This window comes from Phyllostomus hastatus, unplaced genomic scaffold, assembly GCF_019186645.2.
Source record: "Phyllostomus hastatus isolate PE091 unplaced genomic scaffold, TTU_PhHast_1.1 phas_scaffold_216, whole genome shotgun sequence".
NCBI lineage: Eukaryota > Metazoa > Chordata > Mammalia > Chiroptera > Phyllostomidae > Phyllostomus > Phyllostomus hastatus.
In genome coordinates, this window is record NW_025334018.1 from 13,141,661 (window position 1) to 13,264,058 (window position 122,398).

General features: G+C 50.1%; 2 protein-coding genes across 5 annotated transcripts; both read right to left on the reverse strand.

Annotated features, from left to right (window-relative positions):
* Positions 1 to 64,025: 64,025 nt before the first annotated feature.
* On the reverse strand, positions 64,026 to 66,775 carry OLFML3 (olfactomedin like 3). Its single transcript, XM_045816749.1, has 3 exons — positions 66,588 to 66,775; positions 65,691 to 65,976; positions 64,026 to 65,301 (listed from the first exon to the last, which is right to left on the reverse strand). The coding sequence occupies exons 1-3, from the start codon at positions 66,699 to 66,701 to the stop codon at positions 64,481 to 64,483; spliced, it is 1,221 nt and encodes a 406-aa protein (XP_045672705.1). The 5' UTR covers positions 66,702 to 66,775; the 3' UTR covers positions 64,026 to 64,480.
* A 2,197-nt stretch (positions 66,776 to 68,972) lies between these two features.
* HIPK1 (homeodomain interacting protein kinase 1) lies at positions 68,973 to 121,562 on the reverse strand. 4 transcript variants are annotated; one of them, XM_045861708.1, is made up of 17 exons: positions 121,271 to 121,562; positions 109,532 to 110,609; positions 99,919 to 100,042; positions 92,109 to 92,228; positions 90,957 to 91,043; positions 90,107 to 90,291; positions 89,619 to 89,781; positions 88,264 to 88,489; positions 83,287 to 83,408; positions 82,234 to 82,368; positions 79,526 to 79,668; positions 78,955 to 79,137; positions 78,261 to 78,467; positions 76,450 to 76,697; positions 74,724 to 74,854; positions 73,965 to 74,033; positions 68,973 to 73,698 (listed from the first exon to the last, which is right to left on the reverse strand). In XM_045861708.1, exons 2-17 carry the CDS (start codon positions 110,605 to 110,607, stop codon positions 73,210 to 73,212), a joined length of 3,708 nt encoding a protein of 1,235 aa, XP_045717664.1. In that variant the 5' UTR covers positions 110,608 to 110,609; positions 121,271 to 121,562; the 3' UTR covers positions 68,973 to 73,209. The 4 variants fall into 4 exon arrangements, with proteins under 4 accessions (XP_045717664.1, XP_045717662.1, XP_045717661.1 ...); XM_045861707.1 differs by having other exon boundaries at positions 73,560 to 73,698; positions 73,928 to 74,033; XM_045861706.1 differs by lacking the exon at positions 73,965 to 74,033 and having other exon boundaries at positions 79,526 to 79,665.
* Between the last annotated feature and the right edge of the window lie 836 nt (positions 121,563 to 122,398).

Sequence of the window (122,398 nt, forward strand, 5' to 3'; positions counted from 1 at the left end):
AGGATCACAATACCTGACACTAAACTCTACTACAAGGCCACTGTAATCGAAACAGCCTGATACTGGCATAAAAACAGGCACATGGACCAATGGAACAGAACAGAGAGCCCAGAAATAAACCCAAGGCCTTTTGGTCAACTAATATTTGACAAAGTGGGCAGCAATATAAAATGGAGTAAAAATAGCCTCTTCAACAAATGGTGTTGGGAGAACTGGACAGCTTCGTGCAAAAAAAATGAAACTCGAGCACCAACTTACACCTTATACAAAAATAAATTCAAGGTGGATAAAAGACTTAAATATAAACCATGACACCATTAAAATCCTAGAAGAGAACATAGGTAGGAAAATCTCAGATATTTCATGCAGAAACTTTCTTACTGACATATCCCCTAGAGCAAGGGACATAAAGGAAAGAATAAACAAATGGGACCTCATCAAAATAAAAAGCTTCTGCACAGCTAAAGAAAACTATCAAAATAAAAAGAACCAACTGTATGGAAAACATATTTGCCAATGATACCTCAGACAAGGGTTTAACCTGCAAAATATATAAAGAACTTACACGACTCCACTCTAAGAAGACAAGCAACCCAATTAAAAAATGGGCAAAGGACTTGAACAGATGCATCTCCAGGGAGGACATACAGAGGATTCAAAGACACATGAAACGATGTTCAATATCGCTAGCTATCAGAGAGATGCAAATTGAAACCACAATGAGATACCACTTCACACCAGTCAGAATGGCCATCATAAACAAAGCAACAAACAACAAGTGTTGGAGAGGTTGTGGAGAAAAGGGGACCCTAGTGCACTGTTGGTGGGACTGCAGCCTGGTACAACCACTATGGAAAGCAGTATGGAACTTCCTCAGAAAACTAAAAATGGATCTGCCTTTTGACCCAGCAATTCTACTGCTGGGACTCTATCCTAATAATACTAAAACACCAATCCAAAAGAACCTATGTATCCATCCCAATGTTCATAGCAGCACAATTTACAATAGCTAGGTGCTGGAAGCAACCTAGATGCCCATCAGTAAATGAATGGATCAAAAAACTGTGGTACATTTACACAATGGAATTCTATGCAGCAGAAAGAAAGAAGGAGCTCCTACCCTTTGCAACAGCTTGGATGGAGCTGGAAAGCATTATGCTAAGCAAAATAAGCCAGGCAGTGAAAGACAAATACCATATGATCTCACCTTTAACAGGAACCTAAACAACAAAACAAAGAAACAAGTAAAATATAACCAAAGACACTGAAATAGAGGACAGGCTGACAGTGACCAGAGGGGAGAGAAGAGGGAATTTCAGGGGAGAATGGGAAGGGGTTTACAGGAACAAATTTAAAGGACCCATGGACAAAAACTAGGGGGGAGGGTGGTAATGGGAGGGAAGTGGGGAGGGTTGGGTGGGTGGGCTGGACTGGGAGTAAAAGGGAGAAAACTGTACTTGAACAATGATTAAAATGAAAAGTTATATTTAAAAAAAGGACAAAGAAAGCGATGTGAACAATGAGGAAGGCATGCCCGAGCAAAGCTGCTCGATGGACATGCTGACGGACCACGACAGATGAACGACCGAGGGCTTCGTAAGATGATTCTTCATAACAAGCGAATCCAAAGCGCTCAAATGGAACTGTTTCCAAGTGTATTTTCACCAGTATTTGCAAGAGCCATCTCTTTTTTTTTCTCCTTGCCTATGTGCCAGCCTTTTAAAACAATGTGGTAAGCCCTGGCCAGCGTGGCTCTGTTGGTTGGAGCATCATCCCACAAACCGAAAGGTCTCAGGTTCAATTCCCAGGCAGGGCACACGCCTAGGCAGCGGGTTTTGTCCGCTGTCAGGGTGTGGACAGCAGGCCACCGATCAATGTTTCTCTCTCTCGTTCTCCCTCCCTTCCCTTCTCTCTAAAATCAATAAGCATGTCCTTGGGTGCGGATTTTTAAAAAGTGTGGTAAAATATACATATCATAACATTTACCATTTTAATCATTTTTGAGTGTACAGTTCAGTGGCTTTAAACACATTCACACTGTTGTGCCGCCAGCACCACCGTCCACCCGCAGGCCTTTCCCTCTTGTAAAGCTGACGCTCTGTCCACACTGAACAGCTGCTCCCCACTCCCTCCTCCCTCCAGCCTCTGTGTCTGTGGTGATGACACAGACGAGTCTCTGGGAATTTGCCTGTTCCCCGCACCACCTGTGAGTGGAATCATAGGCAGTTTGTCCCTTTGTGCCTGGAGTATTTCACTTCGCATGATGTCCTCAAGGTCTGTGCCCACTATAATATGTGTCAGAATGTCCTTCCTTTTCAAGGCTTAGTAACATTCCATTGTATGTGTATACTACTTTTGTTTTTCATTCATTCATCAGTGGACGTTTGAGTTGGACAGTTAGCTAGAGTGAATGATGCTACTATGAACAGGGATATACAAATACCTCTTCAAGTCCCTGCTTTCAATTCTGGCTGTATAACCAGGAGTCAGATTGCGGATCACATAGTAATTCTATTTTTAATATTTTGAGGAACTACCATACTGTTTACCACAGTGGCTGCAACATTTTACATTCCCACCAGCAGTGCACACAGGTTCCAGTGTTTCCACATCCTCACCAGTCCTTGCCCTTTTCTGTTTGTTGGTATTGTTTTGTTTTTGATGGAAAGCATCCTAACTGGTATGAAGTACTGTCTCATTGTGGGTTTGATTTGTATTGTCCTGACGATGAGCGACGTTGAGCATCTTTTCGTGTGTTTATTGGCCATTTGCACATCTTCTCTGGAAAATGTCTATACCAGCCCTTCGCCCATTTTTGATCTGGGTATTTTTTTTTGTTGTTGATGTCAAGTTTTAGGAGTTCTCTATATGTTCTGGATATGAATCCCTTATCAGAATTGTGTTTTGCAAATATTGTCTCCCCTCCTGTGGGCTGCCTTTTTACTTTGTTGATCATGTCCTTTAACGCACAAAAGTTTTTAATTTTGATGAAGTTCAATTTGTCTATTTTTTCTTTACTTATGCTTTTGGTACCACATCCAAGAAATTATTGCCGAATCCAATGCCACGATGCTTTCCCCTGTGTTTCATTCAAAGAGTGTTATAGTTCTAGCTCTTATAATGAGAACTGTGATCCACTGTGAGTCAGTTTTTGTACATGGTGCAAGGTAAGATCCAACTTCATCCTTCTGCATGTAGATATTCAGTTTTTCCTACATAACTTGTTGCAAAGACTGTCTTTTCCCCATTGAATGATCTTGGCACCCTGTTGAAAGAAGTTTGGCCAGGAATGTGAAGGTTTGCTTCTGGGCTCCCTGTTCTCTTCCACTGGCCTATAAGCCTGTCTTTATGTGAGTACCGCACTGTTTTGATTACTATAGCTTTGTAGTAAGTTTTGAAAGAAGGAAGTATGAATACTTCAACTTTGTTCTTTTCCCAAATTGTTTTGGCTATTCGGGGTCCCTTGAGATTCTCTACAGATTTTAGGATGCATCTATTTCTGCCAAAAAAAATCATTGGGATTTTGATAGGGATTGCATTGAATCTGTAGATTACTTTGATTAGTATCCTAGGGCCCAACTCTTGAGTACCCACAGGGTGCCATTTGCTGCCATTCTGACCACAAACCCATCCTCACCTCCAGGGTTCTTACTGATAAACTTGAGTTTTGGTCCTTGGTGCAGCAGCAAGCAAGTCATGGAAGCCACACCAGTTACCCAGACGTTGTACATTAAAGTCAGCTCCTGTCGATTTCCTATGGAAGTCATTGCTCACACCTGCAAATGCCCTGGCCCAGCTCCCAACCTAGTGGCCCAACTCAACCCTACAGCCCAACTTCTCTCTCCTGCCCTACTCAGTCCCAGAACATGAAACAACTTCAACTGGACTCACTCCCATGAGGCAGGCTTGTCTCTTTTTCTGCATGCACATGGATATTCCCTCAATAAACATGTGCTGAGCACCTAATGTACATCAGGTAACGTGCTGGGGCTGAGGGTACACAACTTCATAATCATAACGTATGTTAAGCACTTCCTACATGCCAGACACTGTTCTAAGTGCTTTACATGCATGATCTCATTTTATTCTCTAACCCTAAGAAGTTATGAAACTTGCCCAACGTCACACATCTATGCCCAGATAATTAAATCCCAGAGCTCACATGCTTAAGGATGATGCTAAGCTGCCTTCTCAACACACAGCTCTTCAAGGAGCTCAGAATTCAGAGGAGGCAGACACATACATTTAAAATTACTCTATGCCGGGGTAAGAGCAGCGCCAGAGATATACCAGACATTTGAGACATCCTGGAGAAGAATCGTCTAACCCAGCCATGCGTGCATATGCCCCTAAATGTTTGCATCCCTGACCTGTGCCCTTTGAGACCTTGGCCTCGTCCCAGCCTCCTTCCTTCCTGGCGAGTGACTGCCCTGCAGTGACCTCTTTGCCACCTGTCATGCATACTAATTTGATCCCCTACACCAGTTACTCCTCCAGGAACAGCTAACGTGCTGTGGGGTCTGCCCCTGACACCTACCCTTGCCAGTCACCCCGTAAACATGCTGTATGCGGGAACACTCTCCCTCGGGAGAGTGAAGTCTGGGTGGAGCAGGAAAGCGGTGTTGGGCTCGGTCAACGCTCATCACTCTGCAGTATCCAGCCCCGAACAAAGCCGGTGCCATTAGACTCGGTGAAAAGAGAGATCCGATGATGAGCTGCCACAGGAGAGGGCAGACAGAAGACTTCCGAGCGTCTGCAAACTCAGACACTCAGCCCGGCTGGCTCAGCCCTCCCGCCTCCTCGCGCCGCTCCTCTTGCAGAGGTCTGGGCTGAGGATGACTAACTCGCAGTAAATTAGTACTGGGCGTTGGAGTGGGCACATATGTGACTCTTTCCCCCGAGGTGATTCTTTTTCCCACACAGACCAGGGAAGTTTGATGAGACAGCCGGGGTTATCCAGAGAGACACAGAGCACCGAGTGGGCAGGTGCCTCGGGCAGCCCGAGACGTGTAGCGTTCCTTCTCTTCTCGGCAGCATCACCTGTGGTCTGCGCCTGAGCCGGGTTTGCAGGGACCCTCCGGGCAGGGGAATCAGGAATGAACACCCGTGGCTGGAGCCCCTGAGTGCTTCAGAGACCAGGAGCCCCGAGATGGCAGACGAGCGGCTAATCGCAGTTGAAAGGGCCGTGGCCCTTTGTACCATGGTCTTTCATCTCCCGGGAGAAATTACTGGCAGTGACACACCGGACTTAAAACGGCTTGTGAAATCAAAGAACCAGACACGCTCCAGACTCTGTCTTCCCTGAATGACCAGCAACTTTCTCTCCCCAACGGCTCAAACACGCGTGATATGACTGAGTATATGGGTTCTTCTCTGCCTCCTGGTTTCGAACCTATAGCTGCCCAGATGCCCCCCGCTCACTCTCTCCCTGGCAGGGCAGCTGGGGGTTGAACCGCATTCTCCAGTCTTTGAATCTCAGGGGCCACCTGACGTGACATGCTGTCTCCTGCCAGCTCTGCCACGCGAGGATGGAGTCATCTCTTCCATGTCGATACATCTGGAAAACTCAAGAGCCGAGAGCCACAAGGCCTGGGTTCAGTCCTGTCCCCCGAGCTTCCCCAGTCTGCCCCGGGCAGATCAAATGACCTCTCGGACCTCGCTGGTCTCATCTGTAAAACGGGTGCAGTCGCTCTGAGGGCAGGGGTCAGGCTCGGTCTGACCTGCGCCCTGGGAGCAGGTGACGGCACACCTGCCTGGACAACGCCCTCTGTCCTCGGAGGCCCGTTCGCCTTCCACACCAGGTAACCTGGGAACAAATGGGAGAAGGCGCCCTGCTGCTCTCGGACCCGGAGAGGGTGGCGAGGAGCAGGCAGGGGGAGGGAAGGAATAAATCAAGGGGCTGTGTAATTAATTAAGAATAACATAAGCACTGGGCGTTGAAGAGAAACAAAAGTGGTGACATTTAGTGAACGTGTCAGCCTCTATCTCGCTCATTCCAGCCGTCTTCTTAAATGTCAAGTACCTCCCCGTTCCTTTTCCTTGCAGCTCGGTCTGTGCGAGTGACAAGCCCCGGCTCTGGCCTCTGCCCAGTGGGTTGCCACCGGCGCACTTTTCAGGGGCGGGGAGTCCTAGAGGCTGCAGGAGCAGGAGACAATGACCATCACCCCAGAGAGCTGGGTGCGACAGCTGCTCCTCGGGCCCCCCACTCAGACCCATTCTCCTTGCCCTTCACTCCCCTTCTCGCCATCGACCATAAAAAAACACCAGGTGTCCATGCCGAGAGAAAGACAGTCAGTGTGGGTTGTCATGTGTCCCAACTGTTTCTCTTCAAACTTCTCAGCACTTAAAAGTTTTCAGGGGAAAACCTCAGCTGAACTCCAGGGGCAGAGAAAGCCAAGAGCCAGTTGCTCCAGACTCAGGAATTTCCATTCTGAGCGACTGGCCCTTCGTTCCACCCTCTGCAAATGCCAGGTAACGCTTCCGAGACGAACCAGCGGGGTGACCGGCTGGGTTTCCACTCTGGAGAAAAATCTGCAGCCCAGCGACACCGCACAGTTTTCATCCCAAACTGGATCCCCACCCCCAAAGTGAGCGCCCCCCCCCCCAGCCACAGTGGAGTGGCCAGTCCTCAGCATCACCGGGCACTGGGGGGTGAGGAGGAGGAACGAAAAACCCACATAGAAACCTGGCTGGGGTTCCAACAACCTGGAAGCTGAAGTGGCAGAGGCTGCTTCAGAGCTCCAGCCAGTCCAGCTCGTTGGCAGAGAGAGGGCAGCTCAGCAGCTTCGGGCTGGAGGCGTGGGGAAGGGCCCTGGTGCTCGATGACGCCTGGGGAGCAAGACAGGGCGAGCCGGTTCAGGACAAACGGCAACAGCTCAGCCTTGGCCGAGCCCAGAGGCACAGGGAGCACAGGGCGACATGTCAGAGGACAGGCCACCCTTCCACTGTTCAGTTCACAGCCAGGCAATGCACGCCAGCCCCTCAGGCAAAGGCAAATACGCAGGAGCTCCACCACCCAAGTGCATCGCCATTTAGAGGAGAGCCAGCCACAGGCGCACTCGCCCCCACTGCCTCCTCACCCGCACACAATGCCAGTGGCTTGTTACAGCGTCCCCAGTACATCTCCCCGAGGCTCCCACAGTGCTCCTGGCACGGTCAGCTGTCCTTCTCCGAGGGTCTCTCCTCTGTGGGATCCAGTTTTACAGCCACCCCAACCCTTACACACGCACCCGTAGAAATGAGAAGGCCTTTGGGCCCAGTCCCTGGCCTCCCCCCAGCTCTCCACCCTCTTCCTGGACAATGGTACCCACCACTGTCTCCGCGCCACCTGCTGCCCCTGTCCTGAGGCTGATCCATGTCCCAGCAGCTGCCACTCTCCCAAGCACCAGGCCCAGACTGCCACCTGCCACACACAAGACCCTCGACGTCCTGATGCAGCCTGACGCCAGCACTTCCAGAACGAGTGGCCCTGGAGCTGCTCCCTGGGCCGCCTGTGAACTTCAGGCGCTCTGTCTCTGTCTCGCTGGGTTAGTCCCTGACTCCCTTCTCTCCCTCCGTCAGCCTTCGGTCGTACTGATTTCTTCTTCTTCTGTGTCGTCTCCCTGCCCCACCCTTCCTCTAGACCCTTACCTTTCCCTCCTGGAGTACCCTCCAGGGACCAAAAACTCTTGAGACCGGAGGGGCTCAACAGGCGCCATAACTGTGTGAGGCTCTAAGAGAAAGGTTGAGTGGCAGGCTGTGGGAACCGGATGGTACAGGTCTAAAGACACTCACATTTTTTTTAATTTTAAACCCTCTAGGCAAACTAATCAGAGTTGTTTCCCTGGACAGCGAGTTCTCTGCCTCTGAAAATCTGGCCTCCGCTCCCCTGGTGGTCTTACCACTCTGATACGTTTGCTGTGCCTTCACATTACTGTACTCAAACACCTGTCTGGCTCCCCTTTCGCCCACAGGGGGGATAGGAATGATGAACGTCTGCGTCAAGTTTTAAAAATCACCAAGGATTTTGCCTTACATGAAGCAGCCACGGGTTAAATGGCATTCGAAACCCTTCGTGGGTCTCCACCACCCTTTCCACAGACCGACTCAATCCATCTTCCCATCACGCTGCGCTTATGCCCTCCCCTCCCCGAGAAGCCTACACCCACCTGTCCGTTAAGGCCTGACTCCAGCCTCTCCCGGGAAAGCCCTCCCACTTCCCTGCAGGGAGAGTGAGCCCCGCCCCTTGCTCCCAGAGCAGTGCCTGGCCCACATCCCCTGAACAGATGTCAGGGTGCGTTGCCTCGTCTCGTTCTTCCTTTCCACGCACATACTCCTGCCCCCCACGAGTGACCAGGAGCGAAGCCTTTCCCTCGTCTGGCTCCCTCCCGCTGCCCTGCGTACCCTGGTGCCCGTCCACCGCAGCGAGCCTGCCAGAGAGAAGCACCGACTGCCAGGATGGGGAGGCTCCTCGAGCCGAGACCGGAGTCAAGCGCCCAGAGGCAGCGTACCAAGTGTGGGGTCAGAAAACGGCGTCTGGAAAACCACACGGAGGGGGAACTGAGGACGGTCTCCGGCAGTGGCTCCCGCACGCTCCTGGGCGCTTGAACGACCTGGAAGCTTGTTGAAAACGTCTGCCGCTACCACGGAGACTCGGATGCGCCAGAGCTGGGCTGGAGCCTGGGCAGCTGCGCTTCACCCAGCTGGCAGGCGGTTGCGGTGCCAGTCAGGTTCAGGCCCACGCACCGAGGAACATCTGGTCTCTGAATTAGAAGAGGTCTGGCTTCACCTGCAGTGGGACAGTGGCTTCTCATCAAGAAGAGCCAGACCCAGGGCCAGCTCCCAGGGTGGCTGTGTTCCGAATCCCACCGGCAGGCGGTCCCTGAGGGCTGTGCCCAGGGACAGCCTTGGGTGGGATTACTCCCCCCAGGCACCGGTCTGGCAGCCCCATGGGCAGCACGCAGTTGACCTGAACGGGAAGGGGGTGTAGGCAGCTCTGCCCGCTGCCCGCTGGAAGGTCACCCAACCGATGACATTGTCCTTCAGTCTCTTCTACAGCAGGATGAGCCATCTGCTCCGCGTTCCCACACCCCTGCTCCTGTCACCACGGAGCCAAAGCAGAGGCAGGAGGCTGGTCATGACCGCGAAGGGGTTCAGAACAGGCCTCCCCGAGACACGCCCCTGTGGCATGTGGATTATTCGGAGCTGACGGCCACCGAGACCCTGCAGGCCCCCGAGAAATGCTTCCTCTCCCTGGAGGAGTCTGAATGGGGGGCCTTGCCCCTAATAAGAGTTATTACCAGAGATAACCTTTTGTGGCCTATCTATAGGGCAGGGCAAACATCTAATTACCAAACATCTGCTTTTTTATCTCCCTGTGACTTGCCCTCCTCGCCCACGAAGGCCCAGGGTGCACGGGCTCCCTCCTCAGCTCAGGAGGCCATGCACCCTTCACTTCCCCTTTCTGTTGCAGAACTTCTTGTATACATGGGGCCTCTGGCTCGCTCACGTATGCGGGCTTCCCATGCGTATGTACGTAATTAAATCTGCCCATTTGCCATTAACCCGTCTCCTGTCAGTCTGGCTATTAGACCAGCTGGGAGAACCCAGAAGCTAGAGGAAAATCCCTTTCTCCCCCACAACCGAGAGCGTCTGCTCTGGCCAGGCTGACCACGGCCGGGGCTCCCGCAGGGGCAGAGGCGGCAGCAAAGTGCTGCTCTGGCCTGGCCGCCCTTCCGGAGCCCCCCACCGACCCCCCTCCACCCCGGTGTTTGAACCTCCCTTCTGCAGCACATTTCACTCTAACAGATGTCAGTCAGGGCCTTCCTCTTCGGGACAGAGGGTGCTTGGGAGGTGATGTTTCTACCGTACTTTACACAGCACCCGGCACACGGTAGGGCTTAATAAATGTCTGTGGACACATTGGGATGTGAATGAATGAGTCCAGGCCTTCTCCTTCAGGCCACAGTCAACATCGTCGCAACGACCCAGTTACCCTCCACCGTCCGCAGACCACAGCGCCGTTTCTGGGCGGCCAGAAACGAAGGGAACACTTTGGGAAGGTTTGTCACGGGCCCTCCCCCCCGCCCCCCGAGGCTGTGGTCTAGAGCAGCCACACAGAACCACGACGGCCACTGTCTTCCCATCACACCAATGTTAGCCGTGGCAGCTCCCATCTGTTACACGGTTGTGATGTGCCGTCACCATGCCGGCTTCCTCACGCGTGGTGCCCGATTTGTTCTGACAGCACCCCTCCGAGGCCGGTCCCATGAGTGCCGTCTCCTTGTGGGGATGAGGAAACAGGTGAGAGAAGTAAAGTGACTTGCCCAAGGCCAAGGAGACGACCCGGGATTCCGACCCAGTGAGTCAGACCCTAACTGCTCTGTCCTGCCTCTGGAGGGCAGGGGTGCCACCTCCGCCTGCACCCCACTGGCCCTTCCCCAGCCATCAGACGACAGGTGTCTCTCTCGCCAGGGAGACCATGAGGTCCACGCAGCAGACTGGACCCAGGCCACGGAGGACAACCATTGTGCTCTCCTGCCCTTCCTCCCCAGGCCCCAAACACCGCCCAGGAAGCATCTTCCCTTCGGCCCTAGGACCCTGGGCCCGTGCCTCGCGGGCCAGACTGGAAGCGCTGCTCCTGACCCCTGCCAGCTTCCCTCCCTCTGCAAGGTGGGACCTGGGAGCGGTGCCTGCCTGTGATGACGGATGCTTGCAATATTTTGGCCAGTCCCACCAAGAAGGTCTGAAAATAAACCGAACCAGCAGGACAAGGTAATTAGGCTGAGCTCTCCTGACGAGGTGGGCGGATCGGCGGGGGTGGGATCAGGGACCTGAGTCCTGGCGTGCACTTAATTAAGTGTGGCTCTTCTGTTCACACATCGGATGGCTTGACACGATCCCAAACAACCTCTCCCCTGGTGACTCCAGGTGGGGGCAGAGGAAGGAGTCCAAGGGTGCTGAGGAAAAACGGTCAACACAACAGCCACCGGCATCGCAAGACTTCCACACGCTCAGCCCTTGACTCTGGGAAGAAGAACCAAAAGGGAACAGAGTCCTGGGGAGACAGGGCTCGAGGCAACCCCCCCACGATCCCCCCCAACCCCCTTCCCCCCCCACCCCTCACCCCCGCCCAGCCCGCGCCCGCACAAGAGGGCAGGAGGAAGGGGAAGGGGAAAGAATCCTGAAAATATCCGTGAGGCAGTCTCTGTGCTGTCACCCCATTTAAATTCTAACAAGGCCCGGTATTTGGAGATAACAAAGGCCACCGTGTTTAATTAAGGGTATAAATGGTAAAAATATGAGACAGAAGCTTTTACGAGATGTTAATGAGGTGGATGGGGAAACTCTAAAAATAAACCAGGCAGTTGAAAGGGAAATTAGGGGTGCGAGAATAAACAGAGGGTGTCAATTTGAGAGAAATGTGCTGGGAAGGCTCCTCTGACTCCCCTCCCCGGAGGTGGGGCAGGCCAAAGGGGGAGTGCCCCCACCCCCGTCGCCCCCACTTAGGGCCTGGAGGAGGGGCACGCTGTGCTCCTAACTGGCCTTTTCTCCTTCCTAGACTTTTCAGAATGATGAGGAGCTCCCCCACCCTGCCCCAGGCCACCCCCACCCTCACCCACCAGAGCCCGAGGGAGGCCAGCTATGCCTTATTTAACAGGGAGTCCCCAAAGAGACCTCAGCAAACATCAGGAGATGAGAAGCCTCAAGGGCTAAGCGATAGAAATCCATCTTGTTCCTGCCTTTGAGCTGATAGCCAGGAATTGTGCCTACGTGCGTGAGTGCACGGACACTTGCACACATACTCGCACACACTCACACACCAGTAAGACTTCCAGGCAAGGCCAGTGCTCTGGGGCGGGCTGCCCTGGGCGAGGTGGCCATCACGGGCCCGAGAGCTGTGGCTCCACGGAGAGAAGGCACCGTGTGGTGCGCAGAGCTGTCCCTTCCAGCATCCCTGGGCAGGACACACAGCGAGAGCCTGCCGATTCCATCCTGCCGCGGGGCTGCCTGGCACACGGAACCTTTTCCCTGCTCAGACATCTCCAGAGATGCTCTATCTGACCGGACCCCCCGTTCACAGCCAGGAGTTGAACATGGTCCTTCCAGAAACAACAAGAAGGCGCATTCTGTCCTCGCTCCGAGTCGGTGAGTGTCAGGTGGCCGTCTCGGAGTTTCTTGCTGGCCTCCCAACAGTCAAGTTCTGTCCATTCCTCTCCCGTCTGGCTCTGTGAGACCCTTACAACCTATGGACTAAATGAATGATAAGCGTCCCCTCTGCCGTTCTGCCTGTATTGGGCCACAGAGCAAAACCAGGATGACAGCAGCAGGCGGGAGCCACTTACTTAGAAAAACAGTGGAAGGAAAGAGAAAACAAGAGGAAAGAAGGTGATCTCCAGGACCAGAGCCGTGGTGACTCGTAGTCCAAGCACATCCCGAGCCCTGGAGCAGCGGGCGGCCCCTGGCTGGCACAGACAGCCGAGGTCCTTGGAGGCTGCCCTTCCTGCCAGCCCAGACGAACCCTAGCGGCCAGGCCCACAGATCTTCTGTTGGTTGGGGCCCGGGAGGAGCCTCTTCAGCCTGACCGTCCCCTCGATGACTGACCCGTGGCTCAGGAGAGATGGGACTGAAAAGCCCTGAGGGTGTCTCTCCTGAGGGTGTCTCTCCTGACCCACGCTCCCACCCCAGCTGTGGGACGTGCCACTCCCACGGGCGGCCCTCCTTCTCCTGGGGGGAGGGCAGTGTGAGAAACGCCTGGGAGGACCCGTGGGCCCGTCGGGATCTCCCGCAGCTCCTTCTCCTCCCAAGTAATTCCTTCCCAACGGCCTGGACATCTGTCTTTGTCAATCAGAGCTTTCACTCCGTCACTAGACACTTAATGAGACAGAAAATTAGCACCAGACCCACGTTTGGCAAAGCCCATTGAGTTCTGGACTCGGCTCGAAGTCCTCAGAGAGCCCCAGCTCCAGGCAAAATCGGCGTCCTGCACCCGAGTCACACAGCCTCCGGCTTTGCTCACTTCCGCACAGACAGGCGTCCTTGCATCCTGGCTGCTGGCCTTCGCCAAGGTCATGGGCAGTAAGTAACCCGCCTCATCATCCACTCAGGCATCGGGCCCCCAAAGCCTCACCTGCCACGCGGGTCTATGGTCGGAGTCTCAGGGGATAGCAGGCTGACCACTCGGTCACCTGTGTTTGCAGCCCAAATCTCAGACTGCGAACCTCCTGCCCTGTAACGAAATTTCCCAGTTCTGTCTCATCCCAGCGACGCCGCAGCGAGTCTCACGTTCGAAGGCTCCGTCGCTCGAGACTCCGTGCCTGGCACCAACCCTACTCTAATTACCACTTTCCTGTTTACACACTCAAAAGAACTAAAGCAAAAATAATTAACTGCAAGTTCATTTGGCATTTAAATATCTATCTATCTACCTGTCTCTCTCTGTGGAGAGAGAAGGAACCAGGGCGGCCAGGCTCGGGGAACCTGGGGCTGAAAATTAGAAAGTCATCCAGGCACCTTCCCCATCTCTGTCCCTGCCCCTGCCCCTGTCCCCCTCTCGGGGTGGTGATGTGGTCACCCCGCTCACCATCCCCCTCACTTCTCAGGCCTTTCAGGGAGACGACGCGGGGGGACCAATTCACTACACTCTCAGCAACTCACACATGGCCCAGACCTTTAACCCCGCTGTCTGTGAATGGCTGGCAGGTCCCAGTGGCGAGGCTGAAACTCTCCCAGCACAAAATCTGATCGGTGTCACTCAATGGTGTGAGCCGGACCACACATGAAAAGTTACTGGTCAGCCAGTGTGTGCGCCGCCTTTGTGCTGACATCGAGTCCACATTCAGCCAGCACTGGCAGGCACGCGAGAACCAGGTGGTCTGCAGTTCTGTCCCTTCCTGGAGTTACAAGCAGCTGAGCACCAAGAAACAAACAGCAGAGTATCTAAATGCTCTGTCTGTCTCTCAGTGGAATCCATCAGCCCTGAGTAGGAGTCACAGTCCAAACTGCAGTTATCATTTTCATATATATCAAAAATGTATATGAAAAATAGACATTTCACCTGGCTGGCGTAGCTGAGCGGATTGAGCTTGAGCTGAGAACGAAAGTATCACAGGTTCGATTCCCAGTCAGGGCACATGCCTGGGTTGCAGGCCACGGTCCCCAGCAACCACACATTGATGTTTCTCTCTTTCTCTCTCTCAGTCTCTCTCTCTCTCTCTCTCTCTCTCTCTCTCTCTCATTCTCTCTCCCTTCCCTCTCTAAAAATAAATAAATAAAATCTTTAAAAAAATAGACATTTCTCCTCCTTCCACTACTGTGATCGGAAGGCTTGGCACCCCCATCCATCCAGTTCTCTGAGCTGGAAACGAGGGTGTTGCCCGTCCCTGTCCCTTCCACCCCAACCCCCACATCTAATCAAACGTCACACTTGCTGACTTCACCTCCCAAGCACCTCTCGAATCCAGCCACTTCCCTCCAACCCTCCAGCGTTACCTTGGACCACACTCCTCACATCTCTGAACTCAGTAGCCTTCTCACCAGGCTTCCTCCTGCGGCCCCTCCCCTTCCAGCACAGTCCCCACTGTCTCGCAGACAAACCTGACGAGTCACTCTTAAAGCCCTTCCACGGTGCCCCAGGGTGGCAGACCCTCCACAACCAGCTTCTGCCTACTTCTCCAGTCTTACCTTCTCCAGTCTTGGCTTCACTCTGAGAGCTGCACTGAACAATGTACAATTCCCCGAGGCCACGCTCTCCTTGGGCTCAGCTTTGAACATTCCCCCCCTTCCAGGATGTCTTTTCTGACCTCGCTTAGTCTACACGAGCTGTGTGTCCTGCGCACTCTCACAGGGGACTCAGCATTACCATAGTTCTTACAACTCTCTATTGTAAGCACATGTTTTGTTTTGTTTTAATCTGTATGCACCACAAGACTTTCAGTTCCTTAAAGGCAGGGACTGTGTCTTATTGATCATTTTGCTGGGCATGTACTCGGTGAGGTTTGTTAAATAACACAGGCATGCTTACCTATTGCTGGACGTATACCTCCCACCCCCTATAGACAGTTCTTTGTTACTACAGTGATCGCTAGCTTTTGTGCAGAATCTTATGTTTTGTGAAGGATATTTACAAGTCGAGTCTCATTGGATCATCCCAACAACCCCCCCAACCCCGGCACAAGGACAAGGAAGAAGGAAGAGCGGATCATTATTTACCTAAGAAGGAAACATGGTTCAAATACATTGAGTGGCTTGCCTGATGGCAAGTGGTTGGGGCTGCTTCCTGCTGGAGAAATCTGTAAACACCTGAGAAGCTGGTACCAACCTCTGGTAGCGGAGAAAGCACATGAATGAACATAGTCTAAAAAAAAGAAATATGAGTTGTGTGATTGGAGACCCTGACTTAGGAGACACTGAGTTTTTAAGGAGCAACAGGGGGTCTATTGCAGGAGCTTGCAACCACCACTTGGACACAAAGGAGAGGGTGACTTTGTGTTCTAACCATTAGAGTTCAACATTATGGCCCGTAAATGATGATTTATTGGGTTCTCTCATGTCAGCATGCATGGCCGAACTGAGCAAGGATTAGCTACAACACCACCGGCTTGATAAGCGGCCAAAGATCATTGGCCAGGGAAAACCTAGCAAACAGTGCAGGGCGATCTGATTTTCTAGGGAGCAGCGTGACGAGGTGGGCCAAGCAGAGGGAGGACATCAGAGACCGAGGGGAGGGTGGTGGAACACGGAACAGCCGAGCAGCTGCTGCCCACGAGGGATGAGGTCAGCCCGTCTCCAGAGCTCTGTCCTCATTGTATTTCAGGCACCACACAGAGCCTCAGAGCTCTCAGTAAGAGCACTTTTTTTCCTGTATTTTAGTGACAAGACATCGGAGCATTTCAGCAACAACAACAGCAGAAGAAAGGCTTCATGCACAGGGAAACACTCAGGCAGGGGGAAAAAAAAACACACCCGACTCCATTAAACAAGGTTATACCCGGACAACTGAGCCCTGGGAAGATCTGCAATGACGGATGCACGTCTCCATTTGTCTAACCAGTTGCACAGGAGGGAAAAGAAAGCACTGGCACCAAAAACAAATAGCTGCCAGCGAACAGCTTGGCCTCGGGGCAGCCAGGCGCTCCTCTGCTGGGATGGGCCCCTGCGGCTGAACTGAGGCTCCCTGAGTGCTGAGTGCTGAGTGCTGAGTGCTGAGTGAAGGTTCCAACAGCTAACCGGGTATTGGCGTAATGGAGTGAGCCGAGAGCAAACCTGCATGCTGTCTTCCCAGGTGCCGCTGCTGGAATGCACCATAGCATGGCCTCATCTGCGTGAAAAAGGCAATTTATTCCACGAATGCATGAACCAAGGGTTCAACCTAAAGGTTGAGAACGACAGCTCTCAACGGGAAGAAAGTTTTCCAGTTGTCCACCCTGTAGAACTGCAGGATTTCTGGCTACTCCAAACTTTCTCCCCCGTCCCCGGGTCCTCCTGACGGTTTGCTAGCTCGCCACAGTCGCGTTGCTCACTTGGACTCGGCCCCGAATCCAGCAACCTAATTGGACCTAAACAATCTGAAGAGCCTTGGGTTCCCACTTCCCCGTTCCCAACCTAGCGGAGATTCATCTGAGAATGCAAACTCTCGTGTGGGGACAGGGGCTCCCTCATTGTCCCCACAGTCCCTTGCATAGTGGTCTGACCCAGGCTACTACCACGCCCCTCACACCTGCCCCTCGAGCTCTGTGGGCTCCCTCTCTGGCCTGTCGTTAGTTCCAGCTCCACCCCTGCCCCCTCCCCCAGCTCTAAGCCACTGTCCCTTCTCTTCCGGTTCCTGCAAAGGCCTCCTAACTGGTCTCTCTGCTCCTACGCAGCCCCTGCCCCCTGCAGTCCATTCTCCACACTACGGCCAAATTCTTTTCTGTGTAACTCTCAGTATGCATTTTAAGAAACATGCCTCAGTAGAGAGCACAGTGTAAGGAAGCCCTGGGGTGGGTGCACGTACTATGTCACAGCAAATCTTAGATACAGTCGCACATTATCCACAAACACCTGTGCATTATGCATCTCAAACTAATAGACTTTTTTTAACCTAAGAATCATGCTATTATCACGCTTCACATAATTAACCATTATTATTTAATATCACCTGATACCCAGCCTGCATTCAAACTCCCTAGGTCGCCTCAAACACCTGAGTTCACAGTTTGCCTGAATAAGAATCCAGACGAGCTCCAGACATTGTGGTTTGTTATGTTCTTTAAGGCTCGTAATATAAACCAGGTCAGATCACTTCCTGCTCACAAAACCGCCTGACGGCCTCCCCTTGCAGTTAGAATAAAATCTGAAACCCTTGCCACGGCCAAGGCCACTCCCCACAGCTCCCTCACCCCCTGCTCGGTTCAGTCCACCCGTCTCCTTCCCACCTGCCACCCTGCACTGGCCCATCCCGCCGCCTGAGACGCACTCTCCTCCCTCACCACGCACACCCCCAGGTCTCGGCAAAACTGGCCCCTGGTCTTCGGGTCACAGCTCCCAGTGCCACCTCCTCAGAGACAGGTGCCTTCCTGGACCTGCGTGCTCCATGGGCTCTTCTTCCCCCAGGCCGTTCTTGATCGTCACACCCCGCCCTCCTTCCTCCATGCAGCTGCTTACTAGTTGAAGCTGTCTTCTCTTTCATTTGTTTCTTTGTCTGTGTCACAGGACATTAAATAGAAGTTTCCACCCAAACACCAAGAGACAATAGGTGTGAAATTTCCAGGCCAGTCAACCCTCGATGAAAGGAAATGGTCAAGAACCTTTCCACAATTATTGGTCCCCTCAGCCGGATCAAGTACATACAAAAGAGGTAAGAGAATGAAAAGGAGGGATTTATGGAGGATTTCTCTGGAAGCTGTTGCTACCCTGAAAGAGCCAACTCCTTCTGCCCAAGAGGAAGGGGTAAGAGGGGCAGTGCTACCTCCTTCCAGCTGGGAGCGAGAGGGCTGAGAGAACCACTCAGAGAGCCGACCGTGTCCTCTTGGGGGGCGCTGGCGGGGAGGAGGGCTGTGCGATGCTGACCTTGTGCCTCTCGCCCGAGGAAACCAGAGTGGTTGGCCTGGGAAACGGGACAGAGGGTGCAGCGGCAGAGTCCGCCTGAGCCTCAGAGCCGGCTGATGGGAGATGCTGGGGTTTTCCCTGTGGACACTGTGGGCCAGGACTTCTCTGCCGCGTGGAGGGGAACCTAAAAGTGCGAAGGGAGTAACCTTTGGCCAGTCGGTGGAGGGATAAACCTCTGGCCAGAGAGGAATGGGAATTGATGGGTAGATTCTTTCTCTTTCTTCCCTCCAGACAGACGGTTCTGAGATGTGTCGCAGACAGCCCCACACCATCGGGCCACCAGAAGAAGCCCAGCTCACACTGCGTCTTTGAATGAGCTCTCTGCTTCCCGGCCTCACTCCCTCCGACCCTCACGCATGCCCTCCGGTTCCCCCTCTCCAGTAAAATCTGACATGTAAGCCTTTGTCTCCGGTTCTTCTTTCTGGCGACTCCACACTCGGACAGAGACAGAGCACGTGACCCCTGGGAATGCCTGGCTGCCCAGGTGGGTCCCATTCTCCGTGTCAGTCCCCAGCCTTGTTGGTCCAGGAATCTGATTTTTTTCAGAACACAACACAGGATCCCTCCCCAGGGGGCAGCTTGTGTCGCCCACGTTCCCCAGAATAAGATGCCTATCTATGTAACGACCACCCAAAATGTAACCGAAAAACAAGCCAGAGACTCGAGTGCATCTGTATAGGGCACGTCCCCCTGCAGGTGAGGGACGGGAGAGGCCACATGGCCCGGCAGTTCCTGTGTGAGCAGCGAGTCCCCGGGCAGTTCTAGAAGCTCTCGTCTTCCTGGGATGGAGCTCCCAGCTAAGTGCTTGGGGACCTCTCGTGGCGTCTTCTTGACAAGTAGCCTTTCCCAAGCTACTTGGCCTTGGCCTTGGCCAGGTAGCTTGGCCCAGAACCCCTCCCCCAAGTAGTCCTTGGGTGGGCACCATCCATATGCACCCCTGTCACATTCCTAGGGAGGCAAAGTTAGACAAATTATTAATGTGCTTTTTCCTTTGCTCAGCCTTCCCCTTGGTCAGCCCCAGGCATCCATCTGCCTGGGGAGAGCTTAAATTGTCACAGAAGAATGCGAAAAGATGTAAAGAATTAATATTCTTCTACTGACATTTAGAATGAGATTTCTCGGCAAGACACCAATCTTTAGATCTAGGCTATTGTCTAGAGAGAGTTAGAACTGCCAGTTAGTGAAAAGGACAGACTCGGAGGCATGATGCCCGGGCTCATGGACAGGTTATGTCGTTACCAGTTGTGTGACCTTGAGAAAGTGGCTGAGTTTCTCTCTGACTTAGCGTCCTTATCTGTAGAATGGAAATACCACTGGTACCTACCTCAGAGGAGGGTACTGAGAAACCAGCAAGCTAGTAGACACGAAGCTTCCATTGAACAAATCGGATTCCTTCTAGACAACAACCACTGTAACTCTTAGAAGTGGTTGCAGAGTGTCTGGAACAAAAGAAAGCATGCAATAAACATATGCTATCACTTTCAAAATTCCTTTGTCTTTCTCTGTCATGTATTAAGAACCAGCTCTTAGCCTGCCAATGAAGCCATGACACAGAGAACATGATGGAAGACTTGCCTTTCAGTGCCGACAGATTACTGGGTGAGGAGGTGAGAGAGAAAGGAGGAAACCTCCCCCTCTTATTGCACACCTCCACACATACCAGGGGGGACCCCAAAAAATCCCAGAATTGCCTTCCTGAGGGTGGGCCCCTTGTAGTACAGGCTTTCCCTGCTAGGTGGGTGCTCTAGGATCCCATCTGTATCAGTGTACCAGCTGGTGTTGTTGTGAGAGGCTGAGTTTGGCTTAAGTGAAAATTTTTTTAAGACTCAATGCATTTGCCCATTTCATGATGGATGGTTTATGAGCGCACCTGCCCACACTGCGCTGAGTGTTCAGCAGTTTTTGACCAAAACCAGCATGACCCCCGTGCCCCACCCTCCCTAGTCACCTGATCTCACCCCCGAGCAACTTTTTGTTTGTTTGTTCCCCTGGATGAAAACAGTCCTCAAAGGGAAACATTGGTCTGTGTGGAAGAGGTGAAACAAAAAATGGCAGAATTGCTAAAAGGCATCAAGATCAACGAGTTCAAAACTGTTCTGAGCAGTGGAAAAAACGTCTCGAAAGCTGTAGTACATGACATGGAGAGTACTTAGAAAGTGACTGAAGTTTAAATATGTAAAAATAAATTCATAAGTTGTTATAAATAAATTCCATGTTTTTTAGTCCCCCCTCATACACACCGCCCCCCCTGCCCCCCCACTGTGGGACGGACCTGAAACACCCAGAAAGTGACAAGCACTAAGGACGTGGAGAACTCACGCAGCAAAGCTTGGACAACGAGGACCCGGCAGCCACGTCAGCACGATGAGGGTCTAGAGAAGACTATGACCAGGGTGGGGAGCCAGGTGGGGGACCCGACAGAGACTCAGAGAAATCTCCTCCCCGCCAAGACCTCTAGAGGGAGGCTGAGGTACCCAGAGAGTAGCATGGGGCCCTGGTCGGGCTGGGAGAGACCAGATCACAAATCCCGCTAGCTGCCAAGCAGCGCCCAGGACCAGGGACAAGCGACAGAGCCCTGGTGACTCCAGGAACCAGGGACTGTAATGCAGAATTCCAAGGGGGTGTGGGGGGGGCGGCGTGAGTGGACAAAAGCCTCCAAAAGCTGAGGGACTGAGCATTTCCTAGAGGTATGGTTAACATCATTGCCTTGGAATGAACTGAATCTACATTCATCCTCCAGCCACTTAAAGGCTGGAGACAAAACAAAGATTCCAGTTATTTCTGGGTGTCCAGGATGCAGCATGTGTCTTGTGACCCTGATGCGGCATTCAATGTGGGGGATGCCTCATCCGCACAGCCCATCTTATCTGGGTGCTGCCCTCTGCACCCACAGGGCAGCCCAACCAACAAGACGTCTCCCCATGAAGAGGTCCTGCTCCCTCTGTTCCTCCCACTCCAACCCCAGGGATGACGGTCCAGCGTGGTCACCTGGCTCAAGCCAGGCTGATTAGGATGCCTGCCTGGGGACTTGAGATTTCAGTCTGCGGAGATGAGCTGTTAGTGACTGCAGGTTGTGGTGGGTTTCCAGAGCAGTGGTGACTCCAGATGCTGCAGGAGCCCCCTGGGGAGCCTTGGACGGACCAAAGGCTCCAAGTCTGTGCTTCTGTTCTTACGTGCGAGTGGCTTTTCTGTATGCCATACGTTTCCATGTTCGGCAAGGGACCAGGCTCTAGTAATCTACTGAATGGGTTACTCAGTGGATGAGTGGGTTGTTCTGGGTCACTCAGACCGAGGATTCGCAGACTCCAGTGGCCGTCACTGGAGTGCTCAGAGCACCCCTACCCCGTGCCCTGCCGGGGGAGCTCCCTGACGGGCGGGCTGGCGGAGGCCTGCGGGATGCCTCCTGGAGCAGGCGCACAGGCCGCTGGGAGTCCTGCCATGCGGGGGAATGACCCTTTATTGCTGGTGCTTCGTCAGTGTTGTTGTGAATTGCCTGTGAGTTTATTGTGGTGGTTGTGTGTAGGATCTTTCGGACGTGTCGCTTTTCAATAATTAGACTTTAAAACTACGCATTGTGATTCGTGCAGCATCGTCATGCCCCTCTATGTGCACAGGTGTACACGCTCCTCCGGTAATTTTAGTAACACACTTGAAGGAGGACTCAAGAGTTGGAAAATTTTAGTCTTGGTAATAGCTAATAATCTTAGGAACCAATGCAGGTAGACAGCTCTAGTTCCAGGAAGGGAAGGTACGACGCACCCTGACTCCAGGAGACCACAGACAGTTCCACCTTGTGCCCCAGGGGGCCTGCAAGCAGTCCAGACGGTGTCTGAACCATTGTGCTCCAGGGTGAGACGCCCACCACCCGCCCAGAGACTCGGATAAGGGCTCACTGCCCAGGACTCAGATGGAAGAATGCTGCAGCTTTTATCTCAGTAGCTTTTTTCCTGATTTCCAATCCCCTCCCCTACACTTTTCTTCTCCTCATGAAAAGGGTCGGTCTAAACTGGAATTCAAGCTGGTCTGTTAGGGCACAAACCCACTGTCTTCTCAGATTGTCGGTGTCTGAATAAAACATTCATGAAGATTCAATCCTTGTCTCTGCTTATTGGGGCTGGTGGGTGCCCAGCCTCACAAATGCCGGCTTTTCCGGTTCACAGTGATAATTCATGTAATTCTGACTTTCATCCTCTGGAAATGAGGAACAGTGAAAAGGTTTCAAAGTCTTTGCCTCTCTTCAGTGGATCACAGTGGAAAAGTTGGGACCGCTGCTCTGGAGGGAGGACCCACCAATATCTGATTTTAAGCCCCTAGAGCTGCCCATGGTCTCGCCCCTTCCGGCTGCCCACCCGTCAGTTCCTCTCCTGGGCCCACGGGTGTGCGCGGTCTGTGCCCGCTTGGACGGAAACAGCGTGAGTGGGTGTGGGTTAGCTGTAGCAAAGGAACCTTAACTAATATCGTCACTATCTTTTGGATTAGGACAAAAATGTTAGTGTATTCACAATCTTTCTGTCTTCTAAGGAGAAGCTCCCTCTTTTTTTCCAATATGGGTAAAATGAAGAAGCTAAAAGCTAGTAATATTTATGTTAGAAGAGGCACCAGGAAAAGAAAAAAGGAGGTTCAGAAGGCAAGAGAAAGGAGATGGAATAGAGATGAGAGAAGACACCAGGTGGGCTGGAAGACTCCGGAAGGAGAGTGAGGAGAGCTTTGTGAAGGACAATGTCCAGAACGAGAGGGGAGAAGTGTGGGATGTAAGGATTTTTAGGGAGATTTACTCTGCGCCGAGACCCCCCAAAAGTCACCAGTGGAATCCAGCCTTGAACCTGACCAATCCTCTTCCATGTGCACAGGTTTTCTTAAAACGGATGTGTCGACCTAAGAAACATGCACACCTGTAGACAATCTTTATGAGTCTGAGCCAAACTGACAGAAATGGCCAGGAAGCAAAACCTCAGCGGACCGGGGATGGCAGCTCTGCCATGTGGTTTATACAGTAAAATCAAAGGAGGGGGTGTAGAGGGGTGACATGGAGGAAGGGGACAGGGGAAGCGAAGTGGGACATCTGAAAACGCAAACTACAGGCAGACACAGGAGAGGCCATTATCATTCCCAGCACCTGGAGATGCGATGCAAGGAATGAGGTGGCCTTGGGGGGCTCTGCCCAGCTCGGCTCTGGCGCCCTGAGGTTAAGGACATAAGATGATTCTGATATTTCAAAAGGAGTGTTATCTTAGATGCAAAAAGACACTAGACAGACTGACTTACAGAGAGACTGACCTTTGCCAAGGAAGCCACGGGCCTAAGGACGACGCGTGACTACCTGCCACGACTGCCGTTAGCCAGGAATGTTGATGTTCAGACCATCCTGTGAGCTTAGTTCTGGCCCCTGAGTTTGTAGGCCCCACCGCGCTGGCCTCCCCTGAGCTTGTCAGGCTCAGGAGGGGGTCGCTTTCCATCTGCAGGTGCAACGACCAGACCCTAGTCACCAGGTTAACTCACTAGCTACAACCCCATCTCAGTCCTGCCGCCCCACGGCTCCCCCCATAACACTCCCCTGAGTGGGGTTTGGGGTGTTTCCGAACTGTTCGATCCCGAGTTATAGACAATCTCTTTGTTTATTCCCACAGACAGGCAATCACAGCCCCTGAAAATTGTTTTTGTTAGTGTATCTCTGAGGCAGCCTTCATCTCAAATTCCTTGAGAGTTGTTCGCTGCTGCTAAGCCGGCACTAGACCCTTCGCTGGGACACGGAGACCTCACTGCACAGCCTCCGAGCCCCACCCTCGGCCCGGTGCTCTTCCCCCCGCTCCCGGGCCTGCCTCACTCTCAGCTGCTTGTCCGAGTGCCTGTGCTGCCTCTCCGGCCCCACAGACAGTTTCGGGGGCGGGGGGGCCCAGGCCAAGAGCTCCGCTGTCCTTGTTGCGGTGGTGAGTCCGAACCCATGGGAGGGCTTCCAAAAAGCCCAGGTTCCTAGGTCCCAGCTCAAATCTGCCCAGTATGAATTTCCCTAGGGCAGGCTCCGCCATTCGGGGAAAGAAAACAAATCTAAAAACCAATCTCCTCGCTCGTACCAACAGGTGCGCCTCCCTGATCCTGACCCCCCGAAGTGTGGCGTGCTCTTTAAGAACAGTGTCTGTGGTGTCGTGGATCCCCCCTGGGAGTCCTGGAGAGCTGGGGACATCAGCGTGTCAGCTACATAAATTCGTGTTGGTTTGACCAAACAGCCTGCTTGTTAATAAACACTCCTTTGACTTGGGAAATATTTGTTTACTACATTACCTAGAGAAGTAGAGGCCCTTGTGAAAGTGAAGTGTGTGTAGAAGTACTATCAACAAATATTTATAAAGGTATGACGAGGAATATACAAGAGACAAAAATCAGTGTTCTTAGTTGTAGATAACAGAAACCGTGCTAACTAGCTGAAACAGAAAAGGAGATTATAAGAGAATATTAGACAATCAAAGAATCTCTGGAAGAGCCAGAGTGGGCTCAGAGCCCACACAGTTAGGGGCAATGCCACAAATGCCCTGCAGGGGGCGCTATGAAGACACCACTGTCCCAGGCACTAGGCCGCTCTCACTAATGGCACAAAAGACTAGATGCAAGAAATGCCACCAAATTAAAAGGGGGAAAAGAGTAATTTTATTTTGGAACGGGCTGGTAAGTGATCAAGGTTAGTATCATCAGTAGTGGGACAAGCACAAACCGTGGCTTACCTGGTAAGATGCAACAAGAACATAGAGTGTCTCCAGTGATATTTGTACCAAAGATTAACCTGAAAATAATCACGAAGTAACAGCAGACACACCCAAGTTGAAGAACATGCTACAAAGGAATGCCTAACATCTCCAAGTGTCAAGATCATGAAAATCAAGGTAAGACTGAGGAAGCCGTTCCAGGTAAAAAGAAACCAGAGAGACAGGACAGCTAACACAAGGTGTGATCCTAAAGGAAACTTTTGCTCTAATGGACACTGTTGGGACCATCAGAGGGACCTGAATCGGGGCCCAGGAGTAGATGGTGGCAATGTGTCTCCCCGAGTTTCTCTGCTTTGACAGCCATGTTGTGTTTCTGTGGGAGAATGCCCTTTTTTGTAGAAAACACACAATAAAGTATTTGGCGATGATCAGGCCCCAAGTTGGTAACTTACTCTAATGATTCAGGAAAAAAAAAGTTCTTTGAGCTGCCCTTGCAACTTTCCTGGAAGTGTGAGATTGTTTCAAAATAAAACAGAAATGCTATAAAAGGAACCGGGAAACCACCGCATCTCAAGTGTGGGCTCCGCCCTCTGTCACCACTTTCCCTCGGATGCGGCACCACAGCCCAGCCTCCTCCTCGCGGAGAACACCAGAGGCCATCGGCAGTGACCTCCGCCACAGCACCCACACGGGCACGTCCCTTCCTCTCCGCCTGCACTTCACCCCATGTCAACCAAGGTGACACCCTCCACCCGTCCTCGGCCAGCCCCGCCACGTCCGCTCCTCCAGCCTCCTGCTCCCGGAGAACACGGCTCCACCGATGAGTCCTTCCCAGTCCTTTGCCGCCTGCCTTCTCCACCGGTTCCTTCCTTTCAGCGACAAGCCCCGGTCACATCCCTCCCACTGTCGGCACGCTTCTCCAAGCCCTCCGCCTTTCTCCACAATCATTATCTCAGACCATCACTTCCCCCGGCTCGCTGCTGCGTCAGGGGACTCTCAGTTCTAGGCAACAGAACCCACTCTTGTGGTTAACTCGAAAAAAATGACCCCCAGGTGTAATTAGGAAACTCACTGTATCCACGGGAGGGGCAGGAAGTCGGACTCAAAGGTGTGTGACTAGAAACAGCCCCGCCTTGCTCTCTCCCTGACCCCCTCTCTCCCTTGGCAACCAAACGTTTGGCAGAACGAGCCCACACTTACTGCCTCCGCCGCCTCCCTTCCCGGCAGCCTCTGCCCCGACGCTGCACTGCCGCTGTCTTTGCCAAAGGCACATGCGACCTCCTAGTGCTCAGGGCGTGGACTCCTCTGCTTTTACTCCCCCCAGGAAATGTCCACAGCATCCGAGACTGTTACATGTGTCCTCCTTCCCGACACTTTCTGCCCACGTGAGCTTCCTAATCCCCACACCCCCTGCTTGCCTCCTACCTCATTTGCTCGGCCCTTCCCATTCCCCTCCGGCTTCCCCCTAGTCACTCAGCTCAGAAACGCCCGTGCTCCTCACACTCACCCTGGCTCCTCACACTCACCCTGGCACTCTCCGCTCCTGTCAGTCTGTGCCTCGTCCCAGGTGCACATCCGCTTCCCGGGCTGCAGCTCCTGCCCACACGCTGCTGCCTCCGGCTCAGACTGTCTGCGCTTCTGACCCACAGAACACTTGCCACCTAGCACTCCCACCAAGACTCCTCTTGGTTACAAGTGAAAGAAAATCCAAAAGGTTTTAAATGCAATGGCAACTAAGTGGAACAGCTGTAGATACGTTTGGGCTCAAAACTTGATCCACTGCCCTGCCTGGTGTGGCTCGGTTGGTTGGGTGTTGTCCTGCAAAGTGGAAGGTCGCTGGTTCAATTCCCAGTCAGGGCACATGCCTGGGTTGCAGGCCTGGTCTCCGGGGGGCGGGGGGGGGGGTGGCGAGGGGAAAGGCAACAAATCGATGTTCCTCTCTCACATTGATGTTTCTCTCCCTCTCTCCCTCCCTTCCTCTCTAAAAATATACTTTAAAAAAGCCCTGATCCATGAGCTCAAATGATCTCACCAGCACTCAGTTTTCTCTCTCTCCCTCCTTTCTGTGTGCTGGATGCATTCTCGTAGTGGCTCTCCATTCCCTGTCACAAGAGGGTGTCGGCCACACTATCACCAAATCCATCAAATACAGCAGAAGAGCGAGAGCGTCTTCGTCCTTGTGTTCTCTTCAGAAATCAGGGGACTCATTCTGTTTTGACAAGCAAAGGTCACATGCCCAACCCTGAGCCCATCATTGTGGCCGGTGATGCTCTCGTGACTGGTGTTGTTCTTATAAATGTCATTTTCCAATTTTTCACTGCTAGCACATGTAAATACATATAATTGAGTTTTGTATGTTTGCATCCTACAACTTTGCTAAACTCCCTAGTTCCAGCAGCTCTGTTATAATTCCATCAGATGTTGTATGTAGGCAATCGTGCCATCTGAGGACAAAGACATTTGCACTTTTTCCTTTCCAATCTTTACACCTCTAATTTCTTTTCTTATCGTATTGCATAGGCCAGAACTCCTGGTACGACGCTGAGGAGAAGTGGTGAGAGAGGGTGGGGTGTGATAGTCACAACCATGATCAGATCAGTTAGCAGGGCTGTTTAATCTCCTCCGTCGTGATGTTGATGGAAAAGCACTCGGTTTCTCATTATTAGACACAATGGTATCTCCAGGTTTTTCATAGATGCCAATCATTAAGTTGAGAAAGTTTTATCTTATTCCTGGTTCTTGGGAGCTTTCCTGCATCTATTGAGATGACCATATGGTTTTTCTTTCCCATTTGTTAATATAGTGAATTACACAACTGATTTTTTTTTTCATGGCAAACCAACTCTGCATTCCTGGGCTAAAGCACCTTTGATCATGATTAATTATCATTTTTATATATCCTTGGATTTGATTTGCCAGTTTTAAAGAAATCTGGCACATATGTTCATGAGGAATATTGGTCTGCAGTTTTCTTTTCTTGTGATGTCTTTGCCTGGTTTCAGCACCAGGGTAACACTGACCTCCAAGAATGAGGTGGGAAGGATTCCCTCCTCTCCAATTTTATGGCAGAATTTGTATAAAATTGGGACTATTTATTTCTTAGATGTTTGGTATAATTCACCGGTGAAAACATTTGGGCTTTGAGTTCTTTGTAAAAAGATGTTTAACTACAAATTCAATTTATTTGATAGATTTAAGACTATCTCTTCTTGAAAGAGCTTTCATAGTTTATGTCTTCCAAGAAATTCTTTATTTCATCTAAATTGTTGAATTTATTGACATAAAACTGTTCAAAACAGTCCCTCGTTACCTTCTTCGTGTTGACAACGTGTGGTTTTAAGATCACTCCATCCTGTCTGCGGATGGCAGAGTGGTGGGGTGTTGGGATGTGAGCAGACAGAAGCAGAGCGTTCGTCTCTTCCCCGGCTGGGCTCCCAATGACCTGAGAGACTCCGGACTCAGCTGTACAGTCAGAAATCAGGATGGCATCGGTGTCACTGATGAAAGCCAGACTGGAGAGTGTAGCTTCAGTGTGGCAGCCACGAGCTTTCTGATACTTTGTTCCGGAGTTATTCAGAGTTTCCAGCCCCTGAGCCTCCAGGAACAGGCAGCTCTGTCTGTGCCGGTGGGTCCCCGTGGGGGCCATTCTGATGGACCTCCGGGAGGAGAAGCAGAGCAGAGCACGTGCCCCCCACCCCCACAGTCAAACCCTTAGGCCACCCCCGAGGTTTCCTGCCTCCTGGTGCCGCTGCTTTTGTGTGACTCCTTCCCTTTCAGTGCAGGTGGCCCCTGTGACTTGCTTCCGGCCAACGTGGCCAACGGGATGGGATGTCACCCTTGATTAGGTGACATTACATGGCAAAGGGGATGGTGTGCCAGTCCGTGGTTCCATCACTTAGAGAGGACTCTGCCACAGCAGGCCAGATTCAGACAGTCAGTCCCCTTGTTGGCCTGACCGTGTGAGCAGCCGGGTTGAGGAGCCCACACAGCAAGGAACTACGGGTACCGCCCTGGTTGGAGGGTGGCCTCCAGCAGACAGCCAGCAAAAGGCCAGGCTCTAGGCCACACGACTGCAGGGGAACGAGTTCTGCCAACCACCCAAACGAACTAGGAAGCAAAGTCTTCCCTAACTAATCCCCCAGTCGGAAATGCCCCAGCTGACACACAGATCGCAGCTTTGTGAGAACCTACGCAGAAGACCAGCTCAACCACGCCTGGAAACTGGACCCACAGAAACTGAGATCATACGTGCCTGTCGTTTCAGCGGCTCAGTTTGTGGCAACTTGTTACAGGGCGTTAGAAAGCTAACACAGCCTCCCTGAGGTGGACGGGCCATTCTGAAAGGAAGCTAAGCCATGCGTGTGATTCCGTTTCCTGAGTGCGGCCCCCACCCCCAGGTTCTTTGAGAGGCCAGGACTGTGCATCTAATGCAGGTGCCGCCACGTGGGAACAGGAAGCCCATGAGCCCACCCCTGTGTCAACAGGAAGAAAAGTGGCAGGAGAGAGAACTGGGAGGAGACCACAGTCCGGGCGGGAGCCGACGATGGCCAGGGCGCGGAGAAGTACGTGAATCTAAGAACTATTAGGAAACAGGTAAATGGCCAGAGTTACTGACTGACTGGGTGCAGAGCCTGAGAGCAAAGGGATCCAGAGCGACTTCCAGGTTTCTGGGTGCAACAGCTGCAGTGACAGTGATGATGATGGGGGTGCCCCTGGCCAAGACGGGAAACACTGGGAGGGACGGTTCTGGGGAAGAGTGGAAATCAGGAGCTTATTCTGGGCACGTCGAGCTCGAGTCCCCGTGAGACGCCCACGTGGAGATGCCAGTCAGGGGGCTGCACGTGCCCTTCCGGAGCTCCACGGAGAAGTCGGGGCCGGAGAGGGAAGCGCGTGAATCAGCAGCGTGCGGATGTTATTTAAAGTCAGGGAATAGGCAAGAGCACCTGGGGAGGGACTGCAGCATCCTGTCCTTCCAGCCTCTCCTCCACTCTGCCCTTGGACTTGGACTCCAACTCATCCTTCAAACACGCAGACCCAATTTTGCCATTCAGCCTAAAATTATGCGACGGCAATCCAAGGGTAATTTTTTCTTTTAAGTTTCAATTCTACTAAAATGTTGTTTAAACTGTAAAAGGAAAGTTATGTTAACACGTTGTACATTGACCTAGTTTCACAGAAGAAATTATATAGCAGCTGATTAAAAGCCAGTACAATATTTGGAGAGTGGAGAAGCAGAGAGCGCAAAGAAAATATAATGAAGTCAAGTGAATAATTAAATTATAGCAAATGTGTTGCTTTAAACATTATTTTCCCGGAGAAACGACGGATAATTTAGACACCCAAAGATTTTAATTGCTTAAAAGGCTACCAGCTGGCTGTGTGACCTTGTAAATGCTCTGCCCTTTCTCTGTCCCTTTCTGCTTCTCTATCTGGTAGAAATAGCGATGTTCCCCCTTTCCTGGGAAGGTCACTGAGAGGGTCAAATGAGATCATGAAAATAAAAACACTAAAAAGTTTACAGAAGGAGGAGGCTGTTACAAGCTCCTTAAGTTCAAGGACTGCGATATATTTTGCTTGTGTCCTGTCTAACAGACCGCCTCGAGTGCATTGCAGGATTATCACCTGAAAGCTAAAAATGCTTCAAGGGCTCCCTTTTGTGTTCAGAATAAGTCTCCGTTGGGTTCCCTGAGAGCAGCATCTAAGATTAAGACTTGGGTGCAGATGGATTATGAAACTGTCCAGAAAGCAGGAGGGAGGAAGCAGGAAGACAAAGACGAAGGGGAGAAGCCAATGTGTGCAAAGACCCCTGAGACGCATACCAGGTCCCTTCCAGACCTGTCCACCTGGAAGACAGGGGGCTGGGCCGTGCAGCCCCCGGCTCCAGCCCCTGCACCACATGAGGGTGTCCGGGAGGGCGTCCACCACCCACGAGTCCCCACGTGGAGCAGCTCTGTGGCCTTGCAGGTGCTCAGAGGCAGCAGGTGCTTGAGGTGGAACCTGTCGTTCATGGAGTGGCGAGCCTGAGCTTGCACAGAACCATCCAGTGCTGTGGCAACAGAAATCAGAGGTGGGCAAAGGGGACGTGACAGGAGGTGCCCCAGCCGTCTGCTGCGAGATCCAGAACCTGTCGGTTCTGCTATCGGTCCTCCCCCAGCCCCCAGCCCTGCTGAGGGAACTTCCCGGCCCTCTGACCCTGCTGAAGACACTGCCCCCCACCCCGGGCTCGTTTTGCACTTCAGAGCCCCGCCTTCCTCCCTGCGCCACCACTAATTGGACCAAGGATAGACACCAGCCCCGTCTTAGCTACTCAAGCTGCTATAACAAAACACCATGGACCGGGCAGCTTACATGGCAATTTATTTCTCATTGTTCTGGAGGCCGGGAAGTCTGAGATCAAGGTGTTGGCCAAGCCGGTTCCTGGCGAGGACTCTCTTCCGGGCTTGTACCTGGCTGCCTTTTCACTGTAATCTCACGTGGTGAAGAGAGAGCCCCTGTCTCCTGTTTGGACGTGGACACTAATCTCAGCGTGCGGCCCCACCCTGGTGACCTCATCTAAACCTAAGTCCCTCCCCAGGCCCCACCTCCAAACACTATCCCCCTGGGAGTTAGGCCTTCAGCGTAAGATTCTTGATGGGACACATTTAGGCCATACCAGGTCCCAAAGCAGACAAACGTTAGGGTGGCTAGTAACCCGTAAGTAGCTATGACCCACCAATCAGATTCTGTCTCCAGGGACGCTGAACTGGGGAAGGCCCAGAGAGTGAGCCCCCCCATGGTGGCTGTGCAAACTGACCCGTGGAGGGTAAAGACGGGGCTATAAGAATAAACAGGTCAGGAAAATGTGTCAGAAAAGAGATGATTCTCGAACTGAATCCCGAAAGGTGACCTTGTGTTAACCACAGAGATAAAGCAAACTGAAATCATAAGCAGGTCAAGTTGATGGGAACACAAAAGGCGAGGCAGAGAAAAGGGGAGTGGGGAGGGGAATGGGCCGGTGGCAATGAGTAGGGAGGGGACCCACCCACTGAGAGGCGGGTCCCCTCCCCCACGGCCCTGAGGAGGTTGCTCCTGTTGCTCCTGCTGCCCCCGAGGCCAGGTCAGGAGGCTGCCTCGCACCCGCACCCGTGTCTCCTGGCCACCGTCTCCCGTCACCACCTGCTGTGCCACGGCACATCTGTCACCATCCACTGTCAGACTCCCCCCCCCACAGCCTCCCCCACCCTGCAGGGTGCGGTCTCCCCCAGCTCACCCCAACCAGCTTTCTCTCAGTGAGTAATAACCCTCTGCACTTTAAGGGTTTTATCGCTGGTTCCTATAAAAAAAGCAAAGCAAACAGAAATTTAAAATGCAAATCTAGGAAAATTATAAAGTTACAAAAATTAATTAAAAAATGAAAAAGAGGTTATTGTCCTTGGGACTCCCTGAAACCACCACGCGCTCAGTTCTCAGAAAACCTCAACAGTCCCCTAACTGGTCTCCCTCCAGGCAACCCTCCACCCCTTAGCCCGGTGACCTCTGACCCCACCGCCTCCCCTCTCCAGGCTGCTCTGCGGCTCCCCACCGCCCCAGGACAAAGCACGCAGCCCTGGCCAGCGCCTTCATGGCCATCGTGACACTGCGTTCGCTCACCCGCCCTGACACGGTCCTTCAGCCAGAAAGAACCAGGCCGTCCGAGTCCTAGCTCACCTGTGGGTCTTTGCACTCGCCGTTGGCTCCCCCTGGAGAGTTCACCTCCCCTTCCAACCCCCTCCACGCCCCCCACCCCACCCCCCAGGCCTGCCTGCTCCTGCTCCCTTTCAGGTGTCAATGTGAGCGCTCCTTCCCCAGAGTTTTGCACGACCTCATCTCACCCCAGGCCAGCACCCTGGGCTTGTGCCCACTTTCCACATTCACTGAATGTTGCCTCTCGGCCTGTGTGCTGTTAAGGCCTCGAAGGCACCAACCAGGCTCTGTCCCTTCACTGCTCCACTCAGGGCCTGGCTTCCCACCACACTCGGCCAGTGCGCATTTGCTGACCGAGCGAACGGTGACCGAGTGAGCGGATGAGCAAAGGCCTCCCGCCGCCCTCCTCCACGGGTCGCAGCTCTGCTCTGCAAGGCCTGCCTTGGCCTCGGCCCCTTTCTGGCACATGTGGCTGGCTTGGCAGGCAGACGGGTGCTGAGGTGGGCCTGTGACCCTTGCTGCCCCGAGTCACTATGGCAGCTGAGTCTCATTAGCTGCTGTGTGACCATGTGGACTGGCACTGCCATCACCAGCCAGGTCCAGTACTGTTGTGTGACAGGTCCCTGCAAGGAAGGCTCCAAGTGGCAGGGGAACCCCCGGCCATCCTCCCTGCTGGGGTCACGGGAGCTGTCCACCCCGGGGTGAGGTGACCATGCATGTGGCTCTCCCTCTCCCAGCGCAGCAGGGACACTCTTTGTCAGACTGAACAGCACGCTCCTGACGGCGGGTGAGCACTTCTCCACCAAACCTGCACCCACGGCTGGAAGACCCCGGCCCTGGGGCTGCGACCCTTCTGCCTCTGCTGCCTCTTACCAGTACAGCGCAGGGCTTGAACGCTGAGGTCCAGACTCACGCTGCCCGAGACGGGTCCTGGTCCCACCGCTCACCAGCAGAAGGACCTGGGACAGGTCCCGTGAGCCCTTAAATCCTCCGATTTCTCACCTGTGAAACAGAGAGAGGGGAGAATGGCACCTTCTCTTAGGGTTGCTCTGGGGGCAGGTGAGACCCTGGATGGGAAAGAGCTCAGGGCAGACGGGGTCCCCCCATGAATGACAGCTGCTGCAGTTGGCACAGCAGGGCGGCGAGGCCCTGTGGCATTCGGCATTCTCACTCGCCCTTCTCTCACTCTCTTCCTTGTCCGGGGTCTCCCCGCCCCACGCTGCCCTCCCTTTGAGCCTTTCCTCTGTTGGATTGTTCTTCCCCAACCACAGGGTGATGGTGACACACTCAGCCCCTTCTCTCCCGGGCCTGCCATTCCCTCGGGCCAGAGTCAGCCAGGGCTCCTCCCCAGGTCTGCTGAGCACCACTGTGCAGAGGGAAGGGGGGATGAGCGGATGGTGGGTGTTCCGATCCCACTTCCGCTTCCCTCCCCCAGCAAGGGTGGCATCTGCTTGCCCCTGAGGGACCCGACAAGCACACACCCCTTGCCACTCAACAATCAATATTCTTCCAAAGACCGCGGTCGAGGACACTAAGGAGTGGACGTTCTTCCCGTCCACACAGCTCTGACCCTCCTCCTTGGGAAGTAATGGTCCTGGCCTTGTAATGCTAACGGCCCAGTGCCATTCCCTGGCCTGGCTTTTATCACCAAGCATCTCTCCTTAACTGAAGAGGCTTCCCCCTAAATCAGAGGACCTAACGGCCCCATCTCCTCAGCATCATTTTTCTGGTCCCCAAATCCCTTTTTTTCTTTTAACAATAGTTGTTTTTCTTGCTGCTCATCTGTCTGTCCACTCCATCTGCCCAGGTGGAAGGAAGCTCCAGCCCCTGTGGGAACGCCTACTCGGCCTTGGTTTCTAGCCTGAAGGACACCTCTTGGTCCCCGCGCACTGCGGAGATGACTAACACATCACCCTACTCCCAAAGATTAGTCACTCCGGTTGCCAGCTCCAGGCAGCTTCCTCCCAGACGGGTGACCTGCTCGCCCACCCCACCCCACCCCATCCCTGTCCCCCTTGAACTGCGGTTCTCAACTCTGTCCCTGCCCGCCCACCCAGCATAGCCTCGTGCCCACCTCCCTGGCACCCGGGCACCCCTGGGTTTTTTCCATTTCGGTGCTAGGACTTTAACAAGCCAGTCGTGACATGATGCTCCGTGCCCAGTTTGGACTCTGACTCCGGGTCTTCTGCTGCTGAGCCATGCTCCCCGACACCCCACTGAGAACCTCATTCTCGGTTGCCTCCCGGTGCTACAACCTCCACGCATTCTTCAACGGGCACTAACAGCACTAACGCCAAACATTATTCCTTCCAGGGGAAGAGCAGGCCCACCCCTACCTGCCAAGTCTCCAAGGAACCAATGAGAATTAATTCCAGCGAAATCCCAAGCCCCACGCCCCCTCAGGCCGCCAGTAACCACGTTCCCATCCTGGGTACTCCAGTTCACCCCGCCCCACCCTTCGCCCCAATTTTATAAGTCTGCGCAGCAACCACAGCCATTCAATCCACAAACTAATTTGTAAGGAAAGCAATGAGGAGAGCGCCAGTGTCTCTGCAGGACTCCATGCAGGGTTCCGCCAGGACTGGCGCTCTGCAAAGAATGGAGAAAGGTGCCTGGAGAGAAATGCCTATTAGCGTTCAGCGCGCCCCTGGGGGGACGGAGGCTGACCCGCTGCTGCGCGCAGAAAGCCGCCCCAGCCCGCAGGAGCCGGCCCTGGGCCCCCACTGTGTGCTCCCCAGATGGAGCTGCTAATAGGCAGCAGTCGCGGGCCTGCTCCGGCAGCTCAGGGCAGCCCACGGAGCCCTCCCCAGGCCGGTGCCTGGGTGGCTGTGCAGCAGCGCTGTTTGGGAAAGGAGGAAAAAAAAAAATCAAGGCAGGGAGCGGGAGGGGGAGAAAGAGCTGGGAAGGCTGAAGAGACAGGCAGTGGGCGGGCGGAGAGGGCAGCCGGGAGCCCGGCCGGGCTGTGCTGAGACTGCCGACCTTGCCGGGAGTGGGGGGGCGGGTGGACGGGACACTGATGTGTCTTCTGTTCCTAAAGGACGGGGGCTGGGGACCGGGAGATGAGTAGAGATTCGCCTTGAGTCATCCCATGAGTCAGAGGCAGAAATAGATCTCATGACCCTGTTCCCTGTCACAGGCATCTTGTAGAGTCTTTAACAAGGACTCTGAAGTGGGGGGGAATCCGGGTGCTCCTTGCAGCCGGGCTGGCCCATGGGGGGAGAGGAGGTCTATCCCCTTCCATTGCCAAGTCCAGGGACGTCAAGTCCAGAAGGACCAGGCTCTTCAAACCCACGTCCCCGGCCAAGGCCACCTCTGTAGACACACCCGGCACATCCGTTCCCACCCTCCGCAGGGCTCGCCTCCCTTGTTTGCTGGTTTCCCTCTGCCCCCGCTGCCCCCCTGCTCCCACGTCCCCCCCACGCCAAGTCCACCCAGGACCCCGGGTCTCACGGACGCTCGGGCACTCCAGAAGGCCTTCCTTGACCCGATCTGCCGACTTGACCTTTCCCCTTCCTTGTAGCCCCTGAGGGCTCCTCACCAAGGAGGCGGATTGCCACCTGCCCCACGGCCACGGCCCACTGGGTGCCTCCGTCATCAGAGCTCGGGTCTAGTGCTGACGTTCGCCTCCCCCTGTGCTCCAGGAAGGTCTTCCTTCCCCAGCCCACTCGTGGTTTGGGACGCCTCACGTGGGGGCGTTGCACTCCTTCAAGTGTAATGAAGTGTAATTATTTTTCAAGTATGGCGAGGCCAACAGATGAAGAGACAAGTGCCATTAAAAAGACAGTTTGTTACTCACAGTTCCCAAAGGGAGGGGCGCAGTGTGGGGTGGCGGGGGGGGGGGGGAAGCACGAGGGTCAGTCAGCAGAGAGAGAGAGAGAAGGGAAATGCGGGTAAGAGTCTTCACTGCAGTTTCTGTGGGACGGCACAGACGAGGCAGGAGAAGCAGGTTTAGGGCTGGCTCGTTTCAGTCATTTCAGCCAGCTCGGGGGCACGGAGGCTGCACCCGGTGGCCAGGTACCTACCTGGCTCTGGGATGATGAGGGCAGGTGAGCCTTGTAAGCACCTGATGAAGGAGGTGGTGAGGGTACAGGGTATGGGGTGTGGGCTCTGGGTCGGCTGGTGTGCCTATGAGATGCATGCTCGCAGGTGACTGGTTTGCTCTCTAGGAATTACCTAGTCCTGGCAGGGGCAGTTTCTCCTGAGCCAGCAACGTTCCAAGAAATAAAAGCATCAGAAATATGGAAAATAGAAAGGTGTGATTTATGCAATAACCCTTGGAGCCCCTGCGGGCATCCTGTAATCCCAGGACAAGGCCAGCAGGATTCCCAAGAAGTCGCCTCGGACTCCCTGGACAGGTTGAAGTGCCGAGCTAAGCAACCTTGAGTTGCCTCACTCTGGTGTCCTTGTTCCGTGAGACGCAGCCCTCCCGGCTTCACTAACTTCCATTCAGCTCTTACGTTACTTGCAGCTGGAAGCATCCTAACTGATGTGACATTTAAGCCTCTGCTTTACTCTTGAGGTAAAAACTCTAACTCCAAGTTGTTTTGTTGCACAAGAATAGCTCTTTAAAAAACGAGTTGCTTGGAATAACATCACTTCCTGGCTGCAGGGACTATAGATGAAGTCATAACAGCCCATCACGTTTGTTCGGAAGAGTTTTATGTAATAGTTTTCGGCTTCTCAGTTGCTGCCTAGCGTCTCCAGAGTCAAATAGGAAGCGAGGAGTCCGTGTTCGGAATCCAGCTGGAGGAGGAGGGAGGTGTCTTCTCCTCTCCTGGGTCCTGGGTCTACTCAGATGCTGGTTCCACTCGGAGAGCAGTTGGGACCTTAGGTAGGTGAGGGGCTGCAAAAGGAGGCAGGATTAGGAAGAGGCGAAGGCCGTGAAATCCGCTGATGCTGGACTACAAGTCGAAGTAAGTGCAGTGGAGGACACATGATCTAAGAAGTGAGAAAACCAGCTTCCTAGACCAGTCTCGGCTGCTGTCCTACTGTGTGCCCTCTGCGGAAACACGTCTCATGTCGGGGCTTCAGCACTCCAGCCCACAAAAGGAAGGAGCTGGATTAAGTTATCATGGTCACTTTGAACTCTAAAAATTCCATGATTCTAAGTATAAATAGATCATCTCAACCCTCCTTCTGTTAAAATGCCGACCTCATACAATCAAGTTCATTATTAGAGACCGAGGCCATTATGTGAATTGGAAGGACTGGTTGTAAGCCGTCCTCTTTGGCACGGCCCCCCACTATCATATGGAAGTACTGTAGTTTGCTGTGTATAAAGTGAACATTTTTGCCCAGATTTTTGAGGGAAAAATAAGGATGCGCATTATACTTGGGTGGTACTAATTCTGTATCTATATCAATGTTTTTAATTCTTTTATTTATGTTTATGTGTTAAAAGTATAACTCTAGAAAGCAATAATAATATCTGTATGCAAATTTGTTACCAGCACATAAAATTTCTTGTACCATAACATGTTCAAAAATAAATGCTAACATTCCTTTATAATACAAAAAAAGCATATTGTTATAAACAAATAAAATTGAATAAAAAAATTGAAACAAAAGATTTTTTCCTGAAAGTTTGAGCCAAAACCATGAGTGCACATTATACATGGCAAAGTACAGGTTAACTTAGTGATATTAGTAATACTACTGTTACGGGTTGAATTGTGTCTCTCTTCCCAGTACCTCGAAATGTGACTTATTTGGAAGAAAGGTCCTTGCAGATATAGTCAGCGGAGGCGAGGTCATCCCGGAAAAGGGTGAGCCCTTAGTCCCACCGCTGGAGTCCTCGTGAGAACAGGAGAGCGGCGCGCACAGGGAACACCACGTGAAGACCCCGGGACGCTCCAGGAGGGGACGGCCAGGGCACAACAGAGGCAGGGGCTGGAGTGACGCATGGGTGAGCCCAGGAACGCCGAGAATGGCCGGCAAACACCGGAGCTGAAAGAAACAAGGGCGGACTCTCCCCTGTCGGGTTCAGAGGGCACAGGGCCCTGCTCACACCTTGATCTCAGACTTCCAGCCTCCAGGACTGTGAGACAATGAATTTCTGTTGGTCAAAGCCACCCGGCTGGTGGCACTTTGCTAGGGCAGCCCTAGCAAACAAATGCAACATTGATTGAATGCCTACCATGCAGCGAGCTCTACACTGAGTCTCTCGGTGCAGAATCCCTTTCACCTTCTCTACAGCCTTGTGAAGTTGACACTGTTTTTATCCACATTTTACAGATGGGGAACATAAAATGTGGGGAGTTCAGTCAGCACGTGCCCACAATTATCCAGTAAATAGCGGAGGTGGAACTTTAAGGTACAGAATCCTTCGCCAGCCCCCGGCTGGTGTGGCTCAGTGGATTGGGTGCCAGCCTGCGAACCAAAGGATCAGAGGTTCAATTCCCAGTCAGGGTGCATGCCTGGGCTACAGGCCAGGTCCCCTGTTGGGGGCGCATAAGAGCCAACCACACATTGATGTTTCTCTCCCTCTCTTTCTCCCTCCTTTCCCCTCTCTCTACAAAATAAAATAAAATCAAAAATAAAATATATAAAAAAGAACCCTTCGCTTTATAGCTTCAGTGTAAGGCATTCTGCAGACTCAAGGCCTCTCGTGCATACCCAGTGTTCTGTAATGCTGGAGTTGTTTGGCCTGTTCTTGTGTTTGTCTGGACAAGCTGTGCAATAAAGCCCCTAAATCTAACACGTCCAAAATCATACTCTTCGTTTCCCCTCTGAACCTTTCCTTCAATTTCCCACTAAAACATCTCCGTCTCCCTTCTCCCCGGTTTTAGCTGGTGGCTCTGAGCATTTGCTCAGGCCAAAATCCCGAGTCATCCACAACTCCTCCACCATCCCCAACACAGGGGCCCCCAGCAAGTCCTGTCCTCCGAGGCTGCATGTTCAATCAGATCACGTCTCACTGTCCCCACCGCCATCACCCTGGCCCTAGCCACCAACCAACACCCGCCTTGTGAGCTCACTGCTCTGGCCTCGACTCCCTGCTCGTAGGGAAGCTCTCCCGGAGTGCGGTCTGTGCCGAGCAGCTGGGTGGGCTTTCACTCTTCACAGCAAATCAGATCGTGTTATTCTCCTGCTACCACCCTCCCAAGCCTTCTCGTTACACTTACTGTGGGATAGAACGCAGCCCTTTCATGGTCTGCGAGGCCCAAAGGGTCCGGCCCCTGTGCCCCCTCGGGCCCTGCCCCGCCTCGGCCTCGCGGACTCTCACTCTCCAGCTGTGCCGCTCATTTTCCTGGTCCTGGAACATCCCTTTGTTTCATCAACCTCACATGCCCTCTCCCCTCACGTGCTCTCCTCACACGCTTCACTCCGCTGCCTCCTTCTCATTATCCAGGTGTCAGGGGCCTTCCCTGACCACGATACTGAAAATCGTCCCTTTCGCCCTGGCCCAGTGGTGCAGTTGGCTGGAACATCACCACGCGCACCAGAGGGTTACAGGTTCAATCCTGGGCACACATGTAGGTTGTGAGTTGAGTCCCAGGCTGGGATGCGTACAGGACAGAAGACAACTAAATCAATGTTTCTGTCTCACGTTGATGTTGCTTTCTCTCTTTCTCTCTTGCCCTCTCACCATTCCTCTCTCTAAAATCAATTAAAAAAAACATATGCTTGGGTGAGGATTAAAAACAATAAGAAGAAAGTCCCTTTCCCCAACCCCACTCCATCCCATTACTCTGCTTTATTTCCTCTATTCCCTGCAAATTAGCATGTTTTTAAATCAACTTGCTTCTTGCTTGTTGTTTAAACTCCATGGGAGCAGGGGTTTCACCTACCCTGATTTGTTCCTTTAATCCCGCGCCCAGCACAGTCCGGTACATAACATGTGCTCTGCAGGGGCTGCGTGAGCACACGTGTGGGACGTAAAGGCCAGCCACATGGGGTCTGTGCCTTGGACACTTTCTCTTTGCTGCTCCCAGCTCGGGGCTGCGGCCCAGGCAGATGTTTACCAAATGCTCGCTGGCTGGCTGACCAGCACAACTTTTCTTCTAGAAGTTCTGATCTTCTTGGATACGGATTTTTCTGGGCAGTTTCAGGGTTTCGCATTCAGAAATGATTGCACGGTGTGCATAAATGAGACCCAGAAATTTGTCCTCGATTTTTCCTCTCTAGGAAGACGCCGTCCAAGGGGGCAGAGTCAACCTCTGCAAACGCGTGGGCTGGACCTGCCCCAAACCTGACACTCGGTTGTCCTGAGCGGGCTCCCCCTGCGCACATTTTTCGGATTCCTAATTACTTCCAGCACAGAGAAAGCCTTCTGTCAACTGCATCTCTTATCACTCCAAACTGCCTGGGAAAATGAGTTTCTCTGCCACAGGGGAGACAGAAGAAAGCTAAGAACGTTCTCTTTTAAAATTAAGGCCACATTTGGTGCTGCTCTCAGATGCATTGCATCTATTTGCAATAAATGGAAGTGGACTTGGACTTCTTGGGAACGAATTTCTCCATTCCCTTTAGTGCTCGGTTTTTTGCTGGCCCGCTCTGAAGCCCCTCCAAGGCGGCTCTTCACCCCTCCTGGGGGGAGGCTCGGGGGAGAGACGTGGCAGCAGCCCCCCCCCCCCCCCGCAGGCCCCCGGAGAGCCCGCAGGAAGCGGGCAGGGCAGGGGAGGCTCGGAGCCCTGCGTGGTGGGCGCTGGGCGGTTGCCGCTCTTCTGAGAACACGTCCCCCGGGACCTACGGTCTCCTCCGCTCCTCTGTGTGCCTCTGGTCCCTGCCCCACGGCCACCACAGTCGCCCTGTCACTCAGGCCACGAAAGGAGGAGGAAAGGGATTTTTTAAAATTTAGGTAATCTGGGCATTAGTCTCCAAGAAGGGAGCATCAGTGTATATTTGGAGCAATATTTTCTCTCAGCGAAACTATCCAAATTCCTCTTCCTTTGGTAAAAGGTGTTGGCAAAGCAACCTGACTAAGCCGCATGTTTGGGTTGAGGTTCTTGTAGCTGCAAGTAACAAAAACCCATTTGAGCCAGCTTAAACAAAGAGGAAAATGGATTCTACTGATATTAGAGCATCTCACAGAACCCACGAGCAGGGAGAGGAGATGGGTCTCAGGAGGGACCTAAACCAGATGCTGGAAAACCCACAGGAACCAACCAACTCAGCCAGTTTCTGTTTTTCTTCCTCCCTAGGGTCCCATGGACTCCCATCTCTGCTTCTCTCTGGACTTCTGTTTCGTTCTTCTCTCTCTCTCTCTCTCTCTCTCTCTCTCCCCTCACCCCCCAGACAGGCTTTTCCCGCTTTCTCTCTCCCTAACAGCCATCGTTTGGCCCTCGGTTCAAACCACGCACAGGAACTCACTGTCCCTGGATCACGGGTTCCAGGTCCCCAGGAGAAAGGAGTCTGGCTGCCTCAGCTCCGGACAAGGACCCATCCATTCCGGTCCCAGCCGAGTGGGTGTCCCACACACTGGGACCATCCCAATGGGCAAGGCAGGGAGGGTTCTCAGACAAAGGGCTCCTGGGGGCTGCGCAGCAATCCCCCCAAATGCCTCAGCCACATGGTCGCCCCGGGTGGGCAGACAGCCACGTTTTCATTTTGTCACTGTTGCTGTTCTGTTCCCTTAACTCCAGCAACCTTGGAGAGGGGGAAAAAAAGCTATCATCTGGCTCTTTATGTCTTGCTTTTCTTATCTGAGAAAGCATCATTTGTTACTAAAACTTTCTAATGAATCCCAGAATTATTTTTTTCCAGAGTAGTTTTTTTCCCCCTTCTTTCTAAATGTCTTAACAAGGCTCTCCAAACCGCTAGCTCCTAATTACTCCCAAACACTGGGAACTAGGGTAGGATAGTCCTGGGACCATTTTAGCGAAGGCTAACAAATAATGAGAATGATGGGATGAAGGACAAGAGGGGAGGTGAAGAGGAAGAAATAGAGGGAAAGAGGAGGCGCGGACACAGAGTGACGCTGAAGGCTGCCCAGCACTGCAGGGCACATCTAGGGACTCAGGGGGGCAGTGCTTCCCCGAGCGAGTGAGCGACACCGGGACTGCGGCTGTGTTCCCGCCCGCGCTCAGGACGGCTGCCCGCCCCCGCTGCCCCCGCGAGTAAGTGCTGTAGTCCACGGCACAAAATATTACTGACAATTTTCATTTACACAAAGCACTTTCATTTATACCTAATCACCATGTAGCACAAAGATGATTATGTGTTGATTAACTTTGCTTTAAGATTCATTTCAACATTAAACTCTGCCCATTATTTTTAGCTTCCTCGGTTAGTGCTTGTACAGAGCTGTCTCCTCAAGCTTAAAGATAATTAGAGGAAATAGCAAATCCTGGGACACTAGGCTGTCATACGGTTAGCACACGGGTCCTTCTCCAGGCAGCAGAGGAAACTCTGAAGGATCGATCTTAAGGTAGCTGGATATCCTTTTTGAAATGGAAAGAATATTAGTGTCTTGGAGATAGATAGTACAGTCTATCTATCCTTGTTTTTAAATTATTTTTAGAGAGGGGAAGGGAGGGAGAAAGACAGAGAAACATCAATGTGTGGTTGCCTCTGGAGTGCCCCCTACTGGGGACCTGGCCAGCAACCCAGGCATAGGCCCTAGACTGGGATTCGAACCCGCGACCCTTTGATTCACAGGCCGACACTCAATCCACTGAGCCATACCAGCCAGGGCAATTTTTAAGGTACTACATATAGAGGTGGGCAGCAAGGTACTGGGGAAGAGTACGGGTACTAAAGTCAAAAGCCACGGCCAGCTTGCCTCCAACAGTTACTAGCTATGATACCTGAGGGAGGTGGGGATGTGGGGGCATGTAGAGGAAACTAACATTTTCTGCATGTATACTATAAGTAATAGTACTGCCTGATACTTCAGTAACGGTAGTGATAGCAATGACAATAATACAGAAACAAGAAAGCTAGCATCTATTGATATCTTGCTATGTGCCATGCAATACCATATTTAATCCTCATAGAAACCTTAAGGGACTGGTGCTGTCATCATCCTCAGTTTTCTGGACAAGGAAACCAAAGCTCAGAGATGCGAAGGAACTTGACAATGACCGCGCTGGTAATTCAGAGGTAGTCTGATTTGAATCCAGGTCTTAGGGCATCAAAACTTGCAGTCTTTCCAATTCTTCTAGGCTGTCTCCAAGGTTAAATGATCCCTAATCTTTAAGAATCTCAGCTTCCTCATTTGTAAAGTTGGATAATAGTAGTTTATTTAAACACCAGGTCTCGATGAAGATACCTGAGAGCACTTTGGAAAATGCTAACAAATGTAAATTTGTTAGAGCAAGTTTACCTGTTTTCCTTGAAAAAGTAAATAAGCTTTCCTCCTTTCCTTCCTTTCTTCTTTCTTTCCCTCCTTCCCTCCCTCCCTCCCTTTCTCCCCTTCCATTCTTCACATCCCTCTCTTCTGTTCTTTCCTGTTTTCTTTCCATCCTGCCACAACCCCACCCTCACCCCACCCCTGCCTGGTTCGGGAAAGAAGTAACCGGGGAACCCAGGAGAGCTTGCATTTTAATCAGTCATCTCAGCGTCACTGGGAGGTGGCTGTGTTACTCTGAAGACAGAAGGAGACCTGCAGGTTTCTCGCTGACACGGAGCCGGTTGCCCGCCCAGCAGGGACTCGGCACACTCGCTGTGTGATGGATGGCACCATTGCTCCAGGTAGGAGACTCACTGATGCACATGAGTGATTTCTTTTCATAGGATTGTCTTTACGCTGAGTCTCAGGCATCAACCTGGAATTCCCCAAGAGAAACATGGGCTATCTGCCCTCGATAGTGGATCTGAGTTCCAACTGTGCTGCTTTTTGCTGTGTGACCTTGGGAAGGTTATTTACCCTCTCTGAGTCTCAATTTTGTCATCCCTAAAGAAAGGATAGTGGTAACAACATGTGTCAGAGATGTAAGTATTAACTGAGGCAATCCTTTGTAACCAGTGTGCTTCAGTTAATCACAGATATTTGTTGTGGTGATAGTTCTGTGTTTTTCCAGTAATGGGGAGAGGACAGGGTAGAGACAGTGGTGTGAGCCCCTGGAAATTATCCCTCATGAGAAAGATCTACAGAGGGTTCACCTAGCTTCTTCTGGGAGGTTCACTCAGAGTCCTCAATGATTTTCATTATTCGGAAAAACAAGCACAGACGTTCCCCGTCACAGCCTGCAGAGCAGACACCTGCACTGGGGCAGAGGCAGCGTGGACAGTGGACAGACGGGGCAAATTCCAGGAGCTGGGCCTTGTCGGGCGGGGGCCACTCCAACAGCGGCTCAGGGAAATAACTGGGGAACCGAGGGCACGTGTCCACTGTCCTCAGTTATCAGTCGGCCTGCAGCCCCAGCCCACACGAGTCTAGCACCCCCAAAGCTGGGCCCGTATACGGTGTCCTCCTCCCCGCCTCAGCTCCCGGCTGCTCGTACATGCGTTTTAACCTGCCTTGGAGCAGGTAGGAATGCTGGGGTGGCTGGCGAGCTTTGCCCTGGGGCGCCCCTTTCCCTGACCCACGGCACAAACTCAGATCTCCCACATCCTGAGATGCAGCAATAGCTACACCCACGGTGACAAAGCAGCCTGACCCACTGAACTTGGTGTCAGAAGACAGTGAACTCCATTCAGGTGCTGCCACAAACATGCTGTGCGACAGGCCCAACTGTAGCAGGTACTGAGACTACAGAGCTTAAAACACAGGTCCTGTCCTCACACCCCTTGTCTACAGACAAGGAAGCAAACGATCACAGTATGGCGAGATGGCGTCTGACAGAAGCGAAGACGGGAACCCCAGTCAGCCTGGGCCCAGGGAGCGAAGGCTGGAAGAGGAGCGTTGAGCTGTGCCGGAAGGACCCGTCCGCATTGACCTGGTGAGGAAGGTGGGGACAGAGACCTTAGGTATAGAAAACAGTGAGTTCAGTGACTCCGAGACTTAAAGGAGGGAGGGAGGAGCTTCTGGCTCACCAGTGCAGACCATGCAGAGGCAGGGCCCTGGAGAGCTGAGGCCAGGGCTGCAGGCAGGACCCTGCTCTGAAGGACCCTGGAGACCGGGGTGGGGACTCTGGACTTCCCCTAAGCACACGGGAGCCGATGTGGCCTTACACAGGAGAGCATCACACCCCGACCTGCATTTTTAACAACCACCCTAGACAGGAGTGAAGACTGGGCTATAGGAGGGAAGCTGGAGGGTAGGGAGACCAGTCAGGTTGTAAGGGCACTGAGGCCTGAACTAAGGCAGTTACCATGGGGATGGAGAGACAGGGCCAAGGGGATGAGAGAGCAAGAGGAAGAATCCAGGGTAACGGTGGGGCACGGAGGGGATGAGAGTGAGCAGGGATGATGCTCCAGGTTTCTTGTCAGAAACCAAGGTAGCTGGCTATGCCATTCTCCAGAACAGAAAATCCAGGAGGGACGGGCTGGGGCAAGACAACGAATTCGGTCTTGGATAGACTGAGCTTAAAGTGCAGAGGGTGGCTGCACCGTTCAGTGCCTCACCACGTGGACCCCTCTCCAGAGGGCTGCTTGAGGGCCTGGCAACATGGCAGCCGCCTTTCCCCAGAGTGGAGGCCGGGGGGTGGGGGGGGGGGGAGAAAGAACACGGCGGAAGCTGTAGTATCTTTTATGACTCAGCTTCAGAAGTCACGCTCCATCATTTTAAGTACCGTATTTTGCCGTGTATAATGTGCTCCCATGTATAATGCACACCCACGTTTTTTGGTCCAGAATTTCAGAGGGGGAAAATCTTTCATTTTAATTTTTTAATTCAATTATTTCTTTATGTTTAGAAGCAAAACCAATTATTGTATTCCAGGGTATTATTTTGCATATGGATATTGTTATTGCTTTCTAGAGTTATACCTTTAATGCATAAGCATAAATAAAAGAATTAAAAACATTTATATAGATAAGGAATTAGTACTACCCATGTATAATGCACATCCTTATTTTTCCCTCAAAAATTTGGGCAAAAAGTACGCGTTATACATGGCAAAATACGGGTACATCCTATTGGTCACTCAGATCGGCCCTATTCATTGTGGGAGGAGACCACACAAAGTCTGAATTACAAGGAGACGAGGGTCGCTGGAGGCCGTCTTGGAGGCTGCCACACAAATATTCAAAGAAGTAGAAACTTGCCTAGTAACCCGAACCTCATCCCTAACATTTTTATAAGTACATAATTAGGCGAGCGGCATAGCAGAAAGGCCTTGTTCAGTAATGCTAGCCAGCTAGAGGCCAAAACCGTGTCTTCGGGAAACTCGCTCTCTGAAGGTCTTTCAAGGTCTGGCTTCTCCGTGGATGAGACTTAGGCAGCACAGAGGAATGACGGGAATGTTTGCCTTTTTTGCCTCCATTAGTGCTATTTTCTTCTGCACCTGAGCACTTGGTAAACACTGAGTTGCAGAGAGCTCAAGTTATGCTCTCTGACAAGTACATGGAGTTCGGCTCCTCCCTGCTACCAATTAAGGGCAGATCCACATTCTTTAATTGGCTGAGCTCAGATGGGCTGTCACCTGCGCGAGTGTTGCAGCCTGGCGAGGACACACGCTTGGCTGGAGGGAGAGCCTGTGGCGTGTACTACCTGTTCCAGATGCAGACAGCCTTGGCATTTAGGGCATTCCGACTTGAAATCCGCACTCCTCCTCCTCGCCCAGGAGCCGAAAAACGACTCAGTCCCTCTTTTGAAGTTCTACCAACCCTCCAAGTTCAGCTCAAAGGCTCCCTGTCCGCCCAGCCTCCCTCTCTCCGCACCTGCTCTTCCACCTCCCCCAGACCAGTGCCCAGGGCTCCCAGCCCCTGCCCTGCTCTCCTGGCCAGCCTTCCCGACCCACAGGGAATTAACCGATACTGAGGGGGGAGGGTGGGTGCAGCGTGTAGTTAACGGGGTGCGCAGAGGTGAACACAGGGACCCCCAACAAACTCCACCGCCGCTTTCAGACACAGGCCACGCCTCATCCGGGCGCCAGCAGGCCAGCTGTCCCTTCTCCGACCGTGGGTCCGTTCACAAGAAGCCGTGTCACTCATTTCTACAAACAGGGGCACAGAGACAGCACAAAGGACAGCCACACTTTTCGTGTTTGTCCAGGCATTTTTCTTGTCCTGAGGGAAAGACCATACTTCTCATCAGATTCTCAAGACCCACGGAGGTTAAGAGTCCTTGTCGGAGAACACAGATCAGGGCCTGCAGGGCAGGCGTGGCCCCTGAGGTTATTGGTTTGGCAGCCCAGTGTGTGGGAGGGACAGGGGACCAGCAGCATTTACACAGACATGCAGATTTCTAGCTTTAAAAGAAAAGGGAGAACCAGGCAACCCCAAGCCCGCATTCCCTGAAGGCGGGAATTGGCTAGATGGGGCAGCCGCTGCCCTTCTGACAGGCACGGGCTCCCCACGGTCCCCACCAGACCAATTTCTCCTGATGGTTTTGCCTCCTCGACCCCAGGTGAAGTCCTTGGCTTTCGATCTACAACAACGGGTGATGTTTCTCTCCCAGCAGCCAGTTTTAATTGCTGCCAAGCCACTGCTCACCACTTTAGGTAACTGTCCACCCTCCCAAACAGCGCATCCTCTCGCAAGCTCACCTTCCCTTCACAGTTTCTACCATGGGGAGGGAGCTACTTGAGCAGAGGTGCTTGCATGGCTCCGCCCCCCACTCCTGATTGGCCGTGGGGAGGGAGGAATCCGGGAGGGGCGTGCCCTCCGGCCCCTCCCTCCGCACCAGGGGGGCAAGCATGGGTTTGCCTTGGTTTCTTCGGACTGAAGGGTCGGTCCCAGGGTGGTCTGGATGTTAACAGTCCTCTTTTGCTCTGTTAAAAGCTGTAATCTGTAATAAAGGCAGTACTTTGTTCTCCGTCGGTCTATACATGGTCTATTTTTCTGGTTAGGCCGTGGATTCAGGAATCCCACTGCTCTTCCTTAACTATTAAAAGCTGAGTGACCTGAGACAAGTCACTTAATTTTTCTTCTGCCTCAGTTTCCTGGTCTCTGGAAAGAGGGTGATAAGACCAGTGTCACCCTCATCTCGTTACCATGAGGGGAAAATAAGACATAATCCAGTCTTAAACACTTACTTAGTCTAATAGCCAGAATATAGTAGGGACTCAATAACTGTAATTTAGTATAGTTTATGATCTCAGTGATTTAAAAATTAAACCGAACAAAGTAGACATCAATAAGTATTGGCTAAATAAGTGAATTAGTGAATTCACAGATGAAGAAAAAAACAACAAGGAAACCAAAAACAAAATAAGAAATGCAGCTTTACTCTGGTTAGGGCCTGGCCTCTCAGCTCCCCCCACCCCTGGCCCACCCTCCCCTTTGGCTCCAGGAAACCCCCAGGGGCCCAGCCCCAGGGGTCCACCCCCAGGGGCCTCCAAGCACAGTTTAAAACCACTATCCCAGCTTCCACTCACCTGACACGGGAGCCAGACACCTGAGAGACACCTCCCCATTCCTCTTTCTCCCTCACCACCCCCCACCCCACCCCCACCCAGCAATCCCAGGTCCTGTCGCAAGTTCCTCCTAAATGTCTCTCCTTTTCTCAACCTCACTGCAGCTGCTCTTGTCTTCATGATTTTTTTCTTTCATCTAATAATTTACTTATTGAACCAATATTGACTGATACCTGCCATGAGCCGTGAGCCGGGCACTGAAGTAGACGCTACAAATACAGCCATGAGCAAAACAGACACACCCTTGTCCTCCAGGAACTTCCGTCCTCCTGGAAGAAGACAGGAAAGAGCAGTAGATAAGTAAAAGGCAACGTGGCGGGTGGAAACAAAAGACAAATGGGAGTGGGACAGGGAGTCGAGGGAGGCAATGGGAAACTGCTTTCAATAAAGTGACTAAGAAGCCTTCACTGAAGAGGATACCTGAAACGAAGGCTTGAAGGAGACGAGAGAGTGAACCATGTGAACATCTGGGGGGATCATCCCTGAGAGAGGAAAGGGAAACATCAAACTCACGAGGTCGGGGCGACACACAAGTTCAAGGATCAGCTAGCAGGCCAGCGCGGCCGACACAAAAGAAGGTGGGCAGGCGACGAGGTGGAGGTGGCAGGGACAACGGGCGGCCTGTGGGTGACCTGTGGGGGTCTCCTAGGGCGTTGTGGTGGTCTCATCAGCCCTTGCTCTGAGTGCAAAGGGAAGCTTCCCCTGGGACCTCCCCGGGTTTCACCCGTGTTGCTGCAGCAGCCTCTGATCTGGCCTCCCTGACCGTGGCCTGCTTCCTGCCTGCCCCACCTGCCAGGGCTGCCTAGCCCGCCTGCTAGGACACAGCACCCCCACCCACTCTGAACACATTCAACAGGTCCCCACTGCTGCCAGAAAATGTCAATTTCCTTGTTGAGGCTTTAAAACTTTGGAGTTTGGGCTTCCACTCACCTCTCTAATCTTTCCAGAGTCCCTGCCCTAGGCACACGCATGCCTGGCCCTGAACAGGGTGGGACAGACTCTCATTCCCTGTGTGGGGCCGGCCCCTCTCACCCTTGGCTCCAGCTGCGCCCTCTGTGTGCAGTGTCTCCCCTTCCCTCCCCCTCCCCTGACTGCAGGAGCACCGCCCTGATCTCCCTGGGGGTGGGGAGGACGTCCAGGCTGGCCAGGAGGCGCCCGTCCTGTGTGCATCTTTCCTGCAGCGTTTCACCCCAGTTGTCTCCTCATCTGTTCCTTCCTCTGTCTGCCCCGAGAGCCCACTGAAGGCCCGACCTTCTTCATCTTTACACCTCCGGGAAACACTCCCTTTTTCATCTGAGGGCCTCTGGTGCTCTGCACAATTCTTTGCATGTAGTAGCAGCTCGGTTAAACTTCAGTTTAAAAATGCTCTCTTTCTGACCCTCTTTGAACCCGGTCCATTAAGCTAGAATGAATCTTTCCTCTGCTCTTAAGCACCACTTTGCATTTGATTGGTAGCAGCTATCAGAGCACGGTCGGTCCTCGGTGGTTAGTGTGTATGAATGTTACATCCCCTCCTGCATTACAGACAGACTGGAACGTTTAATTCACTTCTATAGCCACACTCCTCCCTCAGCCCCACACCTTCCGGCAGGACGCCTCACACAGGGGATTCTAACAAAATGAAGAGCGAGGGCTTTTGGTGGGGTCTGGAATTTGCGTTCTGGCTTCCTGACCAGCCATTTTTCCTTTAAGCTTTTTTCACTTTTTTTTTTTTTAAAAACAGAGTGGCAATGGCAATGCCTATTTCATAGCCCTGCTGAAGGAGTTAAACGAGCTGCTGGCAGGCTTGCCGCTGACGAGGGCTCACGGAGGGCAGCGTGTCCCTAGAGGCGCAGGGAGTGTTTCCCGGAGGTGTCAAGTTCCAGCCCTCCAAAAGGAGAATCGTGTTCAGAGGGTCACCAAGAGCACACACGCAAAACCACAGGCTTAAACACGTTTTCTCTTTACAAATAGTGCAAATGCTTTTGTACAGCTTATCGTAAAATGGAAAAGTCAAAATTCAAGCCATTCTTGGAGAACCTGCAGAGGCTAAGGCTGTGCCCACAGACCCCGATCTGAAGACCCTTCTTTACTGAGTTGACCTGGGGCAGAGGCAGGCGGAGGCCACGTCCAGCATTCTTTCAGAGGACATTCTTCGTGGTGGTCCGCAGAGATGGGAGCCTTTGGTTCCTCCCACAGGGCTGGGACGAGGGAGGAGAAGCCAAGCGGCCAGCGGTTTGTCCCTGGCGACTCTAGCCTGGAGCCTGTCCAGCCTGTGGGTGTGAGCGACCTCCCAGCAGAGGCCCAGGCAAGACGGAGGGGAGATGGAGTGTGGAAAGAGGCAGAAAGACATTCAGATCCAGCAGATGGGAAAACCACCGAAGCAAGCAGAGGAGAACCTCAGCCACTACACGTGAAGGAGGTCCGTCCCCTGTCCCCCTCCTTCCCAGCCCCAGACCCTGGGGGGTGAGGGTCCTTTGGGGTCTGCCACACAGCTGGTCTCTAAATGCCACTCACTCCTCAACCCTAAACTGCCCCAAACACACTCCTCACCTCTCCTCTCCTCTAGCAGAAGTGAGTTTCTGGGAGGCATGCTGGCTACAGACCTAGAGTAGAACCATCTAGAAATCCCCCACGTTGCATTTCAAAGAGAACTCCAGAGCTCCCTCCCCATCAGCAGCATATGGCAGCTTCTCCCACAGAGACAGGCTGAGGCCTCAGTAGTAAACAGCCCAACCGCTCACCACTCTCCCTCCCAGAAACCTACATACAAGTCTGAATGACGGGACAGCAAGCCTTTCTGCGGATGCAGACATCACCGACACTGGGAATGAATCCGCTGAGCGCAGCCGCCTGTCTGAAGCCCTGATCCCTCGCTGGAGACCCTTAGTCGAGGCCATCAAGCTTGGAAGGTTCTGGGCCTCCCCCTCCCACCCGCCGGGGACTTTGGGAAGAGTCCAGGCATTAAGCCAAGCCTAGCAGCCTAAAATGGTCCCAGTTGCAACTCTGCGGGGACATAAGGTAACCTTGACCTACAGCAACCAAGGGTGGGAAAGCTCCTCAGGGGTCCCCCTCCCCAGGCTGCCAGGTCACCTGGGACAGCACTGGTGGAGGCAGCAGCCCGGGGACCAGCCACGCCCAGGACAGAGGCTTAGATCAGCGGGAAAACTGGCTCTGCTCCCAGTCACTGAACCAGTGTCGGAAGGCAAACTGTCTGATGGCCCCGGGAGCCAGGGACCAGAGCGGGGCTCCCCCTCCTTCTGTTATTTCCTTCCACCCCTCCTCCGCCCCGCCTCCCTCCGCCCTTCCCTGTAAATTGGGTCCGTTGTCCCAGGAGTGATCTGGTGATGTATGACAAAGGTCTCATGAAGCCCGACTTTCTAGGGATCTCGCCCCAGAAAAATAATGTTTTGTTTCGTTTTATATCTGTAAGTGTTCTCTTTGGAGTATTATTTGTAATAAACACAAATGACCCAGCAATAAGAGACGGAGTCAGTGATGGTATTTTTGTCCAGCAGAATATCATAAACTCTTGAAAAATATATATATGGGAAAAGGCTCATCCACTCGGGATTTTCTTAAAAAGGCTTTTCCAAAACATTATTTCAGCGCATTTCCAATGATGTAAAAGACAAGGCAACACAAAACTACGCACCAGAAAAGACTGGAAGGATATGTTGGTGTGTGGTGAGTACATGGATGATTTTTTATCTTGTTTGTACTTTTCACACTTCCCACAATTAACACGTATTATTTTTTAAACAGGCATACAAAGCAATACATGGTCCATCTTTCTAAAAGGCAGGTGCATTATTTAACACGTACTTGCAGAGCAAACTTCTTACCTCCTTGCTCCCTGAGACAGGCCAGAGTTGCAAAGGGCAGGCGAACGCGGGTCACTGACCGATGCAAGAGCCGTTGGCAGGCAGGGAGGCAGGGAGGCTGCACCGTCCGCAGGGCCCGGTGCAAAGTAAAAATGGGGGCCCTTTTTCAAAAGTTAAGAATGTTAAGACAGCACCAGCAGAGCATTAAACCCAATGTGGGGCCCTTCTGAGTGCGGGGCCCGAGCGAACGCCCGGGGAACATCTGCAGGTCCTGGGCACCCACCTGGGGCACGACACTCCGGCTCCCCAGGCTCTGAGGTCTGCGGGCTGCGGCACCGGGCCCAGGTCTGCGGACGGGAGGTCCCACCGCCTCCACACCTGTTGCTGAACAAATTCTCATTCTTTATGAGTCCGGCTTCCCAGCAGTCACCCTCTGGCGCAGCGGCACGCTTTATCATCTATACATGCAAATCAGAAGCCAGCGTGATTACTTAAATCCTGGGTCACAACCTCCCTTTTTTTCGTTTAAAGATGAATGCTTATTTATTCTATTTTAAGCACATCAGAAAGATGCCCAGCCGTCTTCTACCCTGAAATTAATGGCAGTCCTATTGGGAACAGAACGTGAGGGGTTTTTTTAAAAGCAATTTCTGATTATTTTTCTCTCGAGACTCATCAAGAACCCTGACTCCTGGAGATTATCAAGGCCCTCCCCTGGTCCGACACCCTTTTATTTTTGCCAGTCACATCTTTTGGGGAGCAGAGAGGAAATTCACTAACAAGTTCGCTCCAGAGCATTATTCATTCTGCACGCCTCGCTCAGAGGTTTTTAATATCGGGAGTCACGGTAAATCACCGCTGAGCTGTGACCACGTGAACCTATACCCAGGCACAGAGAGCAGCGTAGCTGCTAATGACCCGGCGGAGGCAAGGCCGGCGGAAGCAGGTTGCTTCCCCACGTCTGAGGGGAAGCAAACTCATTAGCTAACCCTTGGATTCAATTATGTGCAAAGTAAATCTCTCCCCTTGCAACCAGTCACAGCAGCTGCCTGCCACAGAAATGCAAACAAATCAGATTCAAACCACAGCCAGGCACCTGCCTGGGCCTCAGCTTGTGAGACAAGGAGGCAGGGTTGCTCAGAGAGGAATGTGCACGCCACAATTCTTCCTCTAACTTTTCCGGGAGACTTGACCAGGGGCCAGGTCAGGGGTGGGGCCAGGGCCTCAACACCCCCCTCTCATTCCCTAAAGTGCAGCTTGTGGAGCTTTGCCGTGGGATCAGCCACTCCGAAGCTTCTGAGCCTCTTCCCTCTGGACACTTTCTTACCTTACTGAGAAATGAGACCGAGTCCGAGTGCGGCAAAATATTTCGAGGGGGCTCCTCAAACACTCGCATCCTCTGTGAAGCCCCACCCACACTCACCTGACCTGTGCCGAAACACCTCCAGAAACGGGGAGCTCGCTTCCTCCAAAGGTGGCACAGCGCATCCTGGCCCCGGCCGACTGTTGTCCTTTTTCAAAGCGGAACTCGCCAAACTCACCTGCACAGAGAGTGTCGGTCTACACCCTGGGGCCAGGCAAAACACACACCATCCCTTTTCCTTACTCTGGCCTTCCTGACGTCCAGAGACAGTGCTACCACTTTACAGAGTGTCTTCAGTCTCCCTCGCTGGAGAATGGCCACTTCCCCCTTGGAATTCTAGCTCATCTTAAACCGCTCAGTGGTCTTAGACAGCCGAGGGAAATGCATGCCTGTTTTATCACCCCCCCCAACCATCCCCTGCTCCCCCACCCCCACCAAGTGGCCAGCTCCTGGATCACAGAAGTCGTGGCTATGTGCCCCTCGACCCCCGAGCAGAGCCTGGCTCTCACTACCTGTTGGTTGGTGGGGTCCGTAGTTCTGAGGGTTCGGTGAGACCACAGCGTTCGGGCCGCATCCGGCAGGTGGGAAGGGCTCAATAGATATTGCTCCCGTTTGTTGTTTCCTGCAGCGGCAGGACCCGGGGGTCAGGCCCCTGCAGAAGCTGCAGCCCAAGTCAAGGGCGGATTCAGGGGTGAATCCAGGGCGTCTCAGCTCCGGGAGGTGCAACGCTGGCAAGAAGGCCCTGTCCCCAGGAGACTGGTAGGGAACCTGCCTGGGCCTGGCCCCACACTCAGGAGAGGGGAACTCGGTGCTTCCAAGAGAGCTTAGACCCGGGAGAAAACACGGTGTGGGGGGCGCTGGCCTCCCACACTCACGGAGAACATTCCTGGAAGGAGAGGATACAGGGGCCCCCTCTGCTCCCCACAGAAGGGAAAGTCCCACAGCCCAGTGTGTGTGGGGGGGGGGGCGGGGCTCCATTAATAAAGATTGGCATCCAGTGAGACATGACCACACGGGCTGGAGTCGGGAGAGACTCTCGGGCAAGGAGGCCAGCTGGGAGCCTCTTGCAATGGTCCACTTGAGTGATGGTGACCGCGGTGGCAGTGGCGTGCAGGGGAGCCCTCCCGGGTGTCCCTCCACTGAGGCTGAGGAGCCTCCGGAAGTCTTCCCTGCCTCGCCCCACCATGTAACCCCTACCGCACTGTAATGGACCTGCCTATTTATTCGTCTCTTTATCTCCCCCTGCCCCACCCCGCCCCCACCCCGTCCACAAGCTGCAAAACATGTCAGTGTCTGTGTTGGTCATTCAGCACCTAGCACAGGATCAACCCTTCGCCAGCACTTGTAAGGTTTTAATCAATCCATTGTCCCAGTTGGTTTGGACACCAAAGTGTCCCCACCGCCTCGCCCAGGGGCTCCATTCAGACGCCGACAGCTCTCGGTGGCCCTCCCTGGCTCAGACCGGTGTCTGGACCCCGGCTCTGCGCCGTCACGGTGTTTTGACTTTGCAGCCAAACGCTGACTTTGGCTTCGTGTTCCTGCCCACGGATGACTACTCACAGCGGTCGAACCCCAAAATAGAGCTCAGGTGAGACAGACCTCACATCGCCTGTGGAGTCTGGGTTAGCTACAAGACTTTTTGGTTGCACTACCAACCCCTCTAATACGACTTTTCGTTTGTAGGGCGTCCTTTCGTCCCTGCTTGCCAGAAAGGCTGCTGACCTGCCCCAGGCCTGGGCTGCCCACGACCGAGCACCGGAACAGGCCACTCTGAGCTAAGAGTGAAATGAGTAATGGGGGCAGCCGGCATTTGTGCGGCTGTGTGATTTACAAAGTATTCTCACCTACATTATCTCTCTGAGTCATCACACCTCCCCTGTGAGGGGATGTTAACATTGTTGCCCTCTTACAGACCGAAATAGATCACATGGGCAGAAAAGACCTGACCTACAACTTGAACCTCAGCTCCCTGTTCCGGGCCCTTCCATGGCACCGTCCTCAGTGACTGGGTAAGCCAGGGGGATCCTTTCCAGACCACAGATTAATTCGGGGTGGAGCCAAAGCGGGCTCACAGTTGATCAGAAGGAAAACAATGCAATAATTAATAAACAAGAATAGGAGAATACACTGTGTCTTGTGTACTCACCACTGTAAACCTACTTTGGCCCCACCCTGTAAGAGTGTCGAACCACCTCACCGACCCTCATAAAAAAACCCACAGAACAGAAACCACAATTTATGGCTGACCATTCATCTGCAATTTACAGGCTTTCAGATGAATGCTGGAGTTGGGTTTAAGTGAGAGGAGGCCTATCTCAATTTTAAACCCAGTGAAACAACTAGCATTCCCTGTCTCCCCCTAACCTACTTAATTAATAAACTAGTGTTTCTAGTTGACAGCTTTAAAGCTTCCCTTAGATGTTTAAACAATACAGGACAGTAAAAACTATCTCATCTCCGTCAGGACGAAGGAGGGCTGGAGAGGCCAGAGGGAGGAGGAGAAGTGGATTTGCTAGGTCGTCACCGGGAATGACTGGGGACAATCGCATCTGTGCATGCTGGCTGGGCTGGGAGGCGGAAATGCTAAAGGAGCCAGGTCGCTGCGGGGAGAAGCCAGGGGCAGACACTATGGCGTCCTCTGCCACCGCCAGCATCGAAGGTGCACCCGGTCTCGGGGCAGGGCACAGCGAGGCGGAAAACACTTGCAGTCCTCGCGGGCCAGAGCACAGGGCATCGAGGCCTCTTCCGCTGAAAACAGGCTGTGCTTCTGGTCCGCCACGCTCCTTGGGACACCAATAAAGGTGCCTGGCATGCGTGTCAGCTTCACTGCTTTCGAGGCCCTTTCACTCTCGTTCTGCCCCAGCCCAGAGCGGGCAGTGGATTGGAGATGGTGACGCAGGTGTCTCAGAGTGGAGCCGAGGGCTCCAGGGAGAACTGACCGGTGGCGCTGAGAGAGGGGAGAGAAGACACGCCATGCAGAAAAGCACCATGGCCGGGCTCCACTCGGTCTCCCCTCAGTCTCCCCGGCTCTGAGGGCGTCAAGGCCGAGCAGCACAGCGTAGCAACTGATGGTGATAATTCTGGGTCATAAGAGAGGTTAAGTCATAGCGTGTCACTCCGAGCTGGTGACTCGACTCATCTGCCAAGTATCTATTGGACACTCAGCATGCACCGAGTCCGCCTGGATCCGGGGACAGGAAGGCAGAAGGCAGGGTCCTTGCCCTCGGAAGGCTCTCAGGCTTCAACTGTGAAATGAGGAGCCACACTCAAGGGCTCCTGAGATTCCTTCTTGGAGGACACGAAAAGCTTTATGCATCAGAGCTGGAACCCCGATGACCCTGTGAGTGGTAAGTCAGGTAGCGTAATCCTGTTCTGCAAAGAAGCGGAGGAGGGGCTCCGAGGGGCTGGCTCAAGGTCACACCGTCCACGAGGACCAGGGCCAGGACACCAAGCCACCGAAACGGAAGGGTCTTCTCGCTCCCTCCCTGGGTTCTTTCCGCTGTTTTCTTCCTCCAGAAGGGCGATGAGAATAGATGGAGACCAGCTCAGGCGTCGGACAGCTGCGAGGATTTACGGGTCTGAAACACAACACCCAGCAGCCCCGGAACAAAAATCATATGCAATTGGACGTAATAAATATCTCGAAGACCAAATGCATTCACCACGATGTCGAAGGATCTGTCAAAATCAACAGCGAGGTAAGTCCAAAAACTCACCAGTGAGGGCTCCTAGGGGCATGTGCTGAACAGCTCCAGCTGAAACACCTTTGAGACAGAAAGTGGTTAAGGAAAAAGGCAGTTTGGGAGCACTATGTGTTTTGTTTTTAAAGGGGTGGGGGGGGGGTGGAAAGCCAAAAACACACACGCGCACAGCTGGCAGAGTGGCCCAGGCACAGAGAAAGGGCAGAAGCATCCACACGACCCGCTCTCTTCCCTGACGGCCGCACCCGCTGGCGGAGAGCCCTCTGGGGGGAGCAGGCGCCGTGCTTCCCACAGACCATGCACAGATGGAGAGGAAAGGCAGCCGAGGAGCTACTGGGTCGAGACCGGTGGTTCATAACCCCAGAGATGGCCACCAGTGTAGTGTCCAATATAAGACATGATAAGCCACGGGCCTGGGAATGAGCATTTACGGAGCGCCTGGCCCCTCCACTCACAGGTCACTAGGGTGGGTAACACTCCCTGACACTCAGAGGGCTGATGCGCCCAGGACTGCGCAGCCGGCGAGGGGCGGAGCAAGGACCTGAGCTCCGCCCCAGTTCCGGGCTCCAGCTCTTCCCGCTCTTCCGCACAGCTGGCCCCGGTGCTTACAAGCTGCTGACCTTGGACAGGTCATTATTTTAATCCTCACCCAGGCTATGCGTACTGGTTTTAGAGAGAGAAAGGGAAGGGGGAGAGTGAGGGAAACATTGATTGGTTGCCTCCCCTTTACACCCCAACGGGGGGTCAAACCCACAACTTTCTGGTGCACGGGATGGCGCCAACCCCCTGAGCCGCCCGGCCAGGGCCCATCATTTCAGTCCCTGTAACCTCAGGCGCCTGAGGCCTGCCTGCCTGATGGCACCGCTGTGAAGACCAAAGGGGACAACATGCGCGCGCACCCTGCTATCTGAAAAGGCTTCCGCGAGCACGATGATATTAGTAACAATAACGGTATTTATGAAGCACCTACTATGTACCAGGCAGTGACCTTCCTGCTTTACAGGACTTACTGCACCTCACTTGCACAGCAGTCTGTGACCCTGGTACTATCTCCCGCATTTCACGGACGAAGAAACTGAGGCTCACCGCGGTGACCGGCTCACTCGGGAGCGGCGGGGTGGGAGCGGGAAGGGGTTGACTGCTCCAGAACCCTGGCTTCGCGAACCGGACGCTGAGCCACAGAGGCCCTCCCGGTACCTTCTGCGGCGGTGCTGCCTTCCTCCCCTGTGGCCGCAGGGTTGGAGGTGCTGGCCTCGTCTGAGACGTCCCCTCCGATGTCGGAGCGAGAGGCCGCGGCGGCGGGAGGAAGGCCAGCAGTTTCTGCTGTTGAAAGGAGACAGAGCAGTGCTCTCCGTTTTCACCTGCGGCTTGTCTGTGTCCAACCAAAGTGAAAAACGCCAGCACGCACACCCACTGCCGGCTGGCCACGTGCTGCGCCCGAGTGAGGCCCCGAGTGAGGCCCCGAGTGAGGGGACAAGTGCGCCCACAGGTCCCAGGTCCACAGCCTGACGGGGGCGGGGCACGGTGTGAGCATTTATGGGGCCCCGCGAAGGAGCCAGTCTCCGTGTCAGGCCCCGGGGACACAAGGATGAGCCGGACACAGCACTCGGGGGCGCGGGCTCCACCTGGGACGTGCGCGGGGCGGATCGGGCCCGCGGGAAGGACCCTGACCCTGCCGGGTGGGAGGGTGGGTGGCCGAGAAAGACTCCCCCGGGGAGTGGGGTTCCGGAGCGACCCACGACTGAACGCCGCTGAAGAGTCCACATATACCATCTCCAATTCTTACAGCACCACCCCCGTCGGGCGGGCGGATGCTGCTGCTGCTGCTGCTGCTTCACAGGTAAGACAGGGAGTAGCGAGGGGTCCCAGCAGGGAGCGGTGGCGGAGCCGGACTCCGAGCCCAGGCCTCCGACCCCACGACCCCACGCTCGCCAGGCTCACGGTCTGTGCGTTCCCACCTGTCAGACCGCCCCCCCCCGCCGAATGCCGTGCCGAGAAACTATACACCACGAAGGGAGGGAACGGGCGAGGGGAGGGGACCAGGCCGTCTGGGGGCGTCACGGAGGGGCGGGCGGGGCCTGAGCGAGCCCTGGCGAAACGACCCAGGTCAGGCCCACACGGGCAGGCAGGAATGCCCTTGGGAGTCGGGTCATTTGCCCAGCATTCCGGGGGACGGGTGAGGTTTTGGGTGAAGATGAGGCGTTACCTTTGGGTGGCAGGAAACAGAGACCCACTCATACTAATGTGAGCAAGGAAAAAAATCACCCAAGAAGAGGAGGTACAGTCGGCCCTTGAACAACACTGGTTTGATTGTGCGGGTTCAACTTTTCCCAGTCAGTCCCTACGCTGTTTTCAGTCTGCGGTTGGGAAGGGCTGAATACATGCATTGATCTACATCATATTTATTAAAGATTTTATTTATTTACTTTTAGAGAGAGGGGAAGGGAGGGAGAAGGAGACGGAGAGAAACATCTGTGTGTGAGAGATACATTGATCAGTTGCCTCTCACATGCCCCCGACTGGGGACCTGGCCCCACAACCAAGGTATGTGCCCTGCCTGGGAATTGAACCGGCGACCTTTTGGTTCACAGGCCAGCACTCAGTCCACCGAGCCACACCAGCCAGGGCTGATCGACACCATTTTATATAGGGAACTTGAGCCTCTGCATTTTTGGTATCCACGGGGGTCCTGGAACCAATACCACAGTGGATACTGAGGCACAATTTAAGTGTTGGGGGAGTCAAGAGTTGTATGTGGATCTTCTGCTGGGGCAGGGGCTGGGAGGTTTCGGCACCCCTACCCCCCATGTTGTTCAAGAGTCAACTGTGTTTATTTTCAGGACTCGAGCGTTGAGTAGGACACACAGGCTAGAACTGTGCTGTGGCCACAGGAGGAGTGGCTAGGGGCAGGACACACACAGCGGCCAGGACAAGCTGCCCTCTCACTCCTGCCTCCGCTTCTGACCCGCTCTGCCTCACCCCTTCCCGCTGCGCCTCACCCCGTCCCTCTGGGCCTCACCCCTTCCCGCTGCGCTCTGGCTTTCTCGGCCTCTCCGGGCAAAGCAGAAATGCTTCCCAGCACTTTCTCAGACCTAACAGCTCTGATCTGCGATTCCAAATCCCAGGACAGAGAATCTGATTTGTTCCCCTTGGGCCATGGAACTACGTCCGGGGCAGTGAGGGTGGCCACTCGCAGAGAAGTCGGTGGGGGGCTGCACAGACCCCAGAGAGACGTCCGACTGGAAGCATCGTCGGAGCCAGGCAGGCCCTGGACGGAGGGTCCTGAGAGGTCGGCGCTTTTCCTTCCGCACTCTGCCCTCTAATGCACCAGCTTTCACGTCTCTAATTCTTCTGCGGAGTTATTAAATCCATAAATAAAGATTTAATCTTTTAAGCTCTGCACTGTGAGAGCAGAAGTTAAAAGAGCAGGCAGAGGACAGCTTAGCAGCCTTGGTGGCCGGGGTGGCAGAGGAGGAAGCGTCCCGGCTGCCGCCGGGGCAGAGCAGCCAGGACAGGCGGCAGCCGCTGCTGGGGGCCAAGGGCAGAGGGACAGCCCCTGCCCTCTGGCTTCGGGGCCAGAACACGCCCCCTGGGCTGAGCCCACAGAGCTGGGACAGCCAGGGGCAGCCTGGGCAGCAGATCCTCGGGAACTGTCTGTCCCGAGGGCCGGGACACACACAAGCCAGGCGAGTCTCGGCAGCTCTGCAGCTGAGCTTGTTCTGACCCAAACCGGGCAGGGACGTGCAGCGCAGAGGAAGGGGTGCTCCCAGGAGCCCAGGGAAGGTGCGCCTCCATAAGGAAAGGGATTGAGCAGACCTGAGACTGGGGAGGACGGGGAGGGAAAGGGCTCCGGGTCCTGTCTAGCTCCGGGCCCCACCCCAGAGGAAGCGCAGACGGACAGCTGAATCAACAGCCCGGTCCTCGCCTCCCTGCTCCCTCCCTCCCCCCACCCAGGGGTCAGTCGACCTTGGCTCTGGTTCTGGATGAAAACGACCAGGCGAACACTTTGGTTTCTCTGGCAGGGAGATACTAAGACCAGCACCAGGGCGGCGGGGGGTCTTGAGAATAAAGAGGGGAGCCTGGAAGTCGGGGCAGGAGACGCTGAGGCCAGGGCCGGCGAGGAAGCCCTCGGAAGCCTTGGACGGGCAGGGAGGCGGCACCTGGACCAGTGATATGGGGGAGGCTGTCCCCCCAACAGCAGCCCCGCTTGCCTCCTGCGGCCGTGCCCGCATCCCCGGCATCCCTGCCGGCTGTCCTAGGGCCAGGCCTTGCGGGCAGGTGTGGGACTTCTCCTCGGGCTTTCAGCCCCTCCTCCCCGCACCAGAGCCTCTGCCCCCACTGCCTTTCCTTCCACCCAAACCAAAGGCCACGCTGTGTTTCTGCCAAGTGACGGGTGAGGAGGGTCTCAGGAGGGGAGGCGGTGAGGCCAGTGCCCACTGCTAGGACCCGGCTCCTGAGGCTGGCTCCTTGGGCAGCAGATAATTTAATTTAAGGAATTTGGGCAGTTCACTGGGTCTGTCCACACGGTTCCACTAACCTTCCAGAACGCTTCTAAAATAGCACTAGCTTTTGTACAGGAGCCAAAAAGGAGAAAAAAAAAGCAGGAAAAAAAAAGCAAAAAGAAATAAATGACAAGGCCCCAGAGATTTCTGCCCTTTCAGAAGCCTCAGAGAACTTTTGCAAAGAAATTGTAAGCCCAGAAGGAAAAAGAAAGGGGGAAAAAGCCTCCATTTCCCCTTCTCATGAGGAAGCAGGCAAAGGCTGAGGCCCCAAGGCCAGGCACGCAGGTGGGCGGCAGGTGGGCCCGCTCTCACGCTCACACCGGTGCCGCCGACACTCTTAGGGCTGCAGCGGTTCCTGCCCCGGGGTCGTCAGAAAGCCGGTCCTGACGTTTGCCAATGTGTGGAGGCAACTCCACCCTCTGGCAGCTTCCAGTCACTGACATACACAGTCACTGACATGCAGTCACGCCACGGCGTGGGGAGACTCCCGCCAGGTGCACCCACGCACAGCCACAGTGCTGCGTGGCCGCCCTGCTCATGGGGGCACCCCTGTCTCCGGGCTCCCCTGAGATCGGCCTCCCTCTCCCCCGCTGCAGCCCTCCCAGCGGTGCGCTGGGGCAGATGTTCGGTGGGCAGCCCCCTCTGCGGGCTGGCAGGCGGTGATTACGGCTGCCAGCCCCACATTAGGAGAGAATGGAATGGGCGCAAGCCCCTCCGCCTCAGGCTCCTACTGCCGTGCTCTCCCCCTCCTCACCACGGGGAGCAGCTCCGCCTGAGCAGGGAAGGCAGAGGCGGCTCGCTGGGGGCCCTGGCCCACCCACCCTATTCTGGGGGGTGGACAGGTGCACTGTGGGCAGAAGACCACGTTCCTCTCCCTCCCCCCTTGAGGTGAATCACCACGAGGACTCCCACGGTGGTCTGAGGTCCACTTCCCCACAACGCAGGGGGTCTGGTCCACCAGGCAGGCAGCCTTGCTCCCCCGGGCCCGGCAGGGGCGAAGCAGGGGCCGGCCTGGTACATTGCTCAACAGTTGACTCCTGGAGCCTGGAGTCCACAGCCCCGGGTTTTCCTCTTCCTGCCCCCTTCCCTCCCCAGATGCAAACCAGAGCCCGGGTACCGTCAAGAAAGGGTTAAGTTCCCAGGACTCCTGGAGGGACTTCTGCCAGGTTCCAGGCCCGGGGTGGGAAAGAGGGGAGGAGGAGGGTGGAGAGGGGGAGTGTGTTGGGAAACTGGTAGAACTAACATCTCAGACATGGTCACTGCCCCTCCACCCAAACCGCAGACGCTGTGGCAGCAGGAAAATCAGAGTTCAGACCAAGTCCGATTGTGCAACCCTGGGGGCCAGCCTGATGCTGGCGATGGGAGTGGGGTTCGGGGCTGGGGGCCGAGTGAGTCTCTCCTCTAGAGATGAGGCTGCCCGTTCTTACTGGAAGCACATGCGGTCCTCTGGCCTCCGCAGTAGACTTCCATGCGACTGAAACTCATTTTCTGGTTGAGAACCTCTGAGAATTGGAATTGGACACCCTGCCCCTGGGCCGTCTCGTGGCCGGAGGCACGGTGCCACTGGTGGCTCTGGGAGGGCTGCTGGGGAGGAAGGGGGTGTGGAGAAGTTTGCCCAGCCTCCTCCAGGGGCGCGATTCGGCTACTTCCCCCAGCGCCTCACAGTAAAATCTGTAACGAGAGAAGTTCCTTCTCCCGCAGCCAGGGAACCCAGCCAAGTCCCTAGTGTGGACTCCTCCGAAGGAGTGGGGGTGGGGTGGAGGAGGGAACAGAGGGTCATGGGGTGGAAACAGGACCCGAGGGTGACCCCAAACACACACAGGCGAGGAGCAGTGGGTTTTCCTTTTAATGCAAGACGTTTCAGTACAAAACGAGGTGGAGGAAGTCCCATTCTTGAGGACACTGAAGGGAGAGACGGCCGAGCGGAACGTCTCCCAGCCCTCTCTCCTCCAGCCCACACAGAGGCACGTACTCTGTGGCCTCTCACTGGGGTCACCCCCACACGAGGTCAGAGCTCTGGTTCTGGGTCATCTGTGGCCTGAAATTTGTGGACATGGGGCAGGAGAGAAGAGTGCACCCTTAGGGTTTCTTTCCCCCTTTAGCTCCAAAAGGACTCCTCACGATCCCACATGGAATGAAGAGGCCCTGGGAACGTGGCCTCCACTGGCTAGGAATACGAGATCTGAACTACGACTCGCGCACGTCGGGATGATGAGGACGGGAGATTCAGTGGGGCTACAACTGCACGGAGAGGAGAGAGACTCGTCAGAGAGGCGAGCTCCTCAGACTTCCTCCTCTTTGCTCCTCATCTCCAGCTTGTAGACGAGCTGGTAGCCGTCATCCCAGGCGTAGAGCTGGCGCTCGCGGGGGTTGTAGCGGAGGCTGGCGTGGGCGCCGTACCGGCGCGGGAAGTAAGGGAGGGCGGCCCTCTCCGGGGTCAGGGTGCCACTGGCATCGAAGGAGCACTGCACGCGGGCCCGGCTGGCAGGGCGGGTGTTGTAGACCACATACAGGGTGCCACAGATGACGAAGGCAGCCTCCGCGTTCTCCCTGGGACACGGCGTGTCCCACTGCTGCTCGGTGTCCAGCGTCTGCGGGTCTAACTTGGCCAAACACAGGTGCCTGTCGTCCTCCTGGGTGGCGTAGACCGCCCAGAGGCCCTCCTCGTCGGCGGCCAGGTCAATGTACGTGTGCGGCGTCAGCCCGTACGGGGGGACCAGGCCCTCGGCCGGGAACACCGAGCTGTCCACCACGGTGCGGTTGGCCAGGTGGAACTTGATGAGCTGCAGCGTGTTCTCCAGCCCGCCGCCCCCTCCGGGGCCCCCGGGCGGCCTCCGGGCGTAGTAAAGGAAGCCGCCGTAGACCAGCTGCCCCGTGCCGATCCAGGGGAAGGGGACCCGGATCCGGGACGCCTTCCGGGCCGCCATGGCAAGGGTGAAGTCGCGCAGCCTTGGGAAGACAAAGGCCGTGTCGTTCTGGGTCCCGTCTAACACGTAGATCTTCTCCGCCGGCCCCAGGGGGTCCTTGGTCCACAGGCCGGCTGGGCCGCCGAACCGCTTCAGGATCTTCATTGACCTCACCTGAGAGATTGTGTAGCCACAGTCTGGTGGGCGAGGAGAGAAGCACAGGACAAGGAAATGCAGGCAAGAGTCAGACGCCCAACCCCTCCACCCCCCGGGGGCGGCCACTGGAGGACAGCACACATTTGCCCATTGGAGGCATCCACTCTCATGGCGGACTGAGGGGAAAGGGCACCACAGGGGGCCTGGGCCCACGGCAACTCCCCTTCATGGACCTGTCACTGCAGAGCTGCCCTAAGGCAGATTCCAAAGACACAGCCGGAGCGGTCTGGGGCGAGGAGGAGGAGGAGGAGGAAGGGAGCAGTGGAGGGCAGTTCAGTGTGGCCTGCGGGGCTTCGATCCCTCCGTGCGGGCTGCTGCCCACGCAAGAGCACGGGTCTCCGAGTCGGGGGCCGGCTTTCAGATCGCTTACCTGTCACCATGTCATACTTCTCATTTCTTCTGCCCTTGCCTTTGGTCCCAGCGCCGTCCGCCACTCTCTCGCCAACGTCTTCACAGGGTAGAGCTGGGCTCTGCATCTCCAGATAGTCGACCTCTCGCTCCAGACGGTCCACTCTCCCCGCGATGGTGTCCGCCTCAGTTCGGAGGGCCTCCCGCTCCTTCTCGGCCACCTCGAGCAGCGGCAGCATCTTGTTCTTGAAGTCCCGCAGCTCAGCGGCATGCCGACTGCTCTGGTCCTGGCACTGGGCCAGCCGCTCCTGCAGGGAGGGGGCGGGAGGGGGGAGGGCTGCGGGCTTACAACTCCCAGGCAGGGAGAGGCCCAACCAGGGAGTCGGGAAAGGGGGAAAGCACACTCAGCTCGGCAGCATCGACCCCTTCTACCCCTGTAGAAAGGAAGCCAGACGTTCAGAGATGCTAAGTGTGCAGAAAGCCTGGCTCAGATTCACCCCGGCCCCTGCCCCTATGGTGTGTCCTCCAGCCTGCGTTCTCTGTGAGCCGGGCCACTGAGTCCCTGAGCCCCCAGGGTGGGGAGGGGTCTCTGCTCGGTTACACAATTCTCCTGGGATTAGGATGCTACAGACTTCAAAGGGTTAAAATGGCAGAAAGTTGTGTGGGAGCTTGCAACAACCGAACAGAATTCTCAGATGCATCCCCACCTCCTAGCTCTCCTTTCCACTCCGTGTCCCTCTGCTCTCTAATCCCTCCCCGGGTGGGGGCAGCACAAAGGTGTGAGTTGCTCTGTGTTTGTGGGGAAAGAGGATCTTCTTAGTGAAAGGCGGAGCTTTCTGTAGGTTTTTACAGAGCCCAATCTTCTCCCTAGATGCCTGATACCTGACAAACCGGGATAGAAGAGAAAGGAGTCTCTCACCTCTAAGGCAACTAGTCGGCGTTCCATGTACTCCACCAGGTGGTGCTGCTGCCCCCGAAGGGGTCCCCACAATGACAGAAGGAGCAGGATGAAGAGAGGAGAGCCGGGCCCCATGGCAGCGGGAGAGCGGGCAGGGGTAGGAGTGTGCAGTGGTGGGCCGGGGCCTCTTCGCCGGAGCCCGCGGGTTCGCGCTGGAGGCGGGGCGGGGGCGGGGCCTCGTCCTTCCGGACCTCTGGGTCTCTCTCACTCCTCTGGAATGCTTTCAGGCCCTTTACAGCCCCTGCCCCTCCTTCCTGCCTGGACTGATCAAACACAGATGGCCCCGCTGCAGAGCAGCCAGAAGCCTTAACCACCTCCAGCCTAGGCTGTGGGCTCCTCGGGAGAGGGGAAGGAGATGGAAACCCTGGGGCAGAGCCTCCTCCTGGGCGGCCACCCGGGAAAAGAAGCTGGGCCGGGGGGGCCCCGGAGAAAACAGCAAACTCTTCCCATGTCTCAGAAGGTTTCCAGCACTGACATAAGAAAGAACCTTCATTAATCCTTTCCCTTCCCAACAGTAACAGCACAGATTGTTTTTTGCCTTGTTCAGTGGAAGCTGGAAGCAGGGGAGATGAGGTTTGAGTGGGAAAGGTTTTGGGCGGGGTGGAAGCCTCAGTAGCCAATTGCACGACCTTCTCCCATAGCTCATTGGCGCCATCTAGTGCTAAACCTTAGGTATCATCTCAAGATTAATAGGGAAACCGAGGCTGACTTGAACTTCATGTGGAATTTTCCACAAAGCAAGCCAAGCATAGTGAATTTATAGGAATTTTTATCATTAAAATGCAGATTTCCCCACAGACTACCCAGTTGCTTATGGGGCAATCCCAATCTCTCTCTGGTCTAGCCTAAAAAGAAAATATAACAGGTCAAAAACGTCTTGGAAAACAACACAAAAACAAGTCACTGAGAAGTAAACTCTTGGTTGCCTGGAAGCCTGATTGACAGCAAAGCCTTACTAGATGGCTTTCCTTTGCCTGAAAGGTTCTAGGTATTGCCTTTTCTTAACTGGGGCATGTTCAGCAAGCTGACACTAATTTTACACTTATTTACTCAGGAAAAACATCGGAAAAATATGTGCAGTGTAAATCAAAATAAATATACTCTGGCTTCCCTACTAATGGGAAAGGACTCTTGATCATTTCTCTTGTTGTAGTTTAAAAGTGTTCCTAAATGTTTCTTATTTCTATATCCCAGCTAGGACTTCAGGAGCCCCAGACGCACTGCACTGGTGGCCACTGCGGGGTTTAACGTGGCCTGAAACACGTGTCCAAAGGAACCCAACGAAGGCAGCATTTAGTCGGAGACTTGCAATGCCTGACCCAGACCCATCTCTAATTCTTTATCTGGAGCAAGTTTACTCCCTTCAGAATCCAGAGAAATCTGACCGGAAATGCTCCTTCCCTAAAAAGGACTTTGCTTCTAACAGTGCAGCGTGAACAGAGGGAAGAGGAGCATCTTCTCGTGGTGAGCTTCGTTTTCATTCTGCTCCTTTAGGTGTTGGGTGGAACACGCTAGGAAACAACGTTTCATTCGCCTGTGTCAGACGTTTCCGCCTCTTGGGAAGGGCCAGACCCCAATGATCTCAAGTCAGGGGCCTGGAACCGTGTTCTCAGAAATGTTCCCTACCGATGCCGCCTCCTTTCTGTTGTGGGGTCTGCATGAAAAATACACTTGTCTTCAATATATAATTTGCCAAATAATGTTTGAGTGTATTTAGGTACTCCAAAGATGCCTTTTATTGATCCCCCTTCTACCCCCATAAGGAAATGCTGGGGACGGCTTTGTGTGGTTTGGGAGACTGTAGCCCCGAGTAAGGGCTTCCCTGTGTGAGTCTCCACTGGAATGCCATGAACGCAGGAGGCAGGCAGGCACCACCCGACACAACACTGAGGGTTCCCCCAGGCAGTCAGGCCTGAAATATCTACATTGCATCCTTTGAAGCTTGTTTTGCTTTGCTATGGCCCTGCCTCTGTAAACCCAGAGGTTTAAGTTCAAATCATAAGGAGTGAACTCCTTAGCCTAAGGATCCTCTGATGCCAGTGTGTCTAGCAGACCCTGACCTGAGGCAGATTTCTGTGTTTCTTCAACTGTCATCTATAAACAGTATCTGTTTATTGTAACCATAGAGCCCTTTGACATATATCCCTGTGCACGCCAATCTCAGTGAAAGCTGTTTCCGAGACTGGCTCGGGCTCGGGCATTCTCCCCTAGAGGGAACCGCCACCCCCTTCCCCGCGGGAACAACAGACCGTGTCGTGTCCGGGGTGACTTATCATCACCGACAGCGGCTGGGAGAGCGCCACGGGACGGGCATCCCACAACAAAAGTCAAAAACAGCCACGTGAATCAGAAAATTTACCCATTTTATTGATGCATCGCAATTGCTCTACATTTTACCATATTATATAGAAAATACTGAAAATACAAGCTACTTTGTAAAACCAAAGACAAACATTGAATCCAAAGATAAACTATGTTTTACACAATGGACCCTTTTCCCATAGTTAGTATTAAATTTTAAATATCTATTTATTTGTTAAAATGATTATTTTACATACTCCCTAAGTACATCTGCATTACAAACATAACTCAGTAATTCTCAGAAACTGCTTCTAGAGGCTTGTTGTAAAAGGAAGCGCACAACCAGAAAAGGGGAAAAGCAAAAAAAGTGTAAATCGCACACAATAACTAGCATATCAAATACATTTAATAAAGTTGGAATTCCATCGCAATATCAAGGATTCAAAGCAGAAATACTAACATTACATATAATGTACTGCTACATGTAGTGAGATTATTTTTCGAGCTGAATCAAAACCACACGTTATATAAGTTCAGCAACAAACAAGCATGTAGACATGCTGCACCATCCATCAGTTAAAAACAAAACCGGGAACAGGAAGCAGGCCTGGGCCGTATCTGTCACTGAGAGGCAATTTCATTTCCTAACTTAGAGCAAACCATCATAACCAGTGGGTTTTGCATAATAACGCTGACTACAACACCCGCTGCTGTGCTTGCCTGGCGAAGGGCAGCCAGGCGCAGCCCCCTCGGGGAGGGCTATGGAGGGCCCTTCAGAACGGTCTGAAATGCAGTTCTTGCTCCCGGGGCCAGCTCTCAGCTGAGCTCGGACGGTGGGATCCCCTCTTGGGAGCTAGTAAAAACTCGAGTGATCGGGGTCCTGACGAGCCTTGAGTGGCTGTTCTTCACATTCCCCTACTTGCTCTCTCACCCTGAAGGGCAGGAGCTGAAAATGCAACTCCTGAGAGGCCTTGGGGCCTTCACCTGGTCTGGGGCCAGGCCACCGTGGCCCAGGCCTGCTGCTCACTGAATCCCCAGGGCCTCTCCGGTCCTGCCAGGGCCAGACATGGCGAGCCCCAGGCGCAGAGTCCAGAGCCACACTGAGCACACGCACATTCAGCAGACACGGGTGGACTTTTGTCTTGGTAAATCCAAAATGCCAATTTTTAAACTAAGACTGAAAATCTCTAAAATCCCTAAAGCCACACAATGCTAGCAAGATGATTAAGGTAACAATAGAAGACCTTGGTATTGTCTTTTCCTCTGCGTCTTAAATGATGTATGTATCTATTGGATTGGGGACAGGAGTGGAGTGTTTTGTGGGTTTCCCCACCCCGCATCTCGTTTCTTGAAAAATGGCAATTCCTAACCCTTGCAGAGGGAAGATAAAGAACAAAAAAATGATTCCATTAGAAACTAGATCTGCCCTTGAGCAAGAAAATCAGAATGTGCTTGGCAAAAAGGAGACACGGAGATCACACGCGCTGACCAGAACACTGTGTAACACTAACGACAGAAACTATACTAACTGCGTGGGTGTCCTGACCAACACAGTGCTGAGAACACAACTCCATACGATTTAAAAACACACAGAAAACACCGACATGTTCCTGGGAGGCTGTACTGGCGGTCTGCCCCGTCCTGGAAGCCCTTGCTCCTTACAGTGAAGAACTCCAAATACCCTGACAGCTCCTTGGTGTTCGACCCGGTGCAGAGCTCGCTGACCGGCCCCCACGCAGTCTCCCAGCTCCATCCTGCACCTCCTTGGCACCATCTCCACGAAGAACCGGTCCTAGACTATCTCTCTGGTATGTCACTCTCGGTTCAGATGGAACACTGCATCTTAGATCAACCTTCTCCCCCCAAATCTTTTACGGGCAGGAACATCCCCATCCCCAGTACCCTCTACTTGACCCAGATCCATGCAGGAGCTGAGAGTACAAGGACGATTTCACAGTTGGAAGGGCCCCAAGAATATACTAGTTGTTAAGAAAGAAACCTCAAAAAGCCCAATGACTCAGCTGGCTCTGGTTCCTTCTTAATATTCTTCACCAGCTAAGAAACCTTTCTGTGAGTTCCCTGCCACAGCGGCATCACAACACTACCCCTGGCAGCACGGGGACACGGGAAGCAGTACGACAGGCTCTTTGGTATAGACACGTCTGTTACATGTTTTTTTTTGACAGGCAAGTATTTCACTAGGAATGTCAGCTATTTGCAGGAAGGACTGCCACATGGGGAAAGGGGGGGATCTCATTCTCAAAGTGATTGCACATACTTTTTAAAAAGTCGAAATGCCTAGTAAATCCTGGCTTGCCCCCACCCCCACCTGCTCCCCAGGCACTCACAGCAGCAGGGCAGCGACGCGCCATGAGAGCCTCTCGGGGACAACGGCTCTGGGAGAGCTCGGCTGCGACACCAAAACGCAAAGGAGGCAGAATGGTGGAGAAGGAGAAAAGCTGCTATTTCTGTTTTTCAACATCGGCAGGGAAGCTGAGAACAACGCACTGACACAACACGGCTACTCGTCCTGTTCTGACAAACCCCAGCGAACGGAGGAGGGCCCACCGGGCCTGCTGGTCCATCCTAAGGCGAGCTCACTGTAAACGCTATCACCACTACATTATCATATAAGGCACTACAATAAGGGAAGGAGGAGGAGGGAGGGAAGAGACACACACTGAACGACTCCTCACCAGACACACCTGTGCAAAACGATTCCAAGGGTCTCCTCCCCTCGCAGGCAGTGCCCCTGCTCACTCAGCACTACAGTAATATGCTCTAATATAATTGCAATTAGTTCACATACATTCCAACAAGTATCAGTTCCTTTTGGTTTAAATACAATGGAGACATCAGTGCCATCTCCGGGGTAACACTGGAGGGTCAGACACACACTAAATACACAATTCAGGTGTAATCACTACACATTTGATCACAAATAACATCTTGGGTTAGCAGGAAAAATTGCTTGTTATATTTTTCTAATCAATATGTACATATTTAATTATGCAAAATATTAAAACACCACCATTACAAAACTTCTAAAATATTTTTAAATTCAGTAATAAAATTTTAAAATATTTTTTGCAATTCCTACATGCACTTATTGTATAAGTCTTAATAAGAGAGCATTCAATTTGCTGCTGGCATACAAAGGAAGCTACTTTAAAGTATAAAAGCTATACACAATGTTCTCATCTGGTTTCAGATTCTTTAGCTTTCTCCCCAGATAAATCACAGAGAACAGAAGGGAGAGGGGAGGCGAGGAGAGAGAGAGGTGTGTTATTGAAAATTCATACTATACTAATCTTTAGGCAAAGCTCATTAATGCCAGTATCACATAATACAAAGAGATTTTTGCATATAATAAAACCACCACCACCACACAATAATAACCACCTGCATGGCTTTTCCATAATGAAATTTAAGCTGACCCAGAGTAGGACTTTTTAAAAAATAATTTTAAAAGAATGCATGGTGCTTCACTTAAAAAGAATACCTGGTGTTCTGTGTTTTCACGGCAGGAGCTCTCGCACGAAGTTAACCAGCAGGCGGAGAGCTGCCTTTTCAACACTACTTTGTAATAGATACAGGAGCGGCTGGAGAACCCCAACGATAACACAGAGCAGTATGCATTCCGCAGAAGTGACAACTGACCCTTGAGTATAATGTGACATGAGAACAAAGCTAAAACATTGTAAGTTTAAATAGCTCACAAACAAAAGTAAAATCTTGAGGAGAAATGCCTGATAGTAAAATGAGGACTTGTGAGAGCTATTCTTAAAGTAGGCAATTTTAAGTCTTGGTTCTTAAACAGCAAAAAGTACTGATTTTTCTTTTCTCACTTATTGCCAGGTTTCAAGTCCTTCCATCAGCATTTTCCCTCTGAACAGCAACTACGACAAAACGACGTTAAATAAAAAGGGGCTTCGCTTGTTTTTAAAAGCATTTATAGAAATAGAGAAAATATTTTTCGGAGGGTGACTTCAGAAGGATCCTCCTCCTTGGGAACGGCAGAAGAGGGGCACCTGAACTCTCCCGGACACCAAGCTGCAGTCGGAAGACAAAGGGTGACAAGGAGGGCGGACTGGGAGGCTACAGGGAGGCGGCCGACACCGACACAGGTTCCTGGAGAAAACCCTTCTGCTCCAGTGGCCCCTGCAGAGCAAGGTGCCGGCTGAGGAGTCTCCAGAGACAGTGAGGCAGAGGCTCTGGGAGCCCACAGCGAAGAGCTTGGAGCCAGGAGAGGTGGCTGTGGGGCTCCCCCTGGGCTCCCCAACTACAAGTAGGAATACTGGCTGATCTTGGTAGGGCTCAGTGGGTATCCAGTGTAGATGGCTGAGCCCCGGGACGACCCAATGTAGGACTGGGTGGCAAACTGGTGCTGATACTGAGCGGGGGCCACACTGGCAGAGGTGAGGAGGCTGGGCCCCACACTGACAGGGACCTGGTGCACCAGAGTGCTGGGGTGGGTGGTGTAGGCTGCGGCGTGCCGCGCGGAGCCCTGGGGGGAGAAGAGATGAGCAATGGAGCTGGTGGAGCCCAGCGCGGCAGCGGAGGTGGGGGCCGCGTATGTATACAGGTGAGGCTGGCTTGGCAAGTGAGCAGGGGCCGGGGCCAGGTGTGGGTGCCCCGTCGAGTGCAGTGGGCTGCCATGCTGGAAGGCGTAGGGGGCTTGGGAGAGCGGGGCCACAAACGCCTGCTGCCTGCGGGGGGCAGGGTTGCTGCTTCTCTCCTGCGGGGCTGGCGCTGATGACGACGGCTGGTTCTGGAAGGAGGAAGGAGGGCATCAGGAATCTCGCGGTCACTCCGGTCCGGAGCAGCCAAGGCCGAGCCGAGAGCTCAGGGTTGAACTCACACTGCTTCTGGGCAGCCCAGACCCTAACCCAGCCCAGGGGGCAGCACTGTGCTCTCAAGCACGACAGGGGTGGGGGGCAGGGTCGAGAGTTCAGAGGGGTGCCCACTCCTGCAGGGTAGTAACTGGCGACTCAACTCACCCTATTCTGGCGTCAGTGAATCTGAATTTTTCCTAACCTTTCTTTCTCGGCCATGTTTTCTCTTGTTCTCCTCTAAGTTCTTCATATCCCTCTTGAATTGTGGAGCCTAAAACACATGCACTAACTCGAACTTACATTTGCACTTACACATGCTCTTCTCTGTCTTTCACACACACACAGAATCACACCCTCACATGTGCACTTTTCTCACTACTAGTAGACATCACACAAGCACCAGAATCTGAGCCGAGGAAAGCGTGAACACAAATAGAATAGTGACCCCCCCCCCCCGCCCCCTGCCACACCGCCAGACGATCAGATGGGAGGAGAAAGCCCCACGCCCCAGACTCACACAACAGGTAGGACTAGCACTGGTTGACTAGGTGGCCAGAAAGCTTTCCCCTGTCTCTTGCCTCAAGTAAACAGTGGGAGGCTCGAGTTAGTTCTGATCTGGGAGTTAGTTAAAGGAAGAGAGTCTGGTCTGGAAGGATGGGGTGGTGCAGAACCAGACACGGACTAAGGCATCTCAGGCTCCTTCTACATTCCAGATGCTTCTCTAATCTCCCAGGACAGACTAGAAGGACTGGTGGGAAGCCTGGGCTGTCCGCCCCAAGCACACTCCACCGGGGCGGAGAGGCACGGCACGCGCAGATCTGACAGGCCACAGAACGCCCAATGGTCTGACACGAAAGGAGCTTCATTTGGCTTTATTCAGGGGTCCAGCCAGAAGCGGGGTTCTCCAGAGAGTAACAGTAGGCAGGGCCCCGCACAGAAGCCAGCAGTCCCCAGCGCTTACCTGGCTAAGGTTGAGCGGCTGCGCTGTGCTGGCCCCCCCGCGCTGAGCTCGGTACCCCGTGGGGGTGATGCAGCATCCAGATGACTGCCCACTCACTGAGGCCACCGGCTTGGTCTTACTGCCCAGGAGACCTGAAAGTCAGTCAGGCAGGCCTTCGTTAGTTAGGAGAAGCCACCCGCTCGGGGTCACGGGCTAAACCTCAGACGGCTTCACACAGTGTCCTCGGTGCCCGGCTGTGCGAGGCTGGCGGGAGGTGAGGTTTTAGGCGTGCCTTGTTTCCTGCATTGCATTTACACCAGAACACAGACTGTATTATCCGTTTCTTTCCGGTCCCGCTACGAAGCTCATAAGGGACCTGCAGCATGTATACTTCGGTAAGTATTATCCAATCTTTTGTAACGTGCAAGGCACTAATGAAATACAAGCACAAGGCACAGTTCCCCCCGCCGGGGGCCTAGTTTTATGCAGGAAGGGATGAAAAAAGTGCAGCAAGGACAATGCGAGGCTGAGCTAGATGTGGCTAATACTTAGGACATTTAAGTATCAAAAGGGTTTAAAGAAAGGCAAGATTATATCTTGTTGGGCACGCATTGTCTTCAAATTCTAAGAAATTGCAGGGCAGTTGAATAAGCAAAATCAGTCTTCGAAATCTTGCATCCTGCTGGCTCCCATGAGGAAGGCTGGAGCTTTGAACAGTTGACTGTGGAGAGCTCTTGCCTTTGGGCCCAACCATGGACAGATCTCCTAACAGCCTTGCTCAGTAGCCTGACAGAGACATTCTGCCTTGTCTGCAAGGGACAGCTGGCTGCACGTAACACAATACCTTCCTATTAGAACCCAGTGTCTGTCTCTGGTATAACGTTATTCACAGCAAAACACCGAGTCACACAAACACAGTGGAGACAGCTATACTGACACCAAAAATGCATGCCGCCTCCTTTGCTGTGTAGTGTCCACCGGAAACTGCCGCCTAGTCAAGGACTACATCTCCTGGGCCCTTTGCCTCTGGGTGGGGCCACAATTTGGTTTTCACTATTTCCAGGGCTAAAGAGGTTAAGACATGTGCGTGCCTCCCCTCAACTTTCTTGCCCCTTCCGACCAGAGGCTGAGGAGGCCGAGGTTCTGACCCTGAACTCACTGCAGGCTCCCGACCAGGAACACTGGCAGTGGGCGGTCACATGAGTCAGAGGTGAGGAGATCCGCGCCCAGCGCCACAGTGAGCATCCCCAGTACCGACCCAAGGAGCCTAGGCCTGGCATCCGACGGCACACAGAAAGGTGATTCGTTTGATACTAAAACCCAGAAAAGCATCACTGCTATGACACTGGCAGAGAAAAAATCTGAAGTGCATATTGTTTTCCAAAAACATCTGTGTAGTCACTTTTAACAGTATCGGTTCCTGCCCACTTCTGGATCATCAAAACAAATCACCTGTGGTAAAACAAAAAATGCTTGCTAATTCTCCCTGCCATATAACGTATGTCTTGTCAACCTTCTCCCATCAGCAGTGCGTGTATTTCTGACACTACAAATTCATTTTTTCTCATTAATCCAAGCAAAATAAACAGAGAAAAGATAAACCAATGGCCAAAAATAATTGCCTACAACAGGGAACTAATTTCTGAGTTAAGTAATCTTCAAGGACATCTACGCCTCGGGTCTCCAGCCCAGGCGGAAGGACACGCACAAGGGCGGACAGCGAGACGCCCGCGGTGCAGACACTCACCCGAGGCCTGCGTGGCCGCAGTGCAGTCGCCCGGCTGCGTCTTCAGCGGAGGCACAATGATGGTGCGGGTGCCAGTGCCCGTGCCGTCACCCCCGCCCCTGCCGGAGCCCTCCGGGAGGGGCCCACTATCGCCCCGGAGAGCACTCAGGGCGTCCGCAGAATAGGGGCTGCTCAAGGAAGAGTCGGAGTCCGGAGAGTCGTTGACAGTGACGTAGCTGATGACATTCGACCTCGCCTTCAGGCCAGAGCTGCGGAGAAGGAGACGCAGGAACACTCGACACCCCTCAGCGCTGTTTCTGTGAGGGCCTCCTGTCCTCCCACGGTAACCATGATGGTGACAGTGACTGACAATTATAACAGCGGCCGCACTTCTGAGTGCTTATTATGATGCATCAGGCACTGTTCTTACACTCTACACACACCTGGAATCCTCAGGACACTTCTGTGAAGTAGGCACTGCTATCCCCATTTGGCAGACGAGGAAACTGAGGCCTGGGAGAACTAAGAAACTTGATCAAGGGCAGGCAGGCGGTAGGACAGGATTCAGACCCCGGGCCAGCGCCTCCAGAGCGCAGGCCTCCCCCAGCCAGGCCGTGCTGCCGCTTCGCCAGGCCCAGTCCCGGCTGTTTCGACAGAACTGCTCAAACACCTGCTTCCTCCTGCCCCCGACAGACTGATGCAGGCTCCTCATTAGAGCCAACCAAACTTCTCACCCAACCTAGTTTTTAAGTTCCTCCGCAAACTGATCCCACCTTACTACCTTTAGTTTTTCCTTTTTTTTTTTCCTTTAAAAGACTTAGCTCCAGTCAAAGCAATCCCGCTAGTTACGTAACTTTTTGCCACTACTAGGATACTTATCCTCGCTGGAAAGTTTACTTTTTCTCTTCCCCAAATCAGTTCAATGAGCACTTTCACAACTTAGTGTCAAGTCTACTTACCATTTGTAAACACCGTTTTCTAACTGCAGATACCGTTTTGTAAATAGCCCTTTTGAAGTAGTTCATTCTAAAATTACTCTTCAAGTTCATTTACACTTATTTTACATCCAGACTGATGACTCTGTGAAGTCTCCTACATTGCTTTCATGTAAAAGTGGCTTCTTCCCCCTTCTGCATGTCTGACAGCAGAAGCCCAGCGAAGAATACAAGTCCGGACCATAAAGGCAACTGACCCCAGTACACTCACGTGCGCGAGAGAGAGAGGGTGTCCCAGTTCTTAAATGCACCCACTCTTAGTTAACTGCCCACTGAAGGACTTGGATTAAGGTGCTGGGATAAGAGGAAATAATCTGGTACTTAAATTCTTAACCTTTTCAGACCATACAGCAGAGGAGAAAAAAGGAAAGCAATGCTATTTCAATTTCTACCTCTTCCAAAGAGGCCTTTTCAGAGCAAGAAGCTACACGAGCCTCAAACACTCTCGGGTCTGCCGACTCGTTCCAACTAACTGCTGCCCACGTGCCTCTGTCGCGCAGCTGGTTTCAGCCTCAACAGCTCCGAGACGGAGGGACCGTGTCAGTGCAGCACCATGTGCGCTCCAGGCCAGCGCAGCCCGGCAACTCCGCACACGCCTTCTGCCTGGTGCGCCTGCAGGGCTGGTCTCACTGATGAGCATGCAGAACACTGCAGGAGACCTGACAGTGCTCCGTTAGGGAGACTTGAGGGTTTTGGCTCACGCATCCAAAGCCATGCTTCCAAAATACCTCTTTTTAGTCCTTCCTCTGACAGCCCAAGCCGGGCCACTCGCCTGAGGCCACCAGTCAAGGCCAAGGGTAGCAGCCAGCAAGCCAGTGAACCGTCCACCCATCTTACCTGCTGGGCTTGTATTTGTTGTCCTCTTCCTCATCAGTGTCACTGCGGATAGTGATGACACTCACAGGGGGGCTGGGAGTGTCTGGAATGATGATTGGCTGATGCTGGTCCTGGACAGGGACCAGGGAATTATAGGAGGACGTGGAGCGCAGGGGACTGCTCCCGACCAGAGAATAGACTTGAGAAGGCAGAGCATCCAGAGAAGACCTGTAGGAAGAGGTTGTAAGAAAGACCATTCAGTTCTCGGACCCCAAGACTGTAATTCCTCTCCCCCCAACCCTCCCCAGTTTGCTCTTTGCTTCCCTTTCACCCCATCACTAAGCTAATACACACTTAAACTACAAAGTTCCAACGAAAGGTAAACCAACCACCCCAGCCGGGGTTTCCAGGGGTGAGAACACTGAAATACAAGCACAATCTTATTTTTGTTATGCCTTTTCCCCCATGGTTAACCTTCATCCGTAAAGTGGGCAGAAAAGTGAAAGTCTGGGCGTAGCCAAGGCCGGCAGAGAGAAAGGATCGGCTCGCCAGAACACGTGTGATGTGCACGCCTGGGTGACAGGTTGGCTCCTCCTCGGCCGGGCAGCCACTGGCTGTCTCGTCCCCAAAGTGCCCGGACCCTAGCGCCCCAGATGCCGGGCACCGCCTCTCCCGAACGGGCCCGGGGTCACCTCCCAGCTGCCACGGGGCTTACTTGGAAGAGCCTGCCGCGGACGGCTTGTTCTTCTTCGCAGGCAGGGAGCTGGACTGCTGCTGTCGGACGACGTGGGCGACACCGACGTTCAGGGGCTGAGCGGTGGCCAGAGTCACGTGGCTGGTGAGCAAGGACGGCGGCTGCATGACCGTGCTGTACTGGCTGCCATGGGAGTGGGCACTCCTGCGCCAACAGGAGGGGACGGGGAGGAGTGAATGCCCGACACACGGGCAGATGAGGGCGAGAGAGCTGTGAACAGCAACTCCAACGACCCAAAGTGCAGCATTTTACTTGTCACGTGGCACGTGGGTGACGAGGCCACAGGTTCTCCTCACGGGGTTTCTAACTGCATGAGACTTTCTTTAGATCTGAAGTAAAGGATTCCTGAGCCTAAAGCCTATTATTTTCCTGTATTCGAAGCTTACATATAACCATATGGGTCCTCTTCCTAAAGAATTTCAAACAGAGATAAACCTCTCCTTTCTTCATGTTCCTCCCAGCCTCACCAGGCTGCCCCTCCCCGGTGCGATCTGCCCTTGCAAGTCCCCCAGAGAGGAGCCCCGGCACTTGCCTCCAGTCTGCGAGCTGCTGGCCACTGCCCATGGCCTCTGGGATCACTGCTGTGGGCTGGACGGAGTTGTGCAGAGCCACCCCCGGCAACTGTTGCCAAGCGGAAGGCAGGAGAATTTGCTGGGTTCCTCCGGGCCAGGCCTGCTGCAAGGAAACACACACAGAGAGATCCGGACTTGACTCGCTCTCGGCTTCCTCTTTGTTTTCCAGATGAAAGAAAAAGTCACATCTTACAAGAAGTTGCTTGTAGATTGTTAACTTGCAGAGATTAAAGAAGAAAGGGGTGGGGGCTTCGGGGTTACAAGTCTTATGATTAGGGACAGAGAGCACACTGCTTTCTCTCGGCCATCTCCACAGTCTGACCAGCAGGGTATTCGAGCAAAACAGGGCCCTGTGGTTATTTGAGAGGGTCTGTTACACTACAGAGTGAAGGAGTTGGGGAGTTCAGAGGTGAGCTCTGAGCTCTGGTTAAATGCTGGAGTATCATTTTTTCAAAGATTTACAGAATATCCCTAGAAAGAGTTAAGACGGCTCCCCTGAGATTAAAAATAGGAACTTAAATTTTAAACACCAGTCAGATAAGATAACCAGGTCAATTCAACCCATAAAACAAAGGGGAGAATCGGTCCTTTTTAAAGGGGTAGTAGTGCTCGGAAAGTGGAGCCAGAGGCTGCCGACTGAAGGCCAAAGTCCTTTGGCCAACAAGCTCGCGCCAGCGCAAGAAAGCAAACTTCATCGTTTGGAGCCACTTAATAGGATTTTAAACTAAGGCATCAGGTAGAACGCTTATGAAACAGATGCCAGAGAGCACCATATTTTGTTTTTAATTGTTACCTAAAACATTTTGTTTCAGGTATCATTTGTAGAAACACATTTCAACATGAAACTAACCACTACAAAGAAACCCATCATTTCTAGTTTTTCACAGGCCACGCCACGTGCAACAGACAACAACAAATATGTTTTCTGTGCTTCTTACAGAAATCCTGGCATTTTCTAAAAAAAATATGAACAGACTTGAAAGTTTCCTTTTTAAACTTGAAGTCTACAATACAATCACCTACAGTGCTTGGGTACATATGGTTCTGTTTCTTGAATTTCAAACTGCAAGGCCATCAGACACTGTTTTAAAAATATTTCTGCAAGTAACAAATCTACTGGTTACAAATACTGGTTCCAAACAAGCAGCCTTTAAAGCAGAGAAACTGCAAACACGTCTGCTACCATACGCAGAACTTAAAACAAAACCGAATGAAAAATAAGAGAAGAATGTTAAGTTACACCATGCGTCTTGCCATAAGCCAACACCTGCACGAGACAAAGCATGTAGTTTAATACAGAGCGAGAAATAACATTCCAACGTGAAGCGGAAATCTGGTGTTCCAAGCGACGACACTGTTTTGACAGAGGAAGAACAGCAGTGTGCAAAGCTCAGCAAGTGGCTAGTGCAAACTCAGGAGAAGCAGCGAAGGGTCGGTGTCAACCAACAATCTCAACCTCGAAACTCCAGGTGAGCGATTAAGACCAGTGGCTTAACCAGTCCAGCTAGAACTGTATCTGACTTCTCTGTACTCAAGCTTTATGCTTATTCTTAATCTGAAGATGGTAATTACTTAAACTGAAAAACAGCAAATTTCAACAGCCAAAGTGTGTTTCTAGGAGGGTTTTCACTCACGAGTCCTTGAGAAACAACAAAAGAAACTGAAAGCCTCTTTGAAGGATGTAGAAATATCAGGACTCACAGTATCAGTCAGGTTTTGAAATGCTTGCCTAATTTTAAATCTCAAAAAATAAAACGCTGGATGTCCAAAATACATCCAAAGGTTGCTCTTAAAAAAAAAAAAGTTACAAATCCTGAAATACACCTCAAAGTCCTACTCGTTTTTCCTAGCTCTAACCCCATACTACATTTGCTGCTATATTTAATAACTTTCCCCAAAACTTTTCGTAACAAATATTGTATTTGCACGAAGTTTTTCATCTATGTTTTTCACCTTTGTATAAAGACCTATTTGTAAAAAATTCCTCCATAAACTTCTAAAAGTGAGTTCACTTTTCATTTCAATCAACAGATGCCGTCTACAGGGATCATCTTTAAGGGAACAAACAGAAGGTAGAAGCTGCCACTGAGCAGGGGCAGCAGAAAGTTCGCTTTGTGTGTTCACAGGAGGGACGTGAACAGCCACAGATGCAGCAATACGTTCAGAGGACCTCGGACATGTCTACCTCACGAAAGGTCTAGAAACTGAAAACACCAAATAAAGCAGGACGCTAACTTCCTGAGGAGTTCAAGTCCTGCCGGACTGAGGCCATGTCTTTCATGCTCAGGGATCGGGGAGGGTGAACAATGAAGCAGAAAGCAGATACAGGGTCGAGGCTCTTCTGAGTCTACACCCAGCGCTCTCACCACTCTAGGCTGGCAAAGGAGAGGCCAGGGACCTGGCTCCTCACAGCGCCACACCCAACCTCAGAGCCACTCGGGGCTTCGGCAAACGTTGGGGAGGAAAGCAAGGAGACATTGAAGATGCAGCAAGAACACAGCCACAAGATGGCACATGCTTCCATGCCCTCTGCAAAGACTTAGTTGAAATTTTTTGAAAAATGAGAAAACCAGAAAAACAGAACAAAAACGAACAGGGAAAAAAAAAAAAAGAAAAGAAAGAAACCAAAGAAACTCCGTTAGTAACACAATCAAGTGAGGGGAATTACCAGTACGGCAGCAGTCTGTTCAACCAGCGCCGGGCGGCCGGCGGCGCAGCTCAGAGTAAAGGGCACCGCGTACTGCGGTGTGATGGTGGCTACTTGAGGGTGGAGAGTTGCTACCATTAATGGTGTACAGCTTCCCTGAAACGTAGATGAGGCAGGTGAGTGACACAAATACGAAGGCAGGTTATCTGGGTACAGAAGGGTTCTCGCTCCCCCCAAGTTATCACCAACAAGCAGCAGTTTCCTACGACCTCAAATGCGCGTGTCAAACACAACTCCCCCCTTCCGCTCCGCACAGCATTAGCCCACAGGTCTAGTGTCAATGGCCTAAAGCAAAAAGGCAGAGCAATCCTTCCTGGGTCAGATTCAGAGGATCCGTTCTTGAGGGTTCAGTCCACGAAGGCCTGTATCAAGAACTCCTACTCACTAATTAGGGGTCTGCGATTTCAGAATTTCCCATGTGTCACGGGCCATAAACTTTTACACACAGAATGGAAAATATCGCATTTACTGCTTGCATGGACACTTCATGATTTTCTTGACCCTCAGAGTCATAGGTTCCATGGCAGGTGTAAAGCTTCAAAGCTTTCTACGGGCCAGGGAAACACAAGGAGTAACGGGACGCAATGCTTGAAGAAGCGTCCCGACGTGGTCCTACCTCTCAACTGGGATGACGTTCTGGAAGAGGGACCAAAGGGGACCCTCGGGGAGCCAAAGGGGAACCTTTCATTTTCAGAATCAAAAGGTTGTTACATGTGTAACATACCTCTGAAAGCACCAACATAAAAATTAACTTCATCTCACAAAATTAAGCGCACATTTTCTCAAAAGACAGTTTCTCCGAGTCTGGCTATTCATCCCGGCTAGTCTAAGGAAGACGCTGGTGGAGCTGGGGTGGGCACACCGTTCCATTAGCGATGCTTCCCTCTGACTCCTTTGAGTCATGGCCAAGAAAGATCGCACACTCCAAGCAAACACCTTGTTCTAGGACGAAATATCGGACTCTCAACAGCGCTTCAGCCACGTGGAGTGTCCAGGCTGCCCTGGCTTTCTTACCTGCGTGAGAACTCCCGACTGTATCTGCAGTGGCTGAGCTGCCGGCGCCTGCGGGACGATGGGCACAGCGTTATCCATCCTCACAGGGAATCCAGAGTGCTTTGTTGTTGCTTGTAGTCCAGCTGCAGAGAACAGCAGCACAGTTAAACCACTCTGCTGGGTCTCAGGGTATTATTTGTTTGTGGGGGGGGGGGTTGTTGTTAGCTTTTCTGTTCAAATAATCCACTGTTTAGACTTTAGTTCTAGATACTTAATAGTTTCATAGAAGTCTGAGAATAAAGTAAAAGGAGACACAGTCCTTTCAGGTGGGATTAATGAGAAGATGTCTGATACAGGGAGGGTGGATTTAAGGGAATTCTGAAATTTTTTATCCTACAAAACTTACAACACCCTTACTATTAACAAATAGTATAGGCAAAAACAGTGAAAAAACCTTCACTTAGTAAATTACACCCAACTTTTAATCCACTGGGGGGAGGGTATTGCTTTTTAAGTGTAATCTATTAAAAGGCAAAGGCCAAAATATAATTATAACTTTGGGTTAAATTAGGTAAGAAAACATTATGCAAGGCTCAATAATTTATCAAGTAAAGTACCCTTTTGTTTAGAATATTTTAAGGGGTAAAACACCCCCCTCCTCAAAAAGTACCACCCACTCTGCAAATCAGTCCAATACTTTTGTCTTGAACCAGTATGTGAACTAAATTATGCCTGGGATAAACATGTTTAAAAAGTAGACATGTTGGTTTACAGAAACACTTTTTTCTACTTTCTTTAGAAATTGGCTCTTGCCACTGACAGATTGCTAATAAGGCTCCTTAGGGGCTGGGACAACTTGGAAAGTCAGGACCTTGGTGCTGCCTTTGAAACCGTGTGGCCATGTCTCACTGGTCTTTTTTATTCACTGTGTTCTGGGCAGAAATGCTGAATAAACGTCTCCTACAAACAGGAAGATCTCATTCTGGGGAAAAGAGGGGCTCAAGATAGTTTTCCCCCTGCCAAGAACCAAGAAGAGGGCCTTCAGAGCTTTTTTTAAACCTACCCTATCAAAACTTTCCCCATAGAGAAGTTAAGTTTCTGTTAGGTTTCTAATTCATTAATGCTATCTGTTTAGTTAAGTAAGAATGAAAACATTTTATCCAGATATCCCATCAGTGATACTTTTTAAGCTATCACCAACTAATTTCTCTCAATGTTACCAAAGAGGTAGCAAATGAGCACAACTCAATAAACTCTAATACTGTTCACAGTGAGTGGTCTTTCAATTTCTCATTTCAATAATTTACAAGTAATTTAGTAACAAACTGTCATAGAGGAAAACAAACACAATGTACAAAGTAAGGGAGGGTAGCAAAATCCTAATTAAAACACTCATAACTTTTTTTAAAAGTGCGATTTAGATAAAGATAAAAAGTAACAAATACAGATAAAAATCAATTACCAGTCATTCTTCCTAAGGCAACGCTATCTAATAAGAAAGCTAAGCAACATTAAAATTCTTGTCTATATTCCTAGGACACATGACCAACTGTATACAAAACAATGTTATTGTAACAGCCTCCTACAAACTAGTAGAAAGTAAGGAGGCAAAACTTAGGAAAAAATGTTCGCTGCAGAAGCTCACCTTGTGTCCCAGGATGAGAAGTAAAAGGGGACAAAATACAGAGTAAGTTTCTACTGAACAAAATATGTATCTATCTTGGTCACCTAAATTGTACAGAAAGTAGTATTTATAGTACTGACCCACAAATGTGACCCTAAGCATTGCAGTCAAGCTGATTTCAGGGAAGCCCAAGTGGAAACAAAGAAATTAATAAAAGGCAACACTTTGGGAAGGCTCTCCTCTGAACTAAGATGGATTAAAATTTTGTTTCCTGTTTTGTTTTTGTTGAACAAAACCTTTGAAAAAAAAAACCCCATGGAAGTTTGGAAAGAGTAAAACTGTAATTTCTGAGGGTCTGTTTCTTCTCTAAGTATAGGCACTTTGTGAAAGAGCAGATGGTGAAAGCAAAGTAGACAACCTGGAATAGAACTGTTGGGCAGAAACCAGCATATGGCTGTGGCTAGCAGATCAACTGACAACCCTTTACAGCTATTTGAGTTTTAAACACTGAGAGGTCGTACAGAATAACACTCCCTAGCACACAAGCTACAACCCTCACTGCTCGGGTTCCCACTGTGGTTCTACCACTGACTGGTTACAAAGAACGGGGCAGACGAAGGGGGTCATGACCAACTTTCTCATCTGATGCTGGGCATGTACCCACCTCCTAGGTCTGTGAGAACAAATCAGCTCATGGGAAGCCTTTCAGAATAGGAGCTGGCACATTCCAGGGTGGCCAAAAAGTTCTTTTTTTTTTCTGTTAAGATGGCCGTAGTAGCACTTTGTGTCTTTAACTTCATTCAAAAATTTTGTTAAGATTTTGTTGTGACAGTTGTCATATCAGTGTGCATTTTTAAAAAATCAATATTGCTGAATTTCTGTGTAGCCACTTCGATAATGAAGATGGAAGAAGATATGCAGTATCTTTGGTGTATTATGCTTTATTATTTCCAGAAAGGTAAAAACACAAAACGCAAAAAAAAAAAAAAAGATCTGTACAGAGTATGGAGATGGGGCTGTGACTGATCAAATGTGTCAAAAGTGGTTTGTGAAGTTTCATGCTGGAGATTGCTTGCTGGACGATGCTCCACAGTCAGGTAGACCGGTTGAAGTTAATAGCAATCAGATCGAGACATTAACTAAGAACAATCATGTTATACCACACGGGAGATAGCCGACATACTCAATATATCCAAATCAATACAGTTAGTGGTGAGAATGAAAAATGTGTCCTTTACTTTACAGACAAAACTAAACGAGCTTTTTGGCCATCCCAATAGTAATACACACCACTTTGTTCATCACCATTTGCTTAATTTAAAAACTCCCTTTTACTTTGGAATTTTAAGATGTGCTCTACTTAGCTCCCCAGGCGATTTAGACTTCCTAAGTAAGAAATTTCCAAAGCTCATACTTACCTTATTAGACCGAAAGGGACTATACCACTTTAGCCCTGTACCTCTTTCAATTTACATTTTATTTTGTTAAAAGAACTAAGGTCTTGTGCCTCAACTCTTAAATATCACCTGAGAAGGAGCAAATAACTTGGCGGCCCCACATCTGAAAACTGTCCCAGGGAAACTCATTTCGCAAAAGGGTGTGGCTATTTGCTAAACTCAGTAGAAGAATCACTCAACACAGAACAACCCAGAGGGCAGAATTTACTATTATGAAACACGCAGAAAATAGTTTTGCAAGTTAGGCTAAATGTGCATTTACAGGTTTCGAATCTGCTCCACTCTCCCTGTAGTTCCTCCCGGGTTTACACCACTATCGCTCTCCTGGCCTCCCGGTACTCTCTCAGTCTCCCCCAGACCCTCTTTGCCTTCTGCGTGCTCCGGCTCTGTCAGAAACCAAACACACAGAGGAGTCACGGTCAGTCAGGAACTGCAGCGACAGGTAAAAGTGCTACCTGCTTGTACGGGAAGTGCTAGGAGAAGCCCGAGTCCTGGTTTATTCCCACAAGGTACTGACACTGACTTTCTAATGGAAAGTCAAAAGCGTGTCATCAGAAAAACCACCTCAAAAAAACTTTACCTTTCAAACGGCTCGGCAGATCAATAAGCACACATTTCCCCTTTTTCAGAGAAAAAAGAGGAAGTGAGCAGACCGCATTATAGACCAATGGGAAGATGAGGAAGGACGGGAATGTGGAAACCACAATCTCGTTGCGGCACAGGGGCTGAGAGCCCCCTCAGCTCCCCTGTCCCTCTGTGACAGGGACTCGTGGAACCACAGGGGCCACAAGCTGAGGCGGAAAGTCTCAACGCCTTCCTCACACAAGCACCTCAGCTGGTAGCATTTCCCAGCGCCACAGACAGTCGTCTTCATTTCTAAATGTAACTTGAGGTTTCCACATTCTTCAACATGATTTCTATACTTCACAATGAAATTACCACTTATGTGGAACACTGCAATTTTATTTTCTAATGAAATGATAGAGGAAATAAGATTCCAAATGTAGCAACTGCATTTACATTTTTTCAAAGTTATATATTCTGCATTTTGAGAGACACGTTTACAGTGGGTTGACCAAAATATTCACTGGGTTTTTTCCGTAAGATGGCTCTAGTAGCACTTGGTTTTCTTTAACTTCATTCCAAACAATTTTTTTTGGATTGTATTGTGACATATGTCATATCAGCATGCATTTAAAAAAAAACTTATCAAAATTGGTGAATTTTTGTGCAGCCATTTTAATACTGAAGATGGAAGAAGATACGTAACATTTTTGGTGTACTATGCTTTATTATTTCCAGAAAGGTAAACACGCAACTGAAACGCAAAAAAAGGTTTGTGCAGTGTATGGAGAAGGTGCTGTGACTGATCAAACGTGTCAAAAGTGGTTTGTGAAGTTCCTTGGCACTACTGACACTTTGCCCAAGTAATTCTCTGCTGTGAGGCTGGTCTTATGCATTGGAAGATGTTTAGCAACACCCCTGGCCTCCACCCACTAGAAGCCAATAGCAGGAGATAGCCGACAGACTCAAATATCTGAATCAATCAAGTTATTGGTGAAAATAAAAAATGTGCCTTTCATCTTACTAAAAAAAAAAAAAAAAAACCAACAAAAAACTAAATGGACTTTTTGGCCAACCCAACGGGAGATATACGACACGGATACAAGGTCTCGATGGGCAAGAAAACTGGAATCACGCAGTTCAAATAAGGAAACATTAACTGAACTCCCCCTGTAAAAGTGTCAGATAGTGTCATAATTAGATAAAAATAAAAAGGGGTAAATCTACCTTGTTAATTTCAGTTATCTTCACAATCAGGGACAGAGTTTAAACTTGTGGAAGGTCAAAACTAGTAAGGATCTGCATAAGGCAAATCGGTTCAAATACACATGAGACAGGAGTTCCCCCACTTACTCTGAAACGCAGGGGGACACACAATGAAGGTCTGTTGGAACGGATCGGTCTGGGTACAGATCTGGGTGGTCCCGGGCTGCAGGGAGACGCTCTGCTGCGCCACCCCAGGAACCGGCGCTGCCGAGGATGGGTACAGGGCCGACTGGTAGTTCAGCAGTGAGACGTCGGAGTTGGCCAGAGACAGAGTAGCAGCTGCTGCAGTGGAACTGGAAGCTAAAACACTGGCCTAAAAACAACAAGATTATAGTTACATGCTGGTACCAAGATAATATTTTTACACACACAGAATCGATCCAGAAAAAATTGTTTTTAAAATGTAATGCTGTCTTTGGAATTAGTCTCTGCTTAAGAAATTTTCCCAGTCTCTAAATTTAAGGCATATTGTAAGGTTGAATATGAAAACCAAGAATGAAAAAATGATCCCGTGCTGGCTGAGGCTATATAAACCCCTCTCTCTTCCTCCTGTGCAAAAACGTGCCGGATGTGAAATCCCACCAGATCTCAATTAAACGATAGAACTAGCTAAGAAACCAGGAAGCTTATAGCTTCAGAAATGTTAAGTACCGTATTTTTTGGACTATAAGATGTAGTCCCCCCACCAAACTTGGGAAGAATAATGGTTATTAATGCTGCTGTTGAGTTCTGTTTACATTGACATTGGTGAAATATTATGCTATTTATGTTATTAAATATTTCACCACATTTTTTTGCTTCAAAAAATTTTTTCCCTATTTTCCTCCTCTAAAACCTAGGTGCGTCCTATGGTCTGAAAAATACGGTATCAACTGTTTAGCAAACAAATACCAAACTACTCTTAAACCTAATTATTGGAAACACCCTGCCCGACTCACAGAAACAGAAAGCAGACAGGCAGTTGCCAGGGGAAGGGGGAACAGCAAGGCAGGGAGGGGAGAACGGGCAAAGGTGGTCACAGGGCACGAACCTCCACTCATTAAATAGTAAGTTCGGGGAGTCTAATGCACAGCACATAAGAACAGTTATTGGAAACACCCTTCAATACACGTACTGAGACACAGAAAATCCTTCGAACAGAGTCATTTAGCTAAAGCCAGTACAACTAACAGCAGTTAAGTCGTATAACAGCCACGGTCCATTTATTTGACAATGGTAAGACTGAGGGTACCGCGTAGGCCTTTATAGTTCATTTCCGTCGGCACATGACCAGTAGGTATCATCAGCCTACCTTGTTCCGCAGCACTTTTGTCAAGCAGAAAATTCTTCAGCAACCAACCCGATCTCCAAAGCCAAGACTGGTTTCTTTACCTCGCCCTGCACTCTCATTAGCTTTTATCCCACCCGAGTCTGAGCGTCCAGAATACCTGATTACAGCATACCTGATTGTGCACGGTGTTAAGCTGGTTGCTGAAGCTCATGGTGAGATTTGTGCTTGTATTTGGAGCGACGTGCGTCGTGAAGGGACTCTTGATCTGACTCACTGTATCGTACATGTGAACCCTCCGCTTGCAGATCTCCATGTTCTGGAAACAAGACTTAACACTGAAAAAAAAAAATTAAAGAGTCATTGAAAATGAATGCTCGGATTTAAACAGAAAATAACTCAAGACAAACACAGATCGACACCCCTCCCCCGCCCGCCGCCACACCCTGAGTATTTTCCGATCAAATGAATCAAGAGTTTTTACAACCACAGAGAAAACATACATTATCTATTTCATTCTTCAATAAGAAAGAGAGGCATCAATGAGCCAAATACGCAAGTCCCAAAGCTGCTTTCATGGGCTATTTTCGTTTACCTGTGAGATACAGGTAACGCAGCTGAGAGCTGCAGCGCGGCCAGCCGCCCGGACCGCACCGTACTCACTGATTGCTGTGTGGGAAGTCCAGGAGGTGAGTCATGGCCACAAACTGGTGGTTAAGGGTTTTCAGGGGCGTGACTCTCTTATCTGCATCGATCGTTAGCATTTTTTTTAAGAGGTCAATGTATTCTCTCCGATCCGCCTTCTCGGCCAGCATGTCTGTTCCTTCTAAGTCTGTAGACATATTCACCTTCCAGGGAAAATTGAGAAATTTTGCACTTCGTTACTTAACCTTTAATGATGCCACTAAGTATCTGCATTCTCTCCAAACTATGTATATAGTACTCAAGAGAGAAACTGAGGACATTATTTTTATTACAGTCTAATCATTTTCACAGGTGGAAGCTCTTATGCTAATTAAAATCTCCACTTTGGTAGAGTATGTTGGTAGAATAAAGGTAAATAAATTCCCATTCATTCAAAATCTGAGTCAAACAAGTTAAGCAAAAATGACTATTACTTTAATATAATTTTCTACTGTTAAAAAGGTTAAATGACGTACGTATAAAGGGTTTGAACAGTTTTAAGCACTTAACAAATGTTAGCTCTTACATAAGTATTTATTTATTTAGTAAAGAAAATGGACAAGAAACCGCCATAAGCAATATATCAAAATACTGTTATGTAATAAGACCAGTCTAAGAAAAGCAAGGAAGAAATATACAAAAGTATCATCCTTCACTAGGATTGAAACGTTCTTTTAATACATGACAGAATATCAATGTACCTTCTCCTGTAAAAAATGAAAACATATACAAGAAAACAGACTGACTGTCTTTAATATAACCGACAGAAGCGTACCTACGAATAAAGAAATACAGAAATGTCTGGTTTTCTGAAAGTTGCTACACTCACCTGAGCCATGTCATCTAAACAATTAAAAATGTACTTTCGAGCTTCTTTTGATTTGATTCCAGTCTCCAATTCATGTTCTTCAGGTGTCTATAAAACACAGATTTTAAAAAAATTCCACCTGTGTATGATATTCATATTTTATTCTAGTAAAGGCCAAGACACAAAGACGTGTAAGTGTTGTCACCTTGACAACAGGAGAAGACAAACATGAAAGTTATTTACAACTAGAATATCTTCCAGGGACCAGATGCGACCCGACCTTGGTGTGTGGCCACCCTTTCAACAGTGATAAGGCAATGACCTGCTTAGTCCCTGAAGAATGTCAGATAAGAAGGGACATTACCATTTTTGTCTTAAAGCTATTTGCAAATGAGATGCTTCAAATGCTAACTATTCAAAGACTCTGGAAGACAGGTCACGGGGTTAACCAAATTACTCAGGGATCTCTCGGGTTAAAGGAGTAGGCTCAGAAGCAAAAAGCAGATACTTGTTTTAAGAAAATATACAAGGCCCTGATGTGGGCAGTTAGAAAATTATGTTGCTTTGCCATATTTATTGAGAATGCTCCAAAAAATAGTCATTACTGCTAACTGAGTCTCGTTTGTTTTTTTTAAGATTTTTAAAAAGATTTTATTTATTTATTTTTAGAGAGGGGAGGGAGGGAGAAAAGAGAGAGAGAGAAAGAAACATTAATGTGCGGTTGCTGGGGGTCAGGCATGTGCCCTGACTGGGAATCAAACCTGCGATGCTTTGGTTCAAAGCCCGTGTTTAATCCACTGAGCTACGCCAGCCAGGGCTTGAGTCTCATTTTTTATGACTTAATGGTCAGCACTACTCTCCCTACCCCTTTCTCAGCTGTTAATTCAAATATGCAAAATAGCCTTGGCCAACCGAACTGGTTTTCCAGTTCTGTTTTTTAATTAAGAGTAAGGCCAAGTGGGTACATGAAATAATTTTTCAAAGTGTTCCCTCTGGCAAACATACATTATCCCCCCCAGCCCTTTTCCCTCCTCCACCTCAAGAATAAACTTGGATAACCAGGCAAGAAAAAAAATGGTGATATGATCTTAAAAAAAAAAAAAAGAATAGACTTTGAGTTCAAAGTTGGGAGTGAGAAGTGTAGGTGTGGGTAGTAGAGCAGGGGAGACTGACCTTAAGCCTCCACAGGGGGTACCCCAAATTGGGGTCTCTGTTGAAAAACCTGGTTGTTTTTGTCCCGGCGCTGAGAAGGTATTCAGCTGGCAGGCCTTGTGTTTGTGAAATATACCGAATCTGGAACATCAGAACATTGATTTTTGAATGAAGAGTCATTATTAAAAACTTTTACACTAAAACATTATTAGCGCAAGGCTTTAAAAAAGAAAGCTACCACAGTGAATTAACTCACTGATAAACACAACTGAAATTTATCTACAACTCACTCACAAAAAATTCCCAAATATTTATTCAGTAACTTCCTTTTTACTGTATCTGTGATTTGCAAGGAAACCTTAGTTTTGAGAATTTTGTGTATAATCTTTTTTGCTTTTGTAGACTTCTGATACAAAATTCAGAAAACTCTGGACATTTCTATGACAGAACAGAATGGTTTTAAACAAACTCTTTTTCATGAATTACTATGAGATCTTTTGTTTTCTTTTTTTTGATATATTATCAAATTAAAATGATTAGGAACAATTTCTATAAACCTCTTTCTTCCTTGGCTACTCCAGTCACTGGTCAGCTGCCCCTGCTCTAAAGTGTCACAGAGATTCTCTCTCTCACCAAACAATCAAGCCCATAACCGAGCCTCCCCAGAAGCCGAGGACGAGTGCCTGCTCACCCGTCCAGGCCCTCACTGGGCACCCACTGCGAACCAGGCCAGCAGTTCTCAACTGCAGTCTGCAGACCCCTTGGGGTCCCACCCGAGACCCCATCTAATTAGGGGGGGTCTGTGAAATAAAAATTATTTTCATAATAATACTAAGAGTTTGTTTGCCTTTGTATTCTCTTCTCATGGGTGTACAGTAGAAACTTCTAGAGTCGATGTGTGATGATGTCATTGCTCTGATGGCTAATGAAATAAATGTGTACTTGTGTTTGTTTTATGGATTTCCCAGTTTAACTGTTCACACTTCTGGTTGCTTCTCCCAAGCCGGAGAAGCAATAGAAGAGGCAATCTGTCCCCCCCTCCCCCCCTACTGACAGCAATACAGGAGGCGACTTCTTTTGCATACAAAACAAAGTAAACTATTTTTTAAAATCCAGAATAAAATCGGTACAATAAAATACTACGCAGACACTTAAAACGATAAGGTAGAAGTATACTTATTAACATGTAAAGATATATTTTTGCAATATGCTATACAATAAAAAAGGCAGATTACATATTAGATATAATCTCACATTATTTCTTAAAAATTACTACATTTCACCGGTTCTGAGAGGCACATTTTTTCAAATTCACAGCTCTCAAATCAGGAGTTGTCTTGCAAGTTAACAGAGAGCTGTCATGGTTTAATTGGCAGCATTTTTTCTTTAGAGGTACAGAAAAATGGTACATCTTTCAACCAGTGGTGTCGTGGATTTGAGGAAATACGGTATATATGTTTCTCTATATCCATAAATTTATACTGGGGATGTACCTATACACAGCATATATTCAATCATTCTTCCAATAAGTGTTTATTGAACCAGGCAGTGATTTTAAAAATAGACGTGGTTCCTGCTCTCATACACCCTGCAGTCTAGTGAGGGAGACAGACACTGAATGCATAATTCAAATCAGAATAAATAGGCTTCCATGAAAAATACATAAAAAAGAAACCTGACCTAGACTGGGGACTGAGGAGGAAAAGCTCCCCGAGGAAGTGGTGCTCGAGCTGACAAACGAGTGGACACTGACTAGATGAAATGAACGGCTGGTGGAGGAGCTTCCGACCACGGGAACACTGTGTGCAAGGGCCTGGGCTGGAAGGAAGCAGTGCTGAAATGATGCCAACAGGGCGAACGTATGAAAAACAAGGAGAAATGGTGTGAGACCGATCTAGAGAGAAAGACAGGAAGGGGTGGGACAACTGAGGTAGGGGCTCAGAGGTCATAAGAGGGAGTTAGCCCTTTATCCTAAAAGTCATGGGAGGCTACTGAAGGGCAGGGGAGGGGCACAATCAAAGTTATGTTTCGGAGAAAAAACACTCTTGAAAAAAAAAAAACTGAAGGGAGACCAGAGAGGAGAAAGGGAGATTATCTAGTCCAGGAGGAAGACAGCCTGGATGAGAGAGTGGCCATGGAAAAAAAAATAAGTATATTCAAGAGGCATTAGGACATAAATGGACATGAGACACACACATGCATGCACACGCAGCAAACCACATCTCTTTCTTCATAGAAGGTATCATAACTGTAGTATGTAATTATTTATATGATTATCTACGTAATGTCTCGTTCCAATACCAAACCAGAGCCTATGGGCAGGGACAGTGCTTTATTCAGCACCGCACCCCCAGGGCCCCAAGCACCTCACCCAGAGTTCGCACTCAATAAACACATGATGAAAATTAACAAATTATGTGCATATATGAATAAATGCAAACTATAACCTACCCCTAACAGGTTACCTCTGTGGGGTAGAACTACCAGTAGTTCAAATTTTTGTCTCTTGGCTTACCTCACCTTTATTTTTCTATGATGATGCAGTTATGGAATTAAAATGTTTAAAAATTTTAATGTTATAAAATGAAAAAGTTTCATTGTGAAGGTGGAATGGGATGCTATTATCCAGATACTACTTTTTATATAGCTTGAAATAAAGCAGCAACAAAAGCTCCACACCTACGCAAACAAAGAATTATTTGGAACTTGTTATTTTAAACAATTCTAATGTTTCCAACAAATCTGAAGCCCCTAGTATCTAGAGAGGTTATACATATTTGACTTCAAGACTCACGATCACCTGCTCTGACAGCACTCTCACTCATGAAAGACTGAATGCCTTCCCCCTAGAATCAGAACAAGACTAGGGTGTCCACTCTGGTTATTGGTATGAACACTATAGCAGTGATTCAATGCAAGGCAACCAGGCAAGGAACAAAAGGAATCTGGATGGAAAAGAAGATGAAAAACTATCTCTATTTGTAGACGACATGATCCTATAGTTAGAAAATCGTAAGGAATACACACACACACACACACACACACACACACACACAATTAGAACTAGAGTTCTATTAGAAAAAGAGTTCAGTGACCAGAGGGGAGAGGGGAGGGAATTTCAGGAGAAAAGAGGGAGGGTTTACAGGAACAAGTATAAAGGACACATGGACAAAAACTGTGGGGGGGGGGGGCGGTAGAAATGGGAGGGAGGTGGAGAGGGCTGGGTGGGTGAGCTGGGATGGGACTAAAAGACACAAAACTATATTTGAACAATTAAAATTTAAAAAAGAGAAAAAGTTCAACAAGGTCATAGAATATAAAATCAATTACATAACTCACTGTATTTCTACACACTAGCAATGAACAACCTGAAAATGAAATTAAGAAAATAATTCCATTCATAATAGGATCAAAAAGAATTGAATAGTTAGAAATAAATTTAACAAAAGTGTAAAACTGGTACTCTGAAAATTACAAAGCACCTTTAAATAAAACCTAAAAAAATTTTACAGATCAGAAAACAACATTGTTAAGATGGGGATACTTCCCAAAGCAATCTACAGGATTCATTTTTATTCCTGACTAAAAAAAAAAAAAAAGACTTTTTTGGCAAAAACAGAAAGTCCACTCTAAAATGCATATGAAATCTCAAGAAACCCTGAAGAGCCAAAACAATCTTGAAAAAGAACAAAGTTAGGGGACTCACACTTCCTAATTTCAAAACTGCCTGTGAAGCTACAGTACCAAAACAGCGTGTTCTGCTATATGGCTATAGGATATGGATAGATGGGATAGAATCGACAGTCCAGAAATAAACCATTACACTTATGGTCAATGATTTTCTGACAAGGACACCAAGGCAATTCCACAGGAAAAGAATACTCTTTTAGCAAATGGTGTTGGGAAACCTGAATGTCCACATGTGAGAGAATAAAACTGGACCTTTAACTTACGCCATGTTCAAAAATTAACTTAAAGTGGCTCAAAGACCTAAATGTAAGAGCTCAAATTGTAAAACTCTAAACCTCTTAGAAGAAAACATCAGAGAAAAGCTTCAGACATTAAATTTGGTGACCATTTCTTGGATGACTCCGAAAGCACAAGAAACAAAAAACAGACCAACTGGACTTCACCAAAATCAAAAACTTCTGTGCACCAAAGGAGTAAAAGGAGCAACAGAGTAAAAAGGCAAGCCCAGAGAATGGGATGAATAATTTGCAAATCATATATCACGATAAGGGGATAATACCCAGAATGCATAAAAAATTCCTAAAACTCAACAACAACTACAAATAACCCAATTCAAAAATGGACAATGGACTTGGATAGATACTCGTTCAAAGAAGATATACAGATGTCCAATAAATACACGAAAAGATGTTCAACATCACTAATCATTAGAAAATGCAAATCAAAACCACAATGAGGTAGCACTTCCTACGGATGACTATTATTAAAAAACAAACAATGACCGGCGTTTGCAGCAAGGAGGTTCAGAAAGCAAACTCCCGTGTTCACGGCGGTAGCACACACACTGAAACTGGAAGGGCAGGGCAGGTCCAGCACAGCCCTGTGGAAGGACAGCACACAAACTCATGTTCCATGTTTTTCATGCATTACTTTCATAAGTTAAAACTAGAAGGAATAGATGATGTCCTTCTAGTTAAAAAGAAAAAAGAAATTAGAACTCCTGCACATTGCTGATAGGAATGTAAATGGTGTAACCACCGTGGGAAAGTTTGGTGGCTCCTCAGAAAGTTAGATGTGAGTTTATCACACAACCCAGCAATTCTGCCTCTAACTATGTATGTATGCAAAAAAACTGAAAATGGGCTTAAACACTGCACACCAATGCTCACAGCATCATTATTCACACAGCCAAAATACACACACACAGAGGAGTACATTTGGCCACAAGGAATGAAGTTCTGATCCATGCTACAGCATGGACGAAAAACATTATGCTAAGTAAAAGAAGCCCACACGAGAGACCACATTTGGTGATGAATATGATATACTAGAATAGAATAGTCATATCTAGAGATAGAAAGTAGGTTAGCAGTTGCTAGATGAACTCACTTTAGAGATGCAATATGGCTCCCGCAGCAAGGGCCTCTGGGAAATGTTGAACTCTCTGTGACTGTTGAACTCTCTGTAACCTCATATTTGGCTGACTACCCAGAAAGCCAGAAAGCCAGAATGCCACCCAGAGATGAGAGCCATGCCCCAGGAATGCAGTAAGTGCCTGCAGTTATCCTTTACCTTAGGAATGCCTTGTTCTCTCCGGTGGTCCATACGACTACCCACATCCTATGGTGTTGCTATTAGCCCCCTTTAAAAAGGGACCCTGCCCTGGAGGCGGTGTGGGGTTCCTCCTGGCCCATTTTTCCTGCTAAATGAAGCTCTTACAAATTTGGACAAGGCTACATACATGTCAGTTCTTCCGATTAACTGCCAAAACTAAAATTGATGAGCTTAAGTTTTGGGGGTTCTCCCCCAGCAGCTGCCCAGGGCAGAGACTGGGGGAGAATGAGGGGTGACCGCTGACAGTGATGAAAATGTTCTAAAACTGTCGTAACGGTTCCTAACCCTGTGAACACACCAGAACCACTGAACTGTCCATTACACTTTCAATGGCTGTGGTAAATGGTATGTGAGTTGTATCTCAGGGAAGTTTTTTAAACAAACGCATCTGTAAGAGTAAGGATGCTACCACAGGAGCCTTCTGTAAAGCCAGAGATGCGCGACCAACTGCCCCCCACCCTGCTCTGCGACAGCAGCATCCTACTTATTCAGCATGGGAAACGGCTTCCTCCTGCCGCCCCCAGCTTCACATTTATGCACCACACAAAAATTCTCAAAATTATCAGATCCTTTCTTCACAAGGAAAGCCCCAGCCGTACCTTCGCTTCTAAATCTAATTTTATTTGGTTCCACTTCCTGGGAAATTTTATGATACCAACCTGTTCACTAAGGTCGAAGAAATGCCACAGAACGTTTGGGCTAGGGATGGCACTTCGGCAGCTGTAATAGCTCAGAGCACCGTGTCTTAAGCAGGAGTCTACGAATCCCCTAAATTTGTACACAAAACTTTGTGTGTGTGTGTGTGTCTGCGGTGATCCATAGCTTCATCAAATTCTCAAAAGAGCCTAGGGCCCAAAAAGGATAATCAGTAGCTTGGTCCAACCAGCTGTGGCTTTGGATCATTTAATCCCCCTCCTGCTCTTCACCATTGTTATAAAACAAGGAAGGTGACTTGCTGCTCACAAGACAAGATGAAAAAATTACGAAGCACAATGTAACTGGTTACTTATGACATGGGCAACTCATTTTTTTGTTTCATTCAAAGACATGCCCAGAGTCAAGTATTTAGAAGTTGGTAAATGTGACATCTACCCTAAAATAGATCAACCAGTCAAAATTCTAGGCTGAATAGGGAAAAGAATTGTTTTGCTCTTGTGTCCTTTTAGAAATTCCAGAAAACCCTTTGTTTCATAATAAGAACCACCAGATCAGGGCCTGCAGGTTTCCTTGTCATCTTATCAAATGCAAAGAGAATCATCCCGATGCTGCAAACTGGCTCCTTGTCCCTTCAATGCTCGCCATCAGGTTCCTTGGACTGAAATCAGTCCTCGTAACTCAAGCTGTGATGACAGAAGTTGGATAGAGCAAGATGTTGTCAACCAGACCAGAAACCTTGGACAAGAGCCCCTGGCCAAGAGCACGTGGCAGTGCCCTCCTTGCAGTGAAGACCAGGATGAAGATTTGTGGGAACAGACCAGCACCGCGTTTGTCTGGGGCACAGCCAACTACTGTGGCGAGAACAGCCCCGAGAGCAACCTGGTTACGGAACGTAAGAGTAACCTGGCTGCAGGCACGCGAGTTCCAAGTCTCTGCCGTGCGCTCTGCCACAGGAAAGCAATGGGAATGCACAGTAACTGAGTATTTCATCAAATGCCTGAACCTAGAAGTCTCTTGCTTCTTCCTACTACCAATGAGTTCTTCATTATTCTCCTAAGCTACTTATAGAAAGATATTGTCTGTGACTTTCAAACTGAAAAAAAGAAAAAAATAGAAAAGAATCCTCTCCCCCAAATCCCATGCATCTATGTGCCAGACACAATGTCAACAGCTGATGATATACTGACGGAATGAAACAGTCACTGCCCTCAAAAAGCTTAAAGCCTACTTAAGTGGTCTAAAAACCACCTTTTTTTTTAAAGAACAAAAAATGAGAATCCGCAATTTATTTCCTTGGCAAAACTTTTCCCCTCAGGACCAGCTCCTTAGGAAATGTAGCATATCATGGAGAGCCGGTCTGTTTGAGACACAGGTCATTCACTGCAATACTTTTCAAGGCCCATGCGTCCCCTCCTAAACCCAATTCCACAGAGACGCCCTGTCCACCTCCGCCTGCGGGCCTCGCGTGCTGCAGCATGCAGAGCACTGACCTCACTGTGTGGCATGTATGAAGGAGGTGACGGGTGTGAATGAGCCCGTGTACTCTTCAACTCCCAACTCCTTGTCCTCACTTTACTTTCGACTCACAATTTGCCTTAGTTCACGTAAGTTACTACTCTAATACATCATTACAGATTGGGAAAAGTGCCGATCTAAATTAATCTAAAATAAAATCCCTTTTTAATTGTAGAATTGCAAACATAACTTCAGACTAAAAAGCAGGTAGTGAAATTTCTAGTCTTAAAAAAATTCTTTCTAAATGGACGACTCTTTCCCTACTGTCTAAATGCTTCACTAGTACTTCATCTCTCCTAGACTCTATTTCACTAGTAAATACTTCCTTCTGCCTCCATGTAATAAACACTCTTACCTGGTCATACTCTGAAGCACCAGGGTAAAGAGGCCATCCCAGGAACAGCTCAGCTATCACACAGCCCAATGACCACATATCAATAGCTTCACAAAACGGTAGTCCAAGGATGATTTCAGGGGCTCTAGCAAAAAAAAAAAAAAAAAAAAAAAAAGATTATAAAAATACACGTTATTTGGGAAAATGAAGGATGTTAACTAAATCCTGTTTTAGTATCAAATAAAGATACACTGATTTAACTAAACTGAGAATGTTCTTTGGTATACAATCCATCATTTGAAACTCTTGGGGCCAGATGCGTTTTTGAAATTCAGAACTTTTTGTATTTCAGAAAGATACTATTATGTATATACTACATATTTCATAGTAATTCCAAAGGAGTTTAGAAAAGCACTCATAATCAAATACGCGAACATCCCTGCAACAGGGCATATAAGCAGCCATACTAATCAGCTAAATAAAGACTTGCAACAGCCGTCCATGGGTTCAAGTCAGGTCCTGCCAATATACGAGTTTACACCAAACTAAGACAAAGATTTTTAGTGTTTAGAGCTTTCTGAATTTTAAAATCATGAATAAGGAATCACAGTTATTCTGTTTACCCCAGCACCTTTTTAAGTACGAAAAAACAATTAAACAGCTTGGTCGATGAACACCTCTCTGTGACGGCAATGCCTTCTGCAGAGACAGGGCGGCTCACGGCGGCAGGACTCTGGAGCCCTGCCTATCAGGGGACAGACCCTGGCTCCGCTCTTTAATGGCTGCAGGCAATTACTTAACTTTACTGTGCACTGTGTTATACAGCTCACACAAATAAGCAATTGATAACAACAGTAAATATTAAAGCTCTTGTACAGTGAGCTCTTGTACCTGGCACATGCAGAGTACTCTATAAGGGTTGGATATAACAATAACTATTATTATCATATTATATTAGCATTATTTTAAAATTTTGAGTTCTCTGTATGCTTTTAGAAATATTCGCTTCCATTAATGCTTAAAAAGAAAACTAATGTCATAAACTTAAAGCTTTATATATATGAACACATCCAAGACAAAATTGTTATCCTCACTTACAGAGGAGGAAACTGAGGCAAATATACTAAGTAACTTGCCCAAAATCACATAGTAAGTGGCAGAACTAGAATTTGAATCCTGGCAGTCTAGCTTTGGAGTTGAGTATATTCCACTGTCTCTAAATAAGTGAGGTATACACCCATCTATAAAAATCTATTTGGCATGGTGCTATACGATACATGGCGTTTTTCAAAGTGTGACTAAATTTAAGACAGAAATGATTCAGAAAGGGGATGATAACAACAGGCAACACTATTATCAATAACACTAACAGCCGACACACAGCGCTGTGTGCCGTGCACTATCAAATGTGGAGTCATGCAATCCTGACAACAATCTTACTGAGAAGTCATTACCAGTAATTCTCAGATGCACGGTTTTATACATTTTAACATCTCTGAAATGAAGAAGATCCTCGCAAATGATAGTATATTTTAGTTTCATAGCAGTGCTCTTACTTTCTCACTGGCACACAATTAATGTTGCCCCTTCCAATCAATGGTATGTCAGATTCTATGTCATCAAGTATCATCTGCATTTTACGGATGAAGAAACTGGGCACGGAGAGGTTAAGTATGTTGCCCAAGGCCACACAATTAGTACATGATGGAACCCAGGCAGGCTCTTGGACACTTTAGCAACTTCTCCAAATAACTTCCTTTCCTTCTCACAAGTCATCAGACTTGAATCTGTAAGGACACCAGACCCAGGTCCCTCATTTAACAGGAGATAAATGGAAAAGCAGATCTCACCATTAAGAACCATCCAACGGACTCTGTCTCCTCAGGAGGCCCCAGGAGGGACAAGGGGCAAAGATCGAGTGGGGGAGAGTATAAAGGCAGTTCCGTTCCCTGAACAAGAGTATCCTCCCCAAGTAAACTTCTGTGAAAACAGGGTAAACGAGAGGACTCCACAGGGCAGAGACACAGCAAGAACCCAGGCCTGTCGGGACTGACACCAGGGGACGGCTGCGGGAGGAACCGCTCAGTGGGCAGGTTTTGTCCTCTCTGATGCGAACGGTGGCTCTGCTGGCCCAAGGAACAGCCATCGAAAGGGACAGGCCCCTTGCAGGTGGCTGGAGCTACATCACTGATGGGATTTCAAAGTTCAATTAAATCCCAACCGCTACGGCATGTTTTTAGGACAGCACAAGTTTGATAGCATTCATAAGCGAGAGGGTAAGAGGGCCCAGAAACATAAAAGCTTTTCTAAAATTTAAATGGAACAAAATTTTTACTTTCAGTGAGCAGAACCATTAATTTCGAAGTTCATGACAGTGCCAAAAATAGCTGGCAGGGAAAATGCAAATGGCTTTGTGCCAAAGTGAAAACTGGGCTTGGAACATTCCTGAGCATCAATTGAAGAGCGTGACTGATTCTGCCATTCCCACTCCACCAGGAAGACATTTTAAACCCAAAAGGTAGGTCACAGGGAGGGGCCCGGAACCGGTAACTTACTTCTTTAAAAAGGTAGTAATAGTATGTGATAAACTTGAAGTCTCAGAGAAACTCGGAAACACACTAATTCCAGCCCCAAGCCCTATTCGACAAAAACCCCTGAAGACTGCCTGGAATCAGTTTTTCCATTTGGCCTCACCCTGCTTCTGGAGTAGTAAGAGCCACTAAGGATTTCCGGCCAAAGCTCCCTCAAAACAGTAACATCAACCACGCAGAAAGGTATCAAAAGGGAAGAAAACTATGAGAGCAATCAAAGTAAAATAAAATGAAAATAAGGCTGTTCAGTGTGTTGAGGGATTTTCACTATCTTTTCAGCCTAGAAATGTTAGACTTACCTAAGCTCTTGGAAGCAAACAGACTGAGGTATTTCCTTTTACTGACCAGAAAGGAATCATTTAGTTAGAGCATATTCATCTCTAGAATGAATGTTTTAAACTCTGAGTTCAGATTATAATTCTTGGTAATATTCTCATTACTATATCGTCCTTCCCCTTGACCTCCATTATTTCTCAATCCCTTAATATAAACTCTAGACACTGTATTCTGGTTCTTCGTCATCTGTAAAATACGGAGCCTGAGTTAGATAATTACTCTTGCAGGTCCCTTTCCAACTCTGACATTCTAATGGCTGGGAGTAAAGAAATTACTTATTAAAGCATAAGAGGGGGTGGGGGGACTGGCAGTGTTCCCTTGAGTAGAAAGATGGCGTTAATTCTACTTTGGACACGGTGGTCTCCCCTTTGAACATACACCCCACCCTTAAAGAACACCCTTAAAGAATCAGACGGGGTCTAATTACTATAACCAGGTGGTAGAAACAGCAATCCCTGCTTTTTGATTTCCCAACCTCAAACTTCTTTAAATTGAAGAATTCCTCTAAGGGCATAAAGCTTTACTTCACTGGAACCCAGAGCAAGCGGAGGGCAGAGTCACCCAACAGCAGTCCTTCTCCACACTCTCCCTGAACACCCCTGCTTCTTCCTGCCTGGCGCAGAGGCACCAAACCGACTAGACCAGAGACGCTGCATAAAGTCACACTTCCGACACCCGTGGCTTAGATGAAACCGTAGTTTCACTGTCAGAAGAAACTGGACTGTCTGTTAATCTAGGATAAAGTGAAAATATGCTTTTCTTCTCTAGACCTTGTCCTTCCATACTGAGCGAGCAAAGTGATCTCAGCTTTAAATGACCGCCAGTTAGTTCGTTCAGGATGTTAAAGCACTAAGCTTCTAAGCTTGGAAACCTTTGCGCCTAAAACTCAAACCCCAAAGACAGTACCTTTTCATGGAATTAGTCTACGTTTACATTTACAGTGGACCAGGAAATAGTGTGTTATTTCCACTGCCTGAATCATTTAGCCATGCCCACGGCCAACGGAGACAACACAGTGGCAAAATGTATGTCAAATGGTAATATTTGGGCATGTTATCAGCAAGATGCAACAATGTCAACTAAAAAGGAGGGTGAGAGGAAGGCAGTCTTGGGGCCAGAATGCTTCACTAGTCAAAGGGAATTCAGAGGTTTTCTGACAGGCAAGACAGTGAGGACTTCATGGACTCTGATAAGGCAACAAAGCAACGTGAGGACACCGAGGGTAAAACTAACGACGGAGAAGGAGTGCCTGAGCTGCTATTCCAGTGGCCTTAGGCTCAGTATCGAGTATTACTGTGCCGCTCCAGAGCATTCACGTTCCATCCTGAACAGAGTCAAACCCTGGATAGCGAACCTCAGAATGCACAGTCATTACGCAGTAATGCACAGAATGAACTGTTTCTAAGGGGCAAACTGTGCTCCATTTAAAATTTCTCATACAGTCGACAACTAAATGCAATGGATTTACAGGACTTTGTTGGAGAACAATTGCCAGTGGATTTAAAATTTTGAAAATTGGCTCTGACCAGTGTGGCTCATTGGTTGGGCTTTGTCCCGCCAAGCACGAGGTTGCCAGATCAATTCCGGTCAGGGCACATGCCTGGGTTGCAGGTTCAGTCCCCGGTTGAGGCACATGCAAGAGGCAATCATTCAATGTTTCTCTCTCACACTGATGTTTCTCTCCCTCTTTTTCTCCTTCCACTCCCCCCTCTCTAAAAATAAATGAATGTCAACAATATTTTTTAATTTTGAAAAACATATTTTCTATAAAAACAAAACAGAACCAAATTACTCAAATGACAGCTTAAATTAAATTTAAAAGAGGCAAAGGCCAGCAACGGAAAATTATTCAAATTTCATACCAGCAAAAGCCAAGTAGCCAGAACATTTCATTCCTCAAATTTCCTTTTCCCTTTTAAGAGAAAATTCCATCAACAATTATTTCATAAATAATCTTAGATCTGCTGTTGGGAACTGCCCTGCCTGGTTTCAGAAGCTGTAACCCCTCCAAAGCTAAGGCTGAGGGAGCAACCTTAAGACCATAAGCCATAAGCCATTAAAGAGATGAAGCTTATCTCCCTGGCAGGAGCGCCCACTCCTGCTCCTTTTACTTCATCCGTAACTGGCCCCCAATGCTTGGTTGGTTAGCCAATGACGGGTAAGATTCCCCAAAGGGGGGAACAACCTAAGACAGGGATGATCACATGGGAGACCCCCAAGGAAGGACTTGGGGGGCTACAGCAAAAAGGGGTAATGGACCATCACCCCTCCACTTTGACAAAGCCTGAGTCCTCATTCTGTCTGAGAGAAGTCTCCTAATCTCTTGGCTGCCTTACTTCCCCTGCCTGACTTAAGCCTGAAACAATGACAGAGGGTGGTGCAGCCCTGTGCTGGAAAAGGCAGGTTCCCTAGGGCAATCAGGCCTAAGAAAATGTAAAATCCTGTGAAACCTGCTTTGTTTAGAATGTTCTCAATTAAATGATAAGGATCCAAGCAAGAAGTGAGTTTGTTCCTCACAGTTTTATAGCTCTTTAGCTATCTGACCCTGACTCAAAATAGGCTCTCAGAGTTGTTATCTATTATCTGATCCTTACTCCCTGACAATGATTAATGAGCTTTACCTGTATTCTTGTGCAAACGAACCCAATAAAAGCCCATTGAGGAAACAGTTCTTGGCCCTTCTCCTTTGAGAGATCGGCCACCTTTCCTCCCCAAGCAGATTATGTCTTGGTAGACTTATTCTCACAATTCTCTTTTTCAATCTTAAAATCGTATCAGTTACCATAAGAGAATGCACTTTGTTTGTGAGAGAGCAGACCAACGGTTCAAGAACACCTGCAGACACGACCAGATAAGAGATCGAAAAGGCAACAGCTGATCGGCCCCCATCCCTGAGCTGTGCGGCACCTCTTCCTCCCCAATGCTCAGGATGACATGCTGCACTGCACGCTTCTGTGCACCTGTACACGTGCTGTGTGTGTGCCTGTGTGTGCATGCGCGTGTGTGGGTGGCAGTGGGACTGCTCAAGGGAGAAGATTAGAAGCAAACTGGGACCTAAGTCTCCCAAGTCATGAATAAATAAATGGAGGGGAGATTCTCAACATTAGCCAAGTTGTCCAACACAACATGAAATCAGAAACCAAAGGCTCTAGGAATTTCTTCTCTCAGTCTCACTCAAGGAATACACAGCACAGCTTTATAAATCTATAAAACGAAAATAAAAATAGCAGAGAGCAGACTGGAAGACAATGTTGTTCCGATGTCAATATTAACCAAGGTGATTCACAGATTCTGTGTGATCCCTATCAAAAATCAATGAAGTTTTTTGTAGAAATAGAAAAACCCATCCTAAAACTCATGTGGACCTCAAGGGACTCCTTGAGACCGCCAAACAACCTTGAAAGAGAATAAAGCTGGAGGTCTCCTACTTCCCGACTTCAAAACCTACTACAAAGCTACAAGTGACCAAAACAGTGTGGCAAGGGCATAAAGGCAGACATACAGGCCAATGGAGTAGAACAGACAGCCCAGAAATAAACCCTCACACGTATGGTTAAAGAGTTTTGACGAGTGCCAAGACCATTCAGTGCAGAAAGGACAGTCTTTTCAGCAAATGGTGCCGGGAAAACAGAATATCCACACACAAAAGAATAAAACTGGACTCTTACTTTACACAATGCACAAAAATTAACTCAAAATGGATGAAAGACCTAAATATAAAAGCTAAAACTATAAAACTCTTAGAAGAAAACACAGGGGAAAAGCTTCATAACACTGGTTTAGAAATGATTTCTTGATGTGATACTAAAGCACAAACAACAAAAGAAAAAACTGACAAATTAGACTTCATCACAGCTTTAAAAGTTTGTGGAAAAAACAATGAAAAGTCATCCCCATGGATGGGAGAAAAACTCTGCAAATCATGTATCTGATAAGGGATTAATAGCCAGCATACACAAAGAACTCCTACAACAACAACAACAAAAACAATTAAAAAATGGAAAAAGGACCTGAGTGGGCATTTCTCCAAAGAAGATAAACAGATGGTGGGGCAATAAACATGTGAAAAGACATTCAACATCACTAATCATTTGGGAAATGCAAATCGAAACCACAATGAGGTACCATTTCATATACGTAAGGATGACTACAATTAAAAAGAAACAAAACAGAAAATCACGAGTGCCGGTAAGGATATGGAGAAACTAGAATCCTCATGCACTGAAGATGGGAGTGTAAACCAGCGCAGCAGCTGTGGAAAACAGGTGGTTCCTCAAAACTGTGAACACAGGATCACCATGTGACTCAACCATTCCACTTCCAACTATATACCCAAAAGAGCTGAAAACAGAGACTTAAGCAATTGAATACCAATGCTATTGCAGCCTTACTCAGAAGAGCCAAAAAATTGAAAACAATCCAGTGTCCATCAACAAATGAATGGATAAACAAATGTGGTATGTATGTGCAATGGCATATTATTCAGTCGTGGAAAGGAATGAGATTCTGATACATGTTACAGTATGGATTTACAGTAAGAGAAGCCGGGTACAATGGGACAAATGTACGATTTCACTTACATGCAATATCTAGACTAGGCAAATTCACAGCGACAGTCAAATAGAAGTTAACATGAGTGTGGGAAAGGTGGAGTTACTACTCCATGGTTACAGAGTTTTTGTTTTGGGTTCTGAAAAAATTTTGGAAATAGTGGTGATGGTTACACAACATTGTGAATGTATTTAATGACAATGAAATGGTACTCTTAAAATAAATCATTAAAATGTAAACTTCGTGTGAGGTAAGTTTTACTACAATTATATTTAGATAAATAAATGTACTAAGAAATAAAAGTTCATTTTTAAAAGGCTTTCCCCTCTCCCTGGCTGGGTAGCTCAGTTGGTTAGAGCCTCATCCTGATACGCCAAGGTTGTGGGTTCGATCTGCAGTCAGGACACATACAAGAAGCAAGCAATGAATGCATCAGTAAGTGGAACAACAAACTGATGTTTCTCTTACTCTGTTTCTCTCTCTCCCTCTCCCTTCCTCTCTCTAAAAAAAAAATTCAATGAATTAAAAAAAAAGACTTTCCCCTCTTCTTTCACTAATAGTCCTTGATTATAGTACAGACAGAACTGTACAGGGGTGGGCAGACAAGAGTTGTTTGTATGGAAAATAATTTTGGGCTGGCCAATAAGTCCATTTAGGTTTTTCAGTAAAAGACACATTTTTCATTTTCACCAATAACTTTATTGATTTGGATATTTTGAGTATGTCTGCTATCTCCTGCTACTGGTTCCTAGTGGGTAGAGGCCAGGGGCGCTGCTAAACAAACACCTTCCATTGCATAAGACAGCCCCACAGCAAAGAGATAGGTGGCCAAAATGGCAACAGTACCAAGAAACTTCGCAGGCCACTTTTGATCAGTCACAGTACCTTCTCCAAACACTAAATTTTTTTTAGCATTTCAGTTGCGTTTTTACCTAAAACATAACATGCCAAAAATGTTCTGTGTCTTCTTTCATCTTCCATATTAAAATGGATGTGTAAAAATTCACCAATTTTGGTAAGTTTTTTAAAAATGCATGCTGATATGACAGCTGTTACAATACAATCTAACAAAAGTGTTTCGAATGAAGTTAAAGACAACTAAGCACTACTATAGCCACAGCCACCATACAGAAAACATGTAACGGACTTTTTGGCCAACCTGATACAATCGGTAATAAATAACATACCAGGATAAACTACGTTTTGCACACTCACAACTGCAAACCTGCTTCTGCCCACCCGTGTGAACACCAGCACTTCACCTGAGTGAAGACCATTGGAGGGCAACCAAGTCAGTTATCAAAGTATTAGAGAGAAAGATAAAATGGGAGGAGACCTTAGCAATCATCCAACCCAATTCCCTTTATTAGGCAAGACAGAAAATGTGAAAGAATAAAATGCTGCTGCAGTTAAACCTGGAATTATTCCCAAGGCACCTCACCTGCCAGGATAGGAACCTAGAAAAAGTATCTGCATAAAAAAGAAAAAGAAAAAATAGCAGCACATGCCCAAATTCATTACAAATAAGTAAACATCTTTACATGTTTAAAGTCTTTTAAATGGGAAAATTAGGTATAATGATACTAAAGAAAACCAGATGCTAGTACAGTTGGCACTTGAACTAGGGTTTGAACTGCAAGGGCCCACTTATGTACAGACTTTTTTTTTTTCAATAAATACCTGTACTGTTTTCAATCTGACACTGGGAGTCCCGTAGCATGGAGGGCCAACTGTACCCATTGATCTACGTTATACCATTTTATAAAACGGCCTCGAGCATCTGCGAATTTTGGTATCAGCAGGGGTCCTGGAACTAATCTCCTGCAGATACTGAAAACCAACTTAAGTTTTGGGGGAGTTATAAGTTATATGCAGGTTTGCCCTAACTGCCCTGTTGTTCAAAGGTCAGCTACATAATTCAACTAGGAACAACCTTAAGAATCAGACTGAATTAACTTTTCCATTGTTAAATAAGATTTCAGTTATAAAATACTACTATTTATAGGAATGCCACACACTTGAACTAAATTATTTCCCTATTTCTATCTTGGAATCTGCAAATAAATTCATTGTTATATGTATCCCTATGTAAACATACATTAAACATAAAGAGAGAGCTTGAGTCTAAGATTAGCTTTTTAGCATTTGCCACTTGCCTGTAGTAACGTGACTGTAAGTAGGTTGAGCACACAGCCTTGGAAACGTGACTAGCAGAACCAAAGTCAATGACCTTCACTCGGTAGGGTTGGCGCACTGGATCGACCAGCATGATGTTTTCTGGCTTAAGGTCGGCATGAATCAGACCAAGGCTCTTGAGCTTCATCAGGGCTGTGGCCACCTGCTGCAAGATCGGTCTGATGTACTTGAGTGGCAGTGGGCTGAACTTGTTCTGCTTTAGAAAATCATATAAGTTCTGCTCCAGCATCTCGAACACGAGGCAGGTGTGATTCTTATGCTGAAAGCACTCGTAAGAACGCACAAAATTATACTCATCAGCATTTTCGCTGCTTAGGCGGGAAAGGATGCTCACTTCAATCTGTCCTTGTCTGGCATAGGAGGGGTGGTTCTTCAGGATTTTAATAGCCACGATTTCCTTGGTGCTCCGCTTCCAGCACTTAGCCACCTGCCCGAATGTCCCCCGGCCCAGGAACTCCAAGACTTCGTAGCTGTTGGTCATAGAGCAAAGGATCTCGTGCTGGACCAGCTGGTAATCCCCTTCTCCACTGGAACTGCTACTCTTCGTGGTCACAGTGGTGGTCGTGGCAGCAGCACCCACCACAGTCCTGTTTTGCAGCATGAGAGGGGGATGTTCTTCTATGATCTGCACGCTACCGTTGCTGTCCACTTCCTCACTTTTTCTTTTCAGTCCACATTTTTGATATGGCTCAAGCAAAGAAACGTTGCTCCTGTGAGTCAGGGTCTGGCTGCTCTGGAAGGTCGAGGTAGCGGCGCTGGCAGAGCTGTCAGCCGCCGTCACCACAATGTGCTCCACGGCAGGGGCTGGGAGGAGGAGGCCCTGGTCATAAGCAGGGATGCTGAAATTTGCTACCTGGTGAGAGGAGTTGGCTTGCCCTTGTGCGGCTGGGAGGGTTTTGCTGTGGGTATAATATTTGTCGTTGCTGCTCTGTCCAGAAACATCCCAGCCGGAGGGCTCTATTTTCAGTTTCTTCGCACTGCAGAAGGCACTGGACGACACTGATGGGGGGGAGAACACCTGCAGCTGTGATGCCATACCTGCAGGGGAGAGAGGAAGATTCAGACCCTCGGCTTTAAACAACCCCTCAGTTAGGGCCCAAGACAACTTTTAGTTTAGAAGCAGCACGAGTACACACATCTGGCTGGGTTTCATGTTATGCATTTTCCAAAATATGTTTCCTGTTACAGAGGGATAAACTTTATGGTCTAATTACATATCCCCAATTGCTCTTTGAAACTCAGCAACAATAGGACATACGGTTCAAGGAGTAGAAACATCTATGATGGTTTATAAAAAACAACACAATAATAGTTCAGATGATTGATCACTCACTGCCTAGTAGTCTAAGCTCTTCACATACGTTACTCACTTAATCCTCACCACAACCCTCTGAAACAGAAACTATCGTTATTTCCATTGCACAGATGAGGAAACTAAGGGACAGAGTGGTTAAAGTAGTTTGCCCGAAACAACACAGCTATTAAGTGGCAGGTGGCACTGTAATTCAAACCCAGGCTCTGTGGCCACAGAACTCACTTCACAGCTCCGTCTTCACTCCTGCCCCGATTAACTGTCTACACAATTATTTAAATTTGGACATAGATGGCATACTTCTAAAATTCACAGGTAACCTGAATTTGGGCAGGATACTCAATACTACTAAACAACAGGTCCAGAAAGATCACTGTAGGGTAGCAATCATAAGGCAAATCCAGCAGATTAAATTTAACACAAATACAGACTCCGACTTAGAGCCAAACTACCACTAGCACAAAGCACCAGGATGAGAGACGAGGTTTAGCACTAAAATATATGAAAACCACCTTCGGCTGGTAAGAGAAACATTATGCTGCAATGTTCCCCTCGTGTCAAAGGCTAATTAGATCTTACACAGTATTCATAGAAACAGTGGCCAGAACGTGGTGGATAATGTGAAGGCTATCCATTCTGCTCAGACCATGCATAAAACAGCGTCTAGTTTTGCCCACTACACTGTGAAAGGACCACTGGTAAACTGACCAGAAGAAGGCAATCAGGATGACACAAAGCCTGGACAAAATCTTCTGAAGAAACACAGGATGTTATTCTTAGAAAAATAAGAGGAGCCATGGCTGGCGTGGCTCAGTGGATTGAGTACCGGCCGGCAAAAGAAAGGGTCACTGGTTGGATCCCCAGTCCGGGCAGATACCTGGGTTGCAGGTTAGGTCCCCAGTGCGGGGGTGGGGGGCATGCGAGAGGCAATCACACATTGATGTTTCTCTCCTTCTCTTTTTCCCTCCCTTTCCCTCTTTCTAAAAATAAATAAGTAAAATCTTTTCTAAAAAAGAAAGAAAAGGGGGAAAGGCAGACCACCTTTCTGTCCCACAATCACCTCAGGCTGGATTCGTCTGAAGACCACGTCCAAAGCGGATACTTTCAGAATAAAGTGCAAACATCTGACATCGCATACAGGCCATTACACATTGATCTTCTCCCTTCCCAGCAATGTTGCCTTCCGATGCCTTGGGGCTTTATACTAATTCCTCTCCTCTTGCCCCACACTCTCGCCCTTTCAGTAACCGCTTCCCAGGATGAAGCATCTGCAGAAGGTTCTCAGATCTCTCTCTAACCCAGATTTCTCTCTCTCGAACCCCAACTCCTTACTTCCAAAAACCCACTTCACACTGCAACGTGGGTATCTTAAAGACACCTCAAATTTGAAATTAAGCTGAGGAGCCCCCCCCCACCGACCCAGGTCTCTATCTCAGTTACGAGATGCCACCATAGACCCAACACCTCAAGGCAGAAACCAGGGAGGCAAAGCATCTGCTTCCTTACCTATAACACTCTGACGGCAATACCTACCTCGTGAAACTATTGTGAGAATCTAAAGATTTAATACCTGTAACAGTGCCTGGAACTCACTCACGGTTAGTATCCTGACTCACTCCTCTCCCTTACCAATATCTAAGCTACAACCAAATCTTCAATTCCACCTCCTAAGTGTATCTCAAACCAGCCATTTTTCTCTACTCCTGTTGGAACCATTCTAATTCATTCAGATTTCCGGGAGCCTCTGAACTAATCTTGTACGGGGGAAGTGGGGGAGGGGAGGAAGAAGTTCTATGCAAACTGGATGACAGCCCTTTCCTTTTTAAGAAGGAAAGTCTCAGGATGATGCAAAGCTCTCTCCCTCCTCCAGTCTCCCCGGTTTCCACTGCCGTGGGGAGTCCAAAATCCTCCGCCGGCCTTGAAAAGCTCTCCGAAAAACTGCCCCGGCCAGGTGGCACAGCTGGCTGGGGCGTCGTGCTATACACCAAAGGACTGCGGGTTTGATTCCCCGTCAGGGCGCAAGTTCCCGGGTGTGGGTTCCACCCCGGTCGCACCTGCAGGAGGCGGCCACTTGCTGCTTCTCTCTCACACTGATGTTTCTTGCTCTCTCGCCCTCCCTCACTCTCTAAAATCAATAAGCACATCCTTGGGTGAGGATTGGGGAAAAAAAAACTCTCTAAAAGAGGTTTTTGGCTGCTGTCTTCCAAAATCTCCCCACCTTGATTCCTCCACTCCAGCCATACTGCCCTTCTTTAAGGGTTTTGGAAGGCCTTCTAATTCGGCACATTTTCTCCTGGGAAAACTGCTCACACACACGCACACTCCCCACACGATCCCGCCACCCCACGTGCACTCCCAGAGCACCCCGTTCCTCCCTATAACCTGAAATTATCTATTACGCTCCAGCTGCAGGACGTGCTCCATGAGAGAGGACAGGTACCACATCTGTCCTGCTACTTGTCTCATACCACCAGAACCCACCACAGGCTCTCGTGATACACAGACATTCAGTATTTGCTGGGTGGCTACCGTTCACATCAAACTGCAGCATTTCCAAATGCTTGCCTTGGTCTTTAATGTCCCTGCCTTTTAGCTGTGCAGCCCTAAAGAAATGAGGGAAGCTCCACTTCAATACACACAGTATAATTTTACTACTCATAAGAGAACAAACATACAACTGAAAAGGAAGAAAGCATGGCAAAGAATGTTACTGAACATAAAAAAGCAATGTGTACATTTCTTTGTGCCTGAATACAACTAAAAACCATCTGCACTGGACTAGACAGCTGGAACGAACAAATCCTCAGCCTTCAATTTCTAAAAATGCAGCCTGCATTTACTTCAAACAAGGGTTTCCATAATTCAGATGAACCTCAAAAAGAAAAACAAGTGTAAATTAAAAGCTAAAGTCAGTGCAATTTAACTCCAAGGCTATGAATTTACAAGTCAAGTTGTTCTTCCTATACTGCTGACATAATGCTAAATGATAATAGGCTGGTGTATCTCTTTGCACCATGCCCCTCTCCGTTCCTAGACAGTGAATAGAAACTTTATCCTCTACACTTTTCTCTCTTTGTGAATTCTTTCGCAGCCCCCGTCCCTGACCACCCTTAACATTTTGGTAGCCCATGTAGGGACATTCTCTATTCCTCCCTCTCCTCTGGCCTCCTCAGACTTGCGACCAGGGGAGCAGCGGGCGGCAGAAACTCGGCCGGGGCTAACCCCAGCCCTGTCTCTGTGAGGTGGGGACAGAGGATGCTCGTGCTTCTCCATCTCTCCAGGCTCTGCCGACAGCCTCCTCCTCACCCATCTTCAAGGCCAGCGACTGGTACCTAGAATTCGGCAGCTATTAATGAAGTCATGCTTGGACTCAGTCCTCAGCCCTGGACTCTGGATGTCACCAGAAAGCCTTAAGGAATTAAGATTGACTTTCAAAGCCAATTAGAACCACTAGGCCTGGCATCTAGCTTTGTCACGGGGTTCACAGCAGTCATTCCAGGACTGGAAATTACTGGAAGAACTGAACTCTCCACAGCCCCAGGCAGAAGATAACATTGGAACAAACTGTAGCCTCCAGTTAAACCGCTCCCAACAGCCCAGGGGCCTCACGATAGCACACCCCTTTTTAATCCAATTATATCCAATAAAAGCTCAAAGCACCCACCCTTCACTGGTGGTATCTCTCTCCACACCACCCCCTCTCCTTTCTTGGAGAGTGAATAATAACTTTACTCTCTGCAAAGAAAAAAAAACCCCTAAATTATAGTATAAGAAAAAGCTGAAGTCATGTAGTAGTGCCTTTACAAAATTTACCTATTAAAATATGTGCAAAAAATATCTGTCATCATAAAATTGAGCCAATTTTGAAGAAAGGAAGTAAATTTGCAAAATTTGTTTTCCATTGTCTGTCTGTTGAGCTACTAATTTAAAAACCATAAGCACATACGGGGGACATTCTCTTAGTAAAATTATTTAGTAAATGAACTGGAATACAAAATTTGCAGTTTATAGTTATGTCTAGGAATATGTGGGCTTAAAATAATACTGAAAAGAATTCCTAAGATATAGTGCCAAATTTTTAAAAGTATATTCATAAGTAGCCACTTTTTAAAAATACTGCATTTCCCAGAGTAATGTTAGTGACAGCTTTTCATCCAGTAAACAAATTAACAGACACTGATGGTTTCAAATCTTCACATACAGCCCTGCAAAAAGCCCAAGTTCTTGAGAATCTTCCTCCAAGCTTCAGTATAAAAACGAATATAAATCTTATTCAGTAAGACAAACCTAAGTCCACCCACAGGAAAAGCACGACCCGGGCCCTCGCCGGCCTCCCGCACAGCCAGGGTGCACGGCGCTGACCTCGGCGTCAGACCGCTAGGGGCTCTCACGGCGGCTGAGGCTCACACCGGGCCTCGGTGAGCGCCAGGAGAGGAGAAAATAAGAGAATCTGAAGCTGCCTACAAAAATCAACACTCTTATTTATGTAACATTCTGAAATTCAGCTAAAAACAGCCATTTCTAGTCACAGGATAAAGATACTATGTTCCACCAAATCTGCCTTTGCAAAAGGGGAGGCAACTTTCTTCCTAGGCTGAGACCTCCCAAGGACAAACATGAAACACAGTTAACATCTGCGGGAAACTTACTATGTATCCGACGGCTGGTAAGGAAATTGCAGTTGACTCTTGAACAATGGTGGGGGCGGGGTTGGGGAGCATTATGGGCACTAACCCTCTGCACAGTCAAAAATCTCCCAAAACTCAACTACAAATATTTTCAGTTCACAGGAAAACAGCTCCCAATAAACTAGAAGTTATTTCCAACTTCCTGAAAATGTTGCACCTCCACTCCCGACTCCCACAATAAACTAGTCTTCACATTTCAAACCTGACTTTCCAAAGGTTTAACCATTTAAATATAATGACAAATTTGCCCACCACATTAATCCCAAATTAAAACTAAAGGCAAAAGGCCACTGGTACTGGTACTTACTACTAAAAAGAGAGTTGAGTCTTGCAGAAACCTGAGGCTTTCAAAGACAGTGAAATGAACAGCTTCCCCACTCCCTGCAATGGTCACATCTATTCAACGACACTGTATGGGGTGCCCCACACTAAGTCACTACAGATGGATAATCTTACTCTGAAAATTTCAAATATTATAACCAGGATCTGAACAACTAGGTATGACAACCAAGGTAAATTACTTGTTTTTTTGCCCATAATCTTCAGTAACTTCCACCTTTTCTTAAAAAACATTTTATTTATTTATTTTCAGCGAGAGGAGAAGGGAGAAAGAGAGGGAGAGAAATACTGCTGTGCAAGGGAAACACCAGCTGGTTGCCTCTCCCACACCCCCAACTGGGGACCTGGCCTGCAACCCAGGCATGTGCCCTGACTGGGCATGGAACTGGCGACCTTTCGGTTTGAAGGCTGGCGCTCAATCCACTGAGTCACACCAGTCAGGGCAGTAACTTCCACCTTTTCCCTGACACACCAATACTATATTCCTACTGCCTTTGCTTAGTGTCAGCTTTGCCTCTTAGGTATAATTTAACACTTGGTGATCTTCCGTTGATCTTCCGTATGTTTTGGACCATAAGACGTGTCTAGGTTTTAGAGGAAAACAGGGAAAAAATTGGAAGCAAAAATATGGTAAAATATTTAATAACACAAATAACATAATATTTCACCAATGTAAATATAAACAGAACTCAACAGCAGTACTGACACATTATTCCTCCCAAATGGGGGGGGGGTGCATCTTATAGTCTAAGAATGGTAAATAACCTAAAATCAGTACTGTGTATTGATTTCTTCCAGCACTTGTCCTTACCTGACATGACATGGCATACAAAAAGCACTCTTACCATCAAAGTATGTAAACAAAAATACATGTCCTATAGAAATTAAGCAAGACAAGTTCGGGAAGAAAATTCTTTTGCCAAAACACCACCTCTCGCTCTACTCCACCCACTTGTCTCTACCTACCCCTGCTGCACGGTTCTGGACTGCTCACATCAACAGTCTAAACTGGCTCCCCTGAGACTCCCAAAACCCCTTCTGATGCTCCCTTCTCTCTTCTCACAACGGAAACTTTTCCAAATGCCTACCTGCCCCCACCTCACCTTCAGATAAAGCCCTAGTTTGGATCTCCGGGCCTTAAGCTACCTGGGCCTTGCGCTACCTGGACGGGGATTGGTTCTGCAGCCTCGTCTCACCCGCCCTTTCCCGGGGTGCTCTCTCTCCCAGGAGGACTCCAGTTCCCCGAGTGCCGAGGGCAGGCCTTGCCTTCTGCCATCCTGGCTGCCCCGTGCATCACGCTCCCCCATGCAACTGCATTTCCCCCCAGCCTCCTCTTTCTCTAACTTCTACTCGTCCGTTTGGTCCCCACCTACAGCTGACTTTTCAGTGTGGCACTACTCTCTCCTTCGTCCCAGGCTGGACTGAGCTCACCGGTCCCTCTCTCCGATAGGAAGTGATGCGTGGGTGAGGCTCGTGTTCCTGTCCCTTTGCCCCCCACAGGAACCCGTGAAGACCCAGCTTCCACCACGAAATACGGCCCACGGGATGACAGAGCAACAAGATGGAGGGAACATGGATCCCTGAATGGCCATACAGAGCAGAGCCGCCCGCCCACCAGGACCGCTCCCTTCAACCTGGCACATTCAAGCTAGTACATCGGAGAACTTTCTCCTCCAGCTGGAATGTTGCTCAGACAGCCTTATGCTGACAAACATCCTCAGGAAAGCCTTCCCCGGACCACTTCATACCCGGGGAGGTTTGCTGCTAAAGGCTCCCACGGCATCCCCACGGCCTGCTACACTTGTGCTCACTCATTTCATCTACTCGCTGGGCACGCATGTCTACCTGCCCGGCACTGTCCTCGCCTGCCTGAAAGAGACCAGTGCGGGTGGAACGGAACAAGGGAGAAAATGACAGAAACCAGGCCCAAAGGGGCAGACAGGAGCTCACGGCTGGAGGGCCACTCCGGGTTTCATTCTAAGTAGTACTTTTTGTAACTACTGATTTAAAAGTCGACTTCTAACCTGGAAGGGTCACAAAGGCAGATCTCAATGGCAGATGAGGTGCCCTTTTTTTTTTAATATATCACCAGCATCTATCACAATGCTTGGCACACGGTGTGTGTCGAATGTCTGCTAGAATGAATGACTCTCTAGAGAACACATTACTCCTCCATGTGTTTGTAAACATTAAGGGGATCTCAGAAGTCATTCACTAAATTAGAGAAACACTCACATGATGAAATAGAAAGAATAGTCTCTTGTCTACATAAAAAATTTCATACATATTAATTGATTTTCTGAGTCTAGTAATACAGAAGGAAAAATAAGCTTGAAACGCTACGGACACTATTTGAAGCAAAGCTCTCCACCCCCTTTCCTGTACCTACCGCTTCCTTCACAGGGAACCACGTGAAACAAGCCAGTTCCCCAACCAGGGCACAAAAATAGGCTGCGAAATAGGTGGTGTCAGCCGGCAAAGGCCTAACTCTGCAATTCTATAATTGCAGCCATAGAAACCAGTTCTGTAATATTTTGGTAAACTGGCTGAGGGGTGCTTTCCTTCCAGGCAGGATACTGTTTCCCAAATGTCACTACCTGTCTTGGATCTGGAAGGGTGAATCTCTAGTAACGGAACAAAAAAGAAAGCAGGTGCTTTTTGTGTTTGATAAAAAGATACTATCTTAGAATGTGCACAGGACAGTCTACTGGTCTGAAGAGAATAAGGAGAGTGTCAAATTAAAACACAGCTCCATCTGAAACAGACACTTCAAGAGGACCCTGTTTAGATGAGCCAGCAAAGGCCTAAGGAAAACAGGACCCAAACAAAGTAACAACCGTTTGGCAGGTGGAAGGGGGAAAGAGCTCTTTCAGATGAATGAGATAACTTCTGCCAGTATGCAAGGGATGTAGAAAAATGGAAAACTGTTCAGAGGACAGAGAAAAATCAGAATCAAAACTGGATTTGATTGGAGAAGATACTGGCTAACAAGTATAGGGGTTTTTACAGCTAAAACAAACCTTACAATACTCTTCCTGAAACTCCCTAATTCCAAAATGAGAAAAAGGAGACCCAAGAAAGCCAGACAAGTTTTACAGAGATAACGAGTAGAGATGCCGGCAAAGAATTCAGGCCTTCTGATTCTCTTTTGCAAAGCTCTCTGGGAAAGCACTGTACCAGGTGTCCTTAAGGAATCCAAGAGGAACACACCCCAGTTTTCCTGTCTCCCAAGAGCTTAGAATGTTACTTTGGTGATATGACACACAAGAAAGAGAGAAATATAAAAACAGGATGTAAATTTCTCCAAGTGCCAAATTACGCTCTACAAAAATACATAAGGCATTTATTTAGGGAGCTGGGAGAGTTGGAACCAATCAGAAAAGGAATCAAAAAGACTGTCAGTGATTGCTGAAGTGATACTGGAAGGAAAAATGATTTTGATGACCAGTATTCAAAGTGGCATGAAATGTAAGGGAAGAACCCGGGGAAGAATTAATAATTGTACTTTAAAAACACTGAAAAAAAATTAGTGGATGCTTTATACGGTTGTGAAACGAAAACGAAAGAGCAGAGCGGGAAGTTCATGTTTACAAATCACCTCCAATTACAAAAGGACCGGTTACAATACACAACTGACAACAAGCTGCACAAGTTCCAAGGGTCCGGAGTTTCCGAGGGTGGTTGGGCTCCCTGATTTCTACCGACCCAACCACTGAGCCGGGCTTATGAGAACAAAACCACAGAGCGAGGGAATTCTGTTTTCCTGAGGACTGGGTGGGAACTTTGAGGTTTCTTTTTTTTTCTTCTTCTTCTTCTAGAAGGGAGTTCTGGCTTGGTTTTAAATCCCAAGTTACCATCGCCTTGCCCTACAATCCATAAAACCAGTGTTTAAACTCAGGGTAAACTGTTGGCAAAAACATCACCAGCACAAGTCCTCCTTACCGCCCGGAGCCCCTGTGTTTACGAGATCTCATTCACCGCGGCGATCACCAGATGCTTTCCTGGCTTGGCTGCCTCCCGTTGCGACCACAAGCACTTTACCAAAACATCCTCCGAGCCAAGAACAGTACCGCACAGTGAGCGACAGCCTTCGCCGCGGCACCCCGAGCCGTGGGGCACAGCACCCCAACATAATTACATGTGAAGGTCCCAAATCACCAGCTGAACAACTATTAAATGACCTTCTAGGAGCTTTTTAAAAAATGTTTTACAGAAAGCTTTAGACCTATCTGTGGAAAAAAAGCTGGTAATGATTTGCATCCTCTGCAATCTTAAAAAAACACACACACAAACGGCAGACCAAGAATCAAAAATAGCTTTACACAAACAAGAGCAAAATTGTAGGTTTTGCTGAGGGCATCAGCCACTTAATTTAACCCCACTTCGCCAGGAGCAGGAAGCCACACTGCTGCTTGCACCCGGGTTACTAGGAGACAAGCGAGATAAAGGGCAGATCGGGCAGAAGAGTCTCCAGCTCAAAGGAACATTCTGATGCCATCACTGAAAACCCCCGGAGCAAGCTCGCCGAACGGGGCGGCGGTTCACGGGGAGGAGAGACGCGCCGGAGCTCGGGGCTGTGTTTCCCCTCCTGCAGCCCCTCCCGCCCTCCAGACAGGAGCGCGCGCGCCCGGCGCGAACACAGGCGGGGCTCCCGGTCGTGTGAGCGGCCTCGCCCCGACCTCCTCCGGGTCTCGGTTGCTAGGCGCTCCCGGCCTCCCTCCCGCAGACCTGGGGCCGGTGCCGGCCGCGCCCGGGAGTCCGGGCTGTTTCCTCCGCCCCCCGCCCCTTCCCTGGGGCGAAAGCTTTGGGAAAGTGACAACACACAGCGAAAGTTTCCCTCCGAGCCGGACCTTCGCAGCCGGCCGGCACAGAGGCGCCCTCGCCGGGCGGGCCCCACGCCGCGGCCCCGTCCTCACGAACGGCGAACCCAACGGTGAAAGCCCATCGGCGGGGCGCAGGGAAGCTTCCACGCCCCCCTCCCCCGCCCGCCCGCCCGCCGAGCCCACCCCGCTCCCCGGACGCACTCGGCGCCGGAGCGAGACAGGAGCGCTGGCCCCGCAGGAGCCGGAGCCAGCACCGCCGGGGGGACGCTGGCGCCCTGTCATCCGAGGACAACAACCGGCCGGGCGGCGGCGCAGGCAGGCGGAGTTGCCGAGGGCGAGCACGGGGCTCGCCGGCTCTCCCGGGACACGGCCCCCTCCGCGGCCGAGAGCGCAGGTCCCGGTGGGGGGGTCCTGGAGATGCGCCCCCCCACCTGACCCCGCAGGCCGGCGTCCGGAGCCCCGGCCCGCCCGGCCCCCTCAGGGCGCAGACCGGAGACCGCTCCCCGCCCAGCACCCTTCCCGCCCGCGGCCACTCACCGCCGGTGTGTCTGGTTCTCAGCCGCGAGCTGGGGCCGCCGCGAGGAGGCGGCGGAGGAGACGCGATCCGGGGCCCCGCCGCCGGGTCATCATACCCCGCGCGAGCCGGCCCGGCCCCCGCCCCCCGGAGCCGCCCCGCGCCTGTCCCGCGGGAGGAGCCCCTCTGCCCTGGGCTGGCTCTGCCGCCCGGCCCTGGCCGCCGCCGCCTCAGCCCCTTGGGCTCCCGCCTCGGCCTCCCGCAGCCGTCCCGGGCCGCCGGGCCCCTCGCTCCGCAGCCTCCGTTGTCGCCAGACCCGACGAGACGAGCGCCGAGCGGCCGCCCCATCCTGCCGGCCCCGCCCCACAGGCGCGCTCCGCCCGCCCCGCGCCATGACACCTACTGGGGCGGAAGTGGCGGCAGTCGGCCTCCCGGCGCAGAAGCGCCTGGGAGCCGGGGGTGGGGGCTGGCTTCCCGCCCCCTCCGCCCCCTCCCCGCCGGCCAGCGGCGATCGCTGGGCACTTGGTGGTCGCGGGGAGGGCTCGGGCCGTGAGACGTCAGCCTGGCCAGTGTGACATCACGGCGAGCCGGTGTGCGCCTCCCGGAGCTGAGCGGTGCGCGGAGGCCGTGCCCACCGGGAAGCCCCTCCGCCTCCGAGGACGCCCGCGACGCAGGCCTGGAAGCCCGGCCGGCCCTGCGCTCTGACAGCGCGACCTGCAACCTGCGCGCGGGGGCGCCGGTGAGAAGGAGCAGCGGTGCCCTGAACCCACCCCTCAAAACACACGTTGCGCGACGGCGACCCCAGTTTCCCTGCCTCCACGGGAGATCAGAAGGCTGGGTATCCAGGAAACAGAGTGTGGCGGGCACCCAATATTGGGGTGAGGGGAGATGGACCCTGAGTGAAAAGTAGGGTCCCCTAGCATGAGGACAGATGCCATCTCCCAGAGTCAAGAGCTTCCGTGGAGCTTCACATGGACCTCCCGCTGTATAAAATGTTCTGATTCCTAAAGTGGGGAACATTTTTAGGAAGTAGAATAATCTGGGTTTTCCATTCCACAAGTGCTGCAGGCTGCGATGATCTGAGCCTTAGGAGGTAGCTGTCCAGCCCCGCCCCCCCCCCCCCCCCCCCCCGCACCTGCACATATACGAAG

What these genes read in the sequence shown, in the direction of transcription:
- OLFML3 (XM_045816749.1), bottom strand. Translation starts at nt 66,701, where the DNA reads ATGGGGCCCGGCTCTCCTCTCTTCATCCTGCTCCTTCTGTCATTGTGG. An exon ending in GCCGACTAGTTGCCTTAGAG is followed by an intron (nt 65,977 to 66,587) that starts GTGAGAGACTCC and finishes CCCTCCCTGCAG; the next exon opens with GAGCGGCTGGCCCAGTGCCA. An exon ending in GAAGTATGACATGGTGACAG is followed by an intron (nt 65,302 to 65,690) that starts GTAAGCGATCTG and finishes CTCGCCCACCAG; the next exon opens with ACTGTGGCTACACAATCTCT.
- HIPK1 (XM_045861708.1), bottom strand. Translation starts at nt 110,607, where the DNA reads ATGGCATCACAGCTGCAGGTGTTCTCCCCCCCATCAGTGTCGTCCAGT. An exon ending in CAGCAGCTCGCAGACTGGAG is followed by an intron (nt 79,138 to 79,525) that starts GCAAGTGCCGGG and finishes CTGTTGGCGCAG; the next exon opens with GAGTGCCCACTCCCATGGCA. An exon ending in AACAAATACAAGCCCAGCAG is followed by an intron (nt 76,698 to 78,260) that starts GTAAGATGGGTG and finishes CCTTCTCCGCAG; the next exon opens with CTCTGGCCTGAAGGCGAGGT.